General features: G+C 36.5%; 4 protein-coding genes and 1 long non-coding RNA gene across 8 annotated transcripts in view; 2 read left to right on the plus strand and 3 right to left on the minus strand.

Moving 5' to 3' along the window:
• Positions 1–3,151: 3,151 nt before the first annotated feature.
• On the minus strand, positions 3,152–4,365 carry LOC145819668 (serine/threonine-protein phosphatase 7 long form homolog). Its single transcript, XM_082913585.1, has 3 exons — positions 4,249–4,365; positions 3,474–4,139; positions 3,152–3,394 (listed from the first exon to the last, which is right to left on the minus strand). The coding sequence occupies exons 1-3, from the start codon at positions 4,348–4,350 to the stop codon at positions 3,167–3,169; spliced, it is 996 nt and encodes a 331-aa protein (XP_082769711.1). The 5' UTR covers positions 4,351–4,365; the 3' UTR covers positions 3,152–3,166.
• Positions 4,366–5,002: 637 nt separating this feature from the next.
• Positions 5,003–8,955, minus strand: LOC145819669 (uncharacterized). The gene is made up of 3 exons (XM_082913586.1): positions 6,811–8,955; positions 5,655–6,685; positions 5,003–5,554 (listed from the first exon to the last, which is right to left on the minus strand). Exons 1-3 carry the CDS (start codon positions 7,993–7,995, stop codon positions 5,113–5,115), a joined length of 2,658 nt encoding a protein of 885 aa, XP_082769712.1. The 5' UTR covers positions 7,996–8,955; the 3' UTR covers positions 5,003–5,112.
• A 5,094-nt stretch (positions 8,956–14,049) lies between these two features.
• On the plus strand, positions 14,050–113,335 carry LOC114271052 (glycoside hydrolase family 2 protein). Of its 4 annotated transcripts, none has more exons than XM_082915536.1 (19): positions 14,067–14,305; positions 16,136–16,285; positions 21,974–22,034; positions 22,235–22,474; positions 30,129–30,275; positions 34,312–34,390; positions 43,475–43,658; positions 59,435–59,500; positions 67,105–67,344; positions 69,348–69,554; positions 70,068–70,371; positions 71,657–71,816; positions 71,932–72,040; positions 87,280–87,415; positions 87,514–87,569; positions 87,689–87,988; positions 88,078–88,200; positions 88,435–89,124; positions 112,936–113,335. In XM_082915536.1, exons 2-19 carry the CDS (start codon positions 16,196–16,198, stop codon positions 113,107–113,109), a joined length of 3,366 nt encoding a protein of 1,121 aa, XP_082771662.1. In that variant the 5' UTR covers positions 14,067–14,305; positions 16,136–16,195; the 3' UTR covers positions 113,110–113,335. The 4 variants fall into 4 exon arrangements, with proteins under 4 accessions (XP_082771664.1, XP_082771662.1, XP_082771665.1 ...); XM_082915537.1 differs by having other exon boundaries at positions 14,170–14,305; positions 16,120–16,285; XM_082915538.1 differs by lacking the exon at positions 21,974–22,034 and having other exon boundaries at positions 14,050–14,305.
• Positions 90,600–90,864, plus strand: LOC145820321 (uncharacterized). Its single transcript, XR_014361596.1, has 2 exons — positions 90,600–90,742; positions 90,829–90,864. It is a non-coding gene; the product is annotated as an uncharacterized LOC145820321 (long non-coding RNA).
• A 23,867-nt stretch (positions 113,336–137,202) lies between the features above and the next one.
• LOC114302511 (putative disease resistance RPP13-like protein 1) overlaps positions 137,203–144,179 on the minus strand; it is a 12,598-nt gene continuing 5,621 nt past the window's right edge. The window contains exon 8 of the mRNA XM_082912976.1: positions 137,203–137,433. Coding sequence (XP_082769102.1) covers positions 137,203–137,433 — 231 coding nt within the window. The remainder of the gene's footprint in view (positions 137,434–144,179) is intronic.

Raw genomic sequence — 144,179 nt, forward strand, 5'->3', positions numbered from 1 at the left:
GTCAAATAAAACAAAATGCAGTGAGTTGTCACATCTGCACATGAAACTATTTTGTCATGCTTACTTTTGTAATACAATAAGTACTCACTTGGAATTGACGATTTCAGTACGTATAAGTGTTTTCGAGAAATTATAAATCAAATCGAAAAATGAAATTTTCTTTGTATTCAAGTAATATTGTTCATAAACTATCATTGTTTTTCTCACCAACATAACAAAATGGTCACCTGCTAGGTAAACACGATTGGAACGTTGGTGCCTATATTTTATCTTATTTTCAGTTAAAGAACTTCACAGTCATCCGATTTTTATTGTCATTACACAATCGTCCATCATATTTTTTTACCAACATAATAGCATTTCTGCTTCTTTTCACAGTCATAATAATGTGACTTAGATGAATTCTGAAATGTGCGGAAAAAACAAAGCATGTAAGTTGCACTGCAGAAGTCACATGCATCACGTAATGTCAAGAAACAAGTCACAACGTATACAAGCATGGCAAAGTAAGAAAGTCACATGCATTACTGCATCACTGCATAAAGTGACATGCAGCATTGCATCACTGCACAAAGTCACATGCCTCCTACGTACTGTGCCCATTGCAATTATGCACAAAGTCACAGGCATCGCTGCATCTTCGGCACAATAGCCGATGCTACAGGCCGTTGATTCGTTCATGACTGCACAAAGTCGAGTCCTGACAGCCGTATCCACTGGATAAGGTCAGTGGCATGCATGTGATCGAACAGGAAATTGCATACACACAGGTACCATGTGTGTATATGGTATAAATATCGTAGCATACCACAACAAAAGTTTTACAGCTATTTCTACCGATATGATCATGACATATACGGTGGTTGATCTATATTCAGCAATGGGTCGCTATTGGGTTGCAGATGGAGATGAATTTCAATACCCATTAAATCCAAATTTGCGTTACTCACGTGCCACCGTCAATACCATGAGAGCTGAGTGGGAATTTCGCAAAACTCGAGCAAACGTTCTCGTTGAGCTATGCCGTGAAGTTAATCTTAAATTTCCTCGCCGGTTAGCCATGCGTATGCCAACTGACACTCCACAGTTGTTGCAAAGGGCATTGCATCGTATCCGCGACGAGGTTAATCGCATGACACAACGTTTGCAGAGGTCTGAACTAATGAAGACCGCAAATGAGCGTGCCGAAGATGGGTTAATGGATGATGCACACCAGTACTACGCCTGGAGCATGGATGTTATGTATGAATCTGATATTGAGATGTCAGATGATGATGATAATGAATGAAATTGTTTGGATGAACGCCCAGGGCATTTCTGTAATGCATGCAATTTGTAATGCTTATCCATGACTTATCAATAAAACGAGATATTTCAATTATTTTTAGCCTTCAACGAACATTTTTTTTATAGCTTCTTTACACATTTTGTTCAAACCAAACGCGTTTGTAATTTATGTTCTCCTAAATTACGGATAATGAGAGAGGGGTAGAGATGTGAAACAGATTTGTGTGATTCATCAATATAAATAAGAATAAAAAATTGTGAAATGATAATTGCGAATAAATAAGTATGACACTTACATCAGCTGTACAAGTTTGACACATACAAACAAAAAAGAAAAAAATAAAAAAACCTATATAGTCCATATCGCAACCGCTAATGCCCTAACCTGCCCCCAGTCCCACAACCCCGACCGTGGATCTCCCTCCTCGGTCTCCTACGGTAGACTCTCTGAATATCTGGCACTCTCTCCCCTGCATGCTGCCCTCCACTGACTGCCTGCGGAGCCTGTGAGTGTGAGTGTGACCCCCCCTCTCCTGCATCTGATGCCCCTGATCCTGCCTGTGCCTGTAGATCATATACTGCTGTGAGCTGTGAAACTCCCACTCCCTCGTCTGGTGCAACTGTATCACGATCTGCAGCTCGACCACGACCTCTGCCTCTGCCCGCACCCCGACCTCGGCCGCGACGTCCCCCACGACCATAACCTCTCCCTCGCGCTCTGGGGGGGGGCTCAATATGGCCCTCATCATCAATGTGTGAGATGTCAGTGAGAACTGCATCATGTGTACTCCTGGGCGCGGTCGAAGTAGTCCCCATAAAAGCAGGTGATAACTGGGTGGGTGGGGTAGCAACATCATGCATGAACGGGGGGGCGGTCGAAGTACTCCCCAGAAAAGTAGGATGTAACTGGGTGGGTGGGGTAATAACATCATGTATGAAGCAGGGCGGTGACCAATCAGGGTCAGGGTCAGCATGCTGGGTAAGATGTACGTGTGGGGAATATGGAGAAATGTATGGGGTATCATGTGGTGGGGTGCCTGAAGTCGAAGGACCTGCTGTGGCTGGCGCTGAACTGGAAGGCACTGACGTGGACGGGACTGATGTGTCTGGAGCAGCTGCTGCAGTGTGTACACCGTAGTCCCCAAAATGCAGACGATCTACCCGATGGGCATGCTGGATCCCCTCGTACAATAACTCTCTGATCTCTACAAGGGCCTGCAGACCAAGCTGTCCATCACGTCTGAAAATAGCATCCTCAGCCAAGTGATATGACCTCCCAGCTCGAACCACCTGTCAAAAAAATAAATATATTAGGCTATAGTTGACTGGAAATAATCAATTATGATATTAACAATTATCGGAGATATAGTACGCTACTCACCAATGACTCGAGAGAAGGCCCAACTCCCTGATATCCGTCCTCGGACAGGTGGCTCGGATTACCGACAAGTAGGTGTGTATGTCGCCGATACCACAACATGTAAGGGTCGGGAGAGGGGAGGACCCCATCGCTCCAGTCAGCCTGTACAATAGTGTCGCGACGGGCATCCCACAACTGTATGTATCGCATATGATGCTGACTCCAGTCAGTGCTGCCTCGGCCACGTCTATCCGTCGCATGCAACCGCCACTCGGTGTCACATCGATCCGGCACGGGCTGGACCCGACCAAACTGTCGGAGGACACGATCAGGGAGATGCCACTCAACCACGTCATAACAAATGAGTGGTACTCTCGCCATCCATATATCCTCACCTAGGCGGCAGTAGTCTGGGAGCGTGTGCAGGACATCAGCATAAGGCTGCCAGATAAACTACAATAACGACAAGTCTATTAAAAATCGGTCATAAACGTATACAGTCCATATGACAATTAAAATTTAGGTATATAAATTTGATACCTCGCCGTCTATCATCCGGTCAAGCTGGTCTCTATACACGACCACTACGTGGGTCGATACGACCTCGTGGCTCATGTCAACCCTCCATCGGCTACCTCGAGGTCCGGCCGGCATCTGCATGTCTCCCTGCCCGATGGGAACCTCACCAGGAGCAACTACTTGCCGCCTAGCCGGGGCAATGCGAATCAATCTCTCCCACGCCCAAATCTGCAATAGTTTGAACGCAATTACAATACTGATATATGCCATACAATATGAATTGACATGTAATAAAATTCTTACTAACCTGTAGCAAGACAAGGGGTCCTCCGATCTGAGTCACACCCACCTGAGTGGCTCGACATAACATCCTATACAAGCATGCCAAAGCCGCGGCGCCCCAGCTGTACTGGCCGATGACGTCAATGTCTCTCAACAGTGGCAAATACATCAGCTTGAGCAGGTTCTGTGACTTATCAGGGAGAAGTACCCCCCCAATAAGCCACAGAATATATGCTCGCGCATGCTGCTGTACTAACTCATCTGCAGCATCATCTGGAAAATCGCCCTGAAAATGCTCCGACAGCCACCTCACCCTCACTCTACCTGCCTGTAAGTCTGCAGGTGTAGGTGCTACTCCCAATAGCTCAGCACATAGCGCTATCCACTGCTCCGTCGTCAATGATGGGTCAAGTCCAGTAACTGCTCGCCCATCAATCCGTAGACCGTATAGGACAGATACGTCCTGCAATGTGACGGTGGCCTCACCGGTCGGGAAATGAAATGTATGAGTCTCTGTGCGCCATCTCTCGACGAGAGCAGTAATGAGTGGGTGGTCCAGTCTGATATGGCCTATACGATATACACCATAGAATCCCGCGCGTAGTAGACACTGCAAGACTCTATGGTGCAATGGACGATCCCACAGGCCGGAATCTCCCCGTCGGCATGCCACCACGGTGCGTGACTGGTCCTGCATAACAGAATGAGTATTTTAAATTATAGCATTATCAAGGAAATGAAAAACAAAATGCAGTGTATTTTCATTGTACGCGTAAAGTCCAACAAACGTTATTGCATACCGGGTCCTCCCATATACTGTCAGCCCGATGTGGATGACTAAAAAGGGGGACCTCATCAGGTAGATGTGCCATGAAGCCTGTACAGTTGAAAAACAAATACATTTTGACAAACTGTATTGGTGAGCATGTAATTTAACTATATCAATTAAGCTGAAATTATTATGTACATGACGACTTGAAAAATAAATGTGGTCGATTATTTTAAAAGTATAAATTTGTGTGCCATTAACTAAAATCAAAAGTTTGCATATTATGTGCCCATTAAATATGATAAACAATTCAACATAACCTATCGTTATCTATGCTTCAGACTAATATAAAAATCTTTTACAAAGTCATTTTACGATATCAGTTACATAAGCTTAATAATGACCAATAACATGTGGATAGTTTTTGTGTGTCAATATTTACAAACAAAATGGAATGATCAATTTTTTTTTTTCAAAACTTCATTATTGATTTTGGCATATTTGACATAACGTCATTATTGATTTTGACATATTTGACAAAATTCGTTACATTTATGGCATATTCGACAACTTCATTATTGATTTTGTAATTTTTGTTTTGCAATAAAATAAAAAATTTGTAAATTACGTACATGTAATTCACAAAATTCTGTAATAAACATTTTCAATGAAGTAGAGAATAAAAACTATGATAGTTGTAAATTTCGTCAAGCAAATAAAACAATTACAATATATAAAGAATTAAACAACAGAAATGATATATTACAAATAAAAATGTTCTATTACATGTATGGCCCCGTTTACAAATAATGAATTACAAAAGAAAATAAAATGATCTATTACAAATAAAGAATTACAAAAAGATCTATTACAATATGTAAGTATTACATAGTCTTCATCGACCAAGTCGCGCCGGACATGTTCGCCTGTCATGACCTGTCTGCTGGCACTCACTGCAACGAGCGGTCAAACGCCTATCTGATATGTCCATCTCATTCGGAATACGAGACATAGATGCACGACCCCGTTTCACTTGTCGCAGACGCAGTACATTAGGCATTAAAGTCCACTGCGGATCAGCCCAATAATCTTGATGCGGTATTGGATTGAATTTAGTTTCCCAAACTCTAATGTATACAGGAAGCCTATATACTGGATCAACGTACTCGAATGGATTGTCACCGCATTCAGACATTACAGCGAGCATATGAGAACATGGATAGTGTCGTATCTCATATTTCCCACAACTGCACGTGGGTTGATTCATCCGCACAATTTGTGTATTGCGACCTCGTCCATGGCGAAAAGATGTTTGCACCTCAAACACGCGGCGTGGCCTATAAAAAAATTATAGTAGAAACTAATGAAGTTCATGTTTTTAGGTGTAGTTAAATTGACAACATAATAACAATAATTTAATTTATATTACAAACTAACCTGTCATATGATATCAACTTGAAAGTATTTGCCCTTGCGATGCCATCCTCAATAGTTTTTTGCATCTGTCTAGGGTATTGGAACTCATTTCGTACATCTAGTTCAGCTTGGGCTCCCATCTCGTCAAAATATTTTACAAGCCGCCGAAATGTAAATTCTACCATAGCTGAGATAGGTAAGTTCCTTGCACCTTTCAAGACGCTATTGAAGCACTCTGCATCATTGCTAGTCAATACCCCCCAGCGATGCCCACCGTCATACGAAAGGGCCCACTCCTCAGGATTCATCTTGTAAACCCAAGTGATGGCTTCTTGGTCAATAGCCTGTATTTGTTGTAAGTAACCATTACACTTTCGTCGTTGATGAGCACTTCCTGCTTTCCATAGAAGTTGTTTCAGCTCCTTATTTCTGAACGTAGTGTTAAAGTTACTACAAACATGTCGAAGGCAGTGCCGATGATATCCAACAAATTGGAGCGAGGGATTCAACCAATGCCGCCTCACAGCAGCTAAAATACTCTCAGCTCGATCGGATATCAAAGTCACTCCCTGTCGGTCCATGACAATATGTTCCTTGATATTTGAAATGAAGAACGACCAAGACTCCAAACTCTCCTTGTCGACAACAGCAAATGCAAGCGGTAGTAGTTTGCCATTGGCGGTGACAATCGTTGCTACAAGCAACACACCAGTGTATTTCCCGTATAAGAATGTACCATCTATGGTTATAACAGGCCTACAATGTCTGAATCCATCGATGACGGGTTTGAAAGACCAAAAAACAAAGTGGAAAACGGGCATAATGGTTGTATTTCCGGTATATCTATGCTTCCATTGCACGATGGTACCAGGATTAGATGTTTGTAATGCATACATGAATTTAGGCAACATCATATATGATTCATCCCAATCTCCGAATACCATTCGAATTGCCTTTGCCCTTGCATGCCACGCCTTCTTGTAATGTATAGTATAGTTCATGGATTTTTTTATGTCTTCGATGACATTCTTAATGGGCATATCAGGTTCGTTCTGCATACAACAATACCTATGAGTCAGATTATTTTGGTGTGAACACTTTAAAGACACAATTTTGGTGTGAACACTTTAAATGAACAATGTGTATATAAATGTAAACATTTATTTTGTATACTCACCGCAACTTGTCCCAAAAGATGAGAAGCAATGTAACTGGAGCTAATATTTGTGTGGTCCCTATTCGTTCGTGGGTATAAACAATGGTGAGGACCCCTATACTGCTTTATTTCAAAAAGCCCATGTCTCTTACTAAGAGATGCACGCAACCACCATCTACAGTCGTGCTTGCAAGCACACACCCAAACGTCTCGCTTGGAGGTTACGACTTTGTACTCTCGATTATTTGTTGCATGGTACAATTTGACAGCATGTACGAGTTGCTTCTTATCAACGAAAACCATCCCTTTGTCCAACTCTGGATTTTCAGCATTCCAGATTCGGTTACGGGGAACGACATCGCGGTTACTAATGTCAAAATCACCACCCATGTGAATGTTTTCAAAGAAAGGGATTTCAGGTCTAGGTGGAATGGGGGCATTCTGAATATCAACGGGAGCGTCGACATCATCTTCTTCATCATCATCATCATCTGATCCGCCCAATAAATTTTCTTCATCACACATTTCATTCTCATCATTGTCTAGGGCGACATCAGGACCGTACATGTCACTATCAGCAAACTGCACAAAATTAACCGTTTCAGCCATATTACCAGCAACTTCAACTGGAGTCGTATGATGGCTATAGGTGGGCACATCTTGGGTGTTATTGTGAAATTCAGTCTCGTATCCACCATGTGAACTTGATTCTCCACCATGGCCATGAAATGTCTGTTGTGTGTAGCCAGCTGCATAACATTCATTTGATTCATACATAGGAGACTGAAATGCTGTCGTGTCAACCCCATGTGTCAGCAATGTAGTGAACGGATGCGATTCCATCTGTGTTACATTCGGAAGATTCTGTACAACCTCTTTCTGAATGTACACTTCCAAACAATTTGGTGGTTCGAAATTTCCACCGATACTTAAAACGGTGTTCAACGCCTCATCGTCATTTATCGGTAATATTTTGTATTTGCTGGTTGCTTGCCACTGGCGATAAGGATATCTACATTTGAAGATCAATCGGACTGTTTCCCCGTAACTTGCGACCTTGGACATAAACATCTCCTCCAAATTGCCAAGTGTGGTGCCAAGTTGCACCATATATATCCCTTTCGGCTCAGCATCATATGACACACCTTCATCGGGATCCCGAATTATGTTTCCCCCCCAGTAAAAGATAATTGGAACAGTTGCCATATACTTGCTTCAATGAAACAATAAATATTAAAATATCAACAATATACATATATTGAATTGTACTTGTAAAATAAACATTAAAATTTGCAGAAGCCACAAATAAAAGCAACCCTCTAATTTTTTATCAATTTATATTTTCCAGGGTTGAAGGAACTGTAGAGGTGAAACATTAATTCAATTTCTATTTTGTCAACTATATATTTGTGTCTCAACTTGATTATTACTTTTTATTCAATAATCTTGTTCACTTATTTTTATTCGTATAACAGAACAGCTGAGATTTCATCTATACGTGGAGTTACATATTGTGTCTCATTTACTTCGTATGTGAAGACTCTTATCTTTTCAACGTGAATGTTCTTTGTTGTCATTGCTCTATTGTCTTCATCTAAAAAACACATAACAAGAAGTATACATGTTGTCTTAATTCTTTCGAATTAGTGGCGAAAAATAAAATAGGTTGACAGATATTTAGTAGAGGGTGACGCGATTGATTTGGACAATATAAAATACAGGGTGCAAACATTGAGAGAGATTTTTTTAACCTGGTGATGTAATTGTTCAGATTTATGGAAAATATAAGTTAATTTGATTTGCTCCAACTTGTGCCATTACGGACCTTAATGACAAAGTTATTTCCTATGTGAACTAGTAACCCTCGTCCATTTTGTAGAGGGCATAGAGGCTTTCTTATAAAATTAAAACAACAAACTGATTTTGGATCATTTTGGATTGTTCTGAAAAGTAAGAAAAAAATTAAATTTATTTACTCCTTTTTTTTCTTACACATACAAAAACAACAAAATTATTACAGAGATAATTTATAATGGCCAAAAATTAGAGATAATTAAATTGAAGTTGGTGGTTAAATGTATGGACTACATTTTGGACAGTTATCCATGTGAATCTATCGGGCCATCCGTACCAATTATTTGGTATTACAAAATACATGCTTACCCATCAACGTGCCAATTTTTTTTTTCCCTTCTTACGTACGAAATTGCTACGGACTATTAATTAAAATAATTTATTACTCTTTTCATGCATATATGTCTGCACACCTCTATGGACAGAATAATTATGATATTTGCTTCCGCCAACCCCTAATTTTGTAAATCTATTTAAGTGGCCTTCGGTAATCTTAGGATTACTGGCCGGTCATACCTATAGTAGCGAGTTTGGGTCGTGATAGAGTGGTATCAGAGCACGAGTTGATTATTTGAAGTGTTTCCATGTTGGATCATTTTGGATCGTTCTGAAAAGTAAGAAAACTTGATTTTGGATCATTTTGGATCGTTCTGAAAAGTAAGAAAAAAATTATATTTATTTACTCCTTTTTTTTCTTACACATACAAAAACAAAAAAATAATTACAGATAATTCAATTGAAGTTGGTGGTTAAATGTATGGACTACATTTTGGATAGTTATCCATGTGAATCTATCGGGCCATCCGTACCAATTATTTGGTATTACAAAACACATGCTTACCCATCAAAGTGCCAATTTTTTTTTTTTTTCCCTTCTTACGTACGAAATTGCTATGGACTATTAATTAAAATAATTTATTACTCTTTTCATGCATATATTGTAACTACTCTAAAATAGCAGCCAAAGTAGATTTTCATTTTCAATGGTAGTGGACAATCACAAAGTGAAAAAGACGATAAGTCAGTTCGTTCAATACCCATTTCAAAAACTTTCTCAAATTTTCTTCAGTTTTATCATAAAATTTTAATTTGTACTAGAATACTATTATATGTATTACAAATTCAGCTCATTAAATGTTTTAATCATATTTTGGCTGCTTGACCCCAAATATGACCCCAAATATAGTGAAATAAACCAAACGAAATTAAACCAATTTTTTTTTTTTTAAATCAAATACAGTCAAATTTAAATATTTTCAGAAACCAATAAAAATATTTCTTTTCAATAAAATAGAGTCAAAATTAAATATTTTGATAAACCAATAAAAATATTTCTTTTTAATAAAATAGAGTCAAAATTAAATATTTTGAGAAACCAATAAAAATATTTCTTTTTAATAAAATATAGTCAAAATTAAATATATGAATTTCGGATTTTTTAATCGCAATTCTTAATTAAAAAAAATTACTTTTAAAACCCTAATTTCCTTTTAATTCCTCTTCACAAGAAAAAAAAAACAATTTCCAATTCAACAAATGTACGTTGGTTTATTCAATATTCAAAATATAGACATTTTCATTCACAAACAAAATTTAAAAATTCTAATTCCTGATTTGAAATTTAAAAATATAAACATTCAAAATATTCAAATTTATTCAATATTCAAAATATTTTTCTTTTGGGTCCAATGCCAGTGGTGCAATACATAGTAATTCATGGGTGGACATTGGAGATTCTTCTTTCTACTAATAAACCCACTTCGCAAAAGTATGAAACAAAGAACTAGCTTGTTGGTCAAGAGTCTTTTTATAGCTATTTTAGCCCAAACATGACATGCCAAACGAAACCTAAGATTCACAAAAATTAAATTTAGAAGGCATAACACTATTTACATACATCCTAAAATTATATATATTACAGCTAAATTAGCTAATTGCCCAATAGAAATCCAGTCTATGATTTTGCATAATGATGAGTAGCTCTTTCACTTGTTCATGAATTCCCTTCATTTGACTTGATTATGATTGTGTTTGAATCATAACTTTGAACACAGATTAAAAATAAAATAAAATAAGAAAAAAAAAAGAAAAGAAAATAAAATAAAATAAAAGAAAATAGAAGAACAAATTAGATTTTATTTTACTCACATTTTTCTTTCTCTTAATTCAAACTCAGTTTTAAGAGATTGATTGACTTGACAAATGAGACACTTTCTTAATCAAAGTTGTATTAGATTTATCATTGCAGAATTGATTGTAAAAAGAGAAAAAAATACTCTCTTTTTTTCTTTTTTTTCGGCTGAAGGTTAGATTTGATTTCAAGTTTTTGGTACACCTATTAAAAGACTTGTGAATTAAGTTAATGTGGTCATTTAATGTTGTACCCGAGCCTTGGATTTACCAAGAGAAATAAATAAATTCACCTCATTTTCTTTTTGTCAAGATAAAGAAACATAATCTTAGGGTGTTGTCATTTACTGCATTCCAACAAAAAAATCAAGATTGAGATCTGAGTCGATTTTTTGATATGAGTCGATTTTTTGACAAAAAAGGTTTGTTTGGATATGAGTCGATTTTTTTACTATTTAATTTGGGGCTAAAAAATGTCGTTAGTGATATGTTTTTTTGACTTTTATGAGAGAAAAAATAAAATATTTATGATTTAGATATAACATTTTGTCTTATATGAATAAAATAACTTATTTTATCTTATATGACTATTTCTTTGACTTGAAACCTTGAAATTTGTTTATGTTCATTTTATTTTTTATTTTATTTTTGGGTAGCCCTATTAATATTTTGGTTTTGTTGTAACGGTCCATGAAATTTTGGGATGATCAAATTATATTAAATCTAGCATTTAGTGAATCTTATCACGTTTTCAAGAGATGAGGATATGTAAAATATTTTGATCCTCCATGTAATTCTCTCTCCCTTAAATTAATCAGAGTATACATATGTGACAAAACTTTCCTATTTTTTTTTTTAAAATTTTAATTTAATTTGTTTTTTGGGGTAGGTCATCCATATGTGATCCTAACACATTCAAAACCCAATAAACAAAACCCCTAAATAGTCCCAAAGAAACATGGATCCTTTGTCTCTTGGGTATCACAATGCAGGTCTCGAGTCTTGACCTCTACAATTTCTCCCAAATTAATGACATTTACATGCTTTGATTTCTATTTTAACTATCTTCATTTGTATAGGAGAATGTAAAACATAAATAGAAATAAATATGATGAAACTTAGATATTTTTGTACATAGACAAAAATGTTCTCACATTTGAAATAATGAAATTAACTAATTTATAAAAAAAAACATAACAAAATAAAATGATAGTATCCTCTTGAATAAAAAAACAAAAAACATTAATATTTCATTATAAATAAAATATAAATTTATAAATCATTTAAATAATATTACTTTCTTTATTTGGAAGCTCATTTAACTTGAAACAATTCTTTGAAATAGATTATTGAATTTCACTTACAATTAGATTTTAATCTATTAACTTTATAATATTAGAACCAAAAGAAAATAAAATCCATTCATGCTATAATATTACAAAAAAAATAAAGCATTTCAATTTATTCCAAAAAATAAAAAACCAAATAAATAAAAATACTTTATTTACAAATTATATAATGACAGTATATGTTTCAAATTAAAAATACTTTATTTTGATAAACCAATAAAAATTTCAGAAAAATTCAAAAACTAACCATGATTCCAAAAAATTCAATTTCATTTCAAAACCCTAACATTGACAGAAAAACCCTAACCCGTATGCCAAAAAATTCCAAACCCTAATTTCATAACCACAATGATAAAAACCCTAACACATTTAATAATTCACAAGTAAAACCCTAACATTGACAAAAAAATACAACACAAAACAAACACAAAAAGTAAATACATAAAATTAGGGTTAATGTCATACCACGGAGAGAGACAGACAGCAGAGACAGAGAGCGAGAGCGAGCTGAGATGGAGCGAGAGCAGAGAGAGAGAGAGCGAGCGAGAGCAGAGAGAGGGAGAGCGAGCGAGAGCAGAGAGCAGAGAGAGCCAAAAACCTAAGTCGTATGCAAATGAGGGGGGGTGAGGGGGGGGTTTGTTCGTATATATGAGGAGTTTGAAAACGCTGATACAAAAAGCGATTTCATTTAAATGAAATCGCTATTACAAATAGCGTTTTTTGGCAAAAAAAATTTGTACTGAAATCGCTATTAGAGATAGCGTTTTTTCCGGGGAAAATTTTTTCTTAAAATCGCTATTACGAATAGCGTTTTTATTTTAAAAAAAGCGCTGTTAGGAAAAGCGTTTTTAACAAACCCTAGAAGCGCTATTTGTAATAGCGACTTATTAATCAAAGTCGCTATTTGTAAACGCGATTTTACTGTTCACCTACTTTTACGCTCCTAACAGTGAAAGCGCGAATAGTAATAGCGTTTTAACCTAGTTTTGGAATTCCGTCAGAAGTTGGCCTAGTTTTGGAAATACGATACAAAAATGGCTTATATTGGGAAATGGCCCGAAGAAACTCATTCTCACTTTCGTTACCGAAAAGAAACATAGAACAAATTCAGTATATAGCGGTACTGTACATAAAAATACAAACTCTTTTAAAAAATATTTTTTTTAAGAACAGATAAAAATATTAAAAACTTTATAAAATATTCAATTTTAATAGATAATGAATATATAAAAAAATATCACTGCAACGAGCGCACAAAACGCACGCACCACCACTAGATTTTCGAAAGCAGAAGTCCACTGGATATGATTATTCGGTATTCGGTAATATGAGAATATGTTCGGTAATACTGAGAGTATAATCCCGCCATGCTCATGACAGTACTATTAGTGAAAAAATTAAGATATTAATTATTTATGTAAAGGAAGTGATTGAGACCTCTCCAATCACTACTCTCATCGTTCTACACACGTGACAGGTGATGATTGAAGGAGAAGAAAAAAAAAAATTGACCAATCAAAAAGAGAGGGATCAAAGGGGTACCTTATTGAGGGGTCCAACTCATTTTCCTTATGCTAAATAATTAAAAAATATAAATAACATAATAAATAATAATTAGTGATAAGATATAACCACCTAATATTCTGAAATATCCAATAAAATTTTTTTATTTTATTTTAATCTCCAAACACTTGCCAAAATAAAAGAAGTAAAGGCATGGTTTGAGAGGTGGATTGACTTTTTGATTTTTAAATTTTTTTTGTCTGTTTTAATTTAGGACTAAAAAGTCTGATTTGGAAAGAATTTTTGATATTTTTTTGAGAGAAAGAACTTAATAATTACAAATTAAATGTGATATTTTGTCTTATTAAATTAAAAAATATATTTTATTTATTTATTTATTTATTTTTGACTATTTAAAAAAAAAATTCCCAAACCCTCTTCCCAAACCATGCCAAAAGAGACAACTGAAGGGAGATAGAACAAAGACCAACAGCGAACACAGAGAGAGAGAGAGAGCAAGTAGACGAGAGAGAAGAAAAACCACCGGCGACGAAGAAGAGAGAAGACGAGCTGCGGCGGCGGCGGCCATTGCGACCAGCAACGAATGAAGACCAACAGTTGTCTCACCTCTCTCTGACGCCAGAGCTCTTGCACCTCTCCCTCCCACCGTCCAGATTCAGGTTCGTTTTGCAAATATTAGGGTTTTATTTTTTAATTTGAGGCTTTTCAATTGAGCCCTGATTTTCGTGTTCTGGTGTTTAATTTGTACTATATTGTTTTTTACAGATTTTTTGTTTTTTAAAATTATAATACAATGAACCATAATTTTTTTTGTTTGTAATTTGATACGTTGTGTTTTGTTGTATCTGTATTCTTATTTTCTATTGATATCAATTCTTGAGGAACACCACAATTATATTACAATTGGTTTCTTTTTACAAATTCGTACGAACAGTAGGTAACTCTTCATTAACTTTGACGTTGTTAGAATTGACTTTTGGAACTTACGGAAAATTCAGTAACTTTGCATATAGCCTTAACCGTTTTGATCATTCCGCATATATAGTATCTCAATTTGGTTTGGTTTAATCTCGTTTGGTAACATGCTATTTTAGTAACTTTTGATTTTTGACTAAAATATGAGATAAAAAAGTTAATATGTTTGTGATCACTTTTTGATTTTTTACGAAAAGATGTGTAAAATGTAGAAAGAAAAAAAATCTTTGACCTTTTGGTATAGAATGCTTTTTGTTTTTTTTTAGTGACATTTTGAGTTTTAGGGTAAAAAATTGAGTTGCCAAACTAATATTTGTCTATGGAATAATGGTTTCAATACAGAATTTTTCTGTATATTTTGGTTATGTTTTTATATATTTGATCTAGTAACTAGCGAATGACCTGTGCCTAAAGGCACCAAGCCAAGAAGAATTTTGAATTATTCACCAGGAAAACAGAATTCTAATTACTTACATATAATTCAACATATTATAAAGTAATTAGAGACACAAAATAAAATATTATTAGAAACTTCAATCCCATTTAGAGTAAATAAATACATTTAGAAATGATAGCTATAACTCTATAATTTATGAAAATTTGCATAAATATATATAGTAAATAAATAATTAAAAAAAGGGTCCAATGTAACATTTTTTCTCAAAAGATAAAACCATCGGAAAAAGGAAAATAAGGGAAAAAGCTCAATTCCTCACAACATAATATGAATAAACTGCCAAACAAATTAAGATGAGCAAATGCAAATCCCAACAAAATTTGTCATATTTCTATTGAGTTGTTAACCATTTGATACACCAATTACTAGGGAAAAAATATGCATAACTGAGAGCCCATTCAAAGGCATCAGGGCCGGCCTAAGGTGAATTTTTTAAGTTGGGCCCTTCATATATCATTATCTACAAAAAAAAAAGAAAAAAAAGAAAAAAAAAAAAGGTTTAAACAAAACGATATCAAGACATGAAAACTCTTTACAAGAACTAAAAAGGATAAAAAATTAGTTCTATTGCTTTACGATTTAAAAAAATTTAGATTAAAAAAAATATAAAATAATTGAAATTCAATTAGTTGAATCGAATCTTTGTTTTTTAGTTTATAAGAGCAGTTGACCTTTTCTCCAATGGGTCAAACATGCACATAAACTTTCTTCAAAACATGGTTGAGGAGTTAAGAGCTTTGGGGTTACCACCTAAGGAAAGGTATAAAGATGAATTCTGTTTTCTTGATATGTAAATATCACAGTAGTTTTCTTGGATGCTGTATTCATAAAATCTTTACCTTTTCGTTTTAACTTGGAACTATCTTTTGATTAGTTTCTCCCTCTTTCATCTTCTGATTTATTGATTACTTCTGGTTTTACAAAGTGTCAATGTATGCATTCTTATGTTACATGCACAATAAAATTTGTATAAATTTTGGAATTTTTTGTTTTTGTTTTTGTTTGTTTTGAATGAATCTCATTTGGGGGGCTAAACTATAGGTTCATTGTGATGCAGTTGTAGCTTTCAATTAAGTGATGACCTCTTTATTCAGTCAACTTGTTCTTCCCTCAAATAATGGTTACAAGGTGTGGGAAGATCCATCCTTTTTCAAATGGAGGAAGAGAGATGCTCATGTTTTGCTGCACTGCCATGATACAATTGAAGGTGACACACCATTTTCTGCATCATTGTTGGTACTTACATTTTGAAATCAACAATGCTAGGGATCCCTAATATTCTACACACTATTCTACACGCTCACATGGGTGTGTAGAATATTGTGTAGATAGTTGGGACACTAAGCATTTCTCTTGTAAAATGGACCGAGGAAGAATTCCTAGTGTTTTGTCATAATTTTTGATTATTGTCAAAGTTGACTAGGATGCTTAAACAATAATAATGAGATTTCAATCACACAATTGTTATTTTTGTTATTTCTAGCGTATGATATATGTTGTTGAGATGGAGAAAGAGTCATTTTCTGGAAAAATTGTTGGTGTGGGGATATTACCCATATATCCTTGTTTCAGGCTCATTTTTCACTGAAGAAATGTTAGGAGTTCTGGTTTCTAATTTTGTTCCTCTTTTTGTGTTTTTGTCTTTGAAGTTCTGTTTGCTAACTTTTTTGCTGTCTTGATGACTAAGAGATTAGTGATCTTTCATTCCCCCCTGCCGTAAAGATCCTCCAATCACCTATTCAGAAACTGTGAGCCTATCTTGATCTAATTAAGACAACGGTGGTGACAATATGTATGACAAATTAGTGATGACTAAGAGATTAGTGGGAAGCCTCTCCTCCTCTGTGGCTTTTTCCTTCTCTAATGAAGGACAGCTGCTTGCATTAGCTTGTTTTCTCATTTGCTTTATCAATACTCCTACAATTTTGAAAAAAAAAAAAAAAGAAAGAAAAAAGGAAAAAAAAAAGAAAAAAGAATAAGACTTTACGAGAATATGCAAGCCCTCTAGGAGATATAGGTCACCAATCGTACATACGATCCCAATTTTCTTCTTGGATGTTCGATCCTGAACAATACAACTACAAGAAGAGAGACAACATCAAAGTTGGAATCAGAAAGTTGGCCAATAGATAACAAAAAGAAAGACAACTGAGGTATGCCAAAAAAAATAAAAAAATAAAATTGAGGAATAGACAAAGAGGAAGAAGTAGATGCACTCACAGAACCAATAGACATAACATCCATAGGAGAACCATTTGCTACAAATAGTTATAGGAGAAGCGGGAGAATAACAATGACTTAGAATAGAAATATCTGGTGTCCTATGATGGGAAGATACATAATCACATATTTAACTGGTATTAGAGGTACTTGTGGTATGAGACCATGTAAAAATGAAGGTGTAATAATCAAGGTAGCATGGGACACATAGGACGATGCAAAAGCATGGACTGAATGTAAGTTAATTGCTCAAGCATAGACTGTGCTGTGGAAGGTGAAATGTTGTTGGATGTGGGTGTGGCAAAAGTTGCTGGAGGATGAGAACGGTTGGCAGCACAAGTAGACTGAAAAGGTGATCGTGATTCATGACAAAAACTAGAAAGAGCTAGCCTTGTCTGATGTGCATTTTGGTGTGCAAATCTAGAGCACACATGCTTCCAGTGGCCCTTCTAATGAGAAAAATTGCACTCGTCTTGAGCAGCATGGGGTTTGAGTTTCCTGTGACTTGAATAAGTGAAGGTTAGTAGGTAATAATGGAGGTTGAGCAGGAGTAGTAGCAAATACTGTTTGAGAAGGAGATACTATCGACAACTTTGAAATTAGTTTCCTTGGCTATCAATTCTCGAATTGTTCCATCAACTGAAGGCAAAGGCGAACAATGAAAAATAGCACCAAGAAGAAGCTCAAACTGATCTCGAAGGGCAATAAGAAATTGCACTAGCCTTTGCTTCACCCTATAATATACACAACTATCCAACGCCTTGTGGATACCATGCTTTTCGGCGCAACCACACATTGGATTTGACCCTTTAATGTATGTGAATCATTGAGGTATAAATTTAGCAATATACCATAGTATTTTCACAATTTGATTTTGCCTACAAATTGCCAAATAATGGCTGATTTGCTGAACTTGGAGTCACCACGTAATTAGGAAGCCCTAACTATGTTAATTTAGGCCACTGATCTGTCACAACTAGAAATCTTGGTTCGGGAGTTTAGGCATGAAAGGAGGTTATTAATGTGAGCACCCATTTCACCTAATCCATTGATTGACCTCTATTAATTCCTTCTAATGAGGTTTATTTCCTGCATTTATTCGGAGTTGGGGTTTCCTAGTTTCTCCAAAAAATTAAGTGAGGACTCCAAGTCTAAGTGGATTGAACTTTATATGACATTCTGTGGATAAGTGGAATTTCCCGGCATTGCCAAATCTAGTCATTCATTGATTTACATTGCACTTTGTGAAAGAGACGGGAGTACTTTGGACAAACCTCCCCAAAACGAGAGGATATTGAGGGTGGGCGCATGGAACATGTCCACACTATGCAAGACAAGACAATGCTAAGTTATTTGAGACTAATTCAAGTGTTCCTTTCTAACCTGACCTCTATTCCATTAGTTCTAGGTCTTAAAGTGATATTCCAAACCTTTTCTGAGTTTAATTCAAGTTACAAGTGCTTGAATTGAGGCTCGGTGTGTCAAGGGGCAAAAAGGGAGTGAAATGGACCACCCCACTTTGGGCCGCACATGCGGATTTAAGCAGCCCCTTCTGTGCATTGGACCACATTCGCAGGCCTTGTGCTGCACGTGTTGTGGTAAGGTATTGCACGTGCGGATTTTCGCAGGCGATTTTGCTTCTTGTTGCTACAAATTCCAACTTGTTGCAACACCAATTCTCACCATTTCAACACATGAAAAGATGAAATTTGTCACGCCAAAGTACTTGAAAATCACATGAAACTTATGAATTATCATATATATACGAAACTTTTTGTCTTCCAAAAACAAGGATTCCCACCAATTCCTTCCTTAGCCTAGCCTGTTTTAATATTTCTTCATTTCTTCATTCAATCTCTATTAAAGATCAATTCTAGCTTAGGTTTTGTTAGTTATGAAAGTATTATCATGAAATATTCAAAGAAATTTAACCTTTTAGCTATCTAGGATTGGTTTCTAAGTCAAGAACTTGATTCTTCCTTCGTTTCTCTTCTCTTCTTGTTCATTTTCTCCACAGAAATTTCTCTCTTCGAACTCATTTTTTTCATTTTATAATAGAGAGAAACACTTGTCTCTCTTCGGTTGATCTCCATCTAAGAGAGGTGTATGCTTCACCTACTTCCTAATCCTCCTTCATTAGCTTAGTTAATCAAGGTTAACTCTAATTAATCTCGCTTAAATGTAATTAATTACTACTAATTAAGTTTTGGTACAATACTTAGGAACACTCCATACATTAAAAGTTAAAACTATTAAGCACCTTGATTAGGGATTAGAACATCTCATAGCATCTCAACTTCAAGTTAAAACCATTCCCCTAATTCCTAGTACATATTTAAGAAGTTAATACTTCTAAAGTTCTCTCTATCCATAGCATGCATTTTCTATGTTTTCATCCTAGAAAATCACATCACAACTAGTAGTGCAATGCAAGGCAAATAAGCAAGGACAAATGGATGCTCATGTCATGCAATAATGTCTCAGGTGCTGTGCCTACTTGTTCTCGAAGTTCAAAAGAAGACTCCCTAACCCTTGGGTAGTTAACAAAGAAATTCACGTGCCTAAGTCTTCCTAACTATACCATTTTTAACCTCCAATTTGGGTATTTCACCTTCTCTGTTACAAAATAAACCAAACCAAACCAAACCAAGCTTTAAGTCCCATTAAATGGGGTCAGCTATATGAATCATTCTTTTCCACGTGGCCCTATCAAAGGTCATTTCGTTTGTCAAATTAAGTTGATCTATATCTTTATTTACAACGCTAGTCAACGTTAATCTAAACCTACCCCGTTCCCTAGCACTCCCATCTACCGTTTCAACATCACATCTCTTCACTACTGCCTTTATTGGTTTCCGTTGAATGTGACCAAACCATCTCAATCGATTCTCTCTTAACTTATCTTCTATCGGTGCTACTCTACCCATTCTCGACTACACTCATTCCTAATTCTGTCTTGTCTAGTCTTGCCACATATCCACCTGAGCATCCTCATCTCAGCTACACTCATCTTATCTACACGTTGTTTCTTCCGTCCCATACAACATCACTGGTCTAATAGCCGTTCTATAGAACTTACTTTTTAGTCTAGTGGGTATTCGTTTATCGCACAGTAGACGCACTTCTCCACTTACACTATCTCGCCTTAATCCTATGGGCCACATCCGCATCAATCTCCCCCGTTGTTGTGATAATCGACCATAAATAACGAAAATCTTCACTCTTAGGCAGTTTTTGGTTCTCAATCTTTACTTCTCCTTTGCTTGTATTGTCACTGTTACTAAATTTACACTTCATGTACTCTATCTTAGTTCTGCTTGTCCGGAATCCTTTAGATTCAAGAGCTTTTCTCCAAATCTCCAACTTTGTGTTAATTCCTTCTCTAGTCTCATCCACTAGCACAACATCGTCTGCAAAAAGTATACACCATGGCACGTCATCCTAAATATTTCTCGTCAACTCATCCATAACTAAAGCAAAAAGATAAGGTCTTAAGATCGATCCTTGGTGTAACCCTACAGTGATAGGAAATTCATTTGTCTCTGTAGCAGGCGATCTAATAGTGGTCATCACCCCTTCTTACATATTCCTAATCACATCAATGTAACCTTTTGTTATCCCTTTCTTCTCTAACACCCATCATATTATATCCCGAAACACTTTATTATATGCTTTCTCAAGGTCGATAAACACCATATGAATGTCTCTTTTCTTTTTTCTAAACTTTTCTATTACTCTCCTCAAAAGATAAATCGCTTCCATTGTTGACCTGCCAGGCATAAACCCAAATTGATTTTCTGACACTTCTGTTATATCTCGCAATCAGCGTTCCATCACATCTAATCCATATATAGAAAAGCCCTGATGACTAAAATGTAACAAAAGTTACAAGAATGGGTACCATGTGTCCAAAACCATGAGCAGTAGGAGGCACACTCATGAATGTACATGTGTGCATGCAGACACACTTGAACACCCCAATCTTGAGAAGATAGGCTCTTCTTACTCCTATTGAAGGTCAGAACTTAAAAGTGACATCTCTACGGACTCCAAATAGGGAGAAGTGATGACATATTTAGGTCTACCATCAGTTTTTTAGTGCTTCATTATTGTTAAGCTCTTATTGTTATATTTGGAGTACATGCCCTAATGACAGATGGTTGCCATTTTGTAGATTACTTTAAGGAATCCCATTATATGCAGAGTATTTAAACTGTTTCTTCTTCTTCTTCTGGAAATGTACTCAGACACATTACAAGTGTGATCAATTAGATATAAGGAAGCCCATTTTCTTGTCCTGTCTGTTTTAGAAGTGTCCTGAGCTAGCCTTGAGAAATGCCCCTAGCTTAGCAGCTTTTATGCATTTCATAGTAATTTTTAAGAGGTTTCTTGGGGCTAAATTAAATTACTTTAATTTGCTATAATTAGATATAGTTTGTTCTTTATAGTTGTTGAAATTATTGTTGTTGTTTGTGCACATTTACATGGCTACTATGCACATTTACATTTACATGGTTACTATGTGCAGCTTAAGCAGACCTTAAGTTTTGGCAGCAGCATCTTAGAATCTCATTTCACTTCTATGTACACTACACACCTGAATCTCAACTTGTGCATGTTGGTTGCATTTGAATTTTGTGCCCCCGCTAATTTTTTATTCATCTACTGTGTATAGATGAGGGGTATTAGGGTGAAAGTGACACATGAAGAACAAATTGGAGTGCATGATGAGGAAGGTGAATGTGATTTAATGGAGGGTTTGACGCTGTGTTAATATCTTGTAAAACTACCGAACGTGGTCCAATAACATTGGTCTTAGGACAGCTATACTTGGATCTTTCTAATACATGAAGATGCCAGTATCTAAATACTTACATGCTGAACCTTATATAACCTTACAATTCATTCACTGAATTATCTATTCTTATATGGATAGGATCTCTGAGATACTGGTATGAACGGAATAGAGTGGATTTTCTGGTTTCAAAGTCAGCAGTTTGGGATGATGATGCTGTTTCTGGAGCTCTTGACAGTGCTACTTTTTGGGTCAAGGGATTACCTTTTATTAAGTCTTTGTCCGGATATTGGAAATTCTTCTTGGCTCAAAATCCTACCAGTGTTCCTTTGAAATTTTATGATAGTGCATTTGAGGATTCTACATGGGAAATCTTACCAGGTAAGTACAATATCATTTGTCTTTTTTCCCTTTGCTATGTGTTAACTCTTATCTATTAGGAAATAGGTTTAACAATGTATATCAAACTATCCAACACTATCTCTCACATGCAACCTTGTATATTAGTTTTCCTTTTGCCCTTTGCTGTTAACTTTTCTTTAACAACACTACCATGTGTTGATCCTATATATTAGGAAATACGTTGAACAATGTATATCAAACTTTCCATTTTGCTCTTTGCTGTTGACTTTTCTTGTTTTAAAATATTGTTAGGCCACCACTAGTTCCAAAAGCTAAAGTTGTTAGGAAACAGGGCCTAACAATGTTTATCAAACTGTCCAACACTCCCTCAATTTCAACATCGTGTTGCATGTGGAGTTGCAAGGAGGCATAGAGAGAATCATAATGCAGTTGAGAAGCAAATGCAACTGGAGAGACTTGTTCCCAAGACCTCCCCTAACTTGAGCTTTGATACCATATTAGTTAGAGAGAGCAAATTTATATTACATTAACCTCAACGCTACGATTACAATGTTTTAACAATAAACAAAAATAAGAAAATCCCTAAGAAAATGTAACAAAAGTACCCAAAAGAAAAAAAAAATCCTTTTTAAATATGAAACAACAAAATAACAAAAAGAGGTAAAGGAGAAAATGCAAAATACAGAAAAAGAAAATGACGACGTAAGCCTTGTTTGCATTGAGAGTTCGTCAGATAAGAACTTAAAGCGAGTTGAAGTACGAGTCTTGGTGAAGAAGTCTGCAATATGCAAGGAGGAAGAGATGAAAGGTACATCAATACCACCCGACTGAAGATCTTGACGAATAAAATGGCAATCAATCTTGATGTGCTTGGTACGCTAACCGGAGATAGAGTTATTGGGAATCTTGATAGCACTCTTGCTATATCATATTAGAGGAGAGTTCGAAGAGGTGAATGAGACACCCAAATTTGAAAGAATCCAATGGAGCTAAACAATCTTAGTTGTAGCATAAGTTTTACGATGATAATTGGCCTCAATAATAGAATGACCAATGACATTTCGTTTCTTGCTTTCATGGAGATAAGAGAACCACCAAGAAAAATGCAGAAATCAATAGTGGACTTGAGATTAAAAGCATCACCAACCCTATCTACATCTGTATAGGCTCGAAGGGTCAAAGAAGAAGAAAACAAACAGAAGCTCTAAAAGATAGTGTCACAAACGTAGTATAAAATTTGTAATAGAGTAGCCCAATATGTAGAATGAGGTGCAAAGACAAACTGGCAAACCACATGAACGACATAGGCATTATTAGGATGAGTCATGGTAAGATAAGCCAAACAACTAAGCAACTCTTGATACAAAGTAGGATCATTAAGGGGAACATTATTAGAGAACAAATTTGACATGTAACTCAGTGGGATTATCAACTACCTTATCACTAGGAAGTGTGGCACAGTGAATGACGTATCGCCTCAACAAAAGCACCAAAGTTAGAACCAACAACGATCGTGTCAGCCACATAGAACAACAAAACAACCTTTCCCACGGTAGAATGATGGATAGAGAAAGCATAATCATGAGCACTAGGATGAAACTCAAGTTGACTGAAAGTGTTCATAAAACAGACAAGGAGATTATGTGGGGTAAAAAATATCATGTTGTAGATGACAAACATAACCATAAGAATGAGAATACCTAGAGAAGGGCGAATATAAACTTTCCTCTTCAAGATGCCCATTGAGGAAGACATTCTCGACATCCAGTTGAAAACAAAGCCATTGACGTACTGCAACAACAGAAATCAAGTACAAATTATGGTCATCTTAGCTACATGAGCTAACGTCACTTCATGGTGAATCCTATACTCTTAAGAAAAAACCCTGGCAACCAATTGCTTCTTATGGAGCTTGAGTGATCTATCAATGTGGGATTTAACCTTGTAAATAGTGAGCCTTCTTACACCTAGCAAGGTTCTTACATGCATGCAAGGGGACCCTCTCATGACCCCATTCCGCCCCAAACAGGGTAGTGTAGTGATTGGCTAGTAGTCGTGGACTACCAAAGGCCTAACTTTCAAAACAAGTTGGACTCCTATGATAATTGGGGCAAATTTTCCATTTTTGAGTGCGGAAATCAATATTTGCTTATATTAAGCCCATTTGAAACATCCATTTAGAGTAGTGCATAATTATATGAAATGAAAACATACATTTCTCTTGGATTGTTATCTACATTATTACGTGACTTAAACAATAAAATAAAATACAGCACTTAATGACATATTTTTACAAAACCAGCACAAGCACACGAGATCGACTTCTAATCAACTTCACTTCGTACCCGGACTATTCATCACCTACATATATATATATATACTAGTGAATTAGGCCCGTGCTTGCACAGGCAAGTTGGCCAATTTTTTTATTTTATTTATTTTTTTTTAACTTTAAGGTAATGTTTGTTTTAATGGAAGCAGAATATAATGGAGTTATTATTTGGTAGAGTTTAAAAAAGCATAATTCCATTTCAATTTAATGGCATTCAACCTTCATTTCAATTAATTAAATATTATTTGAAATTATTATGTTAAAAAGCAAATTCTTTCCCAAAGTGAATGGAATAGTAGATTAAATAAATTGAACAGTTTATATTGTAGGGTTCGTCGAACATATTGTTCATAAAACTCTCCAAATATATATAAGCAAATTCTCTCTCTCTCTCTCTCTCTCTCTATATATATATATATTTATTTAATGTACATTTATATGTACATTAAATATATTTAACATCTTCTTATATCATATGTAATATGCTTTACTTATTTACAATTTTAGCTAAGTAATTAGTAATACAAAATATTATATGGCATTATCCACGTGGTGATTTAAATTAATCATGTAATGAAAAATTTTATAATAACATGCTAACTAAAATATTATTCAATTTAGTATTAAAATAGTATAATATGCAACATTATTTAATTTGATAGGAATCTTTGTTTTGGGAAAGAAATAAGGAACAATTTTTGTAAATTGTAATGGATAAGGAAAATTTTTAATACTCTCAAAAAGTGTTCACAATTTAACCCACAATAATATGGCATAGTAATTATGTACTTGCAATTTGTTATGGCATGATAGGTGTCAAGTTGTAATTACATACACGATGATATGGAACCAAACTCTCTTATCACATTATTGGAAAATGTTTGAGACCTAAAAAAACTCACACAATTCGATCCACAATTATGTGATATAGTAGGTGTTAACTTTTAGGTTGTTACATAAATGATATAGAGTTTTAATTGACAAAATTTAAAATTAATTTTTTTTTTGTTATAAAGGTCAATTTTTATTTATTTATTTTTTTAAATTTTTTTAAATTTTTTTGGGTGTGGGGTTAATAACATGTGTCCTTATTACGATTGTAGTTATCTAAAATACTTTTGCAGTTTTCTTTTAGATGACTGATATTTAATTCTATAAATGTTGATTATATAATATTCAGAAGTTAAGAGTGTAACAACTATACAAACAATTACTCTAAAATCACTTTTAAAAAAAATGGCTCTGAAATTATAGGTAGTTATTTTTTTATGTATTTTTTTTTATTATTTGATGGTCTCTAATTACTAAGTCAAACCAAAATTAACGCAAATTCCTTGCATAATTTCCAAAAGCCCTCCACCCAATTAATTCTACCTACTAATTGAAGGGAAAATAGAAAATATGAACACAAATTGAAGGGAAAAATAGGAAAAAAAAAGACAAGCCTCATGGAGCAAAGCAATTCTTATATATATAGATATAAGGGAGAGGGGTGAGCCATCCTCCAGTGAATAGTAATACAGTAAAGTTGTAAATGAATGAATATCGATGAACTTTAATAAAACCAAGCACAAGATCATAGTTCAAACATAACATAATTTGTACATGTTAAACAAAGCTTAACTTGCAAACATATACATAGCGATGAACATTCCAAGGGGTCCGAGAATATCAAGAATCCACAACAAGTGGCAAAAGGAGCTCAGTTAGCAAGTAAGAGGTTATTGGCATGATTTCTCAATAATAAAACAAGATCTAGTGTGTCATCTTAATACATGATACAAGAGTATAGGCTGTTCATTCATGGTAAAACATTAGCATATCTTTCATAAACATAGCATAGGTTTTGCATTTCAGATCATAGTTTAACAAACATAACTTTACTACACTGCTACTCACAAATGGCTCCGTGAATGAGGCTATATTCTCCTTCAAGTTTAACCTACACAAAACAAGAACAAAACATTGAAGCACTTAGCTTACATGCACAAACATAACAATTTGAGTGCCTAAACTTAGCTAAACGTTTTTCTAAACTTCTTCCAAATGTCAAGTACTATTCTAGGTTTAATTCAAGTCTTAAACATGTGTACACTAATTGTCAAATGCAAGCGTGGAAGGATCCTAAGCAAATAAGGCTTGAAAAACTTGAAATAGGCTTGGAGCAGGGGTTGCTGCATGTGTAATGAAAAACAAATGCGTTAACCGAATTCTAAACTTCGTTCCTTAATTTTCCTATTAAAAATTAGTTTCTAAACTCTATTCAATTCTATTTTAGGTCTAAAATAAGTTCTATAAGGTCCGGTGCATTGAAACAAGCGAAAAATGGTCAAATCGGGCGAATGCCCTGTTTGCCGCACTTGCCAGGGCACGTGGGATGAGGTGTGGGAAAGTTGTCTCATGTGCAGAAAATCTGAGGGCATGTGCGGTTATTTCAGAATCAAAAATTGATTTGTGGAGGGTTTGGCTGCATGTGCGGGAATCACTTCGGCCCGTGCGGGAATGGCTATTTTTGTGCTATTTGAAATTTGCCTTTGTTCTTACTATCTCTTCTCATTTTCAGGGCTTGGGACCTTAAAAACTTGTTATAAAACTTCTAAAACTTAAAGGAAAACATGGAAATATAATTCTTTTAAAGCAATAACTTCAAGACATGATTTATTCTTAAGGCACAAGGATCAAACTTAGCTTTTTGTCGAGAATTCATAAACTCTATTTCTTATTTAAACCTTTTTTGCTTATCCTTCCAAAACATAAATTTGAACTTGTAAAACCCTTGGATTTCACTTGAAAATATGAAGGTATTGTGCAACAAGAGCATCAAAATTAAGATCAAAATAACAAAAATCTAGGCTACCTATCTTGTTTTCCAACTTACTCATCCTTTCTTCATTCTTTCTTCTATAACTTAATCATTAACCCAAATTGATTCTATTACTACAAGAATTAAGGTTAGAATCTTACCTTCGATTGATCAAAGATGAATTTTCGGCGACGTTCCTCAAGTTCTCTTCTTTTTTCTCCTTCTTTCTCTTTTCTTCTCCTTCTTTTTTGTTTCTTCTCCTTTCTTCTTGACTCTACATATTTTCTTCTTGTTTTGTTTGTGTAAGGTTAGATATAAGGCAATAGTTGAGTTGGGACAAAAAAGGGAGGCGTATGCATCATCTATTCGCTAAGAAGCATGGACACGTGACACGACACGGATACGATACGGACACGCCGACACGTTAATTTTCAAAAAATGCAGGACAGGACATGTGGGGGACACGCAAGAAATATATAATTTTATATATTTATTATATGTTATATATATGAATGTCATTTAAAGATAATAAAAAATATAATATGACACTAATTCCTATAAATTTATATGGTTTTTGTTTTATTATTGAATCTTAAGTTGTTTTGTTTAAACTTATAATTGGTTTCACATGTGTCTAATCGATAGGCACATGTGTTTAAGCAATTGACATGTGTGTCCTCCAAGTGTCCGGCTCTTTAAAAAAATTTAAAAAATAGGACACGTTTTGAAGAGTGTCGGACACGTGTCCTAAGAGTGTCGGTGCCCGACATGGACACGACATGGATACGTCACCTTCTTAGAAGTGTCTGTGCTTCTTAGTTTATTCGTATGCCTCACCAATTTACCTAATCTCACTTACTTAGCTTAGTTAATCAATATTAGCTATAATTAATTAAGGTTAGTCTCTAATTAATCAAGATTTATCTTAATCTTGCTTAGCTTAACGATTAGGGTTCACTGATCCTACTTAATTAACACTAATCCCGATTAGCAAAATGACATATAATATTAAAATAACGAGCACATTAGTCTAAGATTTTTAAGCTCCTCAATTAGTGCATAGGCACACCCAAGCATTCACAAATTCTAAACTTGAAGTGGCCCCTAACTCTTAGTAATCTTCAAGTATTCTCTTTCTTGAGTTTGTTTAATTAAGGTACGTCTTTCACTGCTAAACTCCTTGTTAATTGTATTCATCTTCTAAGGTTTCATCTTATCAATTCATATTTCTATCTCTAGAGTATTGAAAGGTAATTAAATTAAGTATCGGTCATGTTATGTAAAAATACTGTTGATGTAATACATGCTTGCTATGTTCAAGAGGTGACTAGTTCTTAGGTCTTAGTGGTTGATAGTGAAATTTACATATTCCGAGCTTCCTAATCCTCGTTTCTAAGCTTTACCTCAAATATTTGTGTAGTAAGATGGTTAATTTGACTTAGGGTATTTTTTTTTTTTTTTTGGATAAATAAACAACCTTTATTAGAAAGCATCAAGACGATGCAAAGAATACAGAAATGAGACCCACAAAAGGCTGAAACAAAACTAAGTCAAATAATTATAACACATGGCGTTCTTTGGGGTTTTAGGGACCCACTTCCAAGTATAAGCTTTTGCGAGAGATGATAACTCATTTTGCATAACATGCACCCAATCAGTATCAATAAAGGCATTTTTATATGGATTAAGCTCAAAGTACACATGAAGAGAGGTAAAAAAAGGCGCGAGGTTTTATGATAGAATCAAGTATTAGCAAAACGAAGGCTACTCTCTGTGTGTGTGTGAGCATGTGTCTTCCTTTTGTCATTTTATTCCTCCAATATGCTCGTCAAGCATTGATTTTTGCTCGCAAATTTTATTCTATTCTTAAATACATTTATTTTCATCCAGCTTTTGAAATGGTTTCATTGATCCCAAGATATATGGGGATTATCAAGTGATTGAACTTTGACCATACACCTAAAAAATTGGGCTGTCATTTGAGAAAGTAGAACGAGTGTGCATGTGAATAAAAAGTATATGTTTAATGTGTTAGTGCTTGTTCAAATATGAAATAGTTTAACACTTTCATGTGTCTTGCAAGTTCAACTCCGACGAAATATATATATATATATATATATTGGCAGTAACTTCAATGGTTCTGCATGTGATGGGCCTATGAATATAGGTGACCTAATTTGAACGCCAAGAGTTGGAGTAATGAATCATTAATTGATGCTAATTGTATAAAATTATCAAATTGTTCTACATTATCAAGTGCTTAAATTTGTACAGCTACTAGTGTACTTCTATTTCAACCAGATTTCAAATTGTGCTCAGCTCTCCAGTTCTTGAGTTGTGGCATAGTCTTTGTATAGCCATTAAATTAAGTATGTGGCATTGTGAATTTACCTGATGGAAGCATTTATAAGGTTGTGGTGTGCAACAACTAAGTATGTATTATGAGTTTTTTTTTTCAAGTTTGAGTAGGAATATCTTTTTCTTCGAGTGCTTTTCTTACAACCTCTTATATATTTTCATTTTTCTAATTGGAACAGTTCCTTCCAATTGGCAAATGCATGGATTTGATAAGCCTATTTACACAAATGTTGTATATCCATTTCCACTTGATCCACCTCATGTTCCAGAGGATAATCCTACGGGCTGCTACAGGACATACTTTCATCTTCCAAAAGAATGGGAAGGTATGAACTTATTGAGAACGCTTGTAGTTAGAGCTGATTAATGAATACCCTCCCTGTGGCTGTCCTCTTTTTTAGAATTCTTTCTACTTTTTCAATATCAATTAAATGGAACTTTGGCAATTTGAATCCAATCCATTCTACAAATAAATTTGAATGTCATAAGGGCATTAGTTTATCATAACTTCATTTGTATGTTACGTCTATACTTTGTTAAGTTACAATAAGATTTGTAGTCGGTGCAGTAGTCAAATTCTACTGCCAATTGCGTGACTATTTCTAATGCTGGTATATCTGTATTCTTTCCACACCATAGTGATTCATTGTGCATCTTTCATTTTTGAAGTCATTACCCAGACTTTGGCTTGTAACATATTTTTTATGTATTATGCTTTTCCAAGGACATACAGACTCTAGTTTGCAGATCAAACTTTTTTGCTTTAGTCAATTGCAGTTTCTTGAAGCATCCTTCACCGGGCAATTTGGGCAATTCATGTATAGTTTGAGTTCAATTTTTTATGCTTTGGTTGGGCTTGGGCATACAAGTTGAGGTTGCAAGTAGGGCTTGGGCGGGTTTGGCCAACTCTTAGCATAACTTACGTTGGGCGCTACGTTACACGGACTCGGGTGTGGGTGCGGGTGCATATCTAGGGGTCGGACACTTCAATACTAAAAATTGAGGATACATGGATATGGATCTAAATGGGGATACGGGCACTAGGATACGGTAAATATTTAATTTTTTAAATATATTTATTATATAAAGTTGAGTTAAATAGTTATTTTTAAAATATATTTATTATTTTTATTGATAATATTTTTAATTTATCTATATAATTTATTTTTTTACTTATAAATAATAAAAATATAGTAAATAAGGAATAACAAATTATGTTAAAATAAATAGAAAATAGATGATGTATTTTATAGATTTTATTATAATTTTTATTTTTTTATTATATATGATTTAATTATATTTATTATCATATAATTGGTAGGTGGATGCTAGTTGTTTTAACTTCTGACTGGTAGATGAAAAGGTAAGAGTTTATTAGTTTGTTGGTGACAACTTTCAAGAGCCAGTACACCTTTTCTTGGAAGACGAAAGGAGTTGCTCTCATTATATTATATATAAGAAGAGAGAGAAAAGAAAAGAGAGAAGAGAGAAGAGAAGTTGGATCAAGAGTGAGAGAAGAAAATAGAGAGAGAAGGGAGAGATGAAGCCGATTGAGACAGAGAGAAAGAGAGATACGAAGATGATCGAGAGCGAGAGAAGAGAGAGACAAAGAGGATGATTGAGAGTGAGAGTGAGAGTGAGAGTGAGAGAAGAGAGAGAAGAACACAGATCGAGGGAAGAAGATCGAAGCCCTAATCGTAGTTTTCGTAGCCCTAATTGCAGGTATGCCATCTTTCTTCTTACTTCTTCTTTTCTTCTGTATCCCAGCCAGATTCTGATTCCGTACCCATACTCGTACCTGTACCCGCGTCGTGTTGCGTTGCGTTGACACGGGTACTTCGCCAAAATTGACATGTCTGTGTAACGTAGGTTGGGCCTAGGCAATCTCTCAACCTGACTAAACCAATTTGAGTTGCACCCCTAGTGATAATAGAGTTGATTTGCAATCGTTTGTAGCCCTAATCCACAAATGGATTTCGTTTTCAAGTCGTGTATGCTTTTGGTTGAATCTTCAAGCTTTGCAAAGCTTAGTGAATTACTATTGATTTGAATCTAGATTCGTCGAAGAGGTTCGAGGTATCCATTTGGCCTTTAAGTTGTGTCAGTCTCCTTTGTTCGACTCAAAGTGCTTTGATTTATTTCGAGTCTTTGTCTACATTTTTCAAGATTATTGTAAATATAAACTGAAAACTGTAAACATAAATGTTGCCAAACATGCCCTTATTGTTCTAGTCTAATTATTTTGACGGGGTTCGAAAATAAATTTGACTTGTGATTGGAGTGACTGATTTGATTGAAACCTTTGTCTTAACTATGTACTTTGTTCATGCTTTGAACAAAAACATTTTGGCACTATGTAGCTCTGCAATAGATATGATGATGACGTCCCTTGATATAGACTTGTGGATTTTGAGAAGAATTCAATGTCTTTTAATTTTATATAGGGTGTATATCTTTGGTGTACATTGTCTGTGCATGGCACTTCCTCCCCTTATCATTGGCGCCATATATTGAAAATCTATGGTTTACTAGTTAAAAAACTTACTTAAATTATTTAAAGAACACATCTTCAAAAGTAATAACCTTAAAGCCTCATCCATATTGAAAAAATGAAAAAAAGAGAAAAAGACAAAGAAAACTGTAAGCCTAACATACTTTTCAACAATTTTTTTAAAAAAATATCATTTTCTTATAGAAAGAAGAATTTTTTTGAGGTTTGGCTCTTCAACACCTAAAACCATTAAAACTAATCAAAAAATAAAAATAAGACTATTATTCAGGAAAATTTGTAGGACACCAGTTTTTTGACATTATTACATCAGCTCGGTGTGTCACTTAGTTGCTGGAGAAATAATTTTATGTACATGTAAGAGCTATGATTAATATTAACAATAAGATTTCAATAATGCTATGCTTACCACATTTCTATACCATTTTCTGCTTACCATCTTTTACTGTCAACGAAATATTGGTTTAATGGGTGTATCTTCAATGTAGTGCTGACAATTCGACTAACAAATCCGATGGTTAGATAAGATGGTAGAAATAGATAGTCATTGTAGCATTACTCATAAGATTTCTCATGCAGCACTTTTTACATGTCTTCTCAACTCATCCCTATTGATTAGGAGGGTCAGGTTGCAGCCTATGTTAGGAGAGTGGTAATCAGGTGTTTTGGAACATTCCCCTCGGGAAGAACTTACGAAATTGGGAGGCTGATGAGTTTGTTGAGCTCCTCCATTTGGTTTATCGAGTGAGCAGGGGAGGAGCAGGATGACATTTGCAATTTCTCAGAAATAGAAGTTTGGGATGAAGTCTGTCTTATGGGGGATAGAGTGGAGGCAAATTTCACTCGACTAGAACCTGGTTCTGGTGTTGTGTAGCTTCTACTAAGGTGGCGTTTTTTGTGTTGAATGTGGTTTATGAGATGATTCTATCTATTGGTATTCTGATTTTTATATGTCGAGTTTTTGTAAATTAGTGTTGTTCATGCAAGCAAGAGGGAGAGATTGTGCCTTATATTCTCCTTCACTGTTCTATTGTTAGGGAGTTTTGGGCATTGATGCTTTTGGGATGTCTTGGGTTTGCCCTTGGAGGCTTCAGAGGCATTGCAACCCTTTTGCTTGATGTGGTTCATTTGGGGATAATGCAATAAGAGAGCTTTGCAGGATATAGATCAGCCCCTGTATAGATTGAATAGAAACTTTTTGGCTATTTTATGCAGTTGGTTGTCAGGGAGGGTTAATCCAAACCTCGGCATTTTTCTAGACTTTGAAGAAATCGTGAAGGTGTAAGGAGTGTAAAGCTTCACATGTTACTCTTCTAAATTTGTAAACTACAAGTGTCTGACCAAACATTTGGGTTAGGCCATAAGGTTGTAGGATAGGTGTCCAATATGCCTAGTTGGATATGTATTCAAATAGTAAATATAAGTTGTCAAGTTTACTATAAAACTATGTAGATGACTTCCATTTTATAAATAAAATGCTATATTTCAGTTTGTGAAAAATAATTTTAGTCTTGCTGCTTTTTTTTTTTTTTTTCATTTAAGAAATATGAAACTGAATGCATTGTGTGTTTGCACCATGTTGTGCATGCGGTCTTCAATTATGCTAATTGTTTATATATGAATTTTTTAATTGTCTTCAGAAATTTGTTATAAATTCATATGGAGAACACTAAATCTGTAGCACTCCCTCTCACGTGCGTGGGCCCCACCATGTGAAAGAGGGGCTGTGGCTCTATCCAGAAAGAGTGCAGATTTAGTAATTCCCATTCACACACACAAACGCATACATACAGGTGTGTGTCCTTAATTTTCTGTCAACTAATTTTTGCAACATTTCCATTTGTGTTTGATAGGTCGTAGGATATTCCTACACTTTGAAGCTGTTGACTCTGCTTTCCACGCATGGATAAATGGGGTTCCTGTTGGATATAGGTTTGTGCTACTTGTGTTCAAGTAGATTTTTTTGAATTATTGCAATTACTTTGCCCTGGGGTTTGTTTTTCTTAGTCCTGTAGATGATATAACAATACTATTCTTTCTTTCTTTGTGAATGTTGAGCAGTGAGTTATTGTGAAAGCCCAAGCTATTCGCAATGAGAGCAACAATGTATATCTAGCTCTTGCATCCACCTCATGTCTGGGCTTCCTGTTTCACATGGAGAGTGTGAAATAATGTTATTTTGGTTTTTGTACTTGGGGTAGTTTAGTCTAACAATGTGTAATTAGGGCTTTGGGATTTCTTTGTTTTGCCTATTTAACTTGTACTTTACTTTGATAATCAATAACATAATCATCTGATTACCTTTGCAATTGTATCATGGTATTACAGCAGGATTTATAAAAAAAAATAAAAAAAATCATGGTATTACAGCAGGGCAGGACCATTGACAACCCTAGTTATCTTGTTTTCGTCACTGGCCTCTTGTCGGAGTGTTGCCGTTCGCACTCAGCTGGTCTTGTGTAGTCGAACCTTTCTTGCAAACTTTGTTCATACTTCGTTTGACCTTGTTCATGCCATCTTCCTAGTGCCCTGTGGTTCGCGACCTATCTTGTCTCTCTTTGCTACAGATCACTACTTGGTTTGTGATCCACTCCCTCTCGTCTCGTTTGGGATTGCGTCCTTGACCCACCTTCTTTCTCTTTGTTTCTGGTCGATCAGTGGTTAGTACCCATCTTTTTGCCCTTCGCTTGTGATCAATCGGTGGTTCTCTCCTCCTGGTTTGACTATCTTCGTGGCTGGACTCTTGTAGGCTTGACCCAGTTGGTCTTGCTTTGGCTTTTGGTTTGTCGATTCGACCCATCTATTCTGGTAGGTGCTGGTTTGACTTGACCCATTAGTGTGGCCTGGCTTCGACTCCTTTGTCTCAGGTGACCATCCTTTGTATGACCGTAGTCTTCATCTCTATTTGCAATATGTCTGACCATTGTTGTCAAATTGCAAATCAAATTGTGAATCGTTCTGTTAAAATATTGAATTGTGAATCGTAAGATTCATTTTATTCTATATGATATATAATTTTATATCTTTATATACATATAAAAAATACACAATGTTTAAAATGAAGTAAATATCAATATAACTAAGTTGTATATGTACAAATAAAATCATGTATATCGATATAACTAATTTCTTCTATATATTTTGATAATTTGGCAAAATTGATGTTGTTTCATGCATTTTGTAAACAAAAATGATTCACTCAATTTCCAATTCAACAGCACGATTTGTCATATCGAATTGTGATTCTAACAACCATGTGTTTGACGACAAGATACGCATCATTAGCATAAGTTTAGATAGGACCAATTACTTGTATTGGTCCAATGTTATGAAAAATTTCGTAGTATGCAAGGGTATGTTGTGGGTGTGACTATATGACATTCCGAATCTGAAGAAACTCTAAAGTCCTAATTACACACTATCAGACTAAACTACCCTTTAAGTACTAAAACCAAAATAACCTCACATTTCACAGAGACAAACAAAATGAACAGGGTGCACACACAAAGTCACAGATGAAAAAAGTGCACATAATAAAATATAATATGGGAATAGATATGCATACAGAGACATGACATCTAGAACTCCTAAAACTAAAGCAAAAAGTTCGACATTTTTAGATCGACCAGGATATGATGATGTTCAATCCTTTAAGTTCTGATGCAAAATTTAATGTCTTTCCATTATTCCTCCAGTCGCATAATTCTATGTTGATAAAATTTTGAAATTCATGATAATTAGGGGTCCCCTGGTGTAGAGGATTCAACAAGAAGTGTTAGTTTCTATGCACAGGACAGAAGTTGTTTCTTGTGCCCACCTAGAGTTGCAAACAAAAGCTAGATTCTCTATGCTTTCTTTATGTTTGAAGCCCATTAATCAATTGTATACTAAGTTTCTTAATTTAAAATTTATTTTTATCTAATAACACCAAAGCAATGGGGAGTGTACTCAGTGTATATACACTGTGTGTGCATTGTGGTGTGTTTTTCATGTCTATCATAAGTAATAATAGAAATGCAACACATTGGTGATTTACATGTACTACTATTTTTTATTTTTTGAGCATCAACAAAATTTTATTAAAAAAGAGAGAGAAAGAGGACAAGAAGTCCTCATACAAAGGATGAGAAAGAACAAAACAATAGCATAAAGCTTCTAGCACTAGGGATGGCAAACAGCAGCCCAATCCCTTGAGATCAAGAACAAAGGGACTCCATTAAAAGGAGGGGAACAAAGTCTCATATTCCACCCTATCCCACAAAGCCTTGTCATTTGATTCCTTGCCATCAAGGAGTTTTGTGTTTCGCTCCAGCCATATAATCCAAAAAATAGCAAACACAATGCATGACCACAGTGATTTGGCTCTTTTGGTGCTCCCAAATCCTTTGAACCTAACAAGAATCATTTGAATGCATTCCCGCAGAGCAACCCACTGATCATCTCCGAAGCTGAATAGACGCTGCCATAATCTATAAGCCACCGGGCAATGAAGGAATAGATGTTGCGCTACCTCCGAATTCCTCTTGCACATCACACCATTGAGGGCAGAGAGAGTGATTTGGTCTTCTTCTATGGAAAATATCATTTGTTGTGACCCCTTTTTGAGCTAAAAACCACATGAAAAACTTCACTTTATGAGGGACGACCACTTTCTAAATTTTCTTATGAGTGGGAAACAAAGGAATAGAGGGATAATCAATAAGCTTATCAAAAAAGGACTCACAGGAAAAGACCCCTGAAAAAATAAGATTCCAAACCCTAATGTCACGAGAGGAAGAGAGGGAACCCCCATCAAGCAATACCAACAAAGATGCCAACTCAGCAACCTCCCTATCATTTAAGTTTCTAAGGAAGTCAAAATTCCAAGAGGTGGGTGCCATAGAAGAGCATGCCACCGACGCTATCGAAACATTTCGAGAACGAACCAACTGATAAAGAAGAGGAAAACCTCCTGTAAGAAATAATGTATAGAGAAAGAGAGAGAATAAATTGTATGTATTATTATTGATTGATATATTAATAGATAGATTACAAGATGATGATTCCTATATATAGAAGAGGGTGAGTGTGTAGTAGGTAAGGAGTAGGTGAAGTGGAGGTGGTAGTGGTGTAGTGGGTTAGGTTTAGTGGAGTAGGTGAGGTGGTAGTGGTGTAGTGGGTTAGGTTTAGTGGAGTAGGTGAGGTGGTAGTGGTGTAGTGGGTTAGGTTTAGTGGAGTAGGTTTAAGTGGGTGAAGTAGGTGGAGAGTAGGTGGATTTTAACAGCCCCCCGCAAACTCAAGGGGGATAGGAACTAACCAACTTGAGTTTGGAGAGTGTAACAAAACAAGAAAATACATAAAAATAAAAGAGGATAGGTGACACTGTATGGTCGTGTCAGACCATTGGTGAAGACACTGGATGGTGGTGTCATAACGTTGTAGAGGACACTGTATGGGGGTGTCATAACCATGTAGAGGACACTGTATGGTGGTGTCATAACGGTGTAGAGGACACTGGATGGCGGTGTCAGACCGATGTAGAAGACAGTTTATGGGGTCATGTCGGACCGTTGTAGCAGACAGTTTACGGGGTCATGTCGGACCGTTGTAGCAGACACTGTGTGGTCGTGTCAGACCGTTGTAGAAGACAGTTTATGGGGTCATGTCGGACCGTTGTAGCAGGACAGTTTACGGGGTCTTGCTGGACCCTTGTAGAAACTAACCGAAATCAATGTCGGGACAGTTTACAGAGTCTTGTCGGACCCATGAAGGAGCTAACCGGAATCAATGTCGGGACAGTTTACAGAGTCTTGTCGGACCCTTGGAAAAGCTAACCGGAATCAAATGTCGGGACAGTTTACAGAGTCTTGTCGGACCCCTAAAAAGTCGCACCCTCAAAAGGTGTGCCCAATCTTTCAAAAGGCGTGCCCAATCCATAAAAAGGCATGCCATCAAAAGACGTGCCCAATCCATAAAAAGACGTGCCATCAAAAGGCGAGCCCAAGTCATAAAAAGATGTGCCGGACATGATGGCGAGGCACGTGAGAGCCTTGACTGGCGCGCCCGTTTGTCGTCTGGCGTCAAGTGGCGCGCGATACGCGTGGCTGCCTCGCTATTTAACCAAGGTTGATGCTGAGGCTGAGGCAGACAAAAAAACTTCTGAAAATCCTCTGAAAACAACTCTTCCTTTGCTGAGAAAGAAACTCTGTAATACTCTGTAACCAACCCGTCTCTGAAACACTCAGCAACATGACCTCTTCTTCCCGTCCAGCTACCCAGAACATGGCCTCCTCTTCCCGTGGTCTGCTCACGCTCTTTCCAGAACTGAACGAGTCCACAAGAGAAATAACTGGTGCGGTGGCCAGTGAACCTCAACTAAACACCTCTGGTTTTGCTCCGTTGAACTTTCCGATGCGGTCGGTGGAGCAAAAAATGGCGGTGCAGTCGGATGTGGAGGCCAATCAGTATACCTTGAAGTCATGTGTGGAAACCATGACTGCGGTTACAAATTTGTCGAACCGGCTGCAGAGTAGGACAAATGAGGTGCAGCAGTTAAACGCCCAACTGGCTCTGCTCCAACGCATGTATAAGGATGCGCGAGCAGAGATAAGTGTGCTAAAGGCGGAAAACAAGGAGCTGAAGCGGAAGGCCAGTTTTATGTTCCGATTTGGAGGGCCGCCATATGCTGCAGTGGAGGAGCAGGGAGTAGTGATCATGCCCAGTGGAGTGGGAAACACGGAGGCAACACCGGCAAGGGCCGCCCAAGACGGTGGCAAGAAGAAAAGACCGGCGGAATAGGCGAGAAGAAAAATCCCACTGTTCCGATTTGTGTTGGTTGTGTTTTGTTTTGTTTTGTGTTTTTTTATTTTTATTTTTTTTTTTATTTTATTTTTTTTTATGGTGTAAAATGCTGATCGGGGTTGATCCCCGGCATGAAGAAATGACAAGTTTGTAAAATGTTGTTGTTTTTTTTTTTTTTTTTTTTTTTGTTTTTTTTTGTTTTGGGAGTGTTTTGTTGAAAAAATAAAAATAAAATGAAAGAAAACAAGGGAGAAAGAAAATAGATAAAAAATATTTATAGATGGATTATATGAAAAACATCAGTGCGATTGTTTCAAAATAAAGTGGGGTATTTAAAAAAGAGGAAAAGTGACTTGGAAAAAATAAATAAAAATAAGTGATTTTTGAAATCAAATGGAGGAGAGAGAGGGACAAACCCATGTGATAAAGCGGAGAGAGAGTCGGTGAGTGGGGTGCAAAAGGTGAAGGAGAAATGATGGATTGAAAATGGTTTGGGTCAAAAGTGGACACTGTTAGTGGGGAACATGAGTGCATTGATTATTTGATATAATAATAATAATAATAAAAATAAAAAGTTAGAACAGTTGGAGAGAATGAGTGGAGTATGGTAAGGGTTTCATCCAAAGCCAAAATTCCTGCAGCGAATCACTTCGCAAATCCTAGCATGAGCTTTTTCTCTTTCCAGGCTTATTCATGAATTTCCTGGTGATTTCAAGAGCCTCTGGTGGCATTGTGGCAGAGAACACCCCAACCTGGATTTTGGGTGGCAGCAACTGAGAACACCCCAACCTGGATTTTGGGTGGCAGCAACTGGAAAATATCATAGATCTGATTTTTAAAAACCTCGTGACAGCATTTCATCAGCTTCATCCAAGACAAACATTTTGATGTAAACAGGGCGAAGTGATTGTCTCCGCAACATGTCAAACACACGACCAGGAGTACCAACAACAACATGAACCCCACTGGAGAGAATGCGCTGATCTTCGCGCACACTAGTCCCTCCAACACAAGCATGAACCTTCACACTTTGCTGGGCAAGTTCAAGAGTGGGTGGAAGAACCAAAGCTTGGCACTCAACCAAGCTATAATCTAGCTGCTGCAGAATTCCAGAGCAGAATGTTGCAGTGTTTCTAGTTCCAGACTGTCTCGTCATATGAGGTGAAGAATTCTTCTCCATCAGCCTCACACATGACTACAGTTGCACAAATCTTTGTTGATTTTATCAGCGGAATAGGTTGAGGTCCGGCGGGCGGCTAAGGTGAGGTTGCCGCCCGCCGGGGAAGCGAAAATACTAGGTTTTAAACCAGCTCTGATACCATGTAAGAAATAATGTATAGAGAAAGAGAGAGAATAAATTGTATGTATTATTATTGATTGATATATTAATAGATAGATTACAAGATGATGATTCCTATATATAGAAGAGGGTGAGTGTGTAGTAGGTAAGGAGTAGGTGAAGTGGAGGTGGTAGTGGTGTAGTGGGTTAGGTTTAGTGGAGTAGGTGAGGTGGTAGTGGTGTAGTGGGTTAGGTTTAGTGGAGTAGGTGAGGTGGTAGTGGTGTAGTGGGTTAGGTTTAGTGGAGTAGGTTTAAGTGGGTGAAGTAGGTGGAGAGTAGGTGGATTTTAACACCTCCATCAAACGAGATATCCCCTAACCAAACCTCCTCCCAAAAATGGATGCTCTCCCCATTTTCCACTCTCAATGAAAGAAAGTTAGACACAAGTTGATACAAGCGAGAAATGGACTTCCACGGTTAACGACAATTTCTTCTATTAACCACGTTAGAATTTCTTCCATTGGGATGAACTCCATACTCGCTTTTAACAGCCGAACACCATAGCGATTCACTTTCAACATGGAATCTCCACAACCACTTGCTCAATAGAGCAATATTCCTAGCAATGATATTCCCTATAGCTCCCCTTTATCCCTAGGGAGAGAAACAATCTCCAACTTAACCAAATGAACCCTTTTACCTTTTTCACACCATTCCCAAAGAAAATCTCTCATCAATTTCTCAATGTTCCTCGCAATGCTAACCGGAATTTTGAATAGGGGCAAGAAATAAATAGGAACAGAGTCTAATACAGATTGTACCAAAGTAGATCGTCCCCCCTTAGACGACAAAGCTCGCTTCCATCCCTTCAATCTTTTCCTAATTTTGATAAGAACAGGTTCCCAAAAGGACGTCAATCTAGAATCTCCTCCCAAGTATTTGAGGGGAAAAGATTCAATGGAACATCCCAACATGTCTGCCACCCTTTGCACATAGCTATCAACACTGCTCTTGCTAAGATTGACCTTGAGGCTTGACACAATTTGAAAATTCTCAAAATCTTTAGCAAACTACTCACCTTACTTTCCTCCTTTGATGAGAAAAATATAGTATCATCTACAAATTGCAAATGAGTGACTCCAATTCTATCCCTCCCCACCACAAAACCCTCAGGCCCTGTTTGTTTTGGGGTTAAATAGATGGGAGGGGATTAGGATGGAGGTGAGATTATTTAGTGTTGTGTTTGTTTGTAGAGTTAGGGAAGGGATTAGGGTGAAGGAGGTGATATAGATGGAGGTTGGAAGGGGGATTGAGATGGAGGAGGTAGAGATGATATTAGAAAAATAGTGAGGGGATTAAAATTTTTTTTTATTTTTTTATTTTTTATATATTGAGAATTTTTTTTTAAATATTAATGTTTAATTTTTTATATTTTTTTATTTGTTTTATTATTTTATATAAAAATAATTTAACAATTCCTACACTAACAAGTATCATCAAAACAAACATAATTTTACTTAATTCCCTCACTATCAATCCCCTCACTAACAATCCCCTCACTATTAATCTCCTTACTATGAATTCCCTCCATTCTACCTCTAAAAACAAACGGGGCCTCAATGACACCCTTATCCCCAGCTTTATCAATAATCCGACCCAAGCACATTAGCGACTAGAATAAACAAAAATGGTGATAAAGGATCACCCTGCCTTAGACCCTTCGATGCTCTAAAAGAATCCCCAACCTTGCCATTCACAATGACCGACATATTACATGACAACAAGCACCCCCAAATCCACCTTCTCCATCTAGATTCGAACCCCTTCCTTTCCAAAACGAAATCCACAAACCCCCAATCAATATGGTCACATGCTTTTTCAAAATCAACCTTAAAAACAACACTCTCATTATGTAATCCCCTATACTCCTCAATTACCTCGTTAGCCACTAAGACTACATCCAATATCTGCCTTCCTTGCACAAAGGCACCCTGTGTAGAAGAAATGGTTTCCCCAAGGATCACCCTAAGTCTCTTAGAAAGCTCCTTTGCTAGAATTTTGTAGAGTGATGTAACTAAGATGATTGGTCTAAAATCCCCAATCTTGACCGACTTCTCCTTTTTTGGGAATTAGACAAATGAAGGATGCATTGGTGCATAAATTAACCTCCCCACTTTCGAAGAACTCACCAAAGACTCTCATAAGATCTCCTTTCACAATATCCCAACAATTTTGAAATACAGTAATTGAAAAACCATCCGGACCTGGGGCCTTATCTCTCACACTCAAAAAGCAGCCTGTCTCACCTCACATTCATGAATGGGTCTCTCAAGCCAACTAGTTGTCGCTGACTCCATAGGAGCCCAACTAAGACCTTCGATCCCTAGATGATCCACTCCCCTGTCAGAATAGAGATTTAAATAAAAATTGTAAATCTCTTTAACAATAGGCTCCTCCTTACCACCACACCCTGCCCCACCTCTAGATTTTTGATGAAATTCTTCTTCCTCTTGCTCGATGCAATCCTATGAAAAAAATCTAGAATCAACATGGCCATCTTTAGCCCATTTTTAATTTAGCTCTTTGTCCTCAAAAAATCTGCTCCCTAAAAACAAGCTCTTCCAATTTCATCCTGAGCAATGATCTCTTATCCCTTAAATTCCTCCCCCCCCCCCTCCCGGATTCCTTCACATCCAATTCCTCAATATCCCGAACTAACTCCGCTTTCACTTCATTTATATGTAATACTACTTTGTCATGTATTGTAAAATATTCACAACCGTTCATTTCTTCTATGGATCACCTAACTACAATTTTTAATAAAATAATTTCATGTCTTATTTATGTGAAATCTTATTGCTTTTAACCTTATTAGGCTTGAAGCTGAATACATCTATATTCTATACCAATGCTCCAATGTGTCCATTAACAAACAATCCTGTATTGTGCTAGGTCAGTCAGGATAGTAGACTACCTGCTGAGTTTGAAATCACTGATTTCTGTCATCCATGTGGATGTGACAAGAAAAATGTTTTAGCCGTTCAAGTATTTAGATGGAGTGATGGTTCTTACCTTGAAGATCAAGACCATTGGTGGTTATCTGGCATTCATCGTGATGTACTCCTTCTAACCAAGCCAAAGGTTTGTATTCTCTTCAGTTTTGTCTTCACCAACAGCAACTTATTTCTGAAATCTTGTCTTTTGGTTTCTACATAAAGCAACATATATCAACTTACATTGAATGGGTTGATATACATAATATATATATATATATATATAATCTGGCTTGGAGGATTTTGATTAATGAACAATTGCTATTAGAATGGGGCGAGAGTTGGAGTTTTCTAGAGACAATCTCTGAATCATGGACAAATTCTAGAAATTGATTCTAATAGGAGTCTTGTCTATATATCTCAGTAGGCCACCTTATAACAAATATCAATCAAATGGCTGCAATAACAGAAGTAATGTAACTTTTCCAAAACAAAAGAAAAAACCAGATTTAATGTGGTTTTGCTAGTGAGTTCTTTGGATAATGTACTTGTTTGGCCTAATATTTTTTAAATTTATAAGAAAATTGCTCTGTTAAATTAGAATAACAACAATGGATAATTGTGGAACAGTAATCAGAAAGAACTTAGCCGAAAACAAAAATGCTGAGGTGCAAAACTAAATCTGTCATTCTTAAAAGTGATTTTGGCCAACTGGTAGAACCTTGGTGCAGATGGTTGGTGATTGGATACAACAATAGCTATAGCCTATATTATGTGGACATATGAGCAGAACTTTAGACTCACATTGGATTTGTTTAGTATCTCAAAAGAATTTAGATAGAGTTGCAGAAAACAACAAATAGGAGAAGATATATATCTTTTTTGGTATTATTTTGTCTCTATGGTTTTTTGTTTATATGCAGATATGTTGACATATAGGGTAACAAGAAGTAATTAATCCTTCAATTAATCAATCAAAGATATGCTAGACAACTTGATGTTGTTGCAAAATAGTTACAAAATATGTGTGTAAAACTTTGGTATGCGCTAGAACTCACATGCGCACACACCTCATCACACCACACCACTCTGCAGTATGCCCCTTCACATGCGCACATGCCTAACCCAACCAAGATCAGTCGTGTGTGTACGCATGTGGTGTTTACCAAATCTCATGCATAGGTTCCGTAGTATTGTCCAAGTCGTTGCTCTTGCCCAAGCCAATAAGCACTGCAAGTTACAAACTAGTACAATGCTGAAGAGGATGAAGAAATTGCAATGTGATTTCCTTTGTGGTGGGATAGGAGATTAATTTAAATATCATCTGTGGATTGTGACACAATTTGTATGCCTTTGAGAGAGGGCAGGTTGGGAATTAGGGGAGTGGCATGTTCAATCAAGCTCTGTTAGGGCAATGACTAATGAGGTTTTCTTGTGAGAGGGAAAGGTATTGGAGAGTGGTCGTGATCTAACAATAGATGTGTGGGGCAAATGGTCATCCATGGAGGTTGCCTTGTCTCATGACAATGGCTTTGGAATGGTATCCAAAATGTATATAATGAGTTCTTAAGACATACTCGGTTTGTTGCGGGAATGGTGGAAAGATGCAATTTTGATGTCATCTTAGTGGAGGGAGGGTAAGTCGGGAGGCATGTTGATGTAGGATGAATAGAGAGAGCTTGCTGGATTTTCAATATAAAGGTTATTTAACGGCCTAAACAGTAGTTTAGGGTTTTAATGGTTATTGAAGGCCAATAGGTAGGTGGGGCTGATTGGATAGGGTTTTGCGGTTGAAAAGTGCACTTTTAGAGGGTTGTGAACTAAGAATAGTAACTAGGGTATGTGTGCAAAGAAGAAAAAAGAGAAGATGATAGTTCTAGAAATCACTCCTAGAATTCCTTGGGCATTACACCTAGGGTTTGATTGCATCACAAAATCTATATGAAAGCTTCAAATCTCTTGAAATTCTCTAAAATATCAACTCTCTTAAATAAGAAACATAAATATAGTTGTAAGTGTAAAGCTTGTAGAAATTAGGGCTAAGAATAAGTAGAGAAGAAGAAGAGAGAGAGAAAAAGAGAGAATATGATATAATTAGGTTTTTGGGTTGTTAACTAAACCCTTCACCTCAACACTATTTATATTAAACTCAAGAGTTACAGTAGGACAATAGTACCCGTCATTATAAAATTAAAAAACATATTCTAACACTCCTCCTCAAGCGAGAGCATAGAGATTGAACATGTCCAACCTGGTAGACAGGCGCTGGAAGGAAGAGTGAGGTAACCGTTTAGTAAGAATATCACCTAGTTGATCATCAAACCAAAGATAAGGAGTCACAAGTTGCTTCAGTAATAACAAATCCCGAATAAAGTGACAGTCAACCTCAATATACTTGGTGTGGATTATTAGTAATGAAGATAGCTGCTTGGTTGCCACATCACATGTGCATAGAAGTGGGAATAACAAGGCCAAAATCCTGCAAAAGTGAGTGAACCCAGAGCATCTTAGATGAAGTATGAGCCATAGCACGGCACGCAGTTTTGGCACTAGATCGAGCAACAACAGTCTGCTTCTTACTACGCCAAGTAACCAAGTTATCACCAACAAAGGTGCAATAGCCAGAAGTGGAACGATGATCAGTACGACTACCAGTCTAATCAGCATTACTGAAGACAATATCAAACAAAAAAGTGGAAGGACGATACAGTAGACCGTGGCGAGGGGCACTCTTCAGGTAGCACAAAATACAACACATTGCATCAAAGTGGGCATAGCGAGGAGCATGTATAAATTGATTGACCATACTTACAATATATGTAATATCCGGACGTGTAATAGTAAGATAAATCAATTTCCAACCAAGCAACGATATCAACCAACATCGGAAAATAACTTGCCATGCTCACCATCAAGTTTGACAGACAAGTCCATAGGCGCATCAATGGGTCTGGCACCTAAGGGACTAGTATCAGAGAGAAGATCAAGCAAATACTTTTGTTGAGAAAGGAAAAGACCTTGAGAGGAACGAGCAACCTCAATTTCTTAGATAAATTTCTTCTCTTAGAAGCGCTTTACCTTCTTCCGAAGTCAATCTGCTTTGTGTAGGATCTTCCACAATGTGAAAACATCAAGGTGAACCTTGAGCTTTGATTCCAAACTAATGTAGGACAAATAGAGACAGCTTGCTGGATTTTCAAAATAGAGGTTATTTTACAGCCTAAACAAGGAGTAATTTAGGATTTTAATGGTTAAATTGAAAGCTAATAGGTAGGGGAAGGGATTAAGGTTAATTTGGGGATGATTGGTGCTGGAAATTGTGTTCATGCATATAATATGATAGTGGTGTTGGTGGTAGATAGTGGTATGTATAGAATATGATAGTGGTGTTGGTGGTAGATAGTGGTATGTATAGAATATGATAGTGGTGTTGGTTGTAGATAGTGGCATGTATAGAATATGATAGTGGTGTTGGTGGTAGATAGTGGCATGTATATAATATGATAGTGGTAGATAGTGGTAATATATAATATGTAAGTGGCATATAATGGGTTATGATGATGTTTGTAATATCTCCTATATAAGGAGTGTCATTTGGTCTTGTAAGATAAGAAGTTTTGAATATAACAGAAATATATTCCTTCTTCCTCATATTTTCGGAGTTCTTCTTCTTCTTCATATTTTCTAAGTTGGTATCAGAGCAACAAAAAACACAGCAGCCCTAAAACCGTCATAGCCATGTCGGAAGTCACGTCCGGAACCACTTCAACCCCTGCCGCTGCCATTCCGGTGAAAACGTCCAACTCTCACTCTGTCCAAATCACCACCATCCGCCTAAATGGTGATAATTTTCTCCGCTGGTCACAATCTGTCCGGATGTATATCCGTGGGCAAGGAAAGATCGGTTACATCACTGGTGACAAGAAGGCTCCTGCTGTTAATGATCCGCTGTTCGACAGTTGGGACGCTGAAAACTCCATGGTTATGACATGGTTGGTCAATTCCATGGAGGAGGATATAAGCTCTAATTACATGTGCTATACTACTGCACAAGAATTGTGGGATAATGTTAGTCAGATGTATTCTGACCTAGGAAATCAATCTCAAGTTTTCGAATTAACTTTGAAGTTGGGAGAGATTCGTCAAGGAGATGATTCCGTCACCAAATATTTCAATTCGTTGAAAAGGTTGTGGCAGGATCTTGACATTTTCAACACATACGAATGGAAATCGGTTGACGACTGCAACCACCACAAGAAAACTGTGGAAGACAGCCGTATTTACAAGTTTCTTGCCGGCCTCAACATTGAGTTCGATGAAGTGCGAGGAAGAATTATTGGCAGACCTCCTCTCCCATCCATTGGCGAAGTATTTGCCGAAGTCAGAAGGGAAGAGAGCCGAAGGAGCGTCATGCTTAAGAAAAAAGGTAATGGTGAATCAATTGAAATTTCTGCTTTAATTAGCGATGCTGCGGCCAACAAGGCTGCAAGTTACCAGCGCAGGTTTGATGATAAGCCACGGGTCTGGTGTGATTTTTGCAACAAGCCTCGCCATACACGCGAAACGTGTTGGAAGATTCATGGCAAACCTGCCAACTGGAAAAGCAGCAAACAAGGAGAGAAGAATCGTGGCTTTCCTACCGCTAATGAAGCCGATTCAGGTCCCTTTAACAAAGAGCAGATTGTTCAACTCTTAAAGCTGATAAAATCCAACTCCTCAACCGGTACTCCTAGTGTTTTGTTGGCACAAACAGGTAGAAATCCTAAAGCCTTCTCTTGCCTAAACTTCTCTCCGTGGATCATAGATTCCGGTGCCTCCGATCACATGACTAGTTTTTCCCATTTATTTAGTACCTATTTCCCTTGTTCTGGTCATGACAAAATCAGAATAGCCGATGGTAGTTTTTCACCTATTGCAGGAAAAAGATTTATTAAACTAACTGAGAAAATTAATCTCAATGCTGTTCTTCACGTCCCCAACGTAGCCTGTAACCTTTTGTTTGTCAGTAAACTATCTAAGGATTCTAATTGTCGTGTTACATTTTTTGAATCTCATTGTGAATTTCAGGACCAGAACTCGGGGATGATGATTGGGCGTGCTAGGATGCTTGAAGGTCTTTACTACTTTGATGAAGTACCTGTTAGTAATAAAAAAGCTCAGAGCTTTAATAGTACCAGTTCAATCTCTGTTCGAGAAAAAATAATGCTATGGCACTATAGGCTAGGACATCCTAGTTTTCTTTATCTGAAACATTTATTTCCAGAATTATTTAAAGGGATTGATTGTTCTTCTTTTCATTGTGAAAGTTGCATTTTTGCAAAATTTCATCGCTCTACTTATTTGCCAAAACCTTACCAGGCTTCAAAACCTTTTTATTTGATTCATAGTGATGTTTGGGGCCCTTCTAAAATCACTACTCTTTCTGGTAAAAGATGGTTTGTTACATTTATTGATGACCATACCCGCTTATGTTGGATTTATTTGATGAATAAAAAATCTGACGTGAAAAATTTATTCACAAATTTTTACAATATGATTGAAAACTAATTTCAAACCAAAATTGGTATTTTACATTCTGATAATGGAACAGAATATTTCAATGAGCAGTTGGGTGAGTTTTTGGAAAAAAATGGGATTTTTCATCAATCTACATGTCGGGATACCACTCAACAAAATGGCATTGCAGAACGAAAAAATAAACATCTACTTGAAGTAGCACGTGCTATAATGTTTTACATGCATGTTCCTAAATATTTATGGGGTGAAGCAATTTTAACAGCCTCTTATTTGATAAACAGGATGCCTACAAAGGTGTTAACATACAAAACACCTTTTGATTGTCTCAAAACTTTTTTTCCTGACACGAGGTTGTTTTCTGATTTACCCACCAAAGTTTTTGGATGTACTGCCTATGTTCATGTTCCCAGTCAATTTCGTTCAAAACTTGACCCCCGTGCTATAAAATGTGTTTTTTTGGGTTATTCCTCAAACAAAAAGGGGTATAAGTGCTTCGATCCTCAAAACAAGAAATTTCATGTGAGTATGGATGTGTCATTTGTGGAAACAAAATCCTATTTCCCCAACACTTCTCTTCAGGGGGAGACAAGTGGAGTAGAAGACCGTTTTTGGGATACTTCTATCCCGCTCCCCAATGTCATTTATCCTACACAAAAACCACATCTGTCTGATAATGATCACTTAGGAGAACCAAGTTTTATGGTGCCTAGTCAAGAAGATTCTTGTTTAGGGGGAGAAGTACTACAAAATGATCTAAATCCTGAGCTTCAGGTTTATACTAGGAAGCGATTTCATCTGAGGAATAATGACCCGAATGTTCATCCTAATGACCCGAATGTCCACCCGAGTTCTGGCATCGAAATTTTAGGTAATCCTATTCCTTCTATTTCCGACCTTGATGTACCTATAGCAATTAGGAAAGGTGTCCGAAATTGCATTAAACATCCTATTGCAAATTACCTCTCCTATCAAAGACTGTCTAAAAACCATAGAGCTTTCACATCTAGGATTTCACACTTGTTTGTTCCAAGGAATATACAGGAAGCATTGGATGATCCGAATTGGAAATTAGCAGTCATGGAGGAGATGAATGCTTTAAGGAGAAGTGGTACTTGGGAGATAGTTGATCTACCCAAAGACAAGAAAACAGTTGGGTGTAAATGGGTGTTTACGATAAAATGTAACGCAGATGGAAGCGTTGAGAGATACAAGGCGAGACTGGTAGCTAAAGGCTTCACTCAAACTTATGGGATCGACTATCAGGAGACGTTTGCTCCTGTTGCTAAAATAAATTCCATCAGAGTACTGTTATCTCTTGCAGTAAATTCAGATTGGCCTCTACATCAACTTGACATTAAAAATGCATTTCTCAATGGTGATCTTGAAGAGGAGGTGTTCATGAGCCTACCGCCGGGATTTGAGCAGAGACTTGGAAGTGACAGAGTATGCAGATTGAACAAGTCATTATACGGACTCAAACAATCACCAAGAGCGTGGTTTGAACGCTTTGGGAAGGCAGTTATCAGTTGTGGCTTCTCGCAGAGTCAAGCAGATCACACAATATTTTATAAACATTCAAAAAACAGTAAAATTGCAATTTTGATTGTTTATGTTGATGACATCATTTTAACTGGTAATGATGAAGCAGAGTTAGCAGCCCTCAAAGAGAAACTCGCAAAAGAATTTCACATTAAGGATCTGGGAGCCCTCAAGTATTTCCTCGGAATGGAATTTGCAAGATCCAAGAAAGGTATATTCGTTAATCAGAGAAAATATGTTCTTGATCTCCTTGGAGAAACAGGTATGCTTGGTTGTAAGATGGCGGAGACTCCGATCGAGCCTAACTTGAAGTTACAAGCTGCTAAGGCTGAAGAAGTCAAAGAGAGAGAACAATATCAACGACTTGTAGGGAAATTGATTTACTTGTCTCATACGCGGCCTGATATTGCCTTTGCAGTCAGCATGGTAAGTCAGTTCATGCACTCACCAGGGGCAGAGCACTTTGAGGCCGTTTATAAGATCTTAAAATATTTGAAAGGAACTCCAGGGAGAGGCTTACTATTCAAGAAACATGGACATCTTCAAGTTGAAGTATACACAGATGCAGACTGGGCAGGAAGTGTTACAGACAGGAGATCAACATCCGGATACTGCTCCTTTGTAGGTGGGAACCTAGTTACATGGCGGAGTAAAAAACAGAATGTGGTAGCTAGAAGTAGTGCAGAAGCAGAGTTCAGAGCTGTTGCCCATGGAATCTGTGAAGTAATGTGGATTAAAAGAATTCTTGAAGAATTAAAGCTTTCTCACCCGACACCTATGAAGGTCTATTGTGACAACAAAGCAGCTATATCTATAGCTCATAATCCAGTTCTACATGATCGCACAAAACATATAGAAGTGGATAAATATTTCATCAAGGAGAAAATCAATGCTGGCATAATCTGTATGACCTACCTTCCAACAGGTGAACAATTAGCTGATGTGCTAACGAAGGGACTACACAAGAAGCAATTTGATAAGCTGACTAGCAAGCTGGCTATGGAAGATATCTTCAAACCAGCTTGAGGGGGAGTGCTGGAAATTGTGTTCATGCATATAATATGATAGTGGTGTTGGTGGTAGATAGTGGTATGTATAGAATATGATAGTGGTGTTGGTGGTAGATAGTGGTATGTATAGAATATGATAGTGGTGTTGGTTGTAGATAGTGGCATGTATAGAATATGATAGTGGTGTTGGTGGTAGATAGTGGCATGTATATAATATGATAGTGGTAGATAGTGGTAATATATAATATGTAAGTGGCATATAATGGGTTATGATGATGTTTGTAATATCTCCTATATAAGGAGTGTCATTTGGTCTTGTAAGATAAGAAGTTTTGAATATAACAGAAATATATTCCTTCTTCCTCATATTTTCGGAGTTCTTCTTCTTCTTCTTCATATTTTCTAAGTATTGGATAGAGTTTTGATGTTGAAAAGTGCACTTTCAAAGGGCTGTGAATAGTAACCCAAGAATAGTAATTAGGGTATAAGATAGTTCTAGGAATTACTCCTAGAATTTGATTGCATCACACAATCCATAAGAAAGCTTCAAAACTCTAGAAATTTTATAAAATATCAACCCCCTTAAATAAGAAGTATTACATGATTTTATATAGAACTAGGAGACTTCTTAAATTAACTAGAACCCAAAAAAGGAAACTATTAAAACTAGTTTGACTTTCAAAACCAATTTAAGACCAAATAAAAAACATAAATAAAACCAATTCAAAAACTTGACCCACAAGACAATGTCCAAATATTATTGAAATCATGTCAATGTCCAAATATTATTTGCTTCTTTGAATTTAGCATTCCTTGAACTTCTTATACCATGCATCACTTTTATCCTAGCTAACATTGTGGTCAAGAAGAAAGTGGCTATTTGTGATTACCTTAAGGAAGATGGTACCCAAATTTTGTGGGATATTACTCTACGTAGAGAGTTGAATGATTGGGAGGTGGAGGAATTGATGGATCTCCTTGGGCATCTTCTTGTCATCTCTGACATTGCGGAAGGGAACAATGCATTGAGGTGGACAGGATCGAAATCTAGTAGATTTGAGGTAAAGTCTTTTACGATTCTTTGGTGGGCTAGAGAGGGTTGGCCTTCCTTGGTGAGAGGGGTGGAGATTTAAGGCTCCTTCCAAGGTCACATTTTTTGGTGTGGAGAAAAGCGTATACGTACTATTGTTAACTTTAATAAGAGGAAGCAAATTCATGTGAATTGGAGTTCTATGTGAGAGTGGAGACTTATGGTCCTTCTATCTGTTTATGTTTGGCCAAGTGTGGTTATTCCTTGGGAAGGGGAAAGATCTTCTTCATGCATGGAGAGTGAGCTAGAGTTGGGAAGAGGAGGAGCAAGGATTGAAGTTTGGTGCTTAGGCTTTGATGTGGCTTTTTTAGAATCAATGCAGTAGGACTTTTGACAGGATCAAAGAACATATTTTAAAGTAAAAAAGTGGATTGTTATCCTTTTGGAATAGTTGGTTCTCGGGTAGTGTGGATCCTCGCTTAGACCAAATTTTAGACTTTGTAGTGACTTTTGACTTAACTTTCTTTTTTCTTTATCTCTATTAATACTAGCGGCACCCTCTGGTGCTTCATTTGTAATTGTTTTACTTTTCATTAAACAAGGAAAAGCAATTCAAAGGAACTTACACAGTCAATGTGTAACAAAGTGAAAAAAGAGTTGCTCACTGAAGAAACAAGGAAGAAAAAAATGTGCAAAATTGAAGCAGATCCAACAATTATCAATATTAGTTTCACATGAATTATTTTGTGTTTTTCTTAACCAAACATTTATCCTCAACCAAACACATTATGCAGATGTTATATATCTCAAAACTTGAATTCGAACTGTAGGAATGTTTTTAAATAAATAGGAGTCTTCTTTTCTTTCTTCTTCTTATTCTTCACAAAAAAAAAAAAAAAAACAACTAAATAAAGGAATGCATATTGGAAAGGGGTGAGGCATTGTCTAGCCAAGATGGGAAACGAGTGAAGCGCCAACACTTGCTAAAGATAATTGTTTCATATATTTAGTTTGAGGTAATGACCAGTCAAACTTTCAAAGTAGAAGTCGGCAACTTCTGACATGGAATGTGTATTCTCTACAATGGATGAATTTCAAAGAATAGAGTTGGTAACTACATTTTCATTATTAAAATGTGATGCTGGAAATTTGTGTTAATAAGATAGTGGCATATGATAGTGGTGTTGGTGGCATATAGTGGCATGTATAGAATATGATAGTGGTGTTGGTGGAAGATAGTGGCATGTATATAATATGATAGTGGTGTTGGTGGCATATAGTGGCATGTATAGAATATGATAGTGGTGTTGGTGGAAGATAGTGGCATGTATATAATATGATAGTGGTAGATAGTGGTAATATATAATAGGTAAGTGGCATATAATGGGTTATAATGATGTTTGTAATATCTCCTATATAAGGAGTGTCATTTGGTCTTGTAAGATAAGAAGTTTTGAATATAACAGAAATATATTCCTTCTTCCTCATATTTTCGGAGTTCTTCTTCCTCATATTTTCTAAGTTGGTATCAGAGCAACAAAAAACACAGCAGCCCTAAAACCGTCATAGCCATGTTGGAAGTCATTCCGGTGAAAACGTCCAACTCTCACTCTGTCCAAATCACCACCATCCGCCTAAATGGTGATAATTTTCTCCGCTGGTCACAATCTGTCCGGATGTATATCCGTGGGCAAGGAAAGATCGGTTACATCACTGGTGACAAGAAGGCTCCTGCTGTTAGTGATCCGCTGTTCGACAGTTGGGACGCTGAAAACTCCATGGTTATGACATGGTTGGTCAATTCCATGGAGGAGGATATAAGCTCTAATTACATGTGCTATACTACTGCACAAGAATTGTGGGATAATGTTAGTCAGATGTATTCTGACCTAGGAAATCAATCTCAAGTTTTCGAATTAACTTTGAAGTTGGGAGAGATTCGTCAAGAAGATGATTCCGTCACCAAATATTTCAATTCGTTGAAAAGGTTGTGGCAGGATCTTGACATCTTCAACACATACGAATGGAAATCGGTTGACGACTGCAACCACCACAAGAAAACTGTGGAAGACAGCCGTATTTACAAGTTTCTTGCCGGCCTCAACATTGAGTTCGATGAAGTGCGAGGAAGAATTATTGGCAGACCTCCTCTCCCATCCATTGGCGAAGTATTTGCCGAAGTCAGAAGGGAAGAGAGCCGAAGGAGCGTCATGCTTAAGAAAAAAGGTACTGGTGAATCAATTGAAATTTCTGCTTTAATTAGCGATGCTGCGGCCAACAAGGCTGCAAATTACCAGCGCAGGTTTGATGATAAGCCACGGGTCTGGTGTGATTTTTGCAACAAGCCTCGCCATACACGCGAAACGTGTTGGAAGATCCATGGCAAACCTGTCAACTGGAAAAGCAGCAAACAAGGAGAGAAGAATCGTGGCTTTCCTACCGCTAATGAAGCCGATTCAGGTCCCTTCAACAAAGAGCAGATTGATCAACTCTTAAAGCTGATAAAATCCAACTCCTCATCCGGTACTCCTAGTGTTTTGTTGGCACAAACAGGTAGAAATCCTAAAGCCTTCTCTTGCCTAAACTTCTCTCCGTGGATCATAGATTCCGGTGCCTCCGATCACATGACTAGTTTTTCCCATTTATTTAGTACCTATTTCCCTTGTTCTGGTCATGACAAAATCAGAATAGCCGATGGTAGTTTTTCACCTATTGCAGGAAAATGATTTATTAAACTAACTGAGAAAATTAATCTCAATGCTGTTCTTCACGTCCCCAACTTAGCCTGTAACCTTTTGTCTGTCAGTAAACTATCTAAGGATTCTAATTGTCGTGTTACATTTTTTGAATCCCATTGTGAATTTCAGGACCAGAACTCGGGGATGATGATTGGGCGTGCTAGGATGCTTGAAGGTCTTTACTACTTTGATGAAGTACCTGTTAGTAATAAAAAAGCTCAGAGCTTTAATAGTACTAGTTCAATCTCTGTTCGAGAAAAAATAATGCTATGGCACTATAGGCTAGGGCATCCTAGTTTTCTTTATCTGAAACATTTATTTCCAGCATTATTTAAAGGGATTGATTGTTCTTCTTTTCATTGTGAAAGTTGCATTTTTGCAAAATTTCATCGCTCTACTTATTTGCCAAAACCTTACCAGGCTTCCAAACCTTTTTATTTGATTCATAGTGATGTTTGGGGCCCTTCTAAAATCACTACTCTTTCTGGTAAAAAATGGTTTGTTACATTTATTGATGACCATAGCCGCTTATGTTGGATTTATTTGATGAATAAAAAATCTGACGTGAAAAATTTATTCACAAATTTTTAGAATATGATTGAAAACCAATTTCAAACCAAAATTGGTATTTTACATTCTGATAATGGAACAGAATATTTCAATGAGCAGTTGGGTGAGTTTTTTAAAAAAAAGGGGATTTTTCATCAATCTACATGTCGGGATACCCCTCAACAAAATGGCATTGCAGAACGAAAAAATAAACATCTACTTGAAGTAGCACGTGCTATAATGTTTTACATGCATGTTCCTAAATATTTATGGGGTGAAGCAATTTTAACAGCCTCTTATTTGATAAACAGGATGCCTACAAAGGTGTTAACATACAAAACACCTTTTGATTGTCTCAAAACTTTTTTTCCTGACACGAGGTTGTTTTCTGATTTACCTGCCAAAGTTTTTGGATGTATTGCCTATGTTCATGTTCCCAGTCAATTTCGTTCAAAACTTGACCCCCGTGCTATAAAATGTGTTTTTTTGGGTTATTCCTCAAACAAAAAGGGGTATAAGTGTTTCGATCCTCAAACCAAGAAATTTCATGTGAGTATGGATGTGTCATTTGTGGAAACAAAATCCTATTTCCCCAACACTTCTCTTCAGGGGGAGACAAGTGGAGTAGAAGACCGTTTTTGGGATATTTCTATCCCGCTCCCCAATGTCATTTATCCTACACAAAAACCACATCTGTCTGATAATGATCACTTAGGAGAACCAAGTTCTATGGTGCCTAGTCAAGAAGATTCTTGTTTAGGGGGAGAAGTACTACAACATGATCTAAATACTGAGCTTCAGGTTTATACTAGGAAGCGATTTCATCTGAGGAATAATGACCCGAATGTTCATCCTAATGACCCGAATGTCCACCCGAGTTCTGGCATCGAAATTTTAGGTAATCCTATTCCTTCTATTTCCGACCTTGATGTTCCTATAGCAATTAGGAAAGGTGTCCGAAATTGCATTAAACATCCTATTGCAAATTGCCTTTCCTATCAAAGACTGTCTAAAAACCATAGAGCTTTCACATCTAGGATTTCACACTTGTTTGTTCCAAGGAATATACAGGAAGCATTGGATGATCCGAATTGGAAATTAGCAGTCATGGAGGAGATGAATGCTTTAAGGAGAAGTGGTACTTGGGAGATAGTTGATCTACCCAAAGACAAGAAAACAGTTGGGTGTAAATGGGTGTTTACGATAAAATGTAACGCAGATGGAAGCGTTGAGAGATACAAGGCGAGACTGGTGGCTAAAGGCTTCACTCAAACTTATGGGATCGACTATCAGGAGACGTTTGCTCCTGTTGCTAAAATAAATTCCATCAGAGTACTGTTATCTCTTACAGTAAATTCAGATTGGCCTCTACATCAACTTGACATTAAAAATGCATTTCTCAATGGTGATCTTGAAGAGGAGGTGTTCATGAGCCTACCACCGGGATTTGAGCAGAGACTTGGAAGCGACAAAGTATGCAGATTGAACAAGTCATTATACGGACTCAAACAATCACCAAGAGCGTGGTTTGAACGCTTTGGGAAGGCAGTTATCAGTTGTGGCTTCTCGCAGAGTCAAGCAGATCACACAATATTTTATAAACATTCAAAAAACAGTAAAATTGCAATTTTGATTGTTTATGTTGATGACATCATTTTAACTGGTAATGATGAAGCAGAGTTAGCAGGCCTCAAAAAGAAACTCGCAAAAGAATTTCACATTAAGGATCTGGGAGCCCTCAAGTATTTCCTCGGAATGGAATTTGCAAGATCCAAGGAAGGTATATTCGTTAATCAGAGAAAATATGTTCTTGATCTCCTTGGAGAAACAGGTATGCTTGGTTGTAAGATGGTGGAGACTCCGATCGAGCCTAACTTGAAGTTACAAGCTGCTAAGGCTGAAGAAGTCAAAGAGAGGGAACAATATCAGCGACTTGTAGGGAAATTGATTTACTTGTCTCATACGCGGCCTGATATTGCCTTTGCAGTCAGCATGGTAAGTCAGTTCATGCGCTCACCAGGGGCAGAGCACTTTGAGGCCGTTTATAACATCTTAAGATATTTGAAAGGAACTCCAGGGAGATGCTTACTGTTCAAGAAACATGGACATCTTCAAGTTGAAGTATACACAGATGCAGACTGGGCAGGAAGTGTTACAGACAGGAGATCAACATCCGGATACTGCTCCTTTGTAGGTGGGAACCTAGTTACATGGCGGAGTAAAAAACAGAATGTGGTAGCTAGAAGTAGTGCAGAAGCAGAGTTCAGAGCTGTTGCCCATGGAATCTGTGAAGTAATGTGGATTAAAAGAATTCTTGAAGAATTAAAGCTTTCTCACCCGACACCTATGAAGGTCTATTGTGACAACAATGCAGCTATATCTATAGCTCATAATCCAGTTCTACATGATCGCACAAAACATATAGAAGTGGATAAATATTTCATCAAGGAGAAAATCAATGCTGGCATAATCTGTATGACCTACCTTCCAACAGGTGAACAATTAGCTGATGTGCTAACGAAGGGACTACACAAGAAGCAATTTGATAAGCTGACTAGCAAGCTGGCTATGGAAGATATCTTCAAACCAGCTTGAGGGGGAGTGCTGGAAATTTGTGTTAATAAGATAGTGGCATATGATAGTGGTGTTGGTGGCATATAGTGGCATGTATAGAATATGATAGTGGTGTTGGTGGAAGATAGTGGCATGTATATAATATGATAGTGGTGTTGGTGGCATATAGTGGCATGTATATAATATGATAGTGGTGTTGGTGGAAGATAGTGGCATGTATATAATATGATAGTGGTAGATAGTGGTAATATATAATAGGTAAGTGGCATATAATGGGTTATAATGATGTTTGTAATATCTCCTATATAAGGAGTGTCATTTGGTCTTGTAAGATAAGAAGTTTTGAATATAACAGAAATATATTCCTTCTTCCTCATATTTTCGGAGTTCTTCTTCCTCATATTTTCTAAGTTGTGATTACACTTGTAATTGGTTACTGTGTTTCTGAATAAACCATCAGATCCATTGACTAACCTAGTTATTTTGTATGGCAATAATAATTGCATTGTGCTCTAAGCAAGCAACTATTATTTGGAAAATCCAAGAATTTATTTGTTTATTATTTTTTTTTTCGATACATTGGAAGCGTAGTGACCTCATACTGAGGTACATGGGCTCTGGCCACTAGGCTAACCCTAGTGGTAGCAATACGTGAATTTCTAAGATTACGATTCCTACCTAGATGAGACTTTAAATAAAGGATTTCTAACTATATGAGCATAACTTAAAATATAATTACACTTCTGCCTGTTCTATTTGCTTTTGAATGAACTGTGAGATCCATTAAACGAACAATTTACTCTTATAATGATGATTATTACTTTATGCACTTAGCGAGTAAATATTATCTGTTTCGTTGACCTGATAGATTTTCCATATATACATATATTTGTCTGTCTGAGCTGACTAAGTGCCAACCTATATGAGGATTGTATAAGAATACATGGACACACTGTTTTGTTTGCAGATATTCATTGTGGATTACTTCTTTAGATCATACTTAGATCCAAACTTCTCCTATGCAGATTTACAGGTAACCCTTAACTTCATTGATAAAATGCTCTTGTCATTCTTTTCATGAAAGAGTATATAAGTTTATTCTTTGTTACCATCGATGTTTGATATTTCTTGCTAATTCAAAGTTAATTGGTTATGTTTGAGCAAATCTAACATTACTAATCACACTTGTTTTTATTTATAAATCTGTAGTGTATGCTCTAGTTAGAAATGAGTGGTGAATTGGCCTTAAGGTTTAGTAGTTGCCATCCCATGTTTGCAAAAGATTCTTCAGTACACGTTTGGTCAGCACATTATCTTCCATGGTTGAACTTTCTATAGAATGGCCAATACCATGTGGCCTTGCCTTGTATCCTTTTTTGTCAAGGGTGTGGAACCTTGCCAAGGAAGTAGTTTGGTACCATTTTAAAATGTAGACTAATATTATGTTGACTGAGCAATTTGATCTCATTGCCAATTGAATTTTTGTTGTCATCTTCTTGTTCTATTGAAGTTTTTGTACATTACACCACGGAAAATTACGCTTCAACATGCTCAATGAATTTTGTGGCAAATATAGTAATGCTTGAAGAGACATCTCAAACCTATGGGGTGGTTTGGGAAAATGGTTGAAAGTTGCTTTTTGACTTTTTTTAACTTTTTTGTGAGAGAGGGAAGTGGGTTAAAAGCTGGGAAGTGGCTTTTAACCCACTTCCCAAAATAGCCCTATGTCTCTGGTTTCTAGTTGTAAACATTTGATTGGCTGTGCTAGCTTCTGCATTGATCACTTATTATTACTTTCCATTTCATTACCCATGGACTTTCCTCCACTTTCAATTTTTATAGTCCTGGGATTGAAGAGGTGGCTCACATTTACAATATAATACTAGTGGGACACGAGGGGGCTTAGCAGTTTGCTCCCACTTTTCTAGTACTTACAGGAATCAAGAGGCAACACTCAAATTCTAGAGATGACTCAAGCTATGCCCTTGGTGCAATGCAATACTTAGGTCCACATAGTGCTTTGTTCCTGAACTTTACTTTTTCTTATACCATGTTCATGTCCATATCTTATGTCCCCATGTTTATGTAATTTAAGATATTACAAAGCTTAGGTGATGATTATGATATCATCACCTTTTATATTAATCAATCAATTGTTACAAAAGGAAGTCCTAAGGTACTGATTAAGGAATCACCTGTTATATTGATTGATTGATTGATTGATTGATTGACTGACTGACTGACTAAGGAATCACAATTAATCAATCAATCAATCACAATCTAATCTAAATAAGGAAATAAGGAAATATTCTAACACTCTCTCAAGCTTGTGCGCACATAGTTGTCAAATCGGGATTTGTATCGTGAATCGAAATGGTCTCATATCGAATCGTGAATCGAATTGAATCGTTCATTGTAAAGATTTGGTCACTTTTTCTAAATTACTTAAAAACATATATCTATACGTTTAGATGTTAAATATATCTTATGAATATGAAATATTTAGACTTAAATTAATGAAAATGTTATTTTGAATGATAATCTCGTAGTTTAATAGGTAAGAAGTTAACAAAGGTTCATATGTAAAGTCACCATCTTATCTTTTTTTTTTTTTTTTTTTTTTTTTTAATAGATATTTCTTATTAACCATTCTTAATAAAAATAATAACCAAATAGACAAACTATCAATTTTTAAAGTAATAATAATTAACAACTATATTGATATTTGGACAATAAGCATATCTACTTTTTTAAGTAACAGTGAGCAAATAAAAAGAAAGAATTATTTCGAATAGTTTATTTTAAAACCTAAAATATTTTAAAAGGTATAACTGACCTCACACGTGTAATATTCAATTTAATAAAATAGCAATAGATAATTCATAGTGTAACTTTAATCTTAAATATCTTTAGAAGATATATCATGATTTTTTAAATGGAAAAAAAATGAGAAGAAAGGTTAAAAATATGTTGGGTCTGATTGAATTTGGTTGGATCTTATTAAAAACTCCATGATCACTAAATTAACAACAAATCATGTATATATGTTGGTTATTTTGGTATTAAACGCTATTAGAAGTTGGATTATGTCATTTTCACTAAAAAGATAGAGAAAAAAATAGTCAAAAATATGTCAGACACAATAATTTTAAAAATTTCATGAATTATAAAAATTGAATCGAATCGTGAATCGATTGTGAATCGTGCGAGTCACTAGAGATTCACTTCCAAAATAGATTCATCCATAGATTCGTATCGATTTTGCAAAAATTATAAATCGAATCGTGAATCGAATCGCAAATCATAAGATTCTGATAATAGAGGGTGCGAAGATATCTCGCATGCGCAGCTTGCCTAGAATGTCATGTAATGGTTTAATCCCAACTCCTTTGGTAAGGATGTCTACAAGTTGTTTGGCTGACTTCATAAAAGGAGTACATATCATGCCGCTGGTGAGTTTCTCCTTGATGAAGTGGTGATCAATCTTAACATGCTTTGTCCTGTCATATTGAATAGGATTGTGAGTTATGTTGATGGCTGTCTTATTATCACAATATAGCCGCATAGAGTCTGTTTGGCCCATTCCCAGATCAGGCAACAACAATCTGATCTACAAAAGTTCATACACCATATCTCTAAACTCAGCTTCTGCACTCGATCTAGCCACCATATTCTGTTTTTTACTCCTCCAAGTAATAAGATTGCCGCCACAAAGGTGTAATATCCTGATGTAGATCTCCTATCAGTTATTGACCTGGCCCAATCAGCATCTGTATAGGCTTCCACTCTGAGGTGATCATGTTTGGAAAAGACCATTTCCAAGAGAAGATTTCAAGTACCTCAGAATTCTCATAACAACCTCTAAGTGAATTTGATGAGGAGTATGCATAAATTGGCTAACCATACTAACAACAATAGCAATATCAGGACGAAAGTGAAACAAGTAAATGAGCTTATCCACTAGTCGCTGATAACTACCCCTATCAACAACTACTCCTTCATCGTCACCAAGTTTGTGATTAGGTTCCAGGAGGGTATCACAGGCCTTACGTCCAAGTATCCCTATTTCCTTCAAAAGGTCAAGAACATATTTCCTTTGTGAGATGAAAATCTCATCCTTGGAGCGAGCAACTTCGATTCTCAGAAAATACTTCAAGTTCCCCAAGTCTTTGATTTCAAACTCGCTAGCTAAATATTTCTTAAACAGGGGTATTTTCTCACTATCATCGCCTGTAAGCACTATGTCATCCACATAAATGATGGGGGCTGTAGTCTTACCACGTGAGTAATGTTTTACAAACAAAGTGTGATCTGCCTGACCTTGTTTGAAACCAAATTTAAGCATAGCCTGAGTGAATCTCTCTTTACCAAGCCCTTGGAGACTGTTTGAGACTATATAACGACTTCCGAAGCCTGCATACTTTACCTTCTGTCTGATGATCCTCAAAACCAGGAAAAATGTCCATATATACCTCTTTTTCTAGATCACCATGTTAGAAAGCATTCTTTACATCAAACTGATGAAGTGGCCAATGTAAATTAGCTGCTAGAGAGAAGTATTCTGACCGAATTCATCTTTGCTATTGGTGCAAAAGTCTCCTGATAATCTACTCCATAGCTCTGTGTGAAACCTTTTGCCACAAGTCGAGCCTTGTAACACTCAATGGAACCATCTGCTTTGTGCTTCACAGTATACACCCATTTGCATCCCACCGGTTGTTTGCCCTTAGGTAACTTAGTTAATTCCCAAGCAAGTTTCCATTCAGAGGTAGTGAGAGCATCCTGAAAATGGTTAGGAATACTAATAGAGGAAATATTTGACATAAAGGCTCTATACGAGGAAGACAAATGAGAGTAGGACACAAAGTTTGAGATAGGATGTTGAGTACAAAATCTCATACCCTTTCTCTTGACAATAGAAATATTAAGATCAATAGTGTTAGGAATAGCAATATTAGTAGACTCAAGAGAAACAAGAGATTCAAAGTTACCTGGACTCTTATCAGAAGCAGGAGATGGCAGTGGGTGAGTAGAAGTGGTCACTTGTATCCAAGTAACTTTCTGTTTGTCTGTCCCCCGACATAAACTTGTCCTTCCCTGTCCTTGGTGGCATTGGATTCTATAGGCCTGGTAATAGGTGGTGCAGGAACAACTAGTTCCACCATAGGAGCAACAGGGACAACAAGAATCTTTTAACACCAGGGCTCTCCCTGAAGGGATGACTGTGACACCAGAGAAGACAAGAAGTAGGACTGGGACGCGAAGAAGGTGACATCCATGGACACAAACCACTTACGAGAAGGAGGGTGATAACACTTATACCCTTTTTGAGTAAGCGAGTATCCGGGAAAAATGCATTGGAGAGAGCGAGGGTCTAACTTACCACGAGTAGGAGAATTATTGTGGACAAAACAGACATAACCAAATATTTTAAGGGGAATGGAAAAAAAGACTCTGAACCGAGGACTTGAAGTGGAGTTTTTTTTGCAAAACCTGGTTAGGAAGGCGATTAATGAGATAGGCTACGGGGAGAACAGCCTCACCCCAGTAGGACTGAGGCACACTCATAGAAAAACACATACATCGAGCCATATCAATAAGATGACGATATTTGCGCTATGCAGCCCCATTTTGTTGAGGGGTATAATGCCATGAGTGGAAAATTGCTCTATAACCCGAATCGATGTATTCACCCCCATTATCAGAATGTAAGATTTTGGCAATTGTCCCAAACTGAGTACAAATTATTTTATGAAATTTTGAAACACAGAGAAAACTTTATTTTTTTATTTCATGAGATACACCCAAGTAGTACGAGAAAAATCATCGATAAAGGTAACAAGCCATCTATGGCCTTTTAAAGACACAACACGAGATGGATCTCACATATCAGAATGTATTAAAGAAAATGAGCAAAACTTTTAGTAAGACTTGGAGCAAAAGAAGCTTAGTGTTGTTTGTCAAGTTGAAAAGACTCACAAAGAAACTCAGACACATTATTATTTGAAATACATGCCTAAGGAAATAAAAAGAAGGATGCCCAATACGCCGATGCCACAATCATAAATCCTCCTTAGTGGTTGAGAACTGGATGGAATGATGAGCAAGATTGTTCGGTTGATCCAAGAGATAGAGACCATTTTCTGCATTATCACTGCCATCGTCCTCTTCGTGACAAGGTCTTGAAAAAGACAATGATTAGGAAACAAATGTCACACTACAGTTTAAATCCTCGGTAATACGACTCAAGGATAGAAGATTAATAGAAAAATTGGAAACGTGGAGCACTGAAGATAGAGGTAAGGTAAGGGTGACATGAATTAAACCTTTCCCAGAGATAGAAGAAATAGTACTATCTACAATCCTAACTTTGTCTTGACCTGAAGAGGGCTTACATGCTGAGAAAATGTCAGAAGCCCTAGACATATGATTTGACGCACCAGAATCAATAATCCATGGCAAAGACTTATGGGAAAGAAAAGCATTAGGAGAAGAGGCTAAGTTATTTGAGCGGACAAACGACGAGGAAGATGCACTAGGAGCAGTAAAAAACCGGTGGGCTAGAAAATGATTCTCAAGCTCAGGAGAAGTCATGCTAGATAAACTATCAGAAGTTGGACCAACTGAAACGGAAGTAGAATCAAGGGTGTCAACATTACTAGATTGATGGGCACGTGAATTAGAGCCACGTCCTCTAGACTGGCCTGATCGACTGCCTCTAGTAGGAGATCGATCACCTCGACTCTTTGATGGAGCCCTATGAAGCTTCTAACATGTCTCACGAGTATGCTGTAGTTTGCGATAGTAATCACAGAACACAGTATCCTTCCCTAAAGGATGGAAAAGAGGTAGTGACAAAACAATGCCATCTTGAGGAGTAGAAAGTAATGCTGAACGGTCTCCAGTAGCTGGTGGTAACATAGCAAAATGATGGCTCTCCTCATTCTGTACATATGCAAAGCCTTTTGAAGAGATAGAAGGACATCCATGCCAAGGACACGACTCCAAATCGGATCAAACTCTACATTAAGGTATTCCAGAAACTTGAAGACCCTCTCTTGTGCAAGAAACTTCTGTTAACCAACTGAGTTAACTGTACAGACAGGCTTATAATCCAGGAGATGATCTAGGCATTTTCAACCATTAGTCAGAAAGGTGTAATACTGGAGAATTGTCTGCTCCCCTTGTGCTGAGCGCTCAATAGACCGGCGCCACTCAATACACCGGCACAGCTCAGAAGACTGTGAAAAATTTTCTTTTCGAGAATATGTAGCAGTAACTGCCTCCCAAATATCTTGGGCAGTATCCATGGATAAGTAACATTCACCAATCTCAGGAACAATGGAATGAATGAGCCACCCCGTGATTAAAGAGTTGGTAATCTCTCATTTGTCATAGCCAGGGTCCTTGATACCTGTTGCTTGAACTCTCCCATTAACGTATCTCATCTTCTCTCTTTTCTTCAGAGAAAGTGTCTGACACTGAGACCATGAAAGGTAATTCTGACCATTAAACAGAATGGTAGTGATTTTGAGGCTGGGGTTTAGGTTCTTAGATGTAGTAGTCGTAATTGGACTGGAGATCTCCCCTTTAGATGGGTGAGAAGTAGTGGTGGATTCACTAGTTAGGTCAGTCATAAAAACTCTACAATTTTAACCCAAAAAACATTGCACGAATCATAAGAATGGAAAGAGGAATGGAATGGGCTGGAACAAGCAAAATTACATACAGACCACTGTGGGAGCATATCAATCAAATTAATGAGTCATCTATGGACCCAAAAAATAAATCAAATACGGAAAAACGAACCTCCATTCAAAACAAGTGTTGAACTGTATTCAAGAAAGTAGAGAGAAAGAAACTTGGGGCAACAGAAGATGGGCAACTCTCAAACATTCATCAATAGGAGGAGAAATATATAAAGAGAGGCTAGGACAGCCCTTACAAGGGTTGACTAGGCCAGAGGGGCCTTCGGCTGAAGCCGAAACAGCTCTGTGGGACTTTGGTTGGTTTTGACAGAGACTCAGGGACCAGTAATGGAGGATGGGTGGTGATAGGTGATGGTTGGTTGGTAGTAGCAGCTGTGTGGGTGATGGTTTTTAGGGTTTTGGCTCTGATACCATGTAATTTAAGAGAATACAAAGCTTGGGTGATGATTATGATATAACCTTTTATATTAATCAATCAACTGTTACAAAAGGAAGCCTTAAGACACTGATTAAGGAATCATCTTTTATATTGATTGATTGATTGACTGATTAAGGAATCACAATCAATCAATCAATCACAATCTAATCTAAATGAGGAAACAAGGAAGTATTTTAACATTTTATGACTCATACTTATATACATATGCCCAAATCATAAACTCAAGATGTATGTTCATGGCATGTAAATGTCCATGGAATGTACAAGACAGCCAATCATTTTGCGCATATTGTCATAACTTGCATAACATAATATACCTAAAGCATGCATTCAATACAGGAGTAAATAACACATTGAACCAAGTCCAAGTCATAATTTGAAGTATTTAAGTTAAATACTTTGATATGGCTACATTGTCCTCACTTTTAACATAGGCATATTAGGCAAAAAAAACAAATGCAATTTACTTTTCAATGCTTCACAATCCAGGTTGAAGTGAAAATTGATTACTCATGGGAAACATCAAAGGACAGCATCCTTGCCAACTTCACTATTGAAGCTGCAGTATATGACAATGGGAATTGGTACAGCACTGATGGACATGTTGATCTGCTTTCGTCTCATGTAGCTCATTTGGAGCTTTGTCCATCCACTGGTGCAGGTCTAGGATTTCAAGGGTATTTACTTGTAGGGAAGCTGCAAATGCCCAAGCTTTGGTCTGCTGAGAAAGTGAGGAATCTCATCTCATTCTAGATCCATTTTTCAATTACTACTGAGCATGACTCTTAATAGATAGTTCAACATTACATATGTGACGTAGTGTAATGTTTTAAATTATTTGTCTGCATTATTCGAATGTAAATTGTAATTGCTGTACTTTTCAGTTTGCAAATTCTTCTCTTTCTTCCATCTGCAATTGCTTCATCCAATAAGCAGTGTGAATGATATATGTGCTTTTGTATTAGTAATTTCTTTCTTATTTAGACAAAAGGGAACGCAACGTAACAAATGTTTAGTAATATGAGAAGAGTCTCGAAGATGACAAATCCCATAAGGTGGAACTTTTCTGACTGAATATAAGTAGAGATGATCTAGTTTTTCTCTGTTTAAGATAATTTAACTTTGACAACTTTTGGTTTTTGAGATTTACCTAGTTATCTATCTTAAGATGTGAAAACCAGGCTATGATTTAAGACTAAAGTAATGTATCATCATAGTTTAGGTGCATAAGAAACATGATCATTCATTTTCTATGAGTTTAGTAAAAATTCTAATTAGAATTAAAATGTGCAATTAACAATGAGCCTTCATCAATAAGACTCCAATAGTTTCTTTTGCAGAGAGGCTTTTTTACCCTTATTATTGTAAATTGTGTTTTGAGAATGAAATGGATTTGAGTGTGAAAAAGGAGCCCCTCTCAATAGAAAAGAAAGAAAAAAAGGTAACTCTATCTGGTTTTCAGTTTTGAAAAACAGTTTTTCAGGTTTCAATTCATATATATATATATATATATTTTTAGTTAACATTTTTAATATTGTAATCAGTTCTATTTATGTTTTAGTTTTTAGATCAACTTTATTTAGTTACACTTAGAAAGTACAAAATTTGTGACAATCTTTCAAAATTCACTAAAAACAATAAAATACAAAAAAATACAAAAATACAAAAATTCAAATATTTTCGTCGTTTTTGTATTTATTGAATTTTTTTTAAATTTTTTTCCATTTTTATTTTTTTTAAGTATATCTAGATTAAGTGGATCTAAAAAGTAAAATAAAAAATTGAATAAAATATTAAAAAGTTCACTAAAAATAAAGAGAATTCGTATTGAAAACTCAAAAAACTATTTTTGAAAAATCAAAACCAAATGCTTCTTGTTTTTTTTTCACTCCAAATATATCTAATTTCCAACCCTCCCTAGCACCGTTACCTTGGGTGACTTTTGAACTTTTGATGGTTCATTGAAGTTGTTTGCTCTGATATTCAATTGATTAGGGTCTCTTGTCACAACATCTTATGCTTTTTGTCAGTTTGTAGTTTTCTAGTTGGATATTCTCCAACCATTGTAGTATTTTTTACTTTTCAAGTGTATCTACATTATGTGGATCCAAAAAGTTTTTTATTATTATTATTTTTTTTAATTTTAATTATTTATATTTAAAAAAAAAATGAATAAAACTTTAAAAATGTTCACAAAAATAAGAGAATATGAATTGAAAACTCAAAAAACTGTTTTTTGAAAAAAAAAAGCCAAATGCTTCTTAAATTTTTTATCACTACAAATATATCTAATTTCCATTGCTCCCTAACACCATTGCCTTGATTAACTTTTAATGGTTCATTGAAGTTGTATGCTCTGATGTGAAATTGATTCGAGTCTCTTCTCAAAGCATCTTATGCTTTTTGCAGTTTGTAGTTTTCTAGTTGGATATTCAGCAACCATGATAGTAAGTGGGAAACCTAAGTTTTCAAAAGGTTGAAACTTTGCCATGCACATTCAAGAAATCCCAAAGGCTGTGGGTTGAGAATGATTTTCATATTTTCAATATAATGTGTTTTTTCAACTAGAGATGCTTTTATCTGCTTTTCTTTTGCTTACATTTCATCAGCTTCATCTTTTATAGTATCAGCTTCATCTTTTATAGTTCCTCCAAAAATTTCTGACCTTCTGTTGGTGTTCACGTATTCATTGTCTTCTGATCTCTTACTTTTATGTTTGCGTTAAATGGCAGCCAAACCTATACACTCTTGTAATCATCCTCAAAGATGCATCAGGGCATGTAGTTGATTGTGAATCATGCCAAGTAGGAATTCGACAAATATCGAAGGCTCCAAAACAGCTTCTTGTAAATGGGCATCCAGTAATAATAAGAGGGGTAAACAGACATGAACACCATCCACGTCTTGGGAAGACAAACTTGGAGCCCTGCATGGTTAAGGTAACACTTAATTTTGTTCTTCTTAGCTACAATCGGTCTCTAAGGCTCCGTTTGATTATAAAGAAAATTTGACAGAAAGTGGAAGTGAGAGAAAAATAAAAAAGAAAATATATTTTCTTGCAAGCATTTGATGAAGATGAGAATTCTGCAAGGGAAAGATAGAAAATTTTGAAATTTTAGTTATAAGTAACTCCTACAGACACATTCACATTTTCTTGTGTTTTCTTGTGTAATTTGCAAGAAATTAGAAAGTTAGTTACATTCTAATAAGGGTTGTACAAGAAAATTAACTAACTTGTACTTTCCATCACCTTCATGCTAAACAAACTCTTAAAAATCTATATATATGTATATATATATTTTTTTCTTTCCTTCACTTTCTATCACTTTCATCCTAAACAAACGGAGCCTAAATGCTACCTGATTTATGTAGCCGGCTAAAATGGTGCTATTTGACATGTGATATCTTCACGATCGTTTATTATTATTAAACAAATTTCCTTTTGTTTGTAGGATTTGGTTCTAATGAAGCAAAACAATATTAATGCTGTCAGAAACAGCCATTATCCCCAACATCCACGATGGTATGAGTTGTGCGATTTGTTTGGCATGTACATGATAGATGAAGCCAATATCGAGACACATGGTTTTGATCTTTCTGGACATGTAAAGCATCCAACACAGGAACCAATTTGGGCTTGTTCTATGTTGGATCGTGTAATAGGGATGGTGGAGAGGGACAAAAATCATGCGTGCATAATTTCTTGGTCGTTAGGAAATGAAGCAAGCTATGGACCTAATCATGCTGCTCTTGCTGGTATCATATTTTATGTAACTTTAATTTTGTTTTGGTCAAGTTTGGAAGCAACTTCATGAAGTAATAACCACTAAATTGTTAATATTAATTTTATTTGCTGATTTGTGTATTATTTCAAGCAATATTACTTGGTCAGGCAGTATGGCCTTGTGTTATATATTTTTGGTGAAGTATTTTATCAAAATTACATGACCGAACACTTCAATTTCACCTTTATGTATCTTGTGCAGAAATGATATTCAACCTTCTAGGTAGCAGACTACTTTATAAATGTGGCTGGCTGGCTGGCTGTTAAAACTATTCATTCATTAAAATTTAATTCATAGTCACAGATGTGGGCTTTCAGAGAGAGCTCTAAAATTGAAGAGAAAATATTACGGAAAATAGTAGCCTAGTAGGTAATAGTTTAGGGGACTTGCATATAGGTCCTAATAGGTGGACTTACCGTCCAATAGGTCCTGTGAGAATTAATAGCGTTTTTCATCAAACATTATTAAAAAACGTCATTAATTGTTGATTTTCAGCAACGGCTTGAAAATTGTCACAAAAAATATTACTAATTATAAGTTTTAGTGACAGTTTAAAAAAATCGTCACAAAAAAAGTTACTAATTTTTAACTTTCAACGACAGTTTGAAAAAATCGCGACAAAAAAGTCACTAATTGTAAGTTTTAGCGATAATTTATAAAAATCGTGACAAAAAAAAGTTACTAATTGTCAATTTTTAACGACATGCAAAAAAATCGTCACAAAAATTTATATTTAGCGACAATTTTATTACGACTTAGTTTCAATATGACTTCATGGGAATCAAGTCCAACTATTAGGACCTATAGGTAGTTATTAGTGCTGAACCTTAGTTAACTGGAGCAGTGTGAGTTAGAGGGAAGGTATTGAACTCATATAAAGAAAATGCTATAAACCCCAAACAAATTACCAAATAAATTACCAAACCTCTCACATGGGTGTGGGACCCACACACATGTGATTTGTGTGGATCCCACACTCATGTGAGAGATTTGGTGATTTGTTTGGGGTCCCTAGCGTAACTCTAAGTATAATTCGTTAGTTTCACAGTTCGATTCAGCCTGTGCACAATGTTGGGGATCTGGCTAAGTGATTCATGTCAAATTACATTTTTTATGCTTGCCAATAAGTCAGGTACAGGTCAATCTTCCCAAATATTTAGACTAAATTGCATAATCTTTGCAATTGCTTGAAATTGCTTTGAAGAACATAGTTTCTTTCTTTTCTGTAGTCACTTATTGGTTTAGAAAAAATTCAGGTTGGGTTAGAGGAAAGGATCCATCAAGGCTGCTACACTATGAAGGTGGTGGATCCAGAACACCGTCAACTGATATTGTATGCCCCATGTATATGCGTGTTTGGGACATAGTGAAGATTGCCATGGATCCAACAGAAACACGACCTTTGATATTGTGCGAGTATGGTCCTCTTTTCATTGTTCTCATTTTTATGACAAAATTACAACTGTGTATTAGTTCCTTTCAATGATGTCATCTGATATATACTCAAGAATACTTGGTGAACACCTGGTAGGTATTCACATGCCATGGGGAACAGCAGTGGGAACATCAAGGAGTACTGGGAAGCAATTGATAGTACATTTGGTCTCCAAGGAGGCTTTATCTGGGATTGGGCTGATCAGGTTGGAAGCTGTTCAAGTCCTTAAATATGTGTTGTGTCAATGACTATACTTCTCTTTATTTGCTACCTATGAAGCACGGACACGGACACGGACACGGACACGCGACACGACACGGACACGCAAAAACGCAAATTTTAAAAAAATAGAAGACACGACACGCTGGGGACACGCTTAATATATATAATTAATTTTATTTATTATATGTCATAAAATTATTAAAAAAAATCAAATAAAGGTGATAAAATATACAAAATGACACTATTAAAATTATAAAAAATAAACATTTAATTTGAGAATTGGTCCCTATAATAAAATTAATAATTGGTCCCTATAATAAAATTAATAAACATACGTTATTATAATTACATCCTCAAATAATAGAAAAGAAAAAATAAAATCAGAATATAAAAAATAAATAAAAGAAAAGAAAAAATAAAATAAAATAAAATCAGAATTAAAGAAAAATAAAAGAAAAGAAAAAATTAAATTAAATTAAGAATAAAAGAAAAAAAAGAAAAGAAAAAAAGAATCAGAAAAAAAGAAAAATAAAATCGAATCAGAATAAAAGAAAAAAAGAAAAAAAATAAAAGAAAAAAATGAAATCAGAAGGGCCGAAGTAGATCGAGGAAAGAGGGCTGAGAGAGAGAGAGAGAGAGAGAGAGCGATCGAAGAAGATCGAAGAAAGTCGTACCTTAACAAAGAAGAAGATCGACTGAAGATGGCAGATCGCAGATCGACGAAGAAGAAGCTCGACTGAAGATCGTAGACCGACGATAGATTAGGGCAAATTTTGACTGAAGCTCGACTGAAAATCGCAGGTCCTCTCTTTCTCACCCTTTCTCTTTTGTTTCTCTTTCATTCGAAATAGATTCAAAGTATGATTAGGGCAAATTTTGATCTGTCTTTGCTTATTTTCAAATCGACCCCAAAAAAATTTGGTAAATTGTGAAAATGCCCCCGCGCGTGTCCCTAACGTGTCCTAAACGTGTCCGAATGTAAAAAAATTTTAAAAAAAATGGGACACTCTCTGCTGAGTGTTGGACACGTGTCCACCGCGTGTCCGACGCGTGTCCGTGTCCGAGTCCGACACGTGTCTGACACTGATACGGAGCCCTCGGAGAGGTGTCCGTGCTTCATAGTTTGCTACTCTGTTCAAATAGTCTACGATTGACAAGAGAGAACAAACTTTCTTGAGTTCATTTGGAACATGGCATAATGATGATCCTTATCCTATTCCAATAATAATTTCATTCTTGTAGCGACATAATAGATTGTGGAATTTACAAATTATACTTGCTGCTTTGTGTTTTGTGGTATGAGTCATTGCCCTCAGGACTATCAGCAACTCAGGAAGGATACTTGGATCCTTGCTGTCATTTTGGACCTTAGAACCATAGATGCTATGATTATTGAAACACTATCGCTTGAGATTTCATAGTTACTGTATTGCCACACGGAGAATAATATACATTATTGTACTGGCACAGAGCAATGTGCATTACAGGTTGATTGAGATTTAATGTCAATGAATTTTAACACGCTGAAACATTCTCATTGATTCCATATCCTAGAAACAGTTTAGATGTTCAGATGTTCTAATATTTCTGAAAACAAATAAATAATAGTAGGACCTTAGAGTTTCTTCGTTCTTTGTTTTAAACTACACATGTAGCTTTGATTTAACTTGAACAATTAAAAGTGTGCTACATGTAGCTTTCTTCTTCCATGGTTGATTAATATTTGTTCTTCCAGTGTAGGTGTTTTAACATGGGAGACTGCTAGTTAAGGAACATGACATAAAGAAACAGTGAAATAGTTATTTTGAAAAGCTATATTTATGATGAAAATCACTCAAGAAACTTAAATCACTCAAGAAACTTGAGTCTAGGAAAATTTGATTACTTTAGTAGTAAGACTAACTATAAATTCTTTCACAGCAGTGAAAGTAAAGGAAGCTATGAAGAAGATGAAAGTGGGAAAGGTTGTAGACCAGATGGAATCCGTATTCAAGTTTGGAAGTGTTTGGCTGATGAAGGGCCAGTTTGGTTGAATAATTTGTTTTCCAAGATCTTAAATTCTGCAAAAATGTCTGGTGAATAGAGGAAAAGTATGTTTGTTCCAATATATAATTAAAAAAAAAAAATGCACTACTTATCATGATATTAAACTTATAATTCATACAATAAAATTTTAAAACAAAGTAATTGAGCAAATACATGAGACAACAATTTTAGAAATGCAAATTGGTTTTATGCGTGGGGAATCTAGTGTGGAAGGTACTATTATACTTAGGCAACTAATTGAAAAATTTATTGAGAAGAATAGACATTTATATAGTTTTTTTTATTAATGTAAAATCATATGATAGGGTTCCTAGAGAAATAATGTGGAGAGTTTTCGAAAACAAATAGTATTAGTTTGATAATTAAAAACATATATGATAGAGCTGGGACTAGTGTCGGACTAGTATGTGTTGAAGTATCAGACTCATCTAATTCTCAGGTCCAGCACACCAGGACACAACTACATTACATATTTCTTAAATAATTTTATTTTTTCAGGGAAAAATGAGGTTTACAAATTAAAATATCGCATTTTATCTTAAAATAGAAGTTTTATGCATAGTTTATATATCAAACTCTACTATTTGTACATACTTTTTGTGTGCCTGTCCAACTAGACATATCAAACACATCCCATACCCTTACCCAATTGTTACGTGTTTCACACTGCTACTTCACAATTTGGAAGAGGCCATGTAACATAGACTCAATGTATGATATGACTACAAATAGAGCTAATTAAAGAAAGTGGATCCATGTAACCGGCGACCTCAAGTAATTGGGACAAAGGTTTGTTGAGCAAGAGTTGAATTTACTTGCGACTGTCATGTTGGTTGTGTAAGATTTTTGAATGATTTCTGTATGTTTAATTGTGTTTGTAATACAAGAGCACATCACTTTATATAACGATCTAACCTAAAACTGAAAAAGGAAAGAAGAATATCTACTCAATCCCTAAAATAAACAAAATATATAGACTACCATATATACATAAAGCCGAATATTCTCACACTCTCGTTCAAACTCAAGGTGTTCTCGTAGAAAACACCGAGAGTTTGCCAAGAAGAAATTGAAACCGAGCGATGGTGTAAGTGTTAGTAAAGAAGTCGGCAAGTTGTAGAGCCAAATAGACGAAAGGAAGCGAAATAGAGTCAGACTGCAGATGCTGTCAGACAAAGTGACAATCAATTTCAATATGCTTCGTCCGCTCATGGAAGACAGTGTTGTGGGCAATCTGAATAGCACTGCGGTTGTCACAGTAGAGAGAGGTTGGAGAAGATCGCGGGACACCCAAATCAGACAAGAGACAACGAAGCCAAATAATCTTAGCAGTAGCATGAGTCATAGCACGATACTCACCTTTGGCAGTAGAGCAAGCAATAACAGATTGTTTCTTGCTTTTCCAAGAAATCAAGGAATTGCCAAGAAACATACAGAAACCAGACGTTGACATGCAATTAGTCACATCATCAGCTCAATCATAATCAACATAGGCCACCAAGTCCAAAGAAGAAGTGGAGGACAATAGTAAACCCTGAAATATAGTACCTTGGAGATAGCGAAGAATCCGAACTAATGCAGCCCAATGTGTGGAGTGAGGAGCAGAAACAAACTGGCTAATCACATGAACAACATAGGCAAGATCAGTATGAGTAACAGTCAGATAGATCAAGCAACTCACAAGCGCTCAATATAATGTAAGATCATTCAGAGGAACACCATCAGTAGTGTTGAGCTTCACATTAAGCTCAACGGGGGTATCAGAAGTCTCAGAAGTCTTAGTGTTAGTAAGACCGACATGATGAATAACCTTATTGGCATACTTGGCTTGAGACAAAAAGTAGCCCTTGGGAGAAGAAGCTATTTCAATACCCAAGAAAATACCGCAATGGGTCTAGATCCTTCATTTCAAAGGTGTAGAAAAGATGTTGCTCTACCTCAGAGATAACAAACGGGTCAGAACTAGTGATGATCATATCATTCACATAGTAATAAGGCAACAAATCCAACAGAGGTGTGGAGAAGAAACAAAGCAGAGTCCTGGGCACAAGTATGAAACTCAAGCTCAGTAACAGCAGTCTCAAAGCAATCATACCAAGCACGAGGAGGTTGTTTCAGACCATATAGAGCACGACGAAGACAACAAACTTGTCCAGAGGAATGGTGAAGGCCAATCAGAGTACCCATGTAAACCTTCTCAGTTAGATGGCCATTAAGAAAAACATTCTTAACATCCATCTAATGAAGAGGCCAATGGCAATGATAAGCAGTAGCGACAGAGATCAAAGTATGGACAGTAATCATTTGGCAATAGGGGCAAAAGTTTCCTCATAATCAATACCATACTCCTGTGAGAAACCTTTGGCAACCAGGCGAGCTTTGTAGCGCTCAAGAGAACCATCAGAATGAGTCTTGACTTTGTAGACCCATTTGTAACCAACCAGATTCTTACATGCAGGCAAAGAAACCAACTCCCTAGTACTAGTTTTCTGTAAAGCAGACAACTTATCCTTCATAACTCGAATCCAATGAGGATCATGACAAGCCTCCTTGTAAGACTGAAGTTTTGAAAAAGAGTGAATAACAAACAAAAATGTACAATATGAAGGAGAAAAACATGTTTTAACAAAATTAAGTTTTATAACCTGTTTACTGATGCGAAAGGGATACTTACAGTTGGCAAGATCAGAGTCGTTAGAAGCAAGAGGATCAGCAACGGGGGTAGAGACAACTGGTGGAGGAAGAGCCTTGCGATAAGAATAGACTAATAACGGAGGAGGAGAAGGAGCAGGCAAGGAAGGAGGATGAGAACAAGGAACAGATTCATGGGGGTCAGTGGAGAGGGACTCATCAGGAGGGGTAATAGGAGGAGAAGAGAAAATAGACTCATATGGGTCAGTGAAGAGGGACTCATCAGGAGGGGTAATAGGAGGAGAAGAGGGAACAAGTTATGAGGAATAGTAGAGATGTACTCATTAGGAGGGACCTCAGAGGGAAATGGATCAATGTGAACCAAATCCTCTTTTGGAACTGGAGCAGTAAGAGGAGAAAGTTGAAAGTAAGGCAAATGTTCGAGAAAAGAAACATGACGAGAGACATAAAGACGACGGAAAATAGGGTCGTAACACCGATAACATTTTTGAGTAAGACTATAATCCAAAAAGATACATAGAACAGACCAGACACTAAGTTTGGTCTGATCTTTACGAGGAAGAAGGACAAAACAAGTAGTCCCAAACACACGGAGGAGGGAGTAATTAGAAATTTGAGAGAAGAAAGTCTCATAAGGAGACCGACCAAAAAGAATAAGAGTAGGCATGGGATTAAGAAGAAAAACAGCTGTAAGAACTGCCTCCTCCTAAAACGGAGTCGTAAATGAGGCAGAGAGAAGAAAGGGCCGAGCTGTTTCAAGGAGATGATGATGTTTATGCTCAACTCGACCATTTTGGGCTGGTGTATCGGTACAGGAAGTTTGGTGAATGGTACCAAAATTGGCCAAATACTCACAGAACTTTGTTTTAAAATATTTCCCACCCAAGTCCGTAGCACTTTAATTTTAGACCCAAAATGAGTAGTGATCATAGACTGAAAGGTACGGTGTATCAGATAAAAATCAGACTTATGAGTCATAAGATAAACCCAAGTGCAACGGGTGCAGTCATCAACAAATGACACATGGTATGCAGAACCCCTTTTGGTGAGAATAGGAGAAGGGTCTCAAACATCAGTATGAACTAAAGAAAATGGTGTATCAGATGTAGAAGTACTTTTACGAAAAGGTAAGTGTTAAAATTAATGTATTATTGATTGATATCTTGTTGTGTTGATATATATTACAAATGGTGAGTGGCTCATTATATAGGAGAGGGTGAGTGTAGTAGGTGAGGAGTAGGTGGTGGTAGGTGATGGTAAATGGGTGGTAGGTGATGGTAAATTTTAACAGCCCCCGCAAACTCAAGGAGGATAGAAACTAACCAACTTGAGTTTGGAGAGAGTAACAAAACAAGAAAATACATAAAAATAAAAAAGGATAGGAGACATTGTATGGTCGTGTCAGATCATTGGTGAAGACACTGGATGGTGGTGTCATAACGGTGTAGAGGACACTGTATGGTGGTGTCATAACGTTGTAGAGGACACTGTATGGGGGTGTCATAACGTTGTAGAGGACACTGTATGGCGGTGTCAGACCGATGTAGAAGACAGTTTATGGGGTCATGTCAGACCGTTGTAGAAGACAGTTTATGGGGTCATGTCGGACCGTTGTAGCAGACAATGTTGTGACAGTTGTTGTGACAGTTTACGGAGTCTTGCTGGACCCTTGTAGAAACTAACCGGAATCAATGTCGGGACAGTTTACAAAGTCTTGTCGGACGCATGAAGGAGCTAACCGGAATCTATGTCGGGACAGTTTACAGAGTCTTGTCGGACCCTTGTAGAAACTAACCGAAATCTATGTCGGGACAGTTTACAGAGTCTTGTCGGACCTATAAAGGAGCTAACCGGAATCAATGTCGGGACAGTTTACAGAGTCTTGTCGGACCCTTAAAAAGTCGCACCCTCAAAAGGTGTGCCCAATCTTTCAAAAGGCATGCCATCAAAAGGCGTGCCCAATACATAAAAAGGCGTGCAAGATATGATGCGAGGCACATGAGTGCCTTGGCTGGCGCGCCCGTTTGTCGTCAAGTGGCGCGCGATACGCGTGGCTGCCTTGGCTATTTAACCAAGGTTGATGCTGAGGCTGAGGCAGACAAAAAACTTCTGAAAATCCTCTGAAAAAAACTCTTCCTTTGCTGAGAAAGAGATTCTGGAACACTCTGTTGCCATTCTGTAACCAACCTTTCTCTGAAACACTCAGCAACCATAACATGGCCTCTTCTTCCCGTCCAGCTACCCAGAACATGGCCTCCTCTTTCCGTGGTCTGCTCACGCTCTTTCCAGAACTGAATGAGTCCACAAGAGAAATAACTGGTGTGGTGGCCAGTGAACCTCAACCAAACACCTCTGGTTTTGCTCCGTTGAACTTTCCGATGCGGTCGGTGGAGCAAAAAATGGCGGTGCAAACTGATATTGAGGCCAATCAGTATACTCTGAAGTCATGCGTGGAAACCATGACTGCGGTTACAAATTTGTCGCACCGGCTGCAGAGCAGGACAAATGAGGTGCAACAGTTAAACTCTCAGCTGGCTCTGCTCCAACGCATGTATAAGGATGCGCGAGCAGAGATAAGCGTGCTAAGGGCAGAAAACAAGGAGCTGAAGCGGAAGGCCACCGTGATGTTTCGATTTGGAGGGCCGCCATATGCTGCAGTGGAGGAGCAGGGAGTAGTGATCGTGCCCAGTGGAGTGGGAAACACGGAGGCAATACCGGCAAGGGCCGCCCAGGACGGAGGCAAGAAGAAGAGACCGGCGCCAGAGTAGAGAAGAAAAATCCCACCGTTTTTTTTTGTTTTTTTTGTTTTGTTTTGTTTTTTTTTTTTTTTGTGTGTGGTGTAAAATGGTGATCGGGGGAGCCCCGACATGAATAAAAGGAGTTTGGTGTGCAGTTCTGTCTCTGTTTTTTTTTTTTTTTTTTTTTTGTTGAAATAATAAGAATAATAATAATATATAAAATAAAGTGTTGTGCCACGTCTTGGGCAGATCAAATACTTTGGAAAAAAAAAATTGAAAGAAAAGTTGAAAAGATGAGAGGAGAATGGGACAAGCCCATGTGAGTGTGAGTGAAAGTGGGGTTTAAAGAAAGTGAGGTTGATTAAAAAAAAAAAAAGATAGTGGGTTTGAAGATAGTGGGAATGTTTCCATTGCCCCCCACCATCACCGAAAGTGTTCCTTCCTTTTTTTTTTTTTTTTTTTTTTTTTTAATCTGAGAATTGCCTCCAAAAGTAGGAGGGTCTATTCATTGTCTATACAATAATATTTGATTACCGAACACATAATCTGTTAATTTCAAACCTAGGATTCCACACCCTCGACCCAATTTCGACTCCGATCTTGAGAACCTGAGTGGATAGCTTCGAATGGTAGAAGTGTTCGGCGAACAACGGCCACGAGATCAACGGTAAACCGGCGGTGAGGCTTTGACAGAACTTGAGGGGTTCAGGGAGAGAACCGGCGAGGGACATGGAGGGGAGTTGGAGGCTGATGAGGCGGTTCTCTTTCTCATTTCAGCAGGAAACGCCGACGAGCTGCTTGCATATGAAGGTGACGGAGGTGTTGGTGAAGATCCATGAGGAGAGTTTGGATTGTGGGTCGCTGATAGAGTTCTTGAAGCCTTCCAGACACCGATGTTGACATGCCATTGGTGGAAAACTTGAGTAATAAACAAGCCACGATGGAACCAAGCAACTGGGCAATCCAGTAGAGGATGCCACGTAGGAGGGTGATGTGGCCGCCGATGAAGGCGCCGAAGGTGACGGCGGGGTTGACGTGGCCGCCGGAGATGTTAGCTCCGATCGAGACGGCGACGAAAAGAGCAAAAACATGGGCGATGGCAGCAGAGATGACGCCGGAGGAGAAGAAGCCGGCACCGGAAGAGCAACAGCGAAAGCGCCGGAGATTTGGTTAGAGCCTTCTTCTTGTTAGAGATTTAGGCTTCGAAAGCGCCGGAGATTTGGTCGGAGAAGAAGCCGGAGACTGAGCTCCGACGCCGGACACTATGAAGAACAGAAATGCAAAAAAACGAACGCAGGGTTTCGAGCCCAGGCTTGTTCTAGAAAGAGAAAGTAGAGAGAGAAAGTGTGAGAGAGGTCTTGTGAGTTGATGGAGGTCTCAAATTGGTTGAGGTCCGGCGGGCGGCCAAGGCGAGGTTGCCGCCCGCCGGTGAAGCGAAAAATACTAAATTCTTAACCTTGCTCTGATACCATGTTAAAATTAATGTAATATTGATTGATATCTTGTTGTGTTGATATATATTACAAATGGTGAGTGGCTCATTATATAGGAGAGGGTGAGTGTAGTAGGTGAGGAGTAGGTGGTGGTAGGTGATGGTAAATGGGTGGTAGGTGATGGTAAATTTTAACAGTAAGGCTGTCATTTTGGCAAGTTTATACCTCCGACACTCAGTAAATTCACTAGGAGAAACTTTACCTAATATACCAGACTGACCGTAAACGGTCAGCAGACAAATGTCCTAATTTAGAATGCCAAAAGTAGAAAGGACTGGACAAAAAATCTAACTGAAAAGAGAAAAAGGCAATTGGAGAGGTAGTCATAGGCAGATGCAAGCTTTCCACCACATAGAGGTCTCCAACTTTACTACCAATCCCAATCTGCTGCTTGGACATCCGATCCTGCATAGAACAGATAGAAGAAGAAAAGATAACATCAAACCAGAGGCATCAAGCTGACTGATAAATAATAAACTAATAGATAACTGAAGAATATAAAAGACAAATGGAATAGAGACAACAGACATAGAAGACAGTAAGACAGACCCAACAGATATACAGACATACCAGACCCATTACCAGCATTAACAGTAATAGGAAACAATTTTGAAGTAAGAAGAGATGGGGAGTTATATGATGAGTAAAAAATTCAGACAGACTAAAAGATACCTGAAGAAGACCTAAGCAAACTTGAATAAAGAGAGAAAACAATGGAGGCAGACGGGGATGGCTGGGAGTTGGACAGTGTATGGATGATTAATCTGAGCACTCAAGGAAGCCAAATCAGGATCAGGAGCTAGAGTAGATGCAGTAGAACCGGTGGTAGGCTGAACGGTACTCAGAGGAGGGGCGCAAAATTGGATCAGAAATGGCTGAGAAGACGAGGCAGATACAGGCGAAGCATACAGACATCCCTTTTTGGGACAATGATACTTCCAATGACCTTTCTGATGGCAAAAAGCACACTCATCTGAAGCTAGTGGCCTTGTTTTAGGCCTATTAATCTTAGCATTTGACATTGGTATGAACTAGAGGCAAAGAAGAGGACTGATGGGGCAAAGTATAATACTTAGAAAACTTCAGGGGTTTTAGTGTAATAAACTAAAAAATAGGATGTTAATTGTAATACCTAAGCAAAGTCTAAGAACAGTACTGAGAACCACCAAACAAATCAAGAACCAGAGACAAAAGGAGAATGAAGCTAAGAGAGACGGGACTAGAATCCGAAGTCGAAGTCGAGCAAACCAAAGATAGACACCTCTTCGATCGTTGAGGTCTAGGTAGAGAGAGAGATGGTCCTTGCAAACTGAAGCGACAGAGAGAACTAGAGAGGTTGATTGCAACGAAGGCGAAATCAAAACTCAGATGAGTCGAAGCCCCAAGGAACTGAGAAGATGACGACCAGATGTGTCACGACTATGACTGATCACAAACCAGAAAACTAGAGGGTACGAAGTAGAGGCAGAATCGAACTCAGATGAGTCATGAAGCAGAGGTAGTCAGTCGCGAATGGTTCGTGAGGTAGAGGCTAAGTGTCGCGAACAAGAGGGAACCACAAAAGAAGCCTATAGTCGAACCGGACAAACACAGAAGGAGAAGAAGCTGTCGACTTCTAGGGTTTTGGCTCAGAGATGGTTCTGATACCTTGTAAGATTTCTGAATGATTTTTGTATATTCAATTGTGTTTGTAATACGAGTACATCACTTTATATAACAATCTAACCTAGGATTGAAAAAGGAAAGAAGAATATCTACGAATATCTACTCAATCCCTAACATATGCAAAATATATAGACATAAAGCCGAATATTCTCATGGCCTGTTCAAAAAAAATCCTCTGCTAACACCCTCTAGATTTAAGTCCAACTTTCATCTAAAAAATATGACTTTGGAAAATGGACCAAAGTCACAAAAAATTGAAAAGAATCTAATAATATTTCCTTTGTTTTTTTTGATAAATAAAATCTAATAATATTTCCATTCTATTCATTTAGAAGATTGTATTCAGAGTTCACATTAACCTGGCTAATAAGATCCATTGATGGCTCAGAGTGAAAGTACTAGGTCCAATAAGCCAGTCTTACCTAACTTTGATTCCGGTTACTATCATGGGTTGTGGAAATTAGACAATTCGCCAGGTTGTGTTGCACCTTATGAAGTACGGACACTTCAACTTAGTTGTCATAGCTATGTTCAACATGTGTCAGAGACTGACATGCCTTAGACACGTCGGGATACATATTGGACATGCCATGTTGCATGTCCCATCTTTAAAACTTCTTTTTTTCCTCTCAGAAACTTTGGGGACATGTCATGGACACATGTGCCCCACTTCTGAACACACCAAAAGACACGCCCCATGACATTTATCTTGTCATGAACTGTAAAAAGAGTCATTATTTTTTTTCTTTGCTGAATAAAAAAGTCATCATAATTTCATAATCATTGTTATATAAACATTTTGTCTGCATTAATCATCACTTTGTATTGTGTTCTCTTATTCTTTAAAGAATACAATCAAATAGCATTCTATCCCTTGATTTTTGAATTTGTATTTGAATCTGATTGTGAAGTTCTTTGAATTGACATTCTAAATTATTGTTTGATTGTTGAAATGACTATATCTTTACTTGTAATAAACCAGTATTGTTCGTCTTGCACTACTACACAACCACAGTTTTAACTTGTAGAGTGAGTTTTTTCTAGAAGTTTTTTTGTTTTTTTTGTTTTGTTGTGTTTTGTTGTGTTTTTTGTTTTGTTTTGTTTTGTTTTGTTTTTTTTTTAAGTTTTTAGTTTTTTGTTATGGTAATTTAAGAAACAAGAAGAAAACAAAGAATATACAAGGCCCAATGCTATGAAGCATGGACACTTCAAAATTAGTGCCGTGGCGGTGTCCGACACGGGGACACGCCGGGGACACGGGGACACGCCGGGGACACGTATGGGACACGCCAGATGGCGTGTTCCTTTAATTTAATGATTTTTTTGCAGGGGACACGGCAGGGACACGCGTGTCCATATGGGGACACGGCATGGGACACGGCGGGGACACGGCAGGGCTATTTTTATTTTTATTTTTTTTAATTTAATTTTTTTTTATTTTTTTAATCTTTTGCCTCTCTTATTTAGTACTTTTGTGAAAAATATTGTTGGATGTTGAATGTTTTCCCCTTCTCGTCTTAGTTCTTGTTATCGTTTATTTTGACTTTTTTGTGAATTTTTTGTGAATGAATGATCTATTAATTTGTTTAAATGTAATGGTTATGCTTATTCAATTAATGTTATTATGTTAGTGTTTGTTAATTTTAATTTAGGATGAATGTAATATGAATCTACATAACACATAAAAATATATAAAATAAATAAAATAAAATTCGCCGTGTCCCCCGCCGTGTCCGTGTCCCCATTTTTTGAAAATTGCCGTGTACCGTGTCCGTGTCCGTATCCGTATCCGTGCCTGTGTCCGTGCTTCATAGGCCCAATGTAAAGGCAAAACCAAAAGCAAGAAAAACAGAAAAGCTAAAATCTTCTAGTAAACATGCTACAACTCAAGATTCTCAATGGAAGATTCCAAGCTCGACAAACTTCCCAATTAGGTAGAGAATCAACCACCCCATTCCATGAGCAAATTCCATGCCGCACATATTTTTTCCATAGATTTAAAGACAGCACAAACATCAGAAGCTTTATTATTGCTAAAGATATGTGCATTCCTCTCAATCCAAACATGGTATATAGCAGCACGAAGAAAAAGTTTAAACACAGCATCCTTGAAGCTCTTACCTCTCATGTGTAAAATACGCCAGTCCAATTCAGCAGACCAGTGCAAAGGCACTCTAGAAATCTGAAATCTTCTCAAATACAACCAGAATAAGCTTATTTAAACAAAAGGTGGCCATGAGATTCATGTGAAAGCTTGCAGAGTACACAAAGAGAAGGAACTCCATTTCCCATTTTGGCAGGCGATCCTTAGTAGACCGCCTTCTCAAACAGTAGAGCCACAGGATAAAAGCCCATGTAGGGACATTGTTGCTAAACCAAACAACAAAGCACCAAGGAACACAGCTATTAGGCACTTTGATAGCATTCCAAGCAAACCTAACAAAGAATTTTTCCATTGCCGGCAAGACACCAAAGCTCAGAGTCTCCGTGCTTAGATCTAGGAATGAAATTAGCAGGGTTGTTTACTATAATATGAAGGATAGATGTGTTCCTAAGTCTTGGCCATCTCCAAAAACTATTACTGATAATGGAACTAACCTTAGCAAGGAGGGAGCTTCCTAAGTTCCTAACCACTCTTTCACCATAGATTTTATGCAAAGGACCAATTGGATGTCAATTGTCCAGCCATAAAAAGGTCTCACATTCATCCCCAATCATATATCTAATTAGAGGCTGAGCCTAAACCCTTAATTTGAACAATTTCCTAACTGTCCAAGAAGAATCCTGAGGGAGGGTCATATGCCACAAATTCTTATGCTTAATTACAGAAGTGTGGATCCATTTAACCCAAAGAGTGGCTTCTTGCTTGCTAATGGTCCCCAGATCTCTGAGGATGGAAGCTCTATTCCGAAGCTTGACAGGTTTGAAACCTATGCCTCCTTCCAATTTAGGAGAACAAACAAAATCCGAACCAACTTCAGCACTTGTTTGCTTCAAGGCAGCCCCTGTCCGAAGGAAGGATCTAGTTACTCCTTCAATTTCCTTTAAAATCCTTTGAGGCAAGATGAAAAGAGAACACCTATAAACCTGTATACTCCATAGAATTGACTGAGCAAACTGTAATCTACCACCAAAGGGCAGCAACTTATTGGGCCAACTTCTAATCCTAAGAAGAATTATATCTTTGCGTTGTAAGCAATCTTCATAAGACAATCTAGTAGAGATGAGTGGAACCCCAAAGTATTTCATAGGAAAGGTGCCTATAGGGATAGGCAAAATAGCACACAAGACATCTTGTAACTCAGCGCACACACTAGAGAAAAACTAGGAGCTCTTTGCAAGTTATGCTGAACACCAGAATAATGATAAAAAAATCATCCACATCCTTCTTTACAATGGAAAGGGACTCTTCATCCACACCGCAAACAACAAACAAATCATCTGCACATGTAGGATGAAGATTCTCATTTCAAACTTATTCCTTAAGATAGCAAAAACACCTTAATTACTAAAAAGAAAAGGTAAGGGGAAATAGATAGGAATTTGGAAAGGGAAAGGAAAAGGTGGGTGAAATATGAATGAAATATAACTACATTTCACCCACCTTTTCTTTTTCCCTTTCCAAATCCCTACCCAAATTCATAATCCAAACAACACCTTAAAGTTGTCCACCAACTCACCATTAATGACCACTGAAAACTTAGCTGTAGAGACACAAGTATGAACCCAATTAATGAACTGAAGGGAAAACTCCATGGCAGCCAAAATGCCTACAAAAATGCCCAATCAACAGTCATATGCCTTTATAATGTCAATTTTAATGGTACATGTAGCAGGCACCTCATTCCTATGATAGCTCCTAGCAAGCTCATGAAAAAGTAAAATGTTATCTGCAATGGATCAACCATTAACAAAAGCTTATTGAGATTGACCGATCAGAAGAGGTAGAAGAGGCTGAAGCCTATTAGCAAGAATCTTAGTAATACATATATATAGCACGTTACAGCAAATTATTGGTCTGTAGTCTTTCATAGTAGAAGGGCAGCGTGTCTTAGGGATTAAAGCCAATGCAGTAGCATTCCAATCAGGCAACAAACAACCAGTTGTAAAAAAGACTTTAATAGGCAGGACATGTGTGTTTTATATAAGTTGAAATAGTATTTTATATATTCAATAAATTTTAACTTGCAGATTAAGTTGTTTTTCGTTATTTTTTAGTTGTTTGTGGATGTAATATTCATATACATTTGTATCTTGATCTTTTGAAAATCAACGTGTCCCATGTTTGTTCATGTGCTTCTTAGATTGCACCACCTAGGCTAGGTTAGCTCTGTTGTGTTTTTCAGGAAGTAGTTAGGATTCAAATTTTTGTTTTTTGCCTAGCAGTTTTTCACAGTAAAAAGAGATGAAGATGAGCTCAAAGGTAGCAAAGAAATGCTCAGGACTAGTATAAGTAGATTTGCTAAACAAGTAGATTTCTTGAAGAATTCTGAGTCATATTGCTGAATTTCTTCACATAGTTGCCAGTAGACCTTGGATAGAACCCAATGTGTTTGCATATTCCTAATGTGTTTGCATACGTGGGGGAGGGGGTGTAGAAGGTCTAAAAAATTTTACTTTCAATATAGGCCCTACTGAAGGATGGTGCCGATGGTAGAAAGCGTTGGGCATATGGAGGTGATTTTGGGGATACTCCTAATGATTTGAATTTCTGTTTGAATGGTCTTACGTGTCCAGATCGAACTCCTCATCCTGCACTACATGGTAACTTGAATATTTACCTCATATTTATTTTCTTTTCCTAAATGGAGCATTATTCATGGTTTTGCATTACAGCTCATAATGTCTACTATTGTTTTCAGAGGTTAAATATGTTTATCAGCCAATCAAGGTTTCATTCAAGGAAGGGATAATAAAGGTACTATCACATTTCACCCGTCTTTTTCTTTTCGTCTCTCTTTTTTTTTTTTTTTTTTTTTTTTTTTTTTTGTAAAAATGGAGTCTCTGTTTATTATCAGCTGGTTTTTTGCTTTGCAGATAACCAACACAAATTTCTATGAAACGACGCAAGCATTAGAGTTTAGCTGGTCCATTCATGGTGATGGATGTGAACTTGGCTCTGGAGTCCTTTCTCTTCCATTGATAGAACCCCAGAGCAATTATGAAATAAAGTGGGAGTCTGGACCTTGGTATTCTCTATGGGCATCATCTTTTACGGCAGAAAATTTCTTGACAATAACTGTAAAGCTTTTAAACTCCACACGGTGGGTTGAATCTGGTCATGTCATTTCATCTGCTCAAATTCAGTTGCCTGCAAAAAGAGAATTTGCTCCTCATGTAATTGCTCAACCCATAACACTACATTTTTATACATGATAGCATTTTCTGATATTACTAACTAGCTTGCAAATGTTTATGGCTTTTAGGTCATCAAAACCAAAGATGTCAATTTGCATGTTGAAAGTTTTGGAGATACAATAACAGCTAGCCAGCGGAATGTTTGGGAGATAAAAATAAACACTCAAACAGGAGCATTGGAAAGCTGGAAGGTAGTCTATGCAGTTGTGTTTATTAAATTGGCTGCGGTTATTACCATTTTACTGAAAGGTGTAATACTGTGTTTTTTCACTTGTTCTTTGTTACGAAGAAAGAGCCATAAAGCATGTTGATTTACTTCATTTTGACAGCCTAAATGTTTTAAAATCATAAAAAAATTGACTTACTTTAATAAGAGCTTGCATAAATTCTTTTCAAATACTTATGGCATATATTGTCAATGATAGGTTAAAGGGGTTCCAGTGATGCATAAAGGCATCTTTCCATGCTTCTGGCGGGCACCAACAGATAATGACAAAGGTGGAGGTGCAAGTAGTTATTTCTCCAAGTGGAAAGCTGCCCATCTTGATAACATGCTCTTCATGATTGAAAGTTGTTCTATTCAGAACATGACTGATCATCTTGTGAAAATAACAATTGTCTATCTCTGTGTCCCAAATGCTGAGGATAAGTCTTGCTCTGAATTGAATAAGTCAAACGTTCTCTTCAAAGTTGATATGACTTACTCAATCTATGGTTCTGGAGATGTCATTGTGGAATGTAACGTGACGCCGAGTTCTCAGCTTCCCCCTTTGCCGCGCGTTGGGGTTGAATTCCATTTGAACAAATCAATGGACCAGATCAAATGGTATGGGAGAGGGCCCTTTGAATGTTATCCAGATCGGAAAGAAGCAGCTTTTGTGGATGTATATGAGCAGAATGTGAGTGACATGCATGTTCCCTATATTGTTCCAGGAGAATGTTCAGGTAGGGCAGATGTTAGGTGGGTGACATTTGAAAACAAGGAAGGCATAGGAATCTATGCTTCAATTTATGGCGCATCTCCACCTATGCAAATGAATGCAAGTTACTACACCACACAAGAGCTTTACCGTGCAACACACAATCAAGAACTTATCAAAGGAGATGACATTGAGGTAACTTCTTATCTGTTTTTTCTTTTTGTCGAATTGAAGTATTCAATGTAAATTGACTAGAATATACATTTTTTTTTTAAATAAAAAAATAAAAAAATGGAGAAGTAGAAAAGTAAGAAGATTATCTTGTCACACATGATTTTCCTCCCAAACACAATCCCACCCACCACATTGGATCATTGTTGCTTCCAACGATTAATCTATAAACCAAACAGAAACCACCTATAACACTGGATCATTCCCTTCTCCATCACCACCATACTATTCATCTCCCTCCTTTTATCTACCAAATTCATGGCAAATGCAGAATAAGTAAAAATCTTGTACATTGTGGGAGCTCATGTCTCTAACGAAACCAAGGTTGGTTACGACTTAATGACGACAAGGTGTTGGATGAGGAAAGAATTGAAAGCTTATGCAAATTTAGATTTTAGGAATTATATCAAATTTGAATATTAAGTAGGATCTAAATATTGTATGTCTTATTTTTGTTAAATTTTAAATTCGGGTTTTTTTGGACACCTATGTAATAGGTTTATGCAGATTATGATACTGAATTTTTGACATTGAAAGAAGAGATTTAGGGTTTCGCTTAGTTTTGTTTTTGTTTTGATGTGACCTTTCTTCCTTTATTTTTCAGTACTTTTATTTTCTTCTATCGGCTGTTTTGCATCAATTGGTATTAGAGACAAAACCCCTGACCCATGGTTACCTTGTTTCATTCAAAAAAATAAATAAATAATAAAAAAAATTGGTGTTCAACTTTGTCAGTGCCATAATAAAGCCATTGCCATTGATTAGCTACTTTGATCTACCCCATGGAACCACCGAGTCTTCATTCGAACATTGTTGTTTGTTGTTGATGGTGGAGTCATCGGAATTTCGTTGTCGTTGGGCTATGACCGTCAACCACTTGCCATGGTGAAGAAATTAAATAGTCTAAATTAAGAATGATGAGTTACCCAAGTCCGTTATCACGAAGAAATTAAATGGTCAGAATTATCTTACTTGGGCCTATGCTATTAAGATTTTCTTGCATGGCAAGAAGTCACGTTATCTTACTTAACTTCCACCTACTGAGGATGTTAAAGGATATGATATTTGCCTGAGTGAGGATTCTTGTGTTATGGGTTGGTTGGGGCACAACTTGGAACCTCATGTTCCTACTATAGTGGAATTTTGTGACACCTCTTAAGGCCATTTGGGACTCTCTTGTTGATTCGTTTTCCAATCAAACTATTGTCTCTCGTGTTTATGAGTTGTATGAGCAGATCTTTGTGGCTTTAAGACCTTGTTGCAACACCAACCTTTTACTTCTAATTTGGCTCAACAAGAGAAATATTGGGAGGAGTTTATTATAGTATTTTGGGTTTGGATTCTAGTCTACGGGGTTTCAAAGATCAAATTCTCACCAGTGAGACTTTACTTTTGTTTCTAATACCTATTCTCGACTATTGCGTTCTTCTCTGGGCTAGGGATCTTCCACATCTGGTTCCTCATAGCTAGTGTTGTGACAGGCGCAAGGCGCAAGTGATGTGCCTTAAGACACCCATGGTGAGGCAAGTTGAATAAGGCGACAAAAGGCGTGTGACTTTGGCCAGGCGACAAAAGGTGCAAGGTGCGTGACTTGATGGGTTTTTTTTTTTTTCTCCTGATTGAAATCAACGGTTCATATCAGTGTTTTTAAAGGCTTGAATTACATAGGATTACAACTCTGATGTATACAACTTAATACCCAGCCCCAAATACGACTGAAAATCCCTAATTGATTGGAAAGAAGAAATCTTGCGGTGTTTGAGTTCTTTGGCTTGATTTGACTGGGTGAGTTCTTCCTCGTTGCTCTTTTTTTTCTTTTTTTTTTAACTGCTTTTTTTTTTTTTTTTTTTTTTTCTTTTTTGCTTTTTCTTCTAGGTTGGGTCCTTCCCCTTCGCTACTGTATTTTTTTTTTTTGCTTCTTTGATGATGTGTTCGTCTTTGTCTTCTTCTTCTTCTTCTCTGTTCTCCCTGTTTTTAAGTTTTGCTTCTCTTCCATGTTGTCTTCTTCTTCTTCTTCTTTTGTCTGTGTTTTTTTACAACCATGTTTCTGTTTTTTTCTCTCTTCTTCAATGTTGTTTCTCTTCTATTTCAATTTTGAGTCTCAGTCTCTGCTAGGAAAAAAAGGGTACAAATAATTAATTCATTACACATTACACCGAGATTATGAATTAGTCTATGTTAATTTATCTAGTTTTTACTAATATTGTGTGCCTTACTTCAATAAGGTCCGCATCTCGCTTAGCGCCTAAGCCCCCAGAGACCTTTGGCGCCTTGGTGTGCCTTGAGCCTTTAAAAACATTGCTCTCAACTTGTGTCCTCTTCGGCTTTGATCTCGAGCAGTGGTGGTTGTGGGCCTAATTGGGGTAGTTTTCATGGTAGCTCGAGTCATCATGGATCTCATATTGGTTCATGTGGTTCTCGTGGTGCGGGTTCTGCATCCAGTGGTGATTGGAAGTGTACTCATTGTGATTTCATGGGTCACTCTGAAGCTTGGTGTTGGCAGAAGTAAACTTGATCATGGTAAACCTTCATCCTCTACTGCTACCTTGGTTGGCTTAAGCTTTGTTAGTCAATTAACTCAAGCTCTAAACTGCTTTGTAACCTTTTCTCCCTCTTCATATTTTTTACAAGACCTCCAGACTAAGAAGATGATTGGTTCGGGGCATGAGAAGTATGGCTTATATCTCTTGGACAATGCTGGCTCTTCGACTCCTAGTTCTACTATTTTGAGTGCTACCGTGTCTCCCTTGCAATGGCATTTTTGTCTTAGGTCATCCATCCTTGGCCAAGCTTAAGTTAGCCATTTCTGGTTTTAAGTCCTGTGTCTTAACTTGCATGGTCAGCTTGGCAAGCACCACCGTAGTTCCTTTTCTAGTCATAGTATTAGTCACATGTCCTCTTTTTTTGATGTAGTCCATACAGACATATGGGGGCCTTCTCTCACCCCCACTATTAATGATTGCTTTTATTTTGTTATTTTTATGGATGATTATTCTTGGATGACTTGGTTGTTTTTACTATGACAATGGTCTGACTTGCCTCAAATAATTTGAGTTTTATAATAAAGTTTTAACTCAATTGGAAAATGTGTTAAGATATTTCAGTCTGATAACACCTTAGAATATGTGCAATTTGTTGTGAATGCTTTTTGTGTTGATTGGGGTATTATACATCAAACTAGTTGTGCTCCCAGCAAAATGCAACACCGCAATTTGTTAGATGTTGCCCGGACCTTGATGTTAAGCATGCGTGTTCCCAAACAGTTTTGGGGTGATGTTGTGCTTACTGCCTGTTCTCATATTAACCGCATGCCCTCTGTTCGTTTATAGAACTAGTCTCCCTTCTCTCAGTTATACCCCGATTGTTCCCCATTTCCTCTTCTTACTCCTGTTTTTAGTTGTGTGGCCTTTGTCCATGTCCTTGATTTGGGATTGGATAAGTTATCTTCCTGTGCTCACAAATGTATTTTTTTAGGTTATTCTCGTACACAAAAAGGTTATCGATGTTATCATCCTGAGTCTCGTTGGTTCTTTGTTAGTGCTGATGACTTAGAAAATATGAGGAAGAAGAACTCCGAAAATATGAGGAAGAAGGAATATATTTCTGTTATATTCAAAACTTCTTATTTTACAAGACCAAATGACACTCCTTATATAGGAGATATTACAAACATCATTATAACCCATTATATGCCACTTACATATTATATATTACCACTATCTACCACTATCATATTATATACATGCCACTATCTACCACCAACACCACTATCATATTATATACATGCCACTATCTACCACCAACACCACTATCATATTCTATACATGCCACTATCTACCACCAACACCACTATCATATTATATATATGCCACTATCTTATTATATGCATTAACACAAATTTTCAGCACTCCCCCTCAAGCTGGTTTGAAGATATCTTCCATAGCCAGCTTGCTAGTCAGCTTATCAAATGGCTTCTTGTGTAGTCCCTTCGTTAGCACATCAGCTAATTGTTCACCTGTTGGAAGGTAGGTCATACAGATTATTCCAGCATTGATTTTCTCCTTGATGAAATGTTTATCCACTTCTATATGTTTTGTGTGATCATGTAGAACTGGATTATGAGCTATAGATATAGCTGCTTTGTTGTCACAATAGACCTTCATAGGTGTCGGGTGAGGAAGCTTTAATTCTTCAAGAATTCTTTTAATCCACATTACTTCACAGATTCCATGGGCAACAGCTCTGAACTCTGCTTCTGCACTACTTCTAGCTACCACATTCTGTTTTTTACTCCGCCATGTAACTAGGTTACCACCTACAAAGTAGCAGTATCCGGATGTTGATCTCCTGTCTGTAACACTTCCTGCCCAGTCTGCATCTGTGTATACTTCAACTTGAAGATGTCCATGTTTCTTGAACAGTAAGCCTCTCCCTGGAGTTCCTTTCAAATATCTTAAGATCTTATAAACGGCCTCAAAGTGCTCTGCCCCTGGTGAGTGCATGAACTGACTTACCATGCTGACTGCAAAGGCAATATCAGGCCGCGTATGAGACAAGTAAATCAATTTCCCGACAAGTCGCTGATATTGTTCCCTCTCTTTGACTTCTTCAGCCTTAGCAGCTTGTAACTTCAAGTTAGGCTCGATCGGAGTCTCCACCATCTTACAACCAAGCATACCTGTTTCTCCAAGGAGATCAAGAACATATTTTCTCTGATTAACGAATATACCTTCCTTGGATCTTGCAAATTCCATTCCGAGGAAATACTTGAGGGCTCCCAGATCCTTAATGTGAAATTCTTTTGCGAGTTTCTCTTTGAGGGCTGCTAACTCTGCTTCATCATTACCAGTTAAAATGATGTCATCAACATAAACAATCAAAATTGCAATTTTACTGTTTTTTGAATGTTTATAAAATATTGTGTGATCTGCTTGACTCTGCGAGAAGCCACAACTGATAACTGCCTTCCCAAAGCGTTCAAACCACGCTCTTGGTGATTGTTTGAGTCCGTATAATGACTTGTTCAATCTGCATACTCTGTCGTTTCCAAGTCTCTGCTCAAATCCCGGCGGTAGGCTCATGAACACCTCCTCTTCAAGATCACCATTGAGAAATGCATTTTTAATGTCAAGTTGATGTAGAGGCCAATCTGAATTTACTGCAAGAGATAACAGTACTCTGATGGAATTTATTTTAGCAACAGGAGCAAACGTCTCCTGATAGTCGATCCCATAAGTTTGAGTGAAGCCTTTAGCTACCAGTCTCGCCTTGTATCTCTCAACGCTTCCATCTGCGTTACATTTTATCGTAAACACCCATTTACACCCAACTGTTTTCTTGTCTTTGGGTAGATCAACTATCTCCCAAGTACCACTTCTCCTTAAAGCGTTCATCTCCTCCATGACTGCTAATTTCCAATTCGGATCATCCAATGCTTCCTGTATATTCCTTGGAACAAACAAGTGTGAAATCCTAGATGTGAAAGCTCTATGGTTTTTAGACAGTCTTTGATAGGAGAGGTAATTTGCAATAGGATGTTTAATGCAATTTCGGACACCTTTCCTAATTGCTATAGGAACATCAAGGTCGGAAATAGAAGGAATAGGATTACCTATAATTTCGATGCCAGAACTCGGGTGGACATTCGGGTCATTAGGATGGACATTCGGGTCATTATTCCTCAGATGAAATCGCTTTCTAGTATAAACCTGAAGCTCAGGATTTAGATCATTTTGTAGTACTTCTCCCCCTAAACAAGAATTTTCTTGACTAGGCACCATAGAACTTGGTTCTCCTAAGTGATCATTATCAGACAGGTGTGGTTTTTGTGTAGGATAAATGACATTGGGGAGCGGGATAGAAATATCCCAAAAACGGTCTTCTACTCCACTTGTCTCCCCCTGAAGAGAAGTGTTGGGGAAATAGGATTTTGTTTCCACAAATGACACATCCATACTCACATGAAATTTCTTGGTTTGAGGATCAAAACACTTATACCCCTTTTTGTTTGAGGAATAACCCAAAAAAACACATTTTATAGCACGTGGGTCAAGTTTTGAACGAAATTGACTAGGAACATGAACATAGGCAGTACATCCAAAAACTTTGGCGGGTAAATCAGAAAACAACCTCGTGTCAGGAAAAAAAGTTTTGAGACAATCGAAAGGTGTTTTGTATGTTAACACCTTTGTAGGCATCCTGTTTATCAAATAAGAGGCTGTTAAAATTGCTTCACCCCATAAATATTTAGGAACATGCATGTAAAACATTATAGCACGTGCTACTTCAAGTAGATGTTTATTTTTTCGTTCTGCAATGCCATTTTGTTGAGGGGTATCCCGACATGTAGATTGATGAAAAATCCCATTTTTTTCCAAAAACTCACCCAACTGCTCATTGAAATATTCTGTTCCATTATCAGAATGTAAAATACCAATTTTGGTTTGAAATTGGTTTTCAATCATATTGTAAAAATTTGTGAATAAATTTTTCACGTCAGATTTTTTATTCATCAAATAAATCCAACATAAGCGGGTATGGTCATCAATAAATGTAACAAACCATCTTTTACCAGAAAGAGTAGTGATTTTAGAAGGGCCCCAAACATCACTATGAATCAAATAAAAAGGTTTGGAAGCCTGGTAAGGTTTTGGCAAATAAGTAGAGCGATGAAATTTTGCAAAAATGCAACTTTCACAATGAAAAGAAGAACAATCAATCCCTTTAAATAATTCTGGAAATAAATGTTTCAGATAAAGAAAACTAGGATGTCCTAGCCTATAGTGCCATAGCATTATTTTTTCTCGAACAGAGATTGAACTAGTACTATTAAAGCTCTGAGCTTTTTTATTACTAACAGGTACTTCATCAAAGTAGTAAAGACCTTCAAGCATCCTAGCACGCCCAATCATCATCCCCGAGTTCTGGTCCTGAAATTCACAATGGGATTCAAAAAATGTAACACGACAATTAGAATCTTTAGATAGTTTACTGACAGACAAAAGGTTACAGGCTAAGTTGGGGACGTGAAGAACAGCATTGAGATTAATTTTCTCAGTTAGTTTAATAAATCCTTTTCCTGCAATAGGTGAAAAACTACCATCGGCTATTCTGATTTTGTCATGACCAGAACAAGGGAAATAGGTACTAAATAAATGGGAAAAACTAGTCATGTGATCGGAGGCACTGGAATCTATGATCCACGAAGAGAAGTTTAGGCAAGAGAAGACTTTAGGATTTCTACCTGTTTGTGCCAACAAAACACTAGGAGTACCGGATGAGGAGTTGGATTTTATCAGCTTTAAGAGTTGATCAATCTGCTCTTTGTTGAAGGGACCTGAATCGGCTTCATTAGCGGTAGGAAAGCCACGATTCTTCTCTTCTTGTTTGCTGCTTTTCCAGTTGACAGGTTTGCCATGGATCTTCCAACACGTTTCGCGTGTATGGCGAGGCTTGTTGCAAAAATCACACCAGACCCGTGGCTTATCATCAAACCTGCGCTGGTAATTTGCAGCCTTGTTGGCCGCAGCATCGCTAATTAAAGCAGAAATTTCAATTGATTCACCAGTACCTTTTTTCTTAAGCATGACGCTCCTTCGGCTCTCTTCCCTTCTGACTTCGGCAAATACTTCGCCAATGGATGGGAGAGGAGGTCTGCCAATAATTCTTCCTCGCACTTCATCGAACTCAATGTTGAGGCCGGCAAGAAACTTGTAAATACGGCTGTCTTCCACAGTTTTCTTGTGGTGGTTGCAGTCGTCAACCGATTTCCATTCGTATGTGTTGAAGATGTCAAGATCCTGCCACAACCTTTTCAACGAATTGAAATATTTGGTGACGGAATCATCTCCTTGACGAATCTCTCCCAACTTCAAAGTTAATTCGAAAACTTGAGATTGATTTCCTAGGTCAGAATACATCTGACTAACATTATCCCACAATTCTTGTGCAGTAGGATAGCACATGTAATTAGAGCTTATATCCTCCTCCATGGAATTGACCAACCATGTCATAACCATGGAGTTTTCAGCGTCCCAACTGTCGAACAGCGGATCCTTAACAGCAGGAGCCTTCTTGTCACCAGTGATGTAACCGATCTTTCCTTGCCCACGGATATACATCCGGACAGATTGTGACCAGCGGAGAAAATTATCACCATTTAGGCGGATGGTGGTGATTTGGACAGAGTGAGAGTTGGACGTTTTCACCGGAATGGCAGCGGCAGGGGTTGAAGTGGTTTCGGACGTGACTTCCGACATGGCTATGACGGTTTTAGGGCTGCTGTGTTTTTTGTTGCTCTGATACCAACTTAGAAAATATGAGGAAGAAGAACTCCGAAAATATGAGGAAGAAGGAATATATTTCTGTTATATTCAAAACTTCTTATTTTAGAAGACCAAATGACACTCCTTATATAGGAGATATTACAAACATCATTATAACCCATTATATGCCACTTACATATTATATATTATCACTATCTACCACTATCATATTATATACATGCCACTATCTACCACCAACACCACTATCATATTCTATACATGCCACTATCTACCACCAACACCACTATCATATTATATACATGCCACTATCTACCACCAACACCACTATCATATTCTATACATGCCACTATCTACCACCAACACCACTATCATATTATATATATGCCACTATCTTATTATATGCATTAACACAAATTTCCAGCATGATGTTAGATTTTTTTTAGTCCACTCTTTTTCTCGTCTGGTCAGCGGTTGTCGGATAATCTTATCTCTTGTCATGATGGGGAGCCATCTCTCCCCACTCCAACTCTACCCACCCCTACTCTTCTGGTGCCCTTTGTTCTCCCATCCTCTTCCTTCGGTTTAGAGTCTTCTTTGTCATCTCCCGTACAAATCTAATCAGCGGTCCCATGCTCATCACGTGCTTTCTTATGGCCTGGCTGCTTGATATTCTTTGTCAGAGGTTCCTGCCCCTTCTCCATCTGTGCCATCTACTGATGATTTACCTATTGCATTGCTCCGAGGTAAAGGTACTTGTACTCGACATCCTATTTCTAATTTTGTTTCTTATGCTCGTCTTTTCCCAAGCTTTCACTCATTTGCCTGTAGTTTGTCTTCTCTTTCTATTCCCTCTTCTTACTAGCAAGCAATGTCTATGTTGGGTTGGAAACATGCTATGGATGAGGAAATGAGTGCTCTTAATCAGAATCAGACTTGGGAACTTACACCTCTACCTTTTTGGGAAACCGACTGTTGATTGTTGTGTCGAGTACCTTTTTGATGGTATTGTTGAGCGGCTTAAAGCCCATTTAGTGGCTAAAGGTTATACTCAAACCTCTGGCGTTGATTATTTAGAGACCTTCTCCCTCATGGCTCGCCTTAATGCTATTCGGCTATGAAGCACGGACACGGACACGGGACATGCGACACGACACGGACACGCAAAAACGCAAATTTTCAAAAAATAGGGGACACGACACGTCGGGGACACGTTCAATATATATAATTAATTTTATTTATTATATGTCATAAAATTATTAAAAAAAATCAAATAAAGGTAATAAAATATACAAAATAACACTATTAAAATTATAAAAAATAAACATTTAATTGATTTAACATCATATATATCGTTCACAATTAACATAAAATAGCATTCCATCAATACATAACATGTCATTCGAAGTTACCTACTATCATTTGTTACAAAATGCATGAAAATCAAACCACAAAATATAAAATTATCCAATATACCAACAACTATTACAAAATCCATAAATATCAACCTAAGTAGAGGAAACTATTACAACATCTTCACCACCGCCTCCATCTTCTCCTTCATCTGTAAATAGGACCGCCTCCATAGCCGGTTCATCAAGTGAGAGGTTAGCTATCCCAAGCATTCCAATATCATCAAGTGAGTCAAAGTTATCTCCGGTAATGTCCCACATTTTTGTCTCTCCTTGCAAGTATTGGGAGCTCCTTCTTGATAAAAGACGAAGATTGCTATGAATGAACACCAAATCCTCTGCGCGTTGAGGGACCATCTTGTTCCTTCTCACTGAGTGAATAAAGGAGTAAGTACTCCAATTTCTCTCACAACAAGATGAAGAGGCAGGTTGCACGAGCAATCTCAAAGCTAGTTTTTGAAGAGATGGTGCATATGCACCATATGCACACCACCAAGTATAAGGATCCATGTGCCACCTATTATGAATGGAATCATACTCTGAGAATGCTTCAACATAACCCGAAAATTTTCCAAACTCAGTTATCACCTTGGTTCGCTCTGTGATATCTTCAAAATACCTCTTAAAACACTTGTTCCTCTCACGTGTCACCTCCTCATCCCTATGTGGAGGAACTCTATTTTGATCCTCATGGAGCCACTCATCACTATAATACCTACAATCCAAAATAGGAAAAATAATTATTTCAAGAAAGACTAGATAAGTCCATGAAAATGAAATATCTAAAACAAATTTAAATGTGGTACTTACTTTGGATTCAATGAATGTGCCATACAATGGAGAGGAGTATTGTTTTTATTCCAACGATCCACGAGAATTTGATGCACCACATTGTAAAATGTAGATTCCTCATCTATTCTTTTCCCTTCATGCCTATAAATTGACATCTTCACTTTCTCTATCACTGAGTCCCACATATCATATACTAAGTGAAGGCAAGGTTTGTCTGTATCACAAGCCCTAAGCATGTCATATATAGGACCCGTGAAGGAAAGAATATAATCAATGTAATCCCACCACACATCATCCAAAATCTTTTCTTTCACAAATTTTGCCTTCCCAGCATCATCCTCTCTATAGCAATTCCACTTGTCACTAATTACCATTGCTTGAAGACCACGTTTTATAAGCTTTAACCTCTTGAGCATAACAATTGTGGAGGCAAATCGTGTTTCGGCAACCGAAAGCAACTTCATTGACACAAATTCATTGTACATAGCCAATCGCATTGAGTGATTAGAGATAAAATTCTTAATCATCAAACCATCTCCGGCAATATCACTAATCCAACTACATTCTTCATATGTGACTTCATTCCTCTCAATATTCTTTGCGGCACAAATATTTTTCAAAGCTAGATTTAATGTGTGCACCACACAAGGAGTCCATAGAATACGAGGGAATTGAGCTTCAATGAGTTGTCCGGCTGCCTTACAATTAGGAGCATTATCCGTGATGACTTGAACCACATTACTTGGCCCAACCTCATTAATCACTTCTTTCATCAAATTTGCAATGAAATATTTGTCTTTAGTTTCTCCAGAACAATCAACTGCTTTAATGAACATAGGCCCACTTTCACTCACTGCCATAAAATTAATCAAAGGCCTCCTTTGAGAATCACTCCAACCATCACTAACAATGCTCACCCCTTTTTCCTTCCATGTGCCCCTAATTGGTTGCAACAATTTATCAATATTTGCCCCCTCTTTTTGAAGTAATGTGGTTCGTAACAAATTATAACTGGGAGGCAAAGATCTAGGAATATTATTGTTAAAATCCACCTACTCTCCACCTACTTCACCCACTTAAACCTACTCCACTAAACCTAACCCACTACACCACTACCACCTCACCTACTCCACTAAACCTAACCCACTACACCACTACCACCTCCACTTCACCTACTCCTTACCTACTACACACTCACCCTCTTCTATATATAGGAATCATGAATCATTGTAATACATATCAATATAAATCAATCAATAATACATCATTTATTACATGGTATCAGAGCAAGGTTAAGACCTTAGTATTTCTCGCTTCACCGGCGGGCGGCAACCTCGCCTTGGCCGCCCGCCGGACCTCAACCTAGTCCACTCTTTCCATCATTCACCTGAACAGGTATATTTCTGTTAAAATCCACCTACTCTCCACCTACTTCACCCACTTAAACCTACTCCACTAAACCTAACCCACTACACCACTACCACCTCACCTACTCCACTAAACCTAACCCACTACACCACTACCACTTCCACTTCACCTACTCCTTACCTACTACACACTCACCCTCTTCTATATATAGGAATCATGAATCATTGTAATAGATATCAATATAAATCAATCAATAATACAATTCTCTATTTCTCTTTATACATTAAATTTCTACATGGTATCAGAGCAAGGTTAAGCACTTAGTATTTTTCGTTTCACCGGCGAGCGACAACCTCGCCTTGGCCGCCCGCCGGACCTCAACCTATTCCGCTTATTTTCTACACATACCTTCCCATCACTGCCTAAATCCTCTCTCTTGAGGCCAATGTGAATTCCTCTTCTTCATAATCTGCACTAACTGTGGCATCTTTTCCTGGGGCAAACTCTGCAACCCAACACTCAATCTATGCTTCTCCTCCATGCTCATTTGCCTCTTGTTAGGATCCTTCGCCTTCGGCTTTGATTTGGGCTTCGCCACAGCCTTGAGCTTCACTGCAGCTTTCAGCTTCACGGCAGCCTTCGGTTTCACAGCAGCTTTTGGCTTCGCAGCTGGCTTGGCCTTTGCCGCTGGCTTGGGCTTCACAGCGGCTTTAGCTTTTGGCGCAGCAGCTTTTGTCTTAGCCGGAGCCTTCTTTTCCTTTTTCGCTTTTACAGCCTTCGGCTTTGCAGCAGCCTTCGGCTTTGCTTCCCTCTGGTGGCTCCCCAGGTTCCACCTGAGCTGCATGATTCATTTATAGCTGAAATTGATAAGGGAAGTATTAGAACAATACCCAATAGAAGTATGCCAGCTGCTCCTTACCCTACTCCTGGAGCACTATTAATAGGTGATGCTTTCAACATGCGTCATCCTTTAACTGGTGGAGGAATGACTGGAGCCCTGTATAAGGTGTTTTGTGCATCTCCTGATCAAGCAAGGAAGGAAATGCGTGAAGCATGTTTTGATTATTTGAGCCTTGGAGGTGTGTGTTCAACAGGACCAGTGGCTTTACTCTCTGGTCTAAATCCTAGCCCATTGAGCTTGATACTCCATTTCTTTGCTATAGCCATATATGGTGTTGGCCGTCTCTTGCTACCATTTCCTTCCCCTAAGCGCCTGTGGATAGTAGCTAGATTATTTTTGGGTGCATCGGCTATCATTTTTCCCCTCTTTCTCTCACATGGGCTTGTCCCCTCTCTCTCCTCCGTTTGATTTCAAAATCTATTATTTTTATTTATTTTCTCCAAACAACTTTCCTTATTTCCCCCATCTTTCATTTTGATTTCAAATATATTTTTATTATTTCTTTCTTTATTTTTCTTTCACATTATTTTTTAATCTTTTTCAAATTCCATTCATACCATATAGCTTTGCACACCAAACCATCTTTTATTCATCTCAGGGATCAACCCCGATCACAATTTTAACAAAAAAAAAAGAAAAAAAAGAAAAAAAAAAAAAAAACACCACAAACCACAACACCACAAACCACAACACCACAAGATTTGTTTTCTTTTCTGCAGACGGCCACCCACCGACCTCACTTTTTCGCTTATTCCGCCGGTCTTTTCTTCTTGCCTCCGTCCTGGGCGATCCTTGACGGTGTTGCCTCCGTGTTTCCCACTCCACTGGGCACGATCACTCCTCCCTGCTCCTCCACTACAGCATATGGTGGCCCTCCAAATCGGAACATCACGGTGGCCTTCCGCTTCAGCTCCTTGTTTTCTGTCTTTAGCACACTTATCTCTGCTCGCGCATCCTTATACATGCGTTGGAGTAGAGCCAGCTGGGAGTTTAACTGTAGCACCTCATTTGTCCTACTCTGCAGCCGGTGCGACAAGTTTGTGACTGCCGTCATCGTCTCCACACAGGACTTCAAAGTATACTGATTGGCTTCAATGTCAGTTTGCACTGCCATTTTTTGCTCCACAGACCGCATAGGAAAGTTCAACGGAGCAAACCCTGGGGTGTTTGGTTGAGGTTCACTGGCCACCGCACCAGTTCTCTTTCTTGTTGACTCATTGAGGTCGGGAAAGAGAGTGAGCAGCCCACGGGAAGACGAAGCCATTTTCTGGGCAACAGAGTGTTACAGCGTATTACAGAGTTTCTCTCTCAGCAAAGGAAGAATTTTTCAGAGGTTTCTCTCAGTTTTTCTGTCTCAGCTTCTGCCTCAGCCTCAGCCTCCGTCTTGGTTAAATAGCCGTGGCAGCCACGCGTATCGCGCGCCACTTGACGCCAGACGACAAACGGGCGCGCCAGCCAAGGCACTCACGTGCCTCGCCATCATATCTGGCACGCCTTTTTATGGATTGGGCACGCCTTTTGATGACACGCCTTTTGAAAGATTGGGCACACCTTTTGAGGGTGCGACTTTTTAAGGGTCCGACAAGACTCTGTAAACTGTCCCGACATTGATTCCGGTTAGCTCCTTCATGGGTCCGACAAGACTCTGTAAACTGTCCCGACATTGATTCCGGTTAGCTCCTTCATGGGTCCGACAAGACTCTGTAAACTGTCCCGACATTGATTCCGGTTAGTTTCTACAAGGGTCCAGCAAGACTCCGTAAACTGTCACCACAACTGTCACCACATTGTCTGCTACAACGGTCCGACATGACCCCATAAACTGTCTTCTACATCGGTCTGACACCGCCACCACCCTTGGCCTGAGCCAGCGCATTCATAAGCTGTGGATGCTGCTGGCCATTCATCATCATCATCATGTTAGGCATCTGCTGACCATTAGCCATCATCATGGGTTGTGGTTTCATCTTGTTAAGAGGATGATGGGGTGCACCCTCCATCATCTCATCATCCAAATCATCATCATCATCAACGTCTTCGTCATCAAAATCATCATCAAACTCATCCTCAAATTCATCATCACTCATCAGATCATCATCTTCAGGCAAGTTGAACTTCACAGCCTTATGTTGATTCTGGTCCTTGGTATTATTAGTGAAGGGCAGTTTCATGCTGACTCCTCACCGGTGACCAACTCACTCCGATCACCTCCAATAACCACCACAAGAGCAGCCGCAGAAGCACCGCGCCGCTGCCACCAGTGTGCCACCGTAATCTCCAGTTCCATCTCCACAGCTCCGCTTCCATCTCCACAGCAGTGCATGTACCTTATGCCTACGGATTTGCAATTATTTTGCTCACGGTTCTCGTTAAAATTGCAACTTATCCCCTGACAAAGAAACAAGTTGAATCAACACTGGCAATGCAAAACCTTCAACCAGAGCTCAAAGCGATCCAAGAAAGATATAAGGGAAATCCGGAGAGAATACAACTCTCTCCATCCGGGCCCCCTCTCACTCCCTCGGTGATACCACCCACGGCTGCAATTCCACTGGACCTCATTTTAATCCATGAACTGATCTGGGATTTTCCCTTTCTCTTCATCCAACTGTCCACCAACTTTTGTCCCCCTCTTTTCCTTTCTTTTATTTTATTATTGTCCACCCACTCTTCTTTTCTTTAAACCCAATGCCTCTCACATGTTTTCATCCACCAGCTTTAACCCCTCATCATGTACCCCTTTTTTACTTTCCAATCTCCGGAGACACCTGTTTTTTTTTATTAATCTATTCTTATTATTATTATTATTAAAAACAAAAAAAACAAAAAAAAAAAAAAAAAAATTCCCAAACCCATTGCAGGTTTTCACAACACCGTGGGCCACGAAACCTTTTTTTGTTATTATTATTTCTTTGCAAAAAAAAAAAAAAAAAAAAAAAAAAAAAAAAAAAACCAACACAACCACATCCACAGTGGGATTTTTCTTCTACTCTGCTGCAGGTCTCTTCTTCTTGCCTCCGTCCTGGACGGCCCTTGCCGGTGCTGCCTCCGTGTTTCTCGCTCCACTGGGCACGATCACTACTCCCTGCTCCTCCAATGCAGCATATGGTGTCCCTCCAAATCGGAACATCACGGTGGCCTTCCGCTTCAGCTCCTTGTTTTCTGCCTTTAGCACACTTATCTCTGCTCGCGCATCCTTATACATGCGTTGGAGCAGAGCCAGCTGGGAGTTTAACTGTTGCACCTCATTTGTCCTGCTCTGCAGCCGGTGCGACAAGTTTGTGACCGCAGTCATGGTTTCCACACATGACTTCAGAGTATACTGATTGGCCTCAATATCAGTTTGCACCGCCATTTTTTGCTCCACCGACCGCATCGGAAAGTTCAACGGAGCAAACACAGAGGTGTTTGGTTGAGGTTCACTGGCCACCGCACCAGTTCTCTCTCTTGTTGACTCATTGAGGTCGGGAAAGAGAGTGAGCAGCCCACGGGAAGACGAAGCCATTTTCTGGGCAACAGAGTGTTACAGCGTATTACAGAGTTTCTCTCTCAACAAAGGAAGAATTTTTCAGAGGTTTCTCTCGGTTTTTTTGTCTTCGCTTCTGCCTCAAGCACAGCCTCCGCCTCAATTTATAAAGACCCTGACGAAGAGGCAGCCACGTGTATCGCGCGCCACTTGACGCCAGACGACAAACGGGCGCGCCAGCCAAGGCACTCACGTGCCTCGCCATCATATCCGGCACGCCTTTTTATGGATTGGGCACGCCTTTTGATGGCACGCCTTTTGATAGATTGGGCACACCTTTTGAGGGTGCGACTTTTTAAGGGTCCGACAAGACTCTGTAAACTGTCCCGACATTGATTCCGGTTAGCTCCTTCATGGGTCCGACAAGACTCTGTAAACTGTCCCGACATTGATTCCAGTTAGCTCCTTCATGGGTCCGACAAGACTCTGTAAACTGTCCCGACATTGATTCCGGTTAGTTTGTACAAGGGTCCAGCAAGACTCTGTAAACTGTCACCACAACTGTCACAACATTGTTTGCTAGAACGGTCCGACATGACCCCATAAACTGTCTTCTACATCGGTCTGACACCGCCATCCAGTGTCCTCTACACCGTTATGACACCACCATACAGTGTCCTCTACAACGTTATGACACCACCATACAGTGTCTTCACCATCGGTCTGACACGACCATACAGTGTCTCCTATCCTCTTTTATTTTTATGTATTTTCTTGTTTTGTTACTCTCTCCAAACTCAAGTTGGTTAGTTCCTATCCCCCTTGAGTTTGCGGGGGGCTGTTAAAATCCACCTACTCTCCACCTACTTCACCCACTTAAACCTACTCCACTAAACCTAACCCACTACACCACTACCACCTCACCTACTCCACTAAACCTAACCCACTACACCACTACCACCTCCACTTCATCTACTCCTTACCTACTACACACTCACCGTCTTCTATATATAGGAATCATGAATCATTGTAATACATATCAATATAAATCAATCAATAATACATCATTTATTACAATTATGATTTGCAGCAAATGTGTAAGAGCTAACATAGTAAGGATTTCTTGCAAGATTAGAAGGTACCCCCCCCCCCCCCCGAGTAGAACATCCTAGCAATTTCAAAATGCAATTGCTCTCTATCCTTCAAGTTGAATGCTTTCTCAATAGCACTCCCACTCCCACTCCCACTCCCACTCCCACTCCCGGGCCCACTCCCATTCCCACTCCCACTCTCACATGTTCTCCTCTTCTTTGATTCATAAGCATAACTACTACCCACTGATACAGTGGAAGGAGGCAATGGTACATTTTTGGGAAGAGCATTTTTAATTCTCAGCTCAGCAGCATTATTCTCATTTTGCAGTTGTGAAAGTTTTTGACTTGTCACTTTCTTACAAGCACCAATTCCCTTTCCTGGGAGTTTTAACAAGTGTGCCCTTACTCTTGTATATGAACCTTTGAAAGTATTATTACAAAATTTACATTGTAATTGGCAATTTCCTCCTCCTTCCCCAGGTTTTGCTAATTTATTTATATACTTCCACAATGGTTTGTTCTCATCAAAATCATCATCAGGTATATCATTAGAACTACCACCCGTAGCCATTGTTTCAGAATTAATAATTGGTCCCTATAATAAAATTAATAAATATACATTATTAAAATTATATCCTCAAATAATAGAAAATAAAAAATAAAATCAGAATAAGAAAAAAAATAAAATAAAAGAAAAAAATAAAATAAAACAAAATCAGAATTAAAGAAAAAGAAAAGAAAAAATTAAATTAATAAAAGAAAAAAATCAAATAAAAATCAGAATCAAAATCAAAATCAAAATAAAAGAAAAAAAAATACATGAAAAAAATAAAATAAAAATCAGAATCAAAATAAAAGAAAAAAAATAAAAGAAAAAAATGAAATAAAAGAAAAAAATAAAATAAGGGCGAGGCGAAGTCAATTGAGAGGAAAGAAGAGTCTGAGACAGAGAGAGAGAGAGAGCTATCGAAGAGAGAGAGAGAGAGAGAGAGCGATCGAAGAAGAATCGTACCTTAACGAAGCAGAAAATCGATTGAAGATCGCAGATCGAACACAGAAGATCGCAGATCGAACACAGACGACAGACGACCGACGAGGAGCAACGATCGACGAGAGAAGACGAACGACGAAGCAGGTCCTCTCTCTTTCCCTCTTTCCTGTTTATCTTCTATTCGAAAGTCGATTTGAAGCAGATTAGGGCGAATGGTAGATTAGGGCAAATTTGATCTGTTTTAGCTTATTTTCAAATCGACCCCAAAAAAATTTAGTAAATTGTGAAATTGCCCCCGCGCGTGTCCCAAACGTGTCTATAGCGTGTCCAAAACGTGTCCGGATGTAAAAAAATTAAAAAAAAAATGGGACACTCTCCCATGCGTGTCGGACACGTGTCCACCACGTGTCCGACGTGTGTCCGTGTCCGACACGTGTCTGACACTGGTACGGAGCCCTCGGAGAGGTGTCCGTGCTTCATAGCTATTCAGATTCTACTCTCTGATGTCGTCATTTAGTCTTAGCCTTTATATTAGCTTAGTATAAAGAATGTTTTTTTTCATGGCAATCTCATTGAGGAGGTCTATATGGATCAGTCCCCTGGTTATGTTGTGCTTGCTAGTGAGCATCTGGTTTGTCAGTTACGGAAGGCTTTATATAGTCTCAAGCAATCTCCTCATGCTTGATTTGATCGCTTTAGTACCGTTGTGCTTACATATGGATTTCATTGTTCCATTTTTTATCACTCTTTTTGTTCGTAACTCATCTACTGGGGTTATTGTTCTCATTATCTTCGTGGAGACATCATCATCCCTAGCAGTGGCTCCACTGGTATTGCTGATCTGTAGCTTTATCTGGGTACGCACTTTTACACCAAGGACTTAGGTCATCTGCGATATTTTCTTGGAATTCAGATTGCTCTCTCCTCTCGGGGTTTGTTTCTTTCTTAATGAAAGTATGTTCTTGATCTTATTTATGAGACTGGTCTCCTTGGCACTCATCCTAGTGATACTCCTATGGACTCCTCGGTTAAACTTGATGGTGAGATTGGAGTTGTTTCCTATTAGTGGTCAGTATCGCCGTTTAGTTAGGAAGTTGATTCATCTTACTGTCACTCATTCAAATATTACATATGTTGTGGGTGTTGTTAGCCAATTTATGCATACTCTTTATCAACCTCATTTTGATGCTTCGTGTCATATCTTGCGTTATCTCAAAGGTGCTCCCAGTCAAGGTTTACTTTATCGCCCTTCTTTTTCCTTGTTTGTCATTGGCTTTAGTGATGAAAGTATGTTCTTTTTCCTTGTTTGTCTCAAAGATAACTGCAACTAGTTTCAAATCATGAGTAGAATAATTCTTTTCAAGTGGCCTCAACTGGCGAGAAGCATAAGCAATGACTACCATTTTGCATCAATACACCCAAACCTCTATTATTGAGTAAATTGCAAATGAGTTTGTTGTTTGTAACTTAGTGGAGCAAAATCATGATTTATTGCAATTTTCATGTCTTCCCTGTTACGTATAGTTGCATAATGTTCTCGTTGATATTTAGATCACCAAATTTTAGTTGTTCCCTTCATTTTGCTTCACCAAAAAGTAACTTTCTTTCTTGTCATGTGGTACCACTGAGGAAAACTCTTTAAATTATTTAACCTATCAAAAAATACCTTTGGATCGCGGTCCCCATTAAAATCTGGAACTTCTAGTTTGGCACCTCTATCAACATCAATCTGGGTTAATGTTTTCTTCATCTCTTGCTCATATTTGTCTGCAGTCTAATTTAGAATTTTACTTTGCGTTGGTAACTATGGTTGATGACACAAGAGAGCAATTGGGCTTCTGTTTTTGTTTTTGGGTTGAGTGTGGGCTGGCCTAGGCTTGGTGGGACTGGAAGAGCTGTTGTTAGGTTTAGTTGTTGAGGGTTGCAATGGGTGAGGGTAGGATATGGGCTGAAATTGTTTGTGAAGAAGTCTGATCAAAAAGTTGGGTTAGTTAACTGGATTGGATTTAGGGTAGTATTTGTTGGCTGGTCTGGTTGGGGTGAAGGACCAATTTGGGCTGGGTTTTTTTTGTAGAAGTTATGGCCTGAATGCTTAATTTTTTTATTCTTTTATTTTTTTGGACCTGGCTAAATGGTTATAGGGTAAGATGCAAAATGCCTTGCAAAAGTACACAGAAAAGTACCTTCTTTATTTTGGGCAACTAGTTTAGATAGTGTACACTCCAACCGCACTCTTTATTTTAGCTAATCAATCAAACTAACTTAACTAATTTTTAAAAGAAAAAACTATTATAAACATAGATAAATGGATAAATAATCTTTTTGTGACATGTTGCATATGTTGACATGGCATTCGCAAATAGTTTTAAAATATATATATAATTGAATTATTATTTTTTAAATATAATAAACTATTTTTTTTAAAAAAATATTTTCAAACGATCATATTTTTAAATAGTAATATGCAAATACAAAACCAAATCAATTGGATGCAATATGCAAATACAAAACCAACCAAAAGAAGAGTACTTGATCAGATGGAGATGGAAGGAGCAATTCTCAATGAAGGCTAGCTAGTTATGGAGAGCCAAAATCAAAATGGACATTGTCTCTTCTGATGCAGAGCCCCTTGGAGGAGGAGAAAATCAGTTGCACTAGCAGAAATGCCTTAGAATGCTGTTTTGCCTCCTCCCTTGGAGATGCTCTAAGGTGACTAGTCTTGGGTTTTGATGGGGATTGGGCTGTGTCTGTACTTTTGTTGGCTTGGGCCTATTTGGGCTATGCTACTGGGTTAAGTTGGCTGTTTTGGGTCAAATTAAAATTAATACCAAATGGATGTGGTTATGGGTTTATTGGCATAACCGGATCAAAAGGTTGCATCGTGTAAATGGGTTGAGGTTATCACCCGTTTCAACATTTTCCTACGTTGAAACCTAATGTCAATGCAGTGCACAAATTCGATGAGAGACGACTCAAATTCGAAAATGATGATGAGATGATCTTCTCGAGGATTGCAGGGACCTAGGGCTGGGAGTTTCAATGAGAATGCGAGAGGATCTTAGTCAATGATGGTGATGAAATCCAGCAGTGGATGTACTGTGGCAACGACAAGTCACAAGAAGTTTAACTATGATTTGAAGTCATGGGCTAGTTGAAGGGTGCATGGTTGTTAGAATCGTACGATTCACGATTTGATTCATATGATTCGATACAAGTTTCAACAAAAACAAATATTGAATCAGATATTAATGAATCGTACAATTCAATTTACGATTCATTATTATTCACACGATTCAATTCTATTTGTATTTTTTATTACATAATGCATGAAACAACATCATTTTCGCCAAACTAAGAAGATATATAGAAGAAAATAATTAGTTATATTGCTATATGTTATATACATATATATATGATTTAGTCATATTGATAAAATTTATACACTATGTATTTTTATGTAGAAGAGTATTTTAGTGCCAATATATAAGAATAAAGCTGATGTCTAGAACTGCAACAACTATAGGGGAATCAAGTTAATGTGTCATATAATAAAAGTGTGGGAGAGTGATGGAATGTCGATTGTGCGATACAACAAAGGTGTCAGAGAATCAATTTGGGTTTATACCTGATAGGTTAACAATGAAAGCGATCTATCTTTTAAGGAGAGTAACAGAAAAATATAAAGAAAAGAAGATAGATATTCATATGGTTTTTATCGATCTTGAGAAAGCATATGATAAAGTGTCGCGGGATATAATCTGGTGAGTGTTAGAGAAGAAATGGGTGACAAGAGGTTAAATTGATGTGATTAGGGATATGTATGAAGGTATTGTGACCACTATTAGATCGCTTGCTAGAGAGACGAGGGAATTTTCAATTACTGTAGGTTTACACCAAGGATCAGCCTTAAGTCATTATCTTTTTGCTTTAGTTATGGATGAGTTGATGCGAAATATTCAGGATGACGTGCCTTGGTGTATTCTTTTTGCAGATGATATCATATTAGTGGATGAGACTAGAGAATGAGTTAACACTAAATTTGAGACTTAGAGAAAAGCACTTAAATCTAAAGGATTAAGCAGAATTAAGACATAGTGTATGGAGTATAATTTTAGTAACAGTGACAATAGAAGCGGAGGAGAAGTAAAAATTGAGAATCAAGAACTACTTAAGAGTGAATATTTTCGTTATTTAGGATCGGTTACCACGACAACTAGGGAGATTGGAGCAGATGTGATTCGTAGAATTAAGGCAGAGTGGCTTAAAAGGGGGAGTGCGTCTGGGTACTGTGCGATAAACGCGTACCCACTAGACTAAAAGGGAAGTTCTATAAAACAACTATTAGATCAGCGATGAGTGTTGCTGAGATGAGGATGCTAAGGTGGATGTATGGCAAAGCTAGAAAAGACAAAATTAGGAATATTCATTTGAGAATGGGTAGTAGTAGTACCAATAGAAGATAAGTTGAGAGAAAATAAATTGAGATGGTATGGTCATATACGGAGACCAATAGGGGCAGTAGTGAAGAGATGTGATTTTGTTAAGGGAAGTGGCAGACTTAGATTGACGTGGACTAGTGTAGTGATAGAGATATAAATCTCCATTTGATGGGAATTAAGGCTTGATTTGGTTTATGTATTTTTATATGTATATAAATATATAAAATTATTTATATATCATATTCAATAATAAGAACCTTAGGATTCACAATTCGATACAATTCATGATTTACTATTTTAGCAAAATGATTGCCGATTCGATTCGCGATTTGACAACAATGGGAGTTGTGCTTCAGAGAGGAGTTGTGATGTGATGATGACAGCTTCCCTTACGGTTTTGGCAATTTTCCAAAGATATGTTCTCAGCTTCTTCTGACTTGTGTAATGAACGAGGAAGAGAAGGAAAAAGGGCAAGGGATCAGACCTTTTGCCCTAATAATTTTTTGGGAAAAAAAATAACAAAATTTCAGGTTGACTCTGGTAACAAATAAAATTCTAATTTTTTAGTTGTTTCAATTCAAACCCTTAATTTTTAAAATGGTATTAATTCTAACCATAACTAATGGGACAAGGACAATTTACATTTTTTGTTGGTAGTACTAGACAACGGCAATGGCTGTGGACTAGGGAAGGAATTAGAGAGGTGGCAGTGAGCTAGGGAAGGGGAGGAATAGTGGTGGACGATGGTGGGTTGGAGAAGAGGGGTGGTGATGGATGACGGTAAAGGTGGAGGTGGCCGTCAAACCGATTTTTATATTTTATTATTGTCATTGTTTTTCCTTCTGACTGAATGGATTTGATTGGGACTCTTCAACCTGACTTTATTCTGATTGCTTTTTGGTTTTTATTATTTTAGTTGGCACCTGATTGTTTGTTTTAGTCCATCTTTAAAAGATGTTGTCTAATAACCTTAGTAGATTAGTATTCGACGTTCATTCCTGTGTTGTGTTTGTGTTTTGTGTGGTGGCAGGTGCATCTTGACCACAAGCACATGGGTTTGGGTGGAGACGATAGTTGGTCTCCATCCGTCCATGACAAGTATCTGGTTCCTGCTTTGCCCTACTCCTTTTCTCTCAGGTTTTCTCCTATCGCTGCTGCTGCTGCTGCTGCTGGTGGTCATGACATTTATAAATCTCAGCTTTGAAAGGGAGGGATGGATGGATGGATGGATGGATGACTCATGTCATGATATATATATATATATATATATATGAACCAACAACATATTTTCATCTGTTCATTTGGTTTCGTATGTTTCAATGGACTGACACTGCTATTATCAAAATGCTTTATTAGAGCATAAAAATTAGTGACTCTCATTGTATCAGTACAATGCACTGTAGAATAAATAAAAGGACCCCACTTTGAAATATCGTTCCTTCCTTCAATCATGTGCTGTTATGGTATAACTGTTTTTTAGGTTTCGTTTGAAAATATATTATTTGAATAATTTTTTAATTTTTTAGTTAAAATATGAAAAAAAATATATATATTTAAAATAATTTTTTAATTTTTTATGAAAAGATATGTAAAAAGTAAAGAAAAAAGAGATTTTTTAACTTTTTAGCATAAATTGTTGACTTTTTAGTTTTTTTAATGATTTTTTTAACTTTTAAGCTAAAATAGTGAATTGCCAAACGAGTCCTTAATTTAACCTCAAATCAATGTTTGGTGAAATTCCATTTTCATCCACATCCTTTTTAACTTTTTCCTTTTTCCTTTTTCTTTTCTTTGTTTTTTTTTTTTTTTTAAATATTTTATTTCAATGGCTTGAGGCAAAATTTTATTAATGACCTCAAAAAATACAGGGAAGGGGGACAGAAAACCTGACCTCCCTAAAAGAGCTTTTAAAAAATAGAAATTTGACCAAAACGTTAAAAAGATAGTTCAATAATTTTTAAGGTTTATGTCAGTTTTCATTTTAAAATTATTGTTAAATTGTCTACTTAGTTACTAAATAATCGATTGAGTTTATTAAGTTCTTAAAGTATATAAACTAAGTTCTATTTAGTCATTAAACTATCGATTGAATCTATTGAGGGTCAATTGAATCAAAGTTTATTTAGACCTATTTAGTCTTTAAAACGATTACAAAATAAAATATAAACCTATGAGTATTATATATTAAATTAATAAAAGATATTACCAAATAAAAATTTGTTCTAAAAAAACGTCAAAATTTCTATTCTTTATTTAAAAATTGGGAACTAGTTCCTCGAATTTTCTTTATAATGGTAATAGTAATTATTTATAATATTTTCTTATTTATCATATACAATAGCTATTTGTTTGACTTAATCTACTATTATATGCTAGATTTTGTTTATAATTTCTAACTGAAAACTTTAAGTTTGTCATTAAGTTCTCTTTATAACTTAATTAATATATTATGTCATATTATTTTTTATAACGAAGTGTCATTATTTAAATTATCTAATTTTACTTTTTCAGTAAATCTAATGTTTGTATACTTTTATTGACAAAGTTAAAAAAATCAGGCTGTAATATCAATTTAAACAAAGCGAAACAAAACATTTTTTAAAGACTAGAAATTTAAGATGTTTCATAGAATAAAATTTTAGAAAATTTTAGCTAAGTAAGATCTTTTATTAATTTATAATATTTATAGGTTTATATATTTTTTTTTGTAATCTTTCTAGAAACAAAAAAAGTTTTTAAGGATTTATACATTCAATTAATAGTTCAGGGATTAGGCAAATTTTAATTATATATTTGATGGACTTAGTAAAATCAATCCATTATTTAGGGCTTAAAATAGTTCAAAAGTAAAAATTAAAATTAACCTTAATTTTTAAGAGAAAATTGTTGAAAAGTTCAATATGAGAGCATCTCCAATGGTTAACCTTTTTTTTCATCAAATCTGAGTAAAAAAAAGACCATTTTCTCAATCTGATATAGGCTGCTCCAATGGTCGTCATCAAAGGCAGGGGTCGACCGGTAGGTCGACCGGTAAGGCAAATATATATATATTTTTACTTGTTTGAACTTGAATATTTGAACTATTTGAACCTTTTATCAGTCGACCGGTTGGTCGACCGACCGGACGTCCAGGAGGTTGACCGTGGCCCCACTTGCAACGTTACAGCACAATGAATTGGTGAAGGCTCGCGCAGATTCTCAATTTGATGAAAAATTTGTTTCGTTCTCAGTTTGATATCGGTTTGGTGAAACCATTGGAGCAAAAAAAGTGCATTTTTTCATCAAATTCAAATTTGATACTGAATTTGGTTCACCGTTAGAGATGGTCTAAAGAAGGTATAAGGCATTAGATCCCAGTGGATATTTTTTATTAGTGAGAGGTTCACCTTTTCTGAAATTATTTTCTGAGAAATCATTTTGCTGTTTTGGGGTCATTTTATTTTCAATTTTACCCCTTAACTATCAGTTGAATTTTTTTGACTATCTGTTGAAATATTTTCTTTTATTTATTTAATTTTTTTGACTATCTATCCAATTTTTTTTCCTTATCTGTTTAAATATATGTCTAAATTTTATTATCTATTCAATTTTTTTGATTATCTGTTTAAATCTAACTATCCAAATTTTATTTATGTTCAATTTTTTCTTTTAATTCTCTATGTTGACTTTTTTATCTGTTGAAATCTTTGTTATTTAAATACACCAAGCCAGTATCTGTTCAAAATTTGAACAGATTTGTTACAAATATGTTCAACAACAACAATAATTTTTTTTATATGTTCATTGATTGAAGAACACAAGACCAAATTTAATTTATAAAAATGAGAAAAACTGTCATCTTTTTTTGGAGGGAATTTTATGTGTAAGTCATAATAGATAGACTTATTAACCAATAGCTCCTATGATAATTAACGGCATTTTTCATCAAACACTATTAAAAAAATGTCATTAATTGTTAATTTTCAGCGACAATTTGAAATTTTTTTATACAAAAAACATAACTAATTATAAGTTTTAGGGACAATTTTAAAAATTAAAAAAGTCACTAATTCTCAACTTTCAGTGACAATTTAAAAAACTAGTCACAGAAAAATATAACTAATTGTCAGTTTTAACAACAATTTATAAAAATCGTGACAAAAAAAAGTCGTTAATTGTCAATTTTTAATGACATGCAAAAAAATTGTTACAAAAAATTATTTTTAGTAAAAATTTTACTAGGGTTAACTTTCAATAGAACTTAATTAAGTCTAACTATTAGAATCTATTGATAGGTTATTCTTTTTTTTATTATTATTTTATTTATTTGTTCACTGATTGAAGAACACAAGACCAAATTGAAAAACGATCTATTCACTTCAAATAGACATGTGTTTACGATCTATTCAGTACATCTTCTTTTTAACACAAACAAAAACAAAAACAAGTGCAAAAACAAAAACAGAAATAGATTTAAACAAATATAACAACAACATCAACAACAACCAAGATAACAAAAAACAAAAAATTCAAATACGAGATAAAAAAAAAAATTTAATAGTTAGTCATCTATTTTAATAGATGTAAGCCAGCTTGAACAGATCTGTTAAAATTGGAGGATGCGTTACGATTAGGGTTTTGGCTGGGATTTGAAGGGCAATATGTGATCGATAATGGTAGCGGATATACCGATCCGCCAAAACCAACCAAACCGAACCGATCCGCCGCATTTTGGATGGATGCGTAATGACGAGTGGACGGTTGCGCATTGATTTTCTCCAATCCGCCAATCTGGCGGACGGATGACGGATTTGAGATTCCTTTGGCCGCAAACAAACCGCCAAACCGCGAGCACCCCTAGTAATTTATAAGACTTTGTGTTTTCAGTTTGTTTAAATATTCTGTTTGTGTTTTCAATTAAAAAAAATTAAATATTCTGTTGAAAAAAAGTTTTCAACTTAAATATATTTTTTGAATTGAAAAAAATAAACGTATTATTTATCTATATTTTTTGGTTTTTAAATCTATCTCTAAAAATAATAAATAGAAAATATGATATATGCTGGTTGATTTTTGTTTTCAAAAATAGATATAGATGTAACAATACAGAGACATACAATCTCTACTACTACTCTGTTTATGGTTTTGGTGTTTTGAATTGTTTTTATATTTTAAGAACCACAAATTGTAATACTTTATGTGGATGGGCATGCTGTGATTGTAGTATATGGATGAGACATGCAGTGATTGTGATATTTTAAAGTTTCAAACTTTCTTATTTTAGATGAGGCATGCAATGATTTTAATATTTTTTTAAGTTATTGACTGTAATACTTTCTTTCTTTCTTTTTTTTTTTTGAGGAAGTACACAAGTTGAATTATGTTGAAAATTTATAAAATTTTAAACCGCCAAACCGATTCGCATCCATCCGCCAAACCGCCAACCTGCTCAATCCACATCCGCCGGATTGGCGGATGGATGCAGATTGATTTTCTCCAATCTGCCAATTTGGCGGACGGATGGCGAATTGGAGGTTCCGTGGCGGTAACCGACCCGCGCCCACTCCTAGTATAGATCTTGCCAGAGTTGTGATCATTTTGCACCTTCAAAAAAAAAAAAAAGCAACACCACCACATGAGATACTACTAAACTGGTATCTTCAAGGTGAATTACGAGTTCATAGGATGTAACAAAATAGATCAAATCTTTGAGATAAATTAGACCGAAGAGTAGTAGAGAGAGACTTCAACACTTCCACATCTCAGATGCTGCCGACACCATTGAAGTAGCAGAGAGAGACTTCCGCATCTCAGATGTCGCTGTCATTTCGGATTTGAGCTTCGCTAGCCTCATCATCGAAGAGATCGTGAGGAATGAGAACGAACACGACGGTCGCGAGCCCTATTTCTCCAAAGATTTCACCCACCGCCACACTTACTCTACAATAATGTCCCTAAATTTATCTGCCTTTTTATAATTTAAAACAATAAAAATTTTCTAATCCATACAATGAATGCCATCAGAGAATATAGTCCCTTACTCAAAATAATATTTTTCTCATTAAACTATTCCAAGTGAAAACATCATTGTTCCATTTACATACACATAATAATAATAATAACAATAATAATAATAATAATAGTACTAGTAGTAGTAGTGCAAGGAGCAATGGAAATATAAAAGTATAATACCCTAAAGGCGTACACATTTTTAAGGATTTTCTTTGAGTACATAAAAATAGACAATCACCCAAATCACAAAAGACCTCCGAGGGCTTCAGCAAATAACGTCCAATGAGCCTTCGTGCTCTTTTCAAAAAATATCCACCGCCAAGTCACTTGGGTGGAGTCACACCATTATTTTTTGAAATATTGTTAGTTTGGGATGAGCCATTGCCCAATAGAAATATTATTAATAGAGTATGCAAATGATCAAGATGTATATGATCATGCCATGAGAGTGATAAAAAAATCCATGTATTCTCTTTCAAAAACAATGATGTTAAACGCATGATTTTCATACCAAGTCTTATCTATAACCATGGGGTGGTAAACACGCTATGAAATCCTAAGCAAGTGCCACAAAACTATAAATACATATATATAGATTTATATACATAAATACTCTCACATTTTCCGACTCTATAAACGGCATGGTGATGGGCACCCAAAACCTTTCCCTTACATATTTGTTGACTCCTGAAACGACGGGCTCATGGACACCCAAAAACCTTTTCCTATATTCGTCCGACAATAAGTTCAAGACAGAGCAATTGAGCACCTTGACTTCCCATGCAAGTACCAATACAACACACAACTCATTTTCCAAAATTTGACTCTAATACTCGGACTCATACGTTATTCACCCCCTTCCAACATTCCTAATATTCACAAGATTTTAAGAGCACATGAGAGAATTATGATGCCTCTGATACATGAGTTTTCAAGTCCAATTTCCCCAAGGTTTATTTAATTCACAAACAAGATTTAACAATATCAATAACAATGGAGTTCTCTAACCTCTCAATTCCACAATCTCAACATTCATCTATCGCAATACATATATCCAAGAAGGTTCAAAACTCTCAAGTCTCAACACCTTTGCCATATCATTTACCCAATTCCAAGATTTAAGAGTCAATTAAACCAAGCTCCATTATTAAATCAAGTTTAAAAACTAGGATTTTTGAGAAAATTTAGACTTTTCCCTTTTTTATAGTTAGAGTCTATTCATCATCAACAACAATACTCAACAAGAACATTCATAATATTTCTAAAAGAAATTAGGTATAAGCCCCTTTGTTTATCAAACCCACTTTATATCACAAAATCATCTCATACATCACTATAACTAGAAAAATACCGCATATATATCTCAAATCATAGACATACTGAGCTAAAAGTACCCCTTCCTTGAAAATGAGAGCTAGAAGACCCAACAAGAAACTTTGAAGAAATGCAAAAATCCGGTAGAAATCTTAAACCAAGCTTGCTCTTCAATTTACTTAAAAGATTTAAGGTGGATCTTTAGTAAATGAGAGAAATCAAATGTTTTTTGGCTAGGGTTTCGAAAATGGGTGTTAGAGAAAGAGAGAATATGAAAAAGTGAGAAAGAATTAGGCAAAAATCGATTTTTAAGTTCGTTGCCCTGAACAGACCATTCAAGCGATCTTTTCACCACTCGAGCAGTGAATGAGAGCTTCTAGAAAAATCTCAGGTCTAAAATGAAAGTACTGGTGGCCACGCACCTCCGCTCGAGCGATCATAGCTCGAGCGGTCTTGTAATAACCTAACTCACTCATATGCTGCTTATACTCTAATTCCCTCATTATTTGTGTGATTATATGTTTGATGTGAAATTCCATGTTTAAATGTGTGAATTATGTGCTTATGAGATTGTATCTGTCGGTTATAAGAAAATCTGTTGACATTACGACTTTTGGACTGTAAATTGAAAGCCTTAGAGGTGTAATAAACCGAAATTGACTTTACAGTTATGATTAGCATGATTTTTGGAACATAATATGAAATTTTGTAAAAATTTGATTCGTAATGAATTAATTAGATTTATTTAAGCCAAACCCTTAAGTAAGCTAAAATTGACAATCTTAATGGGTTCAGAAATTAGAATTGAGTACATGGATATGCTAATGGCAATTTTTAGAGCCATTTGGGAAGTTTAATTAAAAATTGATTCCGTCTGATTCGTTAAGTTATGTTTGGCTCTCATTATTGTAATAAGCTTAGGAATAGAAAATTAGAGCCTAATTCATTGTAGTATGACTAAATTAGTACAAATTAAATTAGATTATGATGTTAATTAAGTGAATTTAATTTATTAATCTAAACTTAGAATTAATTAAGACTTATGAAATTTATTGGTATCGAAACGACTCCTTAGTCAAGTCAACAATAAAAACAAATAAGGTAGATCAAGGAGGTAGATATTTTGAGAGAGGGAGAAAGAGAGTTTTGGAGAGAACTCACGAAAATAAGAAGGAAAGAAGAAGAAAAGGGGAGCAAGGGAAGTTGGAACAACTCTTCATCAAATTAGCCATCAAAGGTAAGAATTCATCTTTAATTCCATGAATTTGAGTTAAAATACACATGAAATCATAGCATCTAAGTTAAATCAAGAAGAAATCATGCATGAGTTTTCCAACTTGAGGAGGAAACTTCCATGAAGTCAAAGATTAAACTTCAAGATTATGAGTTTGATGTTTTAATTCAAGGGTTTGAACTCTTTTCATGGAATTCGAGTTTCAATTTAAAGTTATGAGTTTGTTGAAAGCTATAGATGGTAAATTCAACATGTTTATGGAAAGTTTTGGGCCTTGATTTGCTTGAAAATGAAGTTGAAATTGCGAAATTTATATGTTTATGAGTTTCTGATTCAGTAATTTAAACATGACTAAATAATTGTAATTTAATGTGTATGAGCCTAATTTAAGTTTAATTGTGTAACTAGTGAACTTAATAAGGGTTTGTATATGATTAGAGTCTTTATATTTAATTAGTTTGGTTGATACATGGCTAAACATGTTTTGATTAGAGGTTAAGGGAAATTAATAATCTATTTAATTCATAATTCTAGTTATCCATATTTAAGTGAAGAAGAGTTGAGTAGTGAGAGAGTGAGTTAGGGTTTTGACTCAAAAGCTTAAGTGAACTAAATATGTTTAAGATGATTGTGTATCGTGCTATGCATATTTGAATTGTAGGTCACGAGTCAAGGACTGCATGACCAATGTTATGCTTATATGTTATGTTTATGTACTTTGACATGTTCTATACAACTTATGTTTTATTGGAGATGATTGAACATTGGATCACAATGGCATATGAAATGGACCCAAGGTTGTTCTGTTTCTGTTATTATGATTGGTGAGAGGTTCACCTTTTGTGAAATTGTTTTCTGAGAAATCATTTTGTTGTTTTGGAGGTCATTTTATTTTCAATTTTACCCCTTAACTATCAGTTGAATTTTTTTGACTATCTGTTGAAATATTTTCTTTTATCTATTTAATTTTTTTGACTATTTGTCCAATTTTTTTCCTTATCTGTTCAAATATATGTCTAAATTTTATTATCTATTCAATTTTTTTGATTATCTGTTTAAATCTAACTATCCAAATTTTATTTATGTTCAATTTTTTCTTTTAATTCTCTATGTTGACTTTTTATTTGTTGAAATCTTTGTTACTAAATATACCAAGCCAGTATCTGTTCAAAATTTGAACAGATTTGTTACAAATATGTTCAACAACAACAATAACTTTTTTTATATGTTCATTGATTGAAGAACACAAGACCAAATTTAATTTATAAAAATGAGAAAAAGTGTCAACTTTTTTTGGCGGGAATTTATGTGTAAGTCATAATAGATAAACTTATTATCCAATAGCTCCTATGATAATTAACGGCATTTTTCATCAAACACTATTAAAAAAATGTCACTAATTGTTAATTTTCAGGGACAATTTGAATTTTTTTATACAAAAAACATAGCTAATTATAAGTTGTAGGGACAATTTTAAAAATAAAAAAAATCACTAATTCTCAACTTTCAGTGACAATTTAAAAAACTAGTCACATAAAAATATCACTAATTGTAAGTTTTAATAACAATTTATAAAAATCGTGACAAAAAAAAGTCGCTAATTGTCAATTTTTAATGACATGCAAAAAAATCGTTACAAAAAATTATTTTTAGTAACAATTTTACTAGGACTAACTTTCAATAGAACTTAATTAAGTCTAACTATTAGAACCTATTGATAGGTTACTCTTTTTTATTATTATTATTTTATTTATTTGTTCACTGATTGAAGAACACAAGACCAAATTGAAAAACTATCTATTCACTTCAAATAGACCTGTGTTTACGATCTGTTCAGTACATCTTCTTTTCAACACAAACAAAAACAAAAACAAGTGCAAAAACAAAAACATAAATAGATTTAAACAAATATAATAACAACAACAACAACCAAGATAACAAAAAACAAAAAATTCAAATACGAGATAATTTTTTTTTTTTAATAGATAGTCATCTATTTTAATAGATCTAAACCAGTTTGAACAGATCTATTAAAATTGGAGGATGCGTTACGATTAGGGTTTTGGTTGGGATTTGAAGGGCAATATGTGATCGATAATGGTAGAGATCTTGCTAGAGTCTTGATCATTTTGCACCTTCAAAAAAAAAAAAAAACCAACACCACCACATGAGATACTACTAAATTGGTATCTTCAAGGTGAATTACGAGTTCATAGGATGTAACAAAATAGATCAAATCTTTGAGATAAATTAGACCGAAGAGTAGTAGAGAGAGACTTCAACACTTCCACATCTCAGATGCTGCCGACACCATTGAAGTAGCAGAGAGAGACTTCCGCATCTCAGATGTCGCTGTCATTTCGGATTTAAGCTTCGCTAGCCTCATCATCGAAGAGATCGTGAGGAATGAGAAGGAACACGACGGTCGCAAGCCCTACTTCTCCAAAGATTTCACCCACCACCACACTTACTCTACTATAATGTCCCTAAATTTATCTACCATTTTATAATTTAAAACAATAAGTATTTTCTAATCCATACAATGAATGCCATCAGAGAATATAGTCCCTTACTCAAAATAATATTTTTCTCATTAAACTATTCCAAGTGAAAACATCATTGTTCCATAATAATAATAATAATAATAATAATAATAATAACAATAATAGTACTAGTAGTAGTAGTGGAAGGGGCAATGGAAATATAAAAGCATAATACCCTAATGGCGTACACATTTTTAAGGATAGTCTTTGAGTACATAAAAATAGACAATCACCCAAATCACACAATAGCTCCGGGGCTTTAGCAAATAACATCCATTGAGCCTTCGTGCTCCTTTCAAAAAATATCCACCGCCAAGTCACTTAGGTGGAGTCACACCATTATTTTTTGAAATATTGTTAGTTTAGGATGAGCTATTGCCCAATAGAAATATTATTAACAAAGTATGTAAATGATCAAGATGTATGCCATGAGAGTGATAAAAAAATCCATGCATTCTCTTTCAAAAACAATGATGTTAAATGCATGATTTCCATACCAAATCTTATCTATAACCACGAGGTGGTAAACATGCTATGAAATCCTAAGTAAGAGCCACAAAACTGTATATACATATATATAGATTTATATACATAAATACTCTCACATTTTCTGACTCTATAAACGGCAGGTGATTGGCACCCAAAACCTTTCCCTTCCATATTTGTCGACTCCTGAAACGACGGGCTCGCGGACACCCAAAAACCTTTTCCTATATTCGTCTGACGATAAGCTCAAGATAGGGCAATTGAGCACCTTGACTCCCTACGCGAGTACCAATACAACACATAACTTATTTTCCAAAATCTGACTCTACTACTCGGACTCATACGGTATTTACCCCCTTTTAACATTCCCAATATTCATAAGATTGTAAGATCACATGAGAGAATTATGATGCACATGATACATGAGTTTTTCAAGTCCAATTGCCCTAAGGTTTATTTAATTCATAAACAAGATTTAACAATATCAATAACAATGGAGTTCTCCAACCTCTCAATTCCACAATCTCAACATTCATCTATCGCAATACATATATCCAAGAAGGTTCAAAACTCTCAAGTCTCAACACCTTTGCCATATCATTTACCCAATTCCAAGATTTAAGGGTCAATTAAACCAAGCTTCATTATTAAATCAAGTTTAAAAACTAGGATTTTGGAGAAAATTTAGACTTTTCCCTCTTTTACAGTTAGAGTCTATTTCATCATCAACAACAATAATCAACAAGAACATTCATAATATTTCTATAAAAAAAATTAGGTATAAGCTCCTTTTGTTTATCAAACCCACTTTATATCACAAAATCATTTCATACATCACTATAACTAGAAAAATACCACACATATCTCAAATCATAGATATACTCAGTTAAAAGTTGTGATAACCCTGTTTCGTATCATGCTAATGGGTCCTTATTATGAATTTGATTATGTGTCTGATATGATTTTGTGTGCCAATTATGTGAATATATGTGGTTTTGTATTTCTATCTGTTCACCGTAGGAACACCTGTTTGATTATCCGCTTTGGAAATTAAATTGAAGGCCTTATCGGCCGTAGAAACCGAAATTGACCGCGCCATTGTGATTGGCATAATTTTTAAAGCCTACGGTGAAATTTGATTGAAAATTGATTTGGACCAGATTAAATGGATTAAATAAATGTTATGGTGCCCAATTATTTTATATTAAAAGAATGTATTTGAAGGAGCTTTTAAAAAGGCCATTATACACACTCAATTCCTCTTTTTGTCCATTTTGGCTGATTTAACTCTCTAGAGAGAGAGAGACCTGAAATTAGAGAGAGGAAAGGGAGATCATCTAAGTTTTGCTCTTGAATCTTGGAAGTCTTGAGGATTACTCAAGAATTTGCTATAGATTGTGAGAATTAAAGCTCCTATGTGAGTATTTCATGGATTCTAGTTTGTAATTTTGTAAAATTAAAGTTGATTAATGATCAAGAGCAAGAATTGTGCCATAAGTGAAGGAATTGTGTAGTATTTGATGAATTTGAAGTCAATTGCTACGAATTTCCATAATTGAGCACAATGTGTGTAATCCATGTAGGATTTTGGTTAAAGCTCATGTTTGTAATCACCATTTGCACCATGTAAGTTGAAATGGGAGTTATATTCCACATGCATGTACAATTTATGGAAATATGAGTTGAAATACATGGAATTGTTATGTTGAAAATGAGTTTGGTGTTGATTGGGACATGCATGTGATTATATTGTGAAATTGAGCTTCAAAATGTTGTAATTGGGTGTTTATAACATGTTAGTATATGTATATGTGAAGATTGAGCCAAAAACATGCATTTTGAACCTTTGAATATCAAGTTGAAGCTCAAGAACACATTCTGGAAAACCCAGAAAATTTGGTGCCCGCTCGAGCGTGAAAAACGGGCTCCCAGCATTTTCTGCAGACATGGTGTCCGCTCGAGCGGGGGAAGTTGACGCTCGAGCGAGGAGCCATGTAGAGAGGCCTTCCGCTCGAGCGCCAGAGTGGACGATCGAGCGTAAATTTGACCTAACCAAAACTTTTGCAGACCTATTGGGTCCGCTCGAGCGGGGAAGTTAATGCTCGAGCGGGGAGCCATGTTGAGAGGCTTTCCGCTCGAGCACCAGAGTGGATGATCGAGCGTAAATTTGACCTAACCAGAACTTTTGCAGACCTATTGGGTCCGCTCGAGCGGAGAAGTTGACGCTCAAACGGGGACCCTGTTTTCTGAAATTTTGAAAAGACATTTTGTGTTTCATTTTCCGTTCTCTTTCACTTCCAAGTACTCTTAGGCATGCATTGAGCATTGTAATTGAATTAAAGAGATAAGAATGAAGCCTAAAGAGGAAAATGTGAATTTTGAACGGATTCAATTGTTTGTGACCCTTTTGTGTTCATGGAATGTGTAGGGTCGAGCTCCAGGGCAAACCAACCAACCGATCACTGTGAGTAATATCTTAACAAAGATATCTGAAATATGTTGTTGTCCAAATTGCTTACTTCTATGTAAGTTTTATAAGTTCATTGATTCGATTGGTGGACAATGATTGTTATACTAAATGATCGGGCCAAAGGCCGTTTTGACATGAATGAATGGGCCGAAGGCCGTTTTGACATGAATGGATGGGCCGAAGGCCGTTTTGACATGAATGAATGGGCCGAAGGCCGTTTTGACATGAATGAATGGGTCGAAGGCCGTTTTGACATGGATGAATGGATGGGCCAAAGGCCAGTTTGACATGAATGAATGGGCTAGAGGCCAGTTTGACACGAACGATAGTTCGACACAAATAACAGTTTGACACGAATGATAGTTTGTCATGAATAACAGTTTGACATGAATGATAGTTTGACATGAGTAACAGTTTGACCTAAAAGTATGAATGGGCCAAAGGCCAGTTTGACATGAATGATACGAATGGATTGGGCCCGAGGCCGTATGATGTATTTGGAACCGCAGTTACTTAACTTACATATATCTATGTATGTATGTATTAGTTAGAAATGTAAATTGGGCCCGAGACCGTTTGATGTATATTATTCCAATGTATATTCCTTATTTGATATTATTCACTGGGCTATCGCTCACGTTCATTCATGTATTTGTAGGTGAGCCAGAAGAAGTCCAAACCCAGCCCGGTGAAGTCTGTATAGAACAACTAAGGTTTTGAAGAGTCAACCCTTGCGTCTCACGCACGAGACACGTCTTCGCCCCTCCGCCATTCTATGTTATTTTGTCATGTTGGCGAGGACTTTGGTGTACGTCTGTATATAGCTTTGTTTTGGCTGACTTAGATTTGAATGATCCTGTCCGTATAGAACTTTATGTTACTATACTTTCTGTTGTGAGTTATTAACATATGTATGTATGGAATGTTATGATGTGCATATAAGCACGGCTCTATGGACAAAGTTTTAAAATTGCTTCCGTTTGACCCCCGTTAACTCTGTTAAAATACGTCTGGTTTGGTTTGGGGCCGTAGGTAATCTCATGATTACTGGCCGGTTATGTCCTTAACCCACGGGGGCGGGTTCGGGTCGTGACAAAAGTATCCCTACCTTGAAAATGAGAGCTAGAAGACCCAACAAGAAACTTTGAAGAAATGCGAAACAATCAATAGAAATCTTGAACCAAGCTTGCTCTTCAAATTTCTTAAAAGATTTAAGGTAGATCATTAGTAAATGAGAGAAATCAAGTGTTTTTTGGCTAAGGATTCGGAAATGGGTGTTAGAGAAAGAGAGGATATGAAAAAGTGAGAAAGAATTAGGCAAAAATCGATTTTTAAGTTGGTTGCTCCAAACAGACTATTCAAGCAATCTTTCCACCGCTTGAGTGGTGAACGCGAGCTTCCAGAAAAATCTCAGGTCTAAAATGAAAATACTGGTGGCCACGCACCTTTGCTCGAGTGATAATCGCTCGAGCGGTCTTGTAATAACTCGACTCGCTCATATGCTGCTTATACTCTAATTCCCTCATTATCTGTGTGATTATATGTTTGATGTGAAATTCCATGTTTAAATGTGTGAATTATGTGCTTATGAGATTGTATCTGTCGGTTATAAGAAAATCTGTTGACATTACGACTTTTGGACTGCAAATTGAAAGCCTTAGAGGTGCGATAAACCGAAATTGACTTTACAGTTATGATTAGCATGATTTTTGGAATATAATATGAAGTTTTGTAAAAATTTGATTCGTAATGAATTAATTAGATTTTATTTAAGCCAAACCCTTAAGTAAGTTGAAATTAACGACCTTAATGGGTTCAGAAATCAGAATTGAGTACATGGATATGCTAATGGCAATTTTTAGAGCCATTTGAGAAGTTTAATAAAAAATTGATTCTGTCTGATTCTTTAAGTTGTGTTTGGCTCTCATTATTGTAATAAGCTTAGGATAGGACATTAGAGCCTAATTCATTGTAGTATGACTAAATTAGTACAAATTAAATTAGATTATGATGTTAATTAAGTGAATTTAATTTATTAATCTAAACTTAGAATTAATTAAGACTTATGGAATTTATTGGTATCCAAACGACTCCTTAGTCAAGTCAACAATAAAAACAAATAAGATAGACCAAGGAGGTAGATATTTTGAGTGAGGGAGAAAGAGAGTTCTGGAGAGAACTCACGAAAATAAGAAGGAAAGAAGAAGAAAAGAGGAGCAAGGGAAGTTGGAACAACTCTTCATCAAATTAGCCATCAAAGGTAAGAATTCATCTGTAATTCCATGAATTTGAGTTAAAATACTCATGAAATCATAGCATCTAAGTTAAATCTAGAAGAAATCATGCATGAGTTTTCTAACTTGAGGAGGAAACCTCCATGAAGTCAAAGATTAAAGTTCAAGATTATGAGTTTGATGTTTTAATTCAAGGGTTTGAACTCTTTTCATGGAATTTGAGTTTCAATTTAAATTTATGAGTTTGTTGGAAGCTATATTTGGTAAATTCAACATGTTTATAGAAGGTTTTGGGCCTTGATTTGCTTGAAAATGAAGTTGAAATTGCGAAATTTATATGTTTATGAGTTTCTGATTCAGTAATTTAAACATGACTGAATAATTGTAATTTAATGTGCATAAGCCTAATTTAAGTTTAATTGTGTAACTAGTGAACTTAATAAGGGTTTGTATATGATTAGAGTCTTTATATTTAATTAGTTTGGTTGATACATGGCTAAACATGTTTTGATTAGAGGTTAAGGGAAATTAATAATCTATTTAATTCATAATTCTAGTCATCCATATTTAAGACAAGAAGAGTTGAGTAGTGAGAGAGTGAGTTAGGATTTTGACTCAAAAGCTTAAGTGAACTAAATATGTTTAAGATGATTGTGTATCGTGCTATGCATATTTGGATTGTAGGTCACGAGTCAAGAACTGCATGACCAACCGTTCTGGAAGCCCACTGTGAGTAATAATAGTGTAACAATATGTTGTGCTTATATGTTATGTTTATGTACTTTGACATGTTTTATACAACTTTTGTTTTATTGGAGATGATTGATCATTGGATCACAATGGCATATGAAATGGACCCCAGGTCGTTTTGTTTCTGTTATTATAATTGTGCCCGAGGCCATTCTGTTATTATGATTGGGCCCAAGGCCGTTCCGTTACCATGTGACTGGGCCTGAGACCGTTCTATCATATGTGGCCTTGAGGCCGTTCTGTCATATGTGGGCTTGAGGCCATTCTATTAACACGTAATTGGGCCTGAGGCCGTTCTGTTACATGTGGACCCGAGGTTATTTTGCAATAAGTGGACCTGAGTCCATTCTGAAAATGTGATTATGAATAACGCTAAGCTTAACGCGACTCTGATGAATGCTTTCAATATTGTACCTTGAAAATAATATTGTGATTACATCACACGCTCTTATTTAATTCAAACCTCTTCATTGGATTCTCTTTACTTTACTATTATTGACTGAGCTTCACTCACTTTGTATTTATATATATTTATGTAGGTGATCAGCTTGGAGGTCAGTCCTAGGTCAGTTTCAGGAAACTTTTGTGGGACTTGTTTTGCTAAGCCTTCAAAATTAGAGCCTTTTGTCCTTTTGAAAAGTTCCGTTGATGCCACATTTTAGTTAAGTCTTTCGTGGCTTTTGTTGAACACTTGGCTAATATGTAAATTTCGGATTGTGAACTTTTTATATATATCGATATGACTTGGACCTGTATACAGAAGAACTGTGAATGTGAACTCTTTATACGGCATGATTAATCCTGGCATATAAGCACTGCTCAATGGACGTTCTGTTATTTATTTTGCTTCCGCTTTAGGCCCTAATATGATTTAAATATTTCAAATTTTTGTTTTGAGGCCTAAATGCAGGTAGGTCACGGCCTAAACTTTTAGGGGTAGTTTTGGGTCAGGACAAGTCTCCTTCAACACTCAGATTGCAGAAAGAAATACTGGGAATCTTAATTCACTGCTCAAACGGTAACTCCACTGCTCGAGCGGACATGTAGAATCAGGATGTTATATCTGCTGCCGTCAATTCCTCCTCCGACTCGATCTCAAAAGCCATTGATGTAGCAGAGAGAGAGAGAGAGAAAACCAAAGCTCATTTTTTTCTTCTTCTTCTTGAACATTTATGCATCTCAGACGAACAGCTCAAAAATCTCAAAAATGAACCCGATCTCAACGAGCTCAATTTCTTTGTCGTTCCAACAGCTTGAAAATGATGTAGGAGCCGAAAATGAGGGTGAGAGAAGCGGCGTTGGAGTAGATTGAGGAGAGGTAGAATGATTGAGAGAGAGAGAGAGAAAGAGAGAGATAAAGGTCAGGGTTTCAGTGGCGACGGAGGTCCAAACAATCGCTAGTGAAGAAGAACAAAGGGAGAGAGAGAAAGAGAGAAAGAGAGAGAGAGGTTGGGGTTTTGGTGGTGGCGGAGGGCCAAACAGCCGCAGGTGAAAAAGAAGAAGGAGAGAGAGAGAGAGAAAGAAAGAGAGAGAGAGGGGTCGGGGTTTTGGCGGCGGCAGAGGGCCAAACAATCGCGGGTGAAGAAGAAAAATGAGAGAGAGAGAGAGAGAGAGAGAGAGAGAGAGAGAGTCTAGGGTTTGAAGAGATTGTTGTGCTATGTGTGCAAGTATAAGAATGGGTATTTGAATCATTTCGTAGAAGATTGTTCTTATGGACATAATATTTTAGAGCTTAGACTTTTGGGCAAAAAAAATTCAAAATTGAATTTATCACTTGAGTGCCCAATTTTTAATATATATAGGCCTTCAAAATAAATTTCTCTTAAAAAACGCTTATATGATCTCCCACTATCTAGGTTTTCACTTATTTGTATTAATTTAGAAAGAAAAACGTGTAGAAATTGTAACGCCCTCAAAATAAACCCATAATTCAAACATTCATGATACAAGAAATTGACAATACATTCAAGAGAATAAAGTGTACATCTATTTATCAGAGTATTTATCACAAAAGTATTACATGTTGACAACAAAACAAAAGTAAATGCCCTACAGGCTTACAACTTTCCAAGCCAACACTTGGTTACAAAAAAAAAAAAAGAGTACTAACTCATACACATTAAGCCTTTGGCTTGAATTTACATGTAATACACAAAAAGGTAAACAACAAAAAGGGATCTTCAGCCTCTAAGCCTCCCAAGCTATGTCCTTGGAGGTGAAATATCACCTGAACCTGAAAATGATGTCCCATATAGGGTGAGCCAATGCCCAGTAGAGATACACTAAACCAAGTATGAGAAATAACTAAAACAATAGCATTTGATATATGGTTGACGCTTATAAACCAACTTACAACACTTTTCAATTCAACATCAAGTACATCAATTATTCATTTCAGTTTCCTTCACTTATACAATTTCGATTCATAATTATGGCTCAGAACTTGGCCAAACAATTCAATAAGACTATAACACATATTAAAACATACTTCATAATTCACATGAGAATATAACTCATATTAAAACACTTCCATACTTTAATACTTCTATATTTCAAATGATACACAGGTTTGCTGTGTCAGTGGAGTCCATCCCCTATCTCCTCCCAAACAGGTCTGAGAGTCCATCTCCTATCTCCTCTCAAACCATGGAGTACATCCCCTATCTCCTCCCAAACAATATACATATGCAATGTATTTAAACACTTATTATATACAATGATCAATCAATACATACATTTGCTGTATTATTCCAACCGTTATATTCAATGACATATTCAATGTGATTAGTTTCAGTTTTCCCTAATCATCATACAATGTCTACAACAATCAAGAGTATCCTCCACCGATAGCCCAAAGCAGTTATCTCTAAACAGATAATAAATTTATCAACAGATAAAATATCGACATTTTCATAGGTGAGTGATTAAATTATCCAACTACATCATTTACTTCCACAATTTTCCAATTTCATGAATTTCACTTCAATTTCACATTTCCCCAAATTAATTATTCAAATTAATTATTCCACATAATTAGGGCATTTTTCCCATCTTCTCAATATTAGCCCAAAGGCTCAATTTCATCGATTTAACAACAACAATTTCATTTTTCAATGTCTTACATACACATGGAATTTAACATTTGAAAACTTTTTTTTTTTTTAAATTACACATCAAACCCTAACTTTTCCCGAAATTACCCAACAACACCATCTAATCAAAATGACTAAAATTCATGTTAAAACTCATAGAATGGAGTAGGTTATCCCTACCTTGAAGTTAGACGCCCAAAGAAGTAGATGAAGAAAACCCAAAGTGCTCCAAATCCACTATTTTTCAGATTAAAGTGAAGCCCACACCACCCTCTATCTTTCTTACAAAGAGATTAGGGTAGAAACACTCTAGAGGTAGATGGAATCTGAGAGAGAAGGTATGTAGAGAGAGAGGGAGCAGCCGGATCTAGGGTTTGTGTAAAAGAGACGGTGAAGAAATGAAGTGTAACCCCGTTGCTACCAACTGATATATTCAAGGCTCGCTCGAGCGAAGGAATGGTCCCCCGAGCGACCAGATACAAAGAAACCTCGCTCGAGTGTAGAAAGCCTCGCTCGAGCCAACAAATCGAAGCTTCAGGTCTGCAACCCAGAAGCACGCTTGAGCGAAGAAAAGCTCGCTCGAGCGAAGAAACCCAAAACAAAGTCCTCGCTCGCTCGAGCCAAGAAATGCAACTCTCAGGTCTAGAACGAGACGCAGACGCACGCTCGAGCACAAGACTTCTCGCTCGAGCCACCAGACACATCACCCAACTCTCACTCGAGCGAAGGAACCCTGGCTCGAGCGAAGGATCTAAAACATAGAGCTCGCTCGAGCGACAAAAGTCTCACTCGAGTGACAAAAGTCTCGCTCGAGCGAAGACACCAAAATCTGGGTAGAAACCATTTGTTTCAAAACACTCCCAACCTGAAACAAACTTGCCCAACACATCCTAAAACTCAAATATAAGGAATTAAAGGACAAAAATAAAACAAATGCAACAACACTCAACCGCGGAACCTAAGTCTAGCACACTGTACATAAAAAGGAAAACCCGGGATCGCTATAACCTCCCCCCTTAAAAATTTCATCCCCGAAATTAGATATAAGTTTCAAAAACATGATTTCTCAATTCCCAACAATATTAGAATTCAATAACCAATATCTTGACCCATTACCGGTCGTCCTATCTCTATTCAAGAGGCAATTCACAATATAATTCAATATGCATTAACAACATGCCTTTCTTTGAAATTCAGAAATTTCCAATATCATATTCCACCATTTCATAACATATTCAATGTTAAAGATATATTTGCATTGCCACAGTACATTCAACATATACAATGCTACATTAACTTTCATTTTCAAGGCATTTACCATAATACTCCCATAAACCGAAACATATACAATGTTTTACAACTTAAGACATATTCAATGCTCTTAAAGTTTATCAATACAACAAAATATTCAACATACGATCATACACCCACAAATAGATCCGGATACTTCTCTCGGACCTCGAACTCGCGTTCCCAAGTGGCTTCCTCAACCCCGTGATGTTTCCACAAAACTTCACCAAGGGTATCGTCTTTCCTCGCAAGACTTGATCTCACCTATCCAAGACCCGAACCGGTCTCTCCTCATACGAGGCATTCTCATCTACCACTAAGTCGGTCCAATCCAATACATGCGATGAATCCGACTCGTATTTCCGAAGCATACTAACATGAAACACGTTATGCACTCCGGACAACTGCGGCGGCAAAGCTAAACAGTAGGCAACCTCGCCAATCCTCTCAAGGATCTCGAAAGGGCCAATAAATCGAGGGGACAACTTCCCACTCTTACCAAACCTCATCAATCCCCGCCTAGGTGATATTTTCAAGAAAACATGATCACCCACCCCAAATACCAAAGGCCTCCTGCTACGGTCGGCATAACACTTTTGACGACTCTGGGCTGTAACAAGTCTCTTACGGATAAACTCAACTTTCTCCGTCGTCTCCCGAACCAACTCCGAGCCCAACTGTCACGACCCTATTCCGCCCCTAGTAGAATGATACTGTGATGGCCAGTAATCCGAGATTACCAAAGGCCAACTTACAAAGATTCACACACAATCAGAGTATACATATGGGGCTTACATGTGTGGAAGCAATAAATTTAAATCTAAATAGTCTATAAGAGCTGTGCATAGATCAAATGAAATGTCATACATAACCTGGCTTTACAACTTGAGTACAAGTAAAATAAATACATATTACATCTTGATCAAAAGGCTTCTCAAGCCGACATATACAAAAGAAATAACTACAAGCCAAGAAGCGTAATCTTCAAGATGCTACAAAACATGAATCCAAAAACATCTTGCAAACAATCATCTAGGCGTCGCCGCCTTCTTGCTCATCACCTACATATATATAAGGAGAGGGTGAGCTTGGATACTCAGTGAATGGTATAAGTAATAAAGGTTTGAATGAATGATATCTGAGATCTTTTCCAAAACAATACATATCATAACTTTACAAATCAAAGGGATGAACCAAGTTCATCTATCAAATCTTTCAAAGCTTCTTGGATGTTAATAACATCTACATAATACCAAAGGATGACATTCCGGACAAACAAACCAACGCGGAAAACCGTCAGTGGCAAAACAAAAGTGCAGTTGCATTATAGTCCCCTGGCACTAAGGACTTTCAAAACAAAGGTGCAGTTGTATTATAGTCCCCTAGCACTAAGGACTTTCCATTTGTTTAGGTAATATTTAGGTCTCATTTGGTATTTGGCTAAAATAGTAAAAAAGTTAAAAAACTATTATAAATTTTCATATTACTATATCTATTTAAAAAGCTATTATAAATTAAAAAGACAATTAAAATAACTAATTTTCAAATAAGGCTTTGCTATTTTCCTACTCATTTTAAATTTAACATATGGGGGAAGAAATGCTCAACTTTTTATTATTATTATTAGTGTTTTTTTTTTTAAAAAAAAATTATTATATAAAATCACAATAAGTGGAGTAAAGTTTTAGTATAATTGTGATACATTTGCATAGGGGCACGCTAAATGAAGTAAGTTTATTATCATTTTAATATTTACTGGGTTTTCTTATTGTTTTGTTTGTTGGTGAGTCCATCAGTGATGAAGTTAAATTTACCCTCTCTGTGGTGGGGTCTATAAATTATTCTAGACATGCTTTATTGTCGAATTCTTATGATCAACTCTGTTTCGCAGTATGAGTACGAGCACAAAATATGCGTATGAATATTTTTATAATCTCCTTCCTCTGTGCTTCTTATTGTATTTTTCCTTTGTTTGGTGTAAGTTTTGGGTTGGATAGGCTATTGTAAGTGCCATTTAGCTTTCCTTAATAGATTTTCTTCAAATAAAAAAAAACAAAAAAAATCCGCACATCTATAGAGGGGGACATGCTATCTGTACGTGATAATTTAATATTGGATGGTGATATCGTATATGAATAATAACATGATATCACTGTTATAATGAATTTGTTCTCCATTAAGTGAGTTTCATTAAACAATCTAAAAAAAAAGAAGAAAAGCTTAAAAATTGTAATAAAATAATTAATTTGACACATTAATTGGAGTGTTTATTTTTAAAGATATTAAATTGGGAGATTTGGTCAAAGTTTTCCCATAATAAATTTTAATACATTAAGGACAAGTACAAAAAGTTTTCATTGAAAAGTCTAACATAAACCATCATTACCAAAATATCCTTAGTAACTAAATTGATATTTAAATTTTAAAATAATATAATTTTTGATCTAAATGTCGATTTTTAATAAAATTATTATTTTTAGAATTCTCTTATCAAGATCTATCAAACAAGATCCATATTGATTATGAAATTTTTTTAAAAAATAATGTCGAAATTGATGTAAACAATAAAATTTTACTTTGTTTCATAGTAAAATTTTACCCTTTTTACTGTCATGACTAGAGTAAGATGATATCGCAATGTCATTCAAAGTAAAATTTATTATGATTCATAATAAAATTTACTATCATTAAGCAGATCAGCAATCAAAGTTTATTATCATCAACTAGAATAAAATTCTATTATTACAAAAATAGAATACATACCAGATGAATGAACCAGAATCAAATTTTAATTTTATATCTATGAACAAACAAACAAATCAAGCTAAAAAGTAAAAAATGAACGCAAGAGAGATAGAGGTTCAACCGATGAATATAAAGATTCAAGCAAAATCCCCAGCGATCGAGACCACAAGCAGCGAAACAAGAAGCTAAAATCTAGAGACGCTGATGACGATCACCACTACCACCACTCCTTTGTCAATAAGCATCGCTCTAAGCACGAAAAGCATCGAGACTGCGGTGATGATGATCATCACATGAGACGAGAGGGACGATAATGACTTAAGCTTGAATGGCGTCAGACTTTGTTGATACATATTTTAAATCTATGATATATATGTGTGTGTGTGTGTGTGTGTGTGTGTGTGTGCATGGGCAATATTGTCCAGGAAAAAAAAATGAAAATTTTACTCTGTCCTTCTTCAATTATGTGCTTCATCCTTAGGGAGTTTATGAAGTAAAATAAATTGGATTATTCTTTTCACCAAAGAAAAGCTCAATGGAGAGGTTTTGGTCAAATTTCCTTATTAAATTACTCATTAAATTTTAAAAAACAAAAAAAAAGGAATAATTACAAATACATCCTTTGAGATTTGCTTAAAATACCATTTCCTTCCTATGATTTTAGAAATTACATCCCGTTTCTTGAATTTTTTAATTTCATAACAAATAGCCTTTTTTTACTAATAAATCATTAAATCAATAAACAGTTTTTAATAATGTCAAAACTTTGTTTCAATTAATAATTTAGGTAATTTTATTGTTGTATAGGAAAGTAGTTAAGAATTTTATTTTTCAGTTAATTCTATTAAATAAAAAATTATGATAAGGGGTATTTATGATTTTCTAAATTATAGAAGGCAGTTTGTATTTTAAGCAAATCTCAAAAGGTGTATTTGTAATTTATCAAAAAACAAATAAATAAATAAAGAAGTAATGGGTAAGCAGATAAATATAAAATAGATGGTAATTCAGGTAAAATAATAGAAAGGCAAATCTGACAGTAGATACGTGCCAAGTATAAGAAGCTACGTAAATTTCATTTAGGGCCCTAACAAAGAAGTCATTTGTTGAAACAAATGGGGTAATTCTGGCAAAACGATGAACTACTATCAACTACGTGATCGGCGAGTGTAATGTGCTCCAAAACGATGTACAATAGAAGAGTTGGGTGCAGACCGACCCTGAGTGGATGTACTGGGCACAGCTTCACTAATGTGTTGATCTTGAAGAAGCTGTTCGATTGCATCAATTGCATAGTAAAGCCTATCAGGATGTTGAGCACTGTCCTCATAGCCAGCCTCAACGAAATGATGAGTAATTTGATATATCTGTGACATACGCTGCATTATGAGAACAAGTATAACATTATATACAAACCTATAACAGTTTACATAAATAATTTGTAATGTAAATTAAAAAAAGATACTTGTGCTTCTTGGCTAGGATATTGATAATGATGAATATTCAGGTCCACCTAGGAACGATGCCCTGGGTTTTGTACATAGATATGGGTAATGGTTTGGTACCAATCTATAGAAAACTCAACCTCGCGATGTGGTGGTAGCTTGGTAAGGTCCTCAGGAAAAAAGTCTAAACACTCACAAACCACTGTAGGAAATACCCTTTGCATTACACCATTTCCATCATTCACTAAGGTTACAAGAAGAGAAAATAATTTCCTTCGACTACGTGGGTCATATAACGGCGGTAAAAGTCTAAAAAACAAGAAAAAAGAAAAAACCAGCAAGTTAGATGGAGTATTAGTTAATATTACCCAGTGGGTTCAAGTTTTTAAATATCATTGTTCTAATGTTTCCATTGAGAAAACTTTTCAAATTCTTGAATTTTTGTATGAAGCATGGATATATCAAGGAGATTTTTCAAAATTCAACAAAGTATCAGTTTCTCTAAGTGTTGAGAGTGAGTATTAAAATTAAAAGACTCGAGTTTGTACTCAGAAAATTGAACAAAAAACACTACTCTAACTTTAGTTTGAGAGTCATTAGAAGCAAAAGAGAAACTAAATTAGATCCACGTGTTTTAATTCTCCATATAACCATTAAAAAAAAAAAAAAAAGAGGCCCTTCAGCATTATGTTAATCCGTATGTTGCAAAAGAATCATTCCACAACTACAATGCTTGAATAAGATTAGAGTTGATAGCCATAGAATGAGAAATAATATTATCAGCCATTATGACAATAATGGGAAGAAATTAGAAGAGATAAATGAGATTAAGGCTTTGAATAGACATATATACATATATATATTATGTATGTCCACATATACATATTTTGTCTTTTTCCTTTAGACAATTTTATACTTGACTCAATAGGATTTTTTTATTTTGTTTTGGGTAGGTATTATGTTCCAAGTACCAAACTAGCATTTTGCCTTACAACATTAACTAAATTGAATATAGGATCAGAACTTTGTTCTAGTAATTGTGCTTCGACATCATTTATATGAGCAAGTAACAAAACATAGTCTGTCAAGAATGCACTTAAAAAGTGAATACCATGTGAGCACTCAATTAGGCCCCTGTGGCAAAGACTAGAAAGTTAAATTCTAATAAATACAAATGAAGATGTGTCAAGAGACTTAAAAAGGGCCTAGAATTGCATTGATCCACAAATTGTGTTGGGTGTGGAAGTAAATGACTACAATGCTAACATCGTCAATCACATTGTAAGCTTACTCAAACCACCAAAAACAGCACTAATTTGCCACTAATGTACAAGTTAGCAGCCATCAAATTGAATTACTTTGCACCTACTCAAGTTTCATCGAACAGGAAGGATATTCGAATAGATTTTCCATCCAAACATTTTCACTTTATTCAAAACTTTCAGCAGCTAAATCTTCTACTAAAATGCCCTTTCAAAACTCATTCCTTTTTAGGTGATCTGTGAGCTGCTACTTACCATCCGAAGAACTGACCCATGTTTCTCTTATTTGCAAATCCATCTCCTAATGATATGTCGATTAATAGAAAAAAGAAGGCCATTTTTAGTAAAGTGCCAAACCGGTATGTCATCAGCAAGCCTTGGGCAAAAAGTGATTTTACATTTCAACTAAACTTCAAAATCCAAAAAGCACTATGTGATGAGAGCTTCATTCTATTCCAGACACCAGTGCTTTCATCAATAAGGGAGTAAACTTTAGCAGCAACATGGAATCTATCTAACTTTCCAAATCATCACACACCAGACATTGAAATCCCTTTAAATCCTTTCTTGGAGATTGCACACAGAATCTATTGCTTTTGACAATGAGGGAATTCTCAGTTGTGCATGGGTATTTCTGCCTGCACTACCATTTTTTTTTTAGTCTTCCCATAACAAACCTCCATATTGTTTTGTGGAGCCTCAAGCATCCTCAACAACTACTTGCAAGATAAGGAAACAAAACCATAAGTTTGATAAGAGGTTCAAAGTAATATACATGAACACAACTGTAGTGGAGATGAGAAGGCAAACGAATTTGCTTAATAACAAATAAATTGAATTAGCAACCAAACTCAAGCTCACTTAACGGAAAAAGGACCAAACTTCATTTTATTAACTATTATTGTAAAGTATTAGCTACTCTATTTAGTAAAAGGTGAAATGACCAATTCTTCCATATTGACATTTTTGGAGTGACAAAGTAACTATGGATTGCCCACATGGATTTTGACTAGACTAGGTGGCTTCCTAACTATCAAATGTAAAATAGCATGCAAGGAGAAAGGCTTAAATACACAAAGTGATTTTTTGCAAGGTCTGGAAATTTAAATGATCAAAAGTCTTGCCTAAGAGTGTGCTGGAGGGAGGTTTTTTTCAATTATGAAAAAGACTTCTTCTCAATTATCTTGAAATATCTACTCCTTTATCATTTTTTTTTTCTTTCTATCTCTTATTCCTTTATCACCTATGAGAGTTTTCTACATTACCGGATAAGGCCATATTTTATAATAGAGCATCCAAAGTACTTATCAAGCAAATTTCTAGAATACCTTGAGAAGAGGAGCAAAAACTCGCAATGCCGTTTAGATGATGAGCATGCATACATCCTAAAGTTTGTTTCCACAACAACAAAACCCAGAGAACAAAAAGGTAATGACAATAGTCAGTACATTTTTCTTTTTAAATTTTCTACAAAACATTGAAAGAATATTGAAAAGTATAGTTTTACAAGTTGCAACTGCAGGTTTGTAACAGACTGAGAAAGTTGTCCTTTTTAGGGTTGAAAATATTGTTGATGCTCATGGAGGTGTACCTGTATTTGGTGGAGTAGGCAAATGTACTCATGAAGCAGATGAAAAACAATATCAACAATCCAAGTGAAATGGAACCACTCATTAGCTCTCGTCTTGGCAATTTCAAAAAAGAAATACAAATTACTAAACCATTTATTTTGTAGCCATTGGAAACATTATGTAGCTTGCTAATACATCATATGTCAACATTTCAATTGTTGATGTAATAGATTAATTTTTCCAAAATATATTCCATGCTGCTATGGATATGATACATTATGCTGTCTCTGGCATTGCTATATGTTCTGCATAAATGGGACACACCAAATTTTCATGTCCCACCTAAATCCAAAAAATTGCAAAAGTGGTATACAGAATTCTAATTCTATTGAAATGAAATTGGAAGCCATGGTATAATAGATAACACAATGAAATTAAAGACAATGGAAATTTTTTCTACCAATTACTTGGAATCGAAGCACTAATACAGGAAAGATGAAAGATCAAGAGAAAAGGCACTGTCTACCTCGGATTACGAATGAAGCACCTGGAAAAAAAAAATTACGTGAGTTGGTGACAAGGATGAATTAGAGAACTAATGTGTTCCTAAAGTAAAAGTGAACCATTCAAACGTACAGAGTAGATTTTGATTGTCATCCACAGGTGAGCATGGAAGACCATGAACATAGTGGCTAAGATTTTAGGTGATGGATGAGCTCCACATCTTTAGAGATTGTCATTTATAGGGTTTGAGAGAGAAGCATTGTTGTCTTTTAAGGATAATAAGGTTCTTCAATCTGCCAACTATTCATTCAAAGCAAGGCCTTAAAATATGAAACTCAAAATTTATACATAAGCTCATCATCAGTAAATTTCAAATTTACTAAAGCTAGAACCTAAAACAACTCAAAACAACAATGATGGTAACAATAGAAGAATTATGTTTGAGTGAGTTACCATCGTGAAGAGTATCAAAAAGTGATGCTATACTTTTCAATAGACTTCAAAAAATCAGATTTATATTCAAAGCTTGTCCATGCCTTCTTTTTGGAATGAAATGTAATGCATGTTAAATGCACAAGAGTAAAATAAAGATTTGTTTAAGGTCCTAACAAAAATGCAACATCAAGACATAACTAAAACATGGTGCACAAGTAGAATTTTTCCTTCCATTCAGGTACTTTACTTGTAGAACGAAAGGGTAAGGATTCTTTTTGTTTACTTAAGCATGGATGAATTATTGTGGGAACAAGTAGAATTTTAGAAGAATGGCAGTTGATTATGCATGAATTGAGCTCAGGGTGAGTAAAATCAGGGGAATAAACTTGATACAGAGACTTGAAACGAAAAAAAAAAAAAAAAATGTCACTACCCAAACCGCCCCTATTGGTTTGGACCGTAACCGGCCAGTAAACCCAGATTTCCCGACCTCAAAAATAGAATTTCAAAATATATTTAATTATATGGGGCCAGAAGCAGAAATAGAGATATAAAATTTTGTCCAATGAGCTTGTGCAAAAATGGCATGAACAAAAACTTTTTATATATTAATAACTCATACTCATACATACATAAAAAGATTCCATATGTCTAAGATTATTCACACATCGTTGTTATACAAAACCAGAACTTATATGTATAAACAAGATCAAACATAACCAATAAAAACAAAACAAATAGCAAAAACCTTGTGCATGAGGCATCCTGGGCTGACTCCACAAAAACTTGGTAACCTTTACGGGTTCACTAAGGCTGGACATCCCGTTGCTCACCTACATACATATAAATACGAAATTAACGAAAGCCCAGTAAATAACATCAGAGTAAAGACGTTAATAAATGGGATTTATATATAAATAAATCATACTTATATTTAACACTTATGGGATGCTATTCTCATTCATAACAGACTTAGGTAAATCATAATGAAGCAAAACGACCTTGGGTCCATCATATACAAAACGACCATGGGTCCATCATGCTTTAATCTTTATCAAGTCAAATTCAAAGTCACATTGAAACATTCGAAGTCTCATTCATATTTCAAAAATCATAAATACAAAAAAGCGTACCACATTGATATAGTCAAAAAATAGAATAGGAGAAAATATCTTTACTAAGATATTACTCACATTAAGTAGGTTGATGTTCTTCCACAACATTCAAACCTACACATTACACATAAGCATACACATTGGAACATATTGTTCGAACCAAATAATTCATCTTCTCTTTTCTAATTCAGTTATTCATGTTGGTTTTCTACTTATTAAATCCTCAATGAGACATACTTCAAGCCTAAGAATGCTCAGAAAGACATGGGGACGGAAATGTGAACAAAATGCAAATGTCCAAAACATGCTGAAATAAGATAGCTCGCTCGAGCCAACTATTGGTCGCTCGAGTGGAGTGCAATACATATACTCAGTTGGCTCGAGCCATCACTTGGTCACTCAAGCCAACTATGAAGTCTAGAAAACTACTGGATGGGTTAGATGTATGCTCGAGCCATCTAATGTTCACTCGAGTGAAATGCAAACATTTAATTAGTTTACTCGAGCCACAATTTGGTCGTTCGAGCCAACTATGAAGACTGCAAAAGTACTGGGAACTCGCAATGTACGCTTGTGCTAACACTTGGTTACTCGAGCGATATGAAAACATACTGTCAGTTGGCTCGAGCCACCACTTGGTCGCTCGAGCCATCTGTGAAATTCTGGGTTCCGAAATCTGCAAAAATGGCTTCTAAGCAACTTTTCAAAACTTGGGGTTTTGCATGGCTCATTCAAATACATGGGTTAGCTTTAGAAAACTCAAATACAAGACCCCTAAAATATCCTTTATTAAAACCTTCATCAATTTGACAAAGATTTGAACCAAAACTCATGCATGCAAGATTTTTCAACTCTTTTCATGGTTTTTCAAAACATGCAAATGGTGACTAACAAACTCATGAATTTCTGAAACAACAGACATGATTTAAACTCACATGCATGTAGGGGTTTCAAAACTCAAACCAAAATGATGAAACCAAAGATTAATCTCCATGAATGCACATGCAACTCATTATCTTGCTCAAAGACCCATTTTCTTACAAATTTCATGAAAGTAGCTCAATAACTTGATGAAATCATGATGCACGGAGGATTTACTACATAAATTATGCTCAAGATTCTTACCGAGAGCTTTGATTTCCAACAATATGAGATGATCTTCCCTAACTTCTTCAATCTCTAGCACAAAAATTGGTTTCTCTCTCTAACGCAAGTCTTCAACTCTCACTCTTTTTCTAACTTGAGCTCTCAACACATGGAACCAAAATGAACAAAAAGAATGATGCCAAAATTCCCTCGACTCAGCAGAATACACATATACACACTCTCACATCTAGACTCTCATACACAAGACACGTGCACACACAACTCTCCCAAAGCTTCCAGCACAACACACACTCAAGGATTTTAACCCTCTACACCCAACATCACAAAATGGCTCAGCACATAATACTCTTAATTAATAGGAATAGATTAGGTACCGATCATGCATCATCTTAATTAAACACAAGTAGCCTTAATTAATCAAGGTTGTCACACAACTCAATTAACCAAAAAATGGTTCCAATTAAGGTTCAATTTAATCACATGCGATTTTACTAAACTAAATCAATTTTTAACAAAACTTTTCAAATGGTTCCAAAAGTTCCAATTAGTCTATCTATTTACTCAATTTTGGTTTTTGAAACCATTTAGGCTATCAATTCAGATTCAGAGCAAAAATCATAACAGATAATTTTCAAATCAGACAGATAAGCACAAATTAATCACAAGGCACATATCACAATTAATAA

Source organism: Camellia sinensis, chromosome 2 (genome assembly GCF_055761805.1).
Source record: "Camellia sinensis isolate YWXY chromosome 2, ASM5576180v1, whole genome shotgun sequence".
NCBI lineage: Eukaryota > Viridiplantae > Streptophyta > Magnoliopsida > Ericales > Theaceae > Camellia > Camellia sinensis.

Bases quoted from the DNA above. Each gene is read 5' to 3' on its own strand.
- LOC145819668 (XM_082913585.1), bottom strand. From the start codon at position 4,350: ATGTATTTGTTTTTCAACTGTACAGGCTTCATGGCACATCTACCTGAT. The intron at 4,140-4,248 runs GTATGCAATAAC...TCTGTTATGCAG, and splicing joins ACAGTATATGGGAGGACCCG to GACCAGTCACGCACCGTGGT. The intron at 3,395-3,473 runs GTTAGTAAGAAT...AAACTATTGCAG, and splicing joins GACCCCTTGTCTTGCTACAG to ATTTGGGCGTGGGAGAGATT.
- LOC145819669 (XM_082913586.1), bottom strand. From the start codon at position 7,995: ATGGCAACTGTTCCAATTATCTTTTACTGGGGGGGAAACATAATTCGG. The intron at 6,686-6,810 runs GTGAGTATACAA...TGTTGTATGCAG, and splicing joins ATCTTTTGGGACAAGTTGCG to AACGAACCTGATATGCCCAT. The intron at 5,555-5,654 runs GTTAGTTTGTAA...ATTTTTTTATAG, and splicing joins AAGTTGATATCATATGACAG to GCCACGCCGCGTGTTTGAGG.
- LOC114271052 (XM_082915536.1), top strand. From the start codon at position 16,196: ATGGTTACAAGGTGTGGGAAGATCCATCCTTTTTCAAATGGAGGAAGA. The intron at 22,475-30,128 runs GTAAGTACAATA...TAATTGGAACAG, and splicing joins TACATGGGAAATCTTACCAG to TTCCTTCCAATTGGCAAATG. The intron at 87,416-87,513 runs GTAACTTGAATA...TATTGTTTTCAG, and splicing joins TCCTCATCCTGCACTACATG to AGGTTAAATATGTTTATCAG.